General features: G+C 35.3%; 1 protein-coding gene and 1 long non-coding RNA gene across 4 annotated transcripts; both read left to right on the forward strand.

The window, feature by feature from the left end:
- The first annotated feature begins 23,805 nt into the window (after positions 1-23,805).
- On the forward strand, positions 23,806-109,280 carry LOC149785297 (nucleosome assembly protein 1-like 1). Of its 3 annotated transcripts, XM_089979176.1 has the most exons (17): positions 25,707-25,785; positions 35,740-35,773; positions 37,542-37,612; positions 46,059-46,191; positions 48,736-48,877; positions 53,959-54,045; positions 60,576-60,630; positions 61,163-61,242; positions 61,560-61,628; positions 62,785-62,924; positions 65,734-65,879; positions 71,622-71,647; positions 72,831-72,950; positions 80,455-80,481; positions 84,263-84,316; positions 86,754-86,800; positions 105,755-109,280. In XM_089979176.1, exons 1-16 carry the CDS (start codon positions 25,722-25,724, stop codon positions 86,763-86,765), a joined length of 1,260 nt encoding a protein of 419 aa, XP_089835302.1. In that variant the 5' UTR covers positions 25,707-25,721; the 3' UTR covers positions 86,766-86,800; positions 105,755-109,280. The 3 variants fall into 3 exon arrangements, with proteins under 3 accessions (XP_089835303.1, XP_089835302.1, XP_089835301.1); XM_089979177.1 differs by lacking the exons at positions 25,707-25,785; positions 86,754-86,800 and adding an exon at positions 23,806-23,920; XM_089979175.1 differs by lacking the exon at positions 86,754-86,800.
- On the forward strand, positions 25,792-33,250 carry LOC149785298 (uncharacterized). The gene is made up of 3 exons (XR_016425381.1): positions 25,792-25,955; positions 29,394-29,502; positions 31,079-33,250. It is a non-coding gene; the product is annotated as an uncharacterized LOC149785298 (long non-coding RNA).
- Positions 109,281-130,772: the final 21,492 nt, after the last annotated feature.

Below are 130,772 nucleotides of genomic sequence, written 5' to 3' on the forward strand. Positions count from 1 at the left end.
TACTACAGCAGCGCAATATAATAAGTACGCATTAACAGACTCGTATAGGATACAAGAACATTAAAAAAATTGAACTTAAAAACTACTAGCACAGTCAGACTTAGAATAACACTAGCGAAGTGAAACAGAGGAACGAAGACTAAATATGAAAATATGTAAGCATCATAGAGTAATGTCACAAAGCTACGTTGTACTGAATGCAAGAGAGGTAATATAAATATATTACTAGTCTAATATCAAGGCAACCTTTTCGGTTTCAAGGGATAATGCATACATATTTAAAGAATAAAAAGTGTTAATTCACTGACTTTAAATATAAAAACAACAAAAAACTGTAGTTTAGAAATGATGCAGATTTACGATTATGTTTTAATGTTTTGATTACATTGAAAAAAAGCAGAGATCGGTCTAAACAGCCCAGTAAGAAGAAGGAATAATCATGTACTTGATGCGGGTGAATGCGCAAATTTGTATACGGCTTTAAATTTACAGACAACATCAAAATCTCGTCTTCGTGCAAGTTCAAGTTTCAATGATTATTTATGAAAGATAATGTTCGATTAAAAACTGCACACGTTGACTTAGTGTATGAAATAGCGTAAGTGTGATTTCTGATTACGAACGACACTTTTCATCTGATTCAGTTGGTTTGTACATTAAGATGTATAATTCCATACTTAATAACATCGAATATGACACAAGCAAAGATAATTGGGGAAATGCTATGATGCGTCGTCGTTGGTATCGATGAGTACACGTAGCTCGCCATTTGTACATAGTGTATGTTGTTTTCTTTTTGATAGCTCCTTATTTAGTTGATACAAGTGACTTGCTTTTTAGTATCATTAGGCAGTTATTGCAAAACGTAAAGGAAGCAAGATATCAAAAGAGAAAAAATGTTTTGTTGGCATTATTATTTCTGTTGCTGAGTATGATTAGCGGCAGCTGTTCATTTATTCACAATGTGGCATGTTTTTAAATGTTTATTGATAGAATTCAAACTGATATAAGTGACTTGCGAGCTACCATATTTTTCTACTTATCTCTGAAATCCACTGAAAGCAAGATTTTTTGTGTGCATTCTTATTGTATTAGATGAATACAAGTATCAACCTCTGAAATCCACTGAAAGCAAGATTTTTTGTGTGCATTCTTATTGTATTAGATGAATACAAGTATCAACATTGCTGGTAATTATTTTCTTATAATGATACTCTTTCTTTTTCACTAACTGATATTATAAATCACACCAATTCGAGTGACGTGTGAATGTATGCTTTCAAACTCGTCAGTGAATACGATACAAACAATACACGCATGTTCGATTACAGTATCGCTGTTTGAGGTGAAAACGCAGAACTAAATTAGAAAACCCATAGTCTTGTTATTTCTAATTTTCGAACAGTTTACGAAAATATCTACTTTCGCATTATCTAAAGGTTCCATTTAACAACTGTCCCTGTTGTAACGTAGAACGAATTCGATTTAGTTTTAATTAATACGGCACTGGTTCATTTTAAACGGCATCGCTAATAAAGTGTCTGGTGCTGCATCTAAAATGTATTTATGCAGACAGCCTGAAAAATGGATAACAATAGTTTTCTTTACACGGACTTTATTAAATCTCTGTTAATGCTAACAGCTGTGCATATGACTGTAATGTAAACTTGCAGCACCCGAAAAGAGTGATCACAAGTTGGTATAACCTTGCTGGAATGGTCGTTTTTGAACAATTCTTGCATGCATCATAATTTTCAATCGTAGTTTTTGCTACAGTGATTAATAATTACAAGAAAAGGTCCCTTTAAATACGCCAGTACTTTTTTTTTAGAGAATCAAATCGATATTCAAGTACAAAATGCTAAGGATTGGTTTAAATACATATACATCAAGGAAGGTATCTGATAATCAATATGTGTATTTAAGCGGCAAAAGGGATCAAATCAAAATACTTGAAACAGGGATTTGAGTAGTCATAGAATCAGTCCTGTCTGTACCGGCTTAGTACCCATAAGGAAACGCATGCTTCTCCGATTCCGCTAAGCTGACTACTGGTAATGAATATCCGAAAAGGTTCAAATCACATTCTGTATTTTTATTTGGATCATAGTATATTTGAAATGTTATTTACACATTGGTATACAGAACGTTCAACCGGATTAAACAAGACTGTAATTTGTGTGTAATTTCCACCTTGTTTCCACACACGAAAATGTTTATATGCCATTAATATTTAAAAAGAAAAAAGAAAACAACAGTAGTGCCTGGACCATATACCAATTTCTTGACTGTGAATAAAATAAAAAGTTAACTGGGCCATGCTAATTTCTTAATTGTACATTGAACTTAAGGAAATCAAACTTAAGACATACAGAACGTAAAGAAAAGTCGGTAAATTCGTTGTTATGTGATCAGACACGTGAGCAATGTATTGTATCGTACATTTTCATGATCCTTGTACGAAATATGAAAATGGCAATTTGCTTATGTTACGGGCTGATTTGCACGCACTTAAATGGATAAGTTGCTCAATACAGTATATATCATCTACACAAATTTAATAACTTGATAGTAACTTGAATCTTTCCTCATTTCTAATTTTCCTATCCGATTTTATCAGACTTTCATCTTCAGTGTTTTTTTCTTCTTCTATTCAAGCCATGATACTTTATCTAGAAACTGACCTGGAAAATTGGGGAGTTCTTTACAGCCTGGATTATGTTCATTTCATCTATTTCGTAATTATGTTTGCTTTTCCATGAAGTGTTAAATTCCATATAGCCATTTTTGAGTGAGGGCAATAGGGCAACTGTTTACGCACAATATAATACCTAGGCAGTAAAAGAAAACAAAAGGTACCTGATCTACTACTACTAATCGGCAATAAATATCACAAAGTGACTGCCACAGAATGTCGCTAATTGACACCAAAACCCACTAGATGCTAAAAGATTGATTTAGGGTTATACCATTAGAGACGAAGAGTCTTTATTCATTCCAATAGCCCAAATATGCTGTGTGGATACATTTTGTTCTCAATTAATTTAACTTAATTATTCCATGTGATAAAGCATAAATAACATCACGTACAAATATTTATTTTTTTATTTAGAAATTTCTTTTAGTTTGGATTTTCTAATTTATATTGCAGTGCGCCTCCAAATTAATCAAATATTTGTTCAGAAACCAGTTTTTGCCATAAACAATTTTTGTTTAATAAAATAGGCCTAATGCTTTCATTGTGTTTTGTTTAAAAATTTCCATTTCAATTATATTTTCATTCAACAACATTGCAGTACAGACCTGATACCAAGTCAACGTTATTTGAAATCTGCATGTCTTCAAAACAAAAGAGAACAATATAAGAATAGGAAATCTTCATCAGCGTACAGCTTTAATTTTAATTCCATTTTATTATAGAAAATGACTGTAATTACTGTGCTGTTTTTTTTTAGAAGTTCATATTATAAATAAGTAGGGTGCTAAAACGTGTCCCTGGCGACAACCTCCCAACCTCTCTCAAATTTTAAAAGAATGGGAATTGATGTCAACTTTTATTGATATAACCTTTCTATTTTTATTTTGTAAAATACTCTGAAATAGTGACATATGGATTCTCCAAATTTAAAATATTTCAGAGCATTTTTATCCCAAAATGTCCCATTTAACCGAGACGAAAGCTTTTTCAAAGTCTCTCATTCATAGAAGACGAGATATATTTTTTCTTCAAGATATTGCATTAGATCATGCAAAATTCTTGTATTTTAACCAATAAATCTCCCTTTCATACAAAAACAAAACATTTTGGCTGTCACTAATGATAAAAAAGACTACTTTCTTGAAACTATGAGCATTGGAGTCGAAACAATGCTGTAATTACAATAAGTACTGAGATTGGTCTCCATTTTTACCCCCAAAAAATCCTGTCTTTATCTTCTTCTGGAATGCAAGTAATGATTCCCTGAGACTGAAATATTCTGAAGAAAAAATGTTGCATATCATATCCAACGTCTTAAAGAGAAAACAGCCTAGATCTTTAAAAAAGAATTTGTAGAATGCGAAAGTAAATCTGTTAGAATCAGGACTAGATTTATTTCTCATATTTTTCGGTGCTAAACCACAGGCAATTTCATTTATATATTTCAAAGAATAGATGCCGTCAGGGTAGAGTGTTGATCCGAAATTTGAAATATTTACATAAAATAATGTTCAACATGACCCATCCAACTTTGGATAAATTTGTCTGTTAGCCTTAATTTTAAGAGCTGTATAAATAAGCTTGTGTTACCGACCCCTTGATTAATCCAAACTTCATAGAATCCTAAAATTGACAATAAAATCTTTAACTAAATCTATATAAATTGCTTAATTGAGTAGAGATTCTAAATCATTCAACATCATTATATATTTCTTATCATCTGCATCTAAGAACGTAAATCAATTCTTAACAATGTAATAAAATGTATTTACTGTCCTTGTCGTATACCCTAACTCATCATAAACAAATTAATTTTATGTTGTCTGGTTTGCTCCTGATATTTTTGTTTTTGAAAATATGTAAGTGCAATCTTTTAATGCATTTAGCAGGAATAAATCCCCAAACTTGGCAACAATAGTTGAAGATGGGTTTTATTAGTTTATCGAAATGATTCATGGTACGGCTTATGTTTAAGGATCTAGATTTATAAGGGCAGTTTTGATGTACAATTATTGCTCTTGTAGCTTGCCTTGCTAATGTTGCATGTGTTTTGGTCAAGGAATCACCAGACGTCATAACAAGTCCAAGATATGTAAAGTTAGTTTTTATTTTTAGTTTTTCATTACAATATGTGAATTCCATATTTCTAGGTGAAGTACCCCCTTTTCAAAAAATGCATAACCTTTGTCACAGACAAGCATGTCGATGTATGTCTTATCGTGTGTTTTATTATTTTTCTCGTTCTGGTTATTTCGCATTTGGTGTACGCCCTTGATCCTCGCTGTGATACGGCATTTAACTCGCATTTTATACTGATATAAGGAGAGAGAGAGAGAGAGAGAGAGAGAGAGAGGGAGAGAGAGATTTGGATTTTTAACGTAGCTTCAACAATTTTTCAGTCATATCGCTACGATGTCTACAGTGTGGCAGTATATAATGATGTCTAGCAGGCATGTAGCATGATGTCTCCACCCAGTCACATTATCCTGACTCCAGGCCAACCAGTCTTAATACTAACTTCTTAATGCTGAACGCCAAGCGAGACAGCTGTTAGTACCATTTTTGTAAGTCTTTGGTATGACTCGGCCGGGGATCGAACCCACGACCTCCCGTAACCAAGGCGGAAGTTCTAACCAGTAGGCCACATGAGCGGTCAATGCCTGATGCAAAATACGAATTATGTGATTTGTGTGTAATCTTTTCTTGCCGTATTTCTTAGTCTGATGCCTCTAAACTGAATGTACGGTCAAGAAATTAACATGGAACTCAGCAATTTTTATTTTACTTACAGAAAAGAAATTAGTATAGGTCACAAGGAATCCAGACTTTTTGTGTGTTTAATATGAGTTGTCCAGAAATATGCAAAAATGATTGTTTTTTTAGTCTGGCTTACTAGTTCTACATATATGTGTGTCAACAGAGCAGAGGCGTAGCTGGGGGGGGGGGGGGGGGGGGCAGGGAGGTACATATGTCCCCGGCCGCCAAGGCACAGGGGCGCCAAAATGAGGCTTACAACGTTACATTATAATAAGTAAACAAGGGTAATATTCAAAACTGTGATTAAACGGGGAGGGGTCTGGGGCGCCAATTTTATAGTTCGTCCCCGGGCGCAAAATATCATAGCTACGCCTCTGAAACAGAGCTAATATAAACTACGTTCTAGAGACTCCGGCGTATTGTTGCTTTCACCCCACCCACCCACCCACCCTAACAAAAAATAAATAAATAATGATACTGGTCGAGACATGTTCTTTTATTAGGATACGAGATGGTAATACACATAAAATGGCTGCCTGTTTTAGCAAGGTTTAGTCCAGTTGTATCCGGATGATTGGTCATCCTCTGTTAAATACTATACTGCTTAGAGTTATAAAAAAATGATGTTCAAAACTTGAGTTTTAGATTTTTCTGGGAAGGCATAACTTAAATTGAAGCATTCTTGTATGTTTTGTACTAAACGTAGGGAAGGTGTAATCTGATGAAAATCAACCACTGAAAATGCAGCTTTCAGAAAACTGAAAGTGAATCAAATCGTTCGGCACACATTGATGCTCTTCAGATATACTGATCTGTCTCCCAAGCGCAATAATCTGGTTTGCTGATAAAATTGGTGATCATGGTAATAACAAAGGTAACCAAAACATGACCTCAAAGTGGTCCCTGTCAGATTGGAGAAGTCGCGACGCCGAGTTGGGTTTCATGTCACGGTCCACTTCGGACGAACTTATTATTTGTATTATTGTTGTTGTTGTTGTTGTTGTCGTTGCTGCTGCTGTTATTGTTGCTTTTTATTAGTTTGCTCTTGCAGTCGTTGTTAATGTTATTGTTACTGTTATTATTATTACTGTTATGTTGCTATTGTTAATTTATTGTTATTTTTGTGTCCTGTGATCGAGTCGGTGTTGACCGAATGTTCTGGTACATTACCTGTACAATTCTTAGACCGCTTATGGTTTAACCTTTTTATGCTTCTGTATTTTACGTTATAGTGTGTTTCATACTCACTGAAAGACATGTTATTAAATGTAGTGCACATTCAACTACCATCACATACGTGAATGTGACCCGCATATGTATTCTGTTGCGTAACAGCTTTCAGGTAACAACGCCTTAAGTCCACCCACCCATACCACTCTCCATCTCCAATAAACGACGCTGCTTTTAACGAACGCTCATCCACTAATAAAATTACACACACCCCTCATTTATTTCCACTCGGTTCCTTTTCATCGGGTCGCGTTTTCAACGATCACGATTTTTTCAGCGTGTCAGTTGTAGGGCTTCGAAAGTAGGCGTAGCTACGTCATATTTCACGATTCGTCTATTAACCATTTGGCAAACAGGTGATAACCAGGACCCGATATGTTTACTTGACCATTTCCTATCTGCCACACCAGTACCCTGATATTTGCTTGCGTTGACCATATTGAAAAAAAATGACGTTGTGCTATTCGTGGTTTCATGTTTTACCACTCCATACAATGCGTGTTCTCATAATAACTCGGTCATATTTAGGTTAGGTAAAATATTTTTTGGAAGTGCCAATTTAATTTTGAACGAGAATTCCATAAAACCCGACTAAAACCTTTTCTTAACTGATTTTAATAGCATAAACATGTACCCAGGACTAGATTCAGCTCAGGAAGAGGCTAAGTGTTAGGGTCAGGGCTTAGGTTACTTCAGAATGGAGTGGAAGTCCTAAAGAAGGCGTACAAAATATGAGGGCTTATTCTTGACCCGAATGTACCTACTTGACGATTCTTAAGCAACGCGCGCGCGCGCGTGTGTGTGTGTGTGTGTGTGTGTTAAACCCGTCTTGTAATTATCTGAACAATTACAACTAAAGTTGTCATATCTACATTAAAAAAGTCCAATATTACTAGAAATTCTGAGTGCGGATGATCTTGTCAGACATTTATGGGTAAATAAAAACAATACTTACCGAGCAGCCGAGACGGTGAACAGACCTTTTGCTGAAACGTCATTTATGAAAACTAAGACCTCATACCAAAAAAAAAAAAATATAAGGTCATTAACGCTAAACCAAAGCCTCTAACTTTACCGAGAGTTTTTCTAATTGGGTTAGTTTATTTTGTTACTTTATTTTTGTCGTTAGTGTTTTTTTAAAAAGTATGTGCGTTCGTTTACCTTTCAGACGTTTCATTGACGTCGCACCCAGGAACGACAAGAAGCACAAGCTGAATGTGCAGAAGGTACAGAACATTTATTTAAACCTGTTACAAAGGTAACTGAAAGAGCTGCAGGAAGCTACTGAAGGTCTTCTTCCAACGTTAAAACAAACTGCTGAGCAAGATGAAAAGATAGCAAGAAGAACTAAACAAACAAAAAAGATTTTAAGAGATCTTCCAACCGGAATAGCTGCTGCTCAACCTCCACCTGCTTCTCAACTTGAAGAAGAACTTGGAGATGAAGAGGAAATTGAAGGTGTTGTTGTAAAAGAACCAGAAGCAAAACAAGCAGGAATCAGAACTAAATCAAATGATAAATTTTCCCAGATGAATATTTCCTACATGCAAAAAAAAAATTATTGAAGAGGTACGATTATATGCACTTGCCGTACACACTTATGATAATAGAAAAGTATTTCTGAAACCCGAGTACGCTAATAAATATATAAGTCGTAAAACAAGGTACAAGTGGATTTATAAAGTATATTATAAAACTGATAATGTCGAACATGATGTTCTACAACATTGAATTTATTGATTGGATAAATAAACATTTTGAAAGCTTACAACGATCCCAAAAACAACAACAACCACAACAAAAACAGAACCATCAATCAAAGCAACCAGTCCAAATAACGAGTGAGGAAGAACTAGAACTTACAGCAGAAGAAGTAATTGATGAAGCTTATGATAAATATGTTGGTCCAAAACAGGAAGCGACCTTATTATTTGTCCTGACAGTGTTCTTGCCAATGTTGACCGACTGAAAATTCTGATCAGAGGAAAACGTGCCGGAAATAATTCTCCAAACATTATTAATGAAATAACTGATATTTGTCGAAGATTATTTACATGTGGTGTTATAGATCCTAATGTTTATCATTCTCTCATTAATGAAATTGTCGATGATTATTACAGTGACTAAAAACAATTAATTATCAGCATGTATTTAAAAATGATTATACATAATGCTCAACGTGGACCTGTATTAATTAGGGTAGTAAACTCACGATTGCCAACTAACAAAGCAATTTACGGAGATGGACTTGGTGATGTTGCTCAGGGTTTATTTAAGAGAATAGCTCCAAAAGCAATACCGATTGCAAAACAATTAGTGATGAAAGCTATTGAAACTATTCGCAATAAAGGTACTGGTGTTGTTGGCAATGCTGCAGGTAAAGCATTTTCAGCAAAGAAAGAAAGATTAGCTCAATTAGTACGAAGAAAACCAGAGCCAGTAAAATTACCCAGTACAGAAATAATCAGTAAAATAATCAATCAAGCTGCAAATAAAACACTAACAGAGTTGGCTAATATACCCCAGTCAGAAAAAGAAAAAATATAACTGCTAGTCTGATAGCAGGAAGTGGTCTTCGTGTTAGACGATAAACAATTATAATCAAAATGTTCAAGCGTATATCCGATATATACGCACCGGTTCTTAAAGATGAATCTTTACGCGATTATCAGTAATATTCTTATGACGCACGTGTACCAAATCAGCGTGGTCGAATCGAACTACAAGTTAAGATACAAGCAGATGTTTTACCTGCTATAGCATTTATCGAAGAAGAAGGTAGACTTCTAAAAGCAGATGATACAGCGTACGGAATTGGTGATCGAGTTGGTTTTGTTAATAATGGTGTCATGGCATTATTAACAGTGTTATATACATGATTGATGAGAAAATATTGAATCGTGTCTCGAAAATGTTGATATTGTTACGACAATATTGGGTCTGGCAAGATACAGCGATGATTACTCAAGGTCAGCTGGCCCGTCAATGATGCTTGCAAAGGATAGCACTGATCAGCCTGAGAGTAATAACGTAATGCAACTGAAACTGAAGATGCATCGATGAACGAAAATTTCTTCTTAGGATTTGCTGCACGTAGAACAATGTTAAATGGAGAAGAAAATTTTCATGTGTGATTACACTATCACATATCTTTGGGCTTTGTAGAAATGTTAGAAAAGTTATATTTGGAGCTAAACGCACTGTGGTACTTGTGAGAAAAGCCACTGACAGTGATGCAATCTGGCGACCTAACGCAGTTAACGCTTGTAAGGTAATACTAAAAAACAGTCACTGTGGATGCCTGTAGTGACTCCAGAAAAAAAACTAATTGCTTTTATGAATTCAGGTGGTAAATCATTGTAATCATGGTTGACAATGACTACAGATATCGTTCAAAGTAATGCGGCTGGTTTATTTACACGGCAGATAGCATCACAGCAAGGAGTTTCTGCACCACGACATATATTCATCGCATTTCAAGAAAATGCCAGAGTAGATTCGCAGGAAAGAAATTCAATGGTATTTGACACACTTGGAGTTTCTGGAGTTGCTTTGAGGATAAACGGACATCAAGAACCTTCTGAAGAAGTTTTGTTAAATTTTAAACAACATCAAGTTGATGACATTTATGGAACGTGATCAAAATGTTGACTGTTTTGCAAATATCTCAGCGGGATTTCACAACATTATGTCCAATTTATTAGTCTTTGTTGGAACATTTAGATTTATTCAGGCAATCTGTCGTTGATACACATATTCGCTCGACTGACTGCTGGTAGTTACAGAATAATTGCTGTTATAATCAGCGATAAAACAATGTTACTTGAAGGTATTGGTGGACGAATGAGAGTTATTGATGCTCCAGTGGAAAATATGTAATATTTTCTGAACATGTAATTAAATCGCTCATGATATTATAATGTCATATCATCATGTTAGTGTCAGTCTGACTCGTCGTCAGATTTAAAAGCTTCAATCAAGTTCAGCAAGGAACTGCGGAATAAAAATATTACTCAAAGAAGATCAGATCACAGGTGGTCGAAATAAGCTATCATTTGTCAGAACGTCAACTCAGACATTTCAATAGCGCAAAACAAAACAAAACAGGCCTTAAACTCAATCTTTCTACTGGTGCGGTTAAAGACTCAATTAAAACAGGCGATATATTTCCATTTCTTGCAGCTATACCAGCGTTAATAGCCGCTGCAGCAACAGCTGTTGCAAAAGCAGCTGCACTTGGTGCTGTTGGAACTGCTTCTGGAATGGCATTTAAGAAAGCAACAGGAAAAGGATTTAAAAATAGGGGAAAGGTCTAAGAGTACCAGGAACCACTTATGGGTAAGGAAAAGGTCTGAGATTCACAGGAGCACTTCGTTAATTCTTCCAATGTCAAATTTTGATTTACTTGATGCTACTAAAAAATTAAATATAAAATATTTTAGAGGTGTTTTTATGCGGGATCAATTACCAAAACAATCAAATAATATTGCAACAGGAATTATAAATCTTGATAATAATTCTGGGCCTGGTACCATTGGATTGCATACGCGTTTGATCCACGCAGTTCTATTTGATTCATATGGACTTCCTCTGCCAAAATAATTTTTAAAATACGCCAACACACACACTAAATGATCCACCTATATGTGGTCGTGAAGTAATTAATGTATTAAATGCTATATCAAAATGAACATTACCACCTCATAAAGTCGTGCGTGATTATACAAGTAGCCGTTAATTGTTTTAAACAGGTCTTAAAGTATAATGGTAGATATTTACAGAAGATCTTCTATCAAAGACAAGAAAAAAAGATTACATCGATTTGTCAGATTACGAGACTAAAGATGAACTCGCTGATATTATGAACCTCTGGAGTTGACCGAGATGAAGCTGTTGTTTTTCAGGATAAATACGGTGTTTTAAAGACGAGTAATATCAAATTGAATTACATAGTTCGTTGAGTTATCGGCGCTACCACGGATAACATTCCAGTAATTTAGTGAAGGCGATAGAATCATAGACTCAAATATATCAATCGCAACTATTAGAAATGAAATTGCAAGAATTGTTGATAATCGTTTATGATCTACCGCTGATACAATGACAGGTAAACTCAGCATGAATGGAAATAAAATAGGTGTTTTAAGAGATCCATCTGATGAAGATGCCGCAGCTAAAACAATATGTAGACACAGTGGATACTAAATTAACCACGCTACGAGCTGAGTATGACGTTCACATAAATATGTTTACAAACCTTCGTAGAAATTTTAGAAAAAGTAATGAAATCGCAGATGATTTCTTTGGAAATCCGTTGACTGTTGACATAACACTATCTGAAATTGACATAAAATTTGGCGATTTTAAAACAGCTATATCAGATATTGAAACGATTAGAAAACAAAAACTAGATGTTATAAGTGGAATTCCTGATATCGTTAAAAAATTTAATCTGATTAACATTCCACACAAACAGATTATTAACATAGTATTCACAGCGTCATCATGATTTTCAATATGTTCACAGCAAAATAACACTATAAAACATAAAGTCACTGGCGTGTTCAACGGTGCAAAATTTAGAACATTTACCACGTATCCCTGGCGTCATACAGCCGATAATTTTTTCTGGAAACTTGTATATTGTGTTAAATAAAAGAGAAGAAGAAACGTTTATGCTGGAATCATTTGATAAAAAAATTAACCACAGTGTCTTACTGGTGGTGTCTGGAATTTGTGGCTGAAACACCTCAGTTAATTACTAAATAAAATATAATGAGCATTCCGATCAACATTCAACCACGTGAATGGCAAATAAAACTGAAAAATATCGCTGACGATTATACAGTAAAATAAAAAAAAATATCGTAGGCGTATAGTTGTCGTTCACATAATTATGTATTCAGCGTCCGCTGTTATCGCTGGAACAGGCGTATTATTATGAACAGTAGCGATAGCACCAGCAGTTATAACAATTTGTTTCAGCTGCAAAAACGATTGCCGGTATTCTTAATAACAATGCAAAATATATATGCACGTGCACAAACACAAAACTGCATGATTATACAATAAAATTACATACAGCGTCCTAGCATACTCCAAGTTATCCTCGTTATTATCAACTTGTCTTAGTGATGGAAAAATATCAGATTTTGAGTTCACGGAGATAATTAAAATCTACAAAGAAGCAATGACTGTGATTGATTTAGAAAATCAGGATTTAAATAATAATTTCAACTCCGAACGGGCCACTGCAACAAATTGTAACGAACACAGCGCCAACAAAAACAACAATGATATCAGTAAGCTCAACTAATCCGGAATTTAATGTTAATTTCTCAATTGCAAATCCAGTGAAAGAAATATCTCTTGCACAATTACGAGTATATCACGGTTGGCCGAATATTAGATCAAAATCATTTGGTTGATTACAGGCGAATAATTCGCTTGTATTTGCAAATAAAAATAAAGATGATGCAACACCAGACTGAAATGTTGTCGGAATTTCAACAGGCAGTTATCAAATCGAACAAATCAATGATGAATTCCAGCGCAGAATAAAATCTATAATTTGAAGAGAATCCAAAATAGATATAACAGTTCATGAGCCAACTTTATCATCTGCAATTGAAATACATTCTCCGGATTACGTTGTATATATTTATCAATCGTCAATCAGATCTGTTTTAGGTTGGCCTGAAATTCCACCACCAGCGCCTACAGCAATATCTGAGCCAGAACGATCTGATTTTACCTCGGATAAACACTCGTATTGGGAAAATACTCCCAAGTATAAGGATAATCCGTTATGGAAAACAATAAAAGCTAAAGTCGACAGTGGTGAATTAGACCCTACTTTGATGATATATGGTGGATGTACGGAACATCAAAAAGGCCATATATCGCCAATTGTATCAAATTTACTTTTGATGGTATCAATCACGAACATACGTGATATCGCGACAAATTACGCCAGTTATTTAGCGATTATCTTTTTGACGTAACGTTTACAAAATCGAAAGAGGAAATTATCAAACAAATATAACTATTTAACCAAATTATATTTGATCTTGAAATTGTTCATCAAAGTATTAAGCAAGCGGTGATTAAGTCCGCGGGGTGGATGAAGCAAAATCTTTTTAAAAATATTCGACTGCAACAAATCCACTATCAGAAACAAATCTACCGACATTTAAATTTCCTGGATTTCATGCTGACGAATTAAATAAATTAGTCAACGATATCATCGATGAATATTTCCATAAAATATTTGAGTCATGGAGAAAAATAAATCCACCGGGAGATATTCTCAAACAAAACAATATTCAATACGGTGGCGGCAGACATATTTCACCAGGAATTATAAATATAACTTCAACGATTGCAGTTAATCTTGTTTGTGATGCAGTTGATTACAGTTATCAAATAGATCTTGAAAAATCAAATCAAGCCCAACAAGGATATATTTTATATACTTTTAACTGCAGGTACCTCTTGGATATTTCATTGTACAAGAGCCTATTAATCCGGTTTATCTACGATGTCATAATAATTTATTGTCAAAAATACATTTAAAACTTACTGACCAGAGTGGACAGTTAATTGATTTAAGAAATGAAAATTTTAATATAAATCTCTACGTAAAATCATAGCCATAGATTTTTGACGATTTGCAGCCTCAACGTGATATCAGATTTATTTTATTCTGGTAACAAAATTATTTTTTTGTATCGATTTTGATAAACATTTCGATGAAAATCTGTCCGATTTCGTAATTCTTGGAGGTAAAAACCGCAGCGATTCTGTAATTGGTTTTAACCATTTTTCGATAAATTCTCATTTTCTACTCGAAAATCATTTTTTTTTAAACTGACAAAAAAAACAAATAAAAAACATAATTTTTAGTTGTGTTATACAAGAATGTATCAAAAAGTGGTGAAAATCAATTAGAGAATCGCTGGGGTTTTCACTCTCGAAAAGAATGAAATTTGACGGATTTTCCTTGAGAAAAACGACTAAAATTAGTGAGAAAAAAGTAATTTCAGCTAAAATTAGTGAAAAATAAGAAATTGTAACAAAATTCAGAAAAAAATAAAAAATATTTTAGATTCTGATATTTTGTCATGATAAATATGGAAAAAAATTGGAAAAAATAAGTATGGAATGAAGACTCCCTGATTTTTAATCATGCAGAGCGTTTTACAATTAATTATCTAATCAAGAGGTATTATATAATGTACCAACGTGTGAAAGTTTTCAAACAAAACAAAGAGGTACTTGAAAATGTCATCAGAACAATAATGACACCACCCCCTATCAATACAGAACAATTTAGTGTTAATATAATTATTGACGAATATGAGAATGGAATTTTTTTGGACGCAGGAACAATTAAATGAACTGCAGCGAGAACTTATTATTATGATTACGTGTGATAGAGATCAGATTCTGGATTATGCACATTCTTGTATTGAATTAGATCAGCCTAAAAAAATATTGTCTAATTCTTCAGATTCATGGGTATATTACCATAAACTAAGATAAAAATCTCATAATAAAATTACAGACAGATACTTTTTTACTGATCTAACTTTCATCACTACTTTCACAAGTGACGTTGTTGCTACATTCACTAACAGCACTTTCGCTTTCACGATCTGACATAATCTACCTCAAGTACCACACACGCGTGCTAATAATTTTTTCTTTTCGTATGCGTGAGCTAATTCTGATCTAATTTTTTCGAGCATGCCTGAGAGAGATACGAATTTTTTAAACTTTTGTATCTTCCACAGTAGCCAAAGGTTGGAACACAGCCTGCTGGATGAGTTTTATAAATCTATGTTCCGCTGGTACGGTAGTGTATATCTATCTTTAAATTCACGTGTTTGCAATGATTCAAAACCAAAAATAATTTTATCTGGATTGAATTTTTGTACCGTCTTTTTTAATTTTTTATTTGCAGAAATAATGTCATTAATATTTTCAAAGTTCATTATATATATATATATATATATATATATATATATATATATATATATATATATATATATATATATATATATATATATATATATATATATATATATATATATATATATATATATATATATATTGTATTCCTCAACCAAAACGATATAATACAATTTTGTAATATAGCGCTAACACAACCTCTTGATTACTAAAAAAATATTTACTTACCTTTGTCCACTCCATAATGCAAACTTCCAGACTGACTGATAGGTTGTGATTTTATTCCTTTTACAGTCCACGCAAAGGAATTATGGAAACCCCCAGAAACATGTAACATGTCATTTTGGAAATTCCCAAACAGAAACATGTAGTAACAAGTTATTTTGTAAATCCCCCGTCATTCTAGAATGTTCTGCGCAGACTATAAAAGGCACCGCTCTCTCTCAATCAGTCTGGAAGTGTGCATTCTGAAGTGAACAAGAGATAAGTGAAATAGTTTCTTAAAGTGTGTTAATTATTCCGCAGATAGTTAAAGTATTGCATTTTTGTATGAATAGTTTAAAACAGAGGTTCCCAAACCACGGCCCGCGGGCAACTTGTGGCCCATCAGCTCTCAGAAAGTGGCCCGCGAGGCCTCTATGTTTACTATAATGTATTTTAATAATTTCAAAACTTTATTGACGTTCAAATAAATAAATAATAACTAGACGAAAGTTGCAATAATGCGGATCTACAGTATTCTAGAGTCTAGAATGTTATTTCTAAGTCTAAGAAGTCTGTCATTTTGGTCGAGCACTCGGAGCTCAGTCGGCGTTCGATAATTCACTCTGCGCGTCGTTGTTGTGCTCGGGTATAATTATGGAATGCGCCCGTTGAGTTAGCGAACGAAACGTTCGGAAATTCCCTTTTCCCAGCCTTGAACTTCAGTAACTGGTTGTGAAGAACAGTTACAATTGTAAATTAATTATATTGATATCGGTTTTCGAAACTGATTTAAAATTGTTAAATGAACATTTGATTTAAAACCGAAAATGAATGTAGTGTAGGACTGACACTGACTGCTTTTAAAGTTTCAGAATTTGGTTGCTGAAAGATAATAAATTTAAGGATGATATTTACACGACTTTTATAATTTTATAAACCTTAATACACATTTATAATTTTATAACGTTGTGGCCCGCTTAATTACCGAAAATAGTAGATATGGCCCTCTACTTGAAAAGCTTGGGAACCACTGGTTTAAGATAACACAAAAAAATATATATATAATGTGAACGAGTTGAGAGAGATTAAAATTAAGCCTTCTTAAAATAAATTTAATCTTGACAGAATATCCCCCGACTTACCGATGCGAGCTCTGGTTGATCCGACGAATAAAAGTTTGATTAATACACAAATGAACGACAAACGAGCGGCAACGATTATTAATTATCTAGATAATCGAAGATATTTTTCAGAGTTAAGTTTATTGTATTATCAGAAACAAACAATACCTGGATTATCAGTGAAAACGTGACCCTATCCTTCATAATGAAAAAAGTGCCCTATTAAGTAAAAATTCCAAACCAGGAATGTTGATTGGTATTGACAAACCGTATTATGAAAGTGTGTATCCTGTAACCGCGTTTATTTATGAAATTTTTCCGATAAATGATAAACCCAGCGTTAATAATCTGAAAGCGATGAAAATTTCAAAAATAAATTGTGTAACCGAACGAGTAACGGAACATTTTACAAACGCGATACGTAGAAATGGTTTAACGGACAAAAGACGTAAAATAATAAATGAGTGGAGAGAAATAGTTAAAGATACCAGAGCATCTCTCAAAGACGTCGCAAATTTAGGAAAGAAATTAAAATTTCCAATGACAGTAAAAACGATAAGAATAGTAAGAACGATAACCGGAGTGCTTTTATACGAATGAGGGTATAAATCGAAAGGTGTTTGGTGTTGTGTGGTTTAACGCTTTTTTCAGCACACGATAGGCTATACATGGAGGCCAGTATTAATGGTGGAGGAAGAACCACGGAAAACCCCGGAAAGAGCCACTGACACACGAGAAGCTACTGGCAAGCTTTCTCACATACCAACATTGGCCTAATCCGAGACTCGAACCCACGTAGACAGAGGTGAGATGGCAATGATCTGTGACGGAGAGCGCTTTAGACCACTTGGCCACTCGGGGCCCCCTAAATCGAAAGGAGCTTCGATTGAAATTATTGATCATAATGTACATGCGTGGACTAATGCAGTAACAACATTTCTACGAAATCGAACTGTTTAATTTTATCAAGGAGATATATTTGATTTTAATACCGAAATACATATAAGTGATCCTGTATCAGTATGGTTATTTCAAAGGTCAGATAATGGAAATTATAATCAGTTTGTACGGCCTAATAGCGTTATTTATCTCTCCATGAAGAAATTAAAAATCTTGCGTTACAATACACCCATGACCCTGACGATGTCAGGGCTGAACAATTACTGAGTAATTGTTTTACTGTTTTTCAGTTACTGCTCATTTTGCTAGAGAGAAGAATTCGTGGAAACCATTACAATTGGATTTTCTTGAAGAAATACAACGCAGCTGTGTCGACTTTGGACACGGTGGATTATGGAATGCTGAATACGATTATAAGGATGTTATTTCAGTTGATATGTTTGCATGTTTTCATGGAAGTTTTCTTAGAATGGGAGAGTGCTCTAAGATTTTTGAGCGATTTGGCCATCCCACAGACGAAATGACCAGAGTATCGATAAATGGACCATTACCGGATTTTGATTTGACTGGATTCGCTTGTATCGAGTCATTTAATCTTGCCGAAAATCTTCATCCGATTTGTTATGTCTGGTATGGCAAACATTTTTCAGAAAAAATGTGGGCACCAACAGTATTATTATGGTATATGCTCGATGTAAAAATAATATCATTGTTAGCAGTAAGTGAAGCAATTATATCATATCGTCCGCAGAAAGAAGTTTGGTTACCACAACAAAAGAAATATCCCGATGATGAAATTCCTGATATAACTGATTTTGAGAATAAAATCGCAAAAGATCTTGGCACAAAAATAATAGGTAAATTCACCCAAGGAGGATCATATGATCATAAACGAAATTGTACAAGATTGATTATAGACGATCCTGAACTAGATTTTATAATTGCTGATACAACGAATAGAAATACGTCTATAAGTCGAAGTAATGTTAATTTATCAGACGGTACCAAATTAGGTACAATTAGGATTTATATTGATGGTGAGTCACCGAAGTTTACTCATTTAAGATCTTCAATGTTCGAGTACGTTTCGATAAATCTATTATCAATGATAAATAGAGTGTCTGAGTTTGCTGTCAGAGTCGCTACGGATTCATTTTTTTATCAATAAAAAAACAGCTACATATCGGCACTTATGCTGCATGGTGTGAATGGAGAATTAAACAAGAAAATATATCTAATTATTCTGAAATTAAGGGTGTTTATTACCAAAAAAATGAAATATCAAAATTATCATCTGCACCATATGTATATGATCCTGTAGCTAGACATAACACAATTTATCTCAGTGAGCCTGGGGTTGTGGTAAAACAACTCGTGTGATCGAATTATTCTTGAACAGTTGTTCAGAAATAGCTGTATTAACAACTACACACAGACTCGCAAGAGAGAAAGAAATATTAAAGCATGCACTTATAAATTCCTTCGAAGGAAAGGAGATAAACGGAAGCCTGAACGAATGGGAGAGAAATATATTCCAAGGATAATTATTTGGGATGAAATATGCACTGTTTTATTAGAAACGTTAAAAATATTTCTTGATTGGTTATTGACATAAAATACTGCTGTAATAATGTGTGGCGATCATGGTCAACCACCACCTTTTGTTGGATTGTCTCCACATAAATGGCTGATGAATTTTGTAGATTATTATAAAGAAATAAATGATGATCATAGAGCACTGGATCCAGAATTAAGAGAGTTCAATAAATTAATCAGACTACAACTGAATAAAATTCAATGTGATATAATGCGTGAAATAATTTCAGAAACTCCTATTAATAATTTTTTACATTTATGGAGACCAAATGATTTGATAGTTGCAAGTAGAAAGATAATTCGTGATACACTTCGGCAACAATTATTTATGTTACATAAAGAAAAATTTCAAATCTACCTGTACCATTGCGTTATGGACCGGTTGATACGCGACGGCAGAATATCGACGTTGATATACCAGGATCATCAGAAAAACAAAATCTTGTATTAAATGATATTGTCTTAATTCCTGTTAATGTTGTTAAAAGCGTGTTAACCATCGAAAATCTCCACTGATGCTAGGATATGCAATGACAATTCATTCATCACAAGGATTAACCATCTCTGGTACAAAATGTTTGGATCGTCGATGATCGTATCGAATGGTCAAATTTACTTTATCTCGCAATGTTTCGAGCCAGAAGAATATCTCAGCTGTCGAGGGTTATTATAAACTTCACAGAAACCACTCGTAATAGCGGTGTTATTGACAATGATATAGTAAGAAGAAAAAAATTGTTAGTTATAAACAATGTGACAAAAAAAAATAATCGAGACTTTGATCTCGATGCTGAATTTATCATGACATTTTATAACTGATATTGATGAAGCACCATCCGTAGACGACCTTGATGGATTTATTAATAATCTCGTAGTATACGACTACGTAATGCTGGACAAACAAATAAATCCAGCTCGGATATTTTCTCAAGGTAGGCATAAAAATACTGATGTGATTTATGTTACTCAACGATACACACAAATACTTAAAGTGATCAGAGATATCTGTAATATTTTAGTTGTGTTTAACAGAGTCGATACACATACTCAGCGAAATATTCATGAGACTTGGTGTAGTGGGGATATGGACATGATTAAGTTAAAAAAACTTCTTTTCAAAAACACAATCTCCTTCACATGGATTTATAACACTAAATTTACACGATCCCAGAACAAGATATCGTGTAGGTCTTGATAAAGTATTAGGTTGATATAATAATGATTTAATTATAGCAGCAGAGAGGGTACGACCTCAATGAAACGTCCGGTGGGTAAACAAAAACACACATACAAATTTAGACAAACACTAACGACATAAATAAAGTAACAAAATAAACTAACCCAATTAAGAAACTCTCGGTAAGTTAGAGGCTTTGTTTTTGACGTTATTACGCTTATATTTTTTATTTTGTTCGTATGAGGTTTTAGTTTTCAGAAAAAGGTCTGTTCACCCTCTCTGCTGCTTACCGGTTTATTCGTCAATTATGAGTTCAGTTTAATGTGTGTTCCTGTAATGACTCGTGACTAGTTATGGAAGTGAGGCCTATCCGGTAGCTACTAATGTTTGACGTTCTATATAGCGAAGAATTTCTTAGTCAGCAGGTGCTGTTGATATTAGGTTTGGTGATTAAAATGTTAATAATCTAGCTGCAAGTTATAAATGGCTGTTCACTGTCAATCGAACTGCATATTTGGTCAGTTTGGTCATAGTTCGTTAATATATGTCCGGTATTTTAAAATCACTCAATATTGACTTAAAATTTGCAACTGAAGCTAAAATGTATATCAGAATCGTTTGTAATATGCTATGCGACAGTATACTGACGCGTTCTAGGAAGGTTAATTGGTCTTCATGCGTGAAAGAGTTACTGCTTTGTCTTTTTTGTTGTTGTTTTTGTTGCTTTTATTTTTTTTTACTATGCATAACTTGCTCAAGTGGTCTGGGTTAATAGCAAATTTTTTGTTTCTTTTTGAACAAGGATTCAATGAAAATTTTAGACAAAACTGTATGTCTTGAACTATGCAACAAAAAGAAGCGAAACTGTTATGTATATTTAATTTGCTTTGCTTGTTAGTTTTTTGTCCGAAGTCAACTTCATTCTCTGCTGTAGGCACATCACCATGACACTGGCCAAAAACAGGCACATCAACACTTCCAGCGTTGGATTATTTAATTTGGAATACAACTAAAATGTATTCAGAACTTTAACGTTAAGACTTGTGTTAGAAATTCTGATTATTCTGGAATTTATTTAACAATACCGTTAGTTATTTTTATATTTTCACTCTGTATTCTAGCGAAATAAATTATTTGCTGAATTATAAAAAATCTTGTTGCTTCTCACTTTTTTCTATTACTTTTTTAAAGACCACAGGTTCGTAATGAAACCAACAAGTTTAGTAAAATCAGCAAACGATGTATTTCTCTAATTTATAAAGGAAAGAATGAAGAAATACTCTGTTATGAATTAAATCTCAAATATTCCTAAATAATTTATCACAGGTCCAAAAGTATAGAATGTACCGAATTAATTCAAACAGTCTTGAATGTCATGAAGCACCAACAGTCTTGAATGTACTGATTTACCACAAATATGCAATCAAGACGTTGTTTGAATAAGTTCTCAACAATCCCAAAAATGTGTAAATCCAAATGTCAATGAACACTTAGTAAGTTCAATGAATGATTTAAATATATAATTCCCCGCGCTGACCCACAAATTTGTTTGCCCCATAAACACGTCCGCTAAGTAAACACATTACCGTGTTAAATTTTCTTTATGCCCCCAAGCGTCATTCCATGTTAATTTCTCGTCTGACCCCATACATTTCGGGGTCAAATTCCTTATATGAGGCCATTTGACCCCCATGTGATACATATTACTACTCATACTCTCATTTTTCTAATCTCCATACTCTCATTTTTCTTTCTTAGTCCCCATCCCCGTACTCTCATTTGCAGTTTTAATCCTCATAATATCATCTTTCTGCTTTAGCCCCCCCCCCCGCTCTAATTTACAGTCTTAATCCCCATACTCTCAATTTGTAATCTTACCCACTACATCTTATAATACCTAATAAAACATATCTTTGAAAACTATTGGTTTGTATCTCTCGTACATTAATCTTGCTATAAACATTTTTTTTTTAAATTAAAAAACACGCGGACGGATTGTGTTTAGTCGTTTGATTTTAGAGGATACTTTTTTAAAATATCATTTCTACACCTTGGAGCATCGCAAAGGAGGAAATGATGTGTTTTAACAGAGTACACGTTTCTGTCCAGATAATCTGTATCCGTGCACGAAATGGGAGTGTCCGTTTGCCATGACATGCTCACCAGCACATTTCGCATCTGTGGCTCTGTGATAGTTTGAAAATGAAAATGACAATACATAAAATATGGACATTTTAATTTACGTGTTTGTGAATTTTTACAAAAGAATCCGCTTCAGGTATTATTATTTATGGAATTATCTACACTGTAACCTATTATTTTGTGTTCTGATAATTCCTCTGATGGATAGAAGAAGAAGAAAAGAAGAAAATCTTCTAAAGAGTGTTTCTGCCCTAAGTCATTATTTCATACCGAGGAGATAAATTACTTTCACCCATCCAATACTTTATTCCAACGTCATGAAATCTTCGATCGTTATAGTCATTTTTAGGACCAGCACATTGAAATATGTTTGAATGTTTTTATCCGACAGACAGTTGCGTAGCAACCACGCAAGCATAACTTCCATAATAGGTGGGTGGGTGAGTGCGAGATTTTCCTACCCAAAACGTTTATAACGGAAGGAGGCCCCGGAATTAAGTTTCTGCGGGGGGGTGGGGTGGGGCGGGGGGGAGGGATTTACTTGCTTTACTTGTGATAGAATTCAGCATGACATAAACGAGGAACTTTATTTATTTAATAATAATAATAATAATAATAATAAAGTGCATGACTGATAAATGTAAAAATACCAATTATACACGAATGATTAGCGATAACTATTACTACAAATACTGCTGGTAATCATGGACACTCATCGCCGATTTGATTTTTTTTTTGTTCTTCTTTCGCTGCAGACAAATACACTAAACGTGTGGAGAGGCATAACATGCACAACAGTGCCATGCGGAAATCATGTATATGTTATTTTAAAAAATCCCTTTACTATTTCCAGTACTTTTTTTTTGTTGTATTGATTAAAATTTTGTTATCTGATTGAAATGAAAATTAGGGCTGCTTTTCAATCAAATAGTTAGGCGGGTTCGGTAATTAAATGCTCTTTAGTGCGCATTACCCGCCAAGAAGGAATGTGACGGAAGCGTTTAAAAGCCTCTTTCCCATTGGCCAAGTGACCAGAATGACACTGAGTTTCACCAACAACTCCCTTTCTTAGTTAGTGTTTTCGGATCCACAATCTTTTCCTCGTGCTCCGTAGTCTGGAGGGTGAGTGTAAGACCATGCTGATTTCAGAATGTTGCTTACTGTAACATAAACAGGTCTTTTTTTGGTCAAAATCAACAAAGAACACAAAGATTAGATATGTTCAGGCAATATAGATATGCGTTTGATCAGTTGCTATTAATAAATAACCATACTTTTTTGTGAGAGAAAAAAACGGCGCCATTTTTCTTCGTCATTCTGTATTTACAGTTGTCATGTGTTTCGGGCGTACTCGGGTCGGTTTATATAATTTATAATGCTTATTATATTTTATTAATGTTTCTGTTAATCTAGTGTCATTTATTTAGTATGAAAATATGGTTTAAAAACCTCAAACAAAGTGATTTTCTGAAGAAAATGCGGTGTATTTAAGATTCTTTATTCTCCATATAATGGCCATTTGCACTATTAACAGAATGATACAACAATATGATGCAAGACTGAACACGAAGATTTAATCCATTTGTTGTGTAAACCTACATATCGTTGCTTATACTCGTCATAAATGTACTATATAATAACCACAAGGGACGACACCTGTCCTTTCTCGCGCGACCTTTATAAGGAAAGACGCTGATATTTCAAGCTACGTTTCGCGTAGCGTAATAAATTTGGTACTGATGTTTAGCTCAGGCATTCAACTTTGTATGCGTATCCAACGTTTGGCTTGCTATACTACCTTTAAGGAATGTCAGGCCATTTTCCCACGCTACCGGCCATGATCGCACCTGCTTATTTTGCAAGAACAATGCGCAGAATGGAATACTGCCGTCTCATTGGCCAACTGAAAATAAGTTATAAATAATTTGCAGACATTTTTTTAAAACCATTGAGAGTACAGTAATCCATTCAGAAGTGTCTATTTGCACTGCAGCCGTGTGGCTACTGTTAAAAAGACTATTCACATGGCCGCTGTGCATCCAGAACAGAAAAGACTATCTGCATGGCGATAAGTGCATTATGCATGAGTCCAGAATTGTCCAATTCAAATCGGATTGCATGCTTGTTGCAGCAGCAAAGATGGAAGACGAGGAAATAGGGACGAGTCCGAAATATGCCGATTCAAATCGAATTGCGCGTTTGTTTCAGCAGCTGAGATGGAAGACGTGAAAGGAGACAACTTCAGTAATTTCAATTTCTTCGCCATGTTGGGAAAACAGTATTCATTGGGTTTAAAGCTGACAGTAAGTCTGTTGAAGCAGCGAATAAGGCATTGATGGCATCAGCTAAGCCTTATGATAGCAAATTTGTCTATCGCTACGTAATGTTTCGCTGCAAACATGGTGTACAAGGCAGAAAGCAGGGTCTTGATTTACGCCTGAATCATAGGTAAGTGCATTTAATTTTTTTTAAGTAGATATCTTGATGCATTTCTAAGAGGCAGAGTAAGACATTTGCCCGTCTGCCCCCCCCCCCCCCATCCCATGCACCATATTCAACCAGGTACACAAGACATTTGGTCAGGAGCCTGGGACAACCAGAAATTACTGGTGGGAAAGCATTTCTTCCAAATGTGATTTTCAAATTTTTCTGAATAATACGATTTTCCTCGTGATATAGTTCTTTTGTTTTTACATGATCAACCGATATTTTTGGATTCGACCTCACAAACTATGATGGTTAGGTATAGGACCACTAATTCTTTCCCCATATACCTTAATGTTAATATATTAGTAAGAACAATACATTTGGTTAGCATGCCAAGCCTACAAAATACTTTTGAATGAATACTATTGCTCAGATTTGTAGAAAAAAGTAATCTTTGTATGACCTATCCATCCTGTTAAGACTTGATAATAATTTTATGTATTTGCAGATCATTCAAGATTGGCTGCCCTGCAGAAGTCTAACGGCTGATAGAAACATTGGTAAACTTTTAATTCGCAAGTTGAATAATGTACATAGCCATCCATTGGATCCAGATTTGTTTATACAGTATTATCCTGATCTGCGGCAATTAGATGCAAGGGAAATGGTGCAAACCATGCTTCAGATGAAGGTCGAAGTTAAATTGTTACAAGACCATATTCATGGCCAGGTATATACTATTTTTTGGATTGATTGATTGTGGTTTTACGGCGTACCCACACTATAAGGCTATTGAACGTCAGAGAGAAGATTAAGATTACTTTTTATGGTAAAAGAACTTCACTGTGCAAGTTATTGAATTGTCCAAAATATAATTCTTTAGACTGTTACGGCTCTATGATCATAACCCTTTACCTCATAGAGCATAGTTACAAAATGCAGCGCATTATAAATAGAACACCTGTTACCTATTCGACCCCATACGCATATGCCTGCCTGTGAACTGTTAAGCAATGTAGTGTATGTTACGTTTAACAGCAATTTTAACCGTTTTACATTTTTGGTACACATCTATTATATGTGGAAAAATTTATGAGTAAAGTCCGATTGTTATAGCTGTGTAATTATTTTTCACGGAAGAATTTTTTATGTGCTTTAAAATCTTGAGAGAACTCGTTTACCGGCAAGTCAGTGAGGCCGCATGACCAACTGTAGCTGCCATTTCTCATACTCGAAATTTACAAGTTTTTTTGTCTGCGTCTACATCGCTAAGTCATCTGAATTTGATAATTTATAAAAACTAATTGCTGCCTACATCAATATCAGAGCCTTAACCTAAGTTATTGAATATTTCATAGTTGTGATTCTAATCGTGAAAACTTCATAAGTTCTGAATGAAATCCATGACCGCCATTTTGGAGAGTGGAGATTATGACCCATTTACTTTAAATAGCAGATGTCAACCAGTGCATAAACGGTGACCACACGATCTGACATAATTGTCATTCGCAGAAATGAATGTAGTGTCTAATAGGGGGTTTTCCCCGAAGGTGTCGCTACAAAAACTGGCTTAAAATGGCTGATGTTTACAGCCGAAGTCAAAAGGCGCTTCTATGCGACTGGAGTAGAAGCGTCAAAAGGCACTTCCATGCTAATGGTGTAGAGGCCTCAAAAGACGTTTGCATGAGGTAAAGGGTTAAACTAAGTACACCTCTCCCTTGAGAACTCGCGCACAACGAGGTCCACAAACATAGACTGCACTATAAGCGAGGCGCGAGTTATCAAGGGACCTCCCAAAATTAAAAAAAAATTGCATTGACATCAAGACAACCTATGGGGGGGAGCAGCGTTAGGGAACTGGGCTGTTTAATGACAGTCACGTCGATCATTTTTAATAATGCGCTTTTTCTAATGAAGTTGTTCCTTATTCTGTTTAAATAACATTTTTTTTCTTCAAAATATCCAACATATGAAAGATCATTCCAACTGGTTTGAACAACCATCATGTGTACACGAAAAAATCTGTATTATGTCACTGCTTTTTGTTTTCTTGACGAGTCTGGTTCCCATAGTGGTGTTTAATAGTATCATGCCAAATCGGTAGTCCATAATTTGGAAACAAGACTAACTGTTGGTACACCACCAAACAAGATTCCATTTTTTTTAAAAAACAACATGCAACAATTATTTCGTGACATGTCTACGTCAAAACTCAGTTTTTTATTGTTCAATTAGTACAGTTTTAATGTCGTGATTTCATTTAAAGTAATGAAATTTCTTATCATCCCTGAGGATATCTCTAAATGCCATTTCAAGAATTATCTGAAACTTGCTTGCTCACAAATGGTTCGTATCTGTGAAGTCAAGCTCTATATTTTACGAAGTATTCATTTCGCTTGGCTGCCTTGTTATCTTTGATCACGGTTATGAAGGAGTCGGTTAATTTAAGGTAGTTTCTGTTACATACATAATAACGTTTATTACAGTGTTCGATTGATCAAATGAAGTGAGTTCACCTGGCATATGACTGAGGCTGCTAGATTTCAAATTAGTCTGATTTTTATGCCTTTTAACTTTTCTTTTATTCCACCTCCTTTTTTCATTCAAAAGACATAATTAACGTGATAATATAAAGGAGGCCAGCTTTTAATTCAGTGCAACAATACAACAAATACTTCCGCAAGTCAGTTATTAAAACACGGTCGGCACTTAATTAGGTTCTCAGAGAAACGCTTGCGGACATAGCTGTTACAATAGATTGACGCATTTTACGTTTAATTACAAGAGGACACATTGCATTTATGACGATTACACTTAAAAGGAACTAAAAGTGGAACTAGAACACAAATTTCAGTTGATAAAAAAATTATTTAATTTGTATTTATTTATTAAGGTACTGCTTCCACTCGGCGTAAGTGACATTTTCATTGATCAAAATTTCCTTGCATATCGTTAATTGCGGTGTACTAGGAATGTTGTTTGGAAAGAAAATGTAAAAAATTGTATGAGCTATTTTTAAATTTGATATTTCATAGTGTTGATTAAAATTTCCAGGTCCTATCTACCGTTTTCAACAATAAAATGAGCGATACATCAGAGTTTCCGGTACCAATATTTAATCGCGATTTTCTTCAAGTTCAACAAATAGGGATAAATTTTTGTGGTATTTTTGGTTTTGAAAAATGGGTTCTGTATAATTCAACAACTATTTTATTTCCCAATAAGTTAACACAAAGTGAAAATTTTAAAAAGAACGGACAGTATTGTGAATTAAATCTCCAAACATTTAGTGGTATTCCAGACAAGATCCAACACTAAAGGTGCTGATGTGCCTGTTCTCGTGAATGGGCTAAAGTGTCAGTGAGCCGAAATGTGGGGTGATGTGCCAACAGTTTTTATATATATCACAATAATATAATCCACGATGTCATTGTCTGAATTCCTATAGTTCAACATTAATGCTTCAGTGCAAGAGCATTGTTGAGCACATATTCCAGTGAATATTTTATATAATTAAATATTAAAACCTCAACATAACAATACAAACCAATCTGCTGCAGATGTTAGAGCAAAAAATAAATTTGTGTTTCGAGTAAACAAGTATATATAAACAGGTAAGACAATAATAGAAGCGGGATTAGGGTCAAAAGTTCATTTGTAGAAAATTCTAAATTGTCATCAAGATAAAATCTGTTAATAAAATTTTAATAAAACACAGTACACGTTAGGCAGAATAGGTCCATCCAATGTCCTTGACTCTGATCAAGATAATGATCCAAATTTGTAACCTACTCGCAAAGGGAAATATTTTCCTTGTTTTGTGTTGCTTATAAAACAAATGTCCTAATCCGGTAAACCATGACGTTTATTTTAGACAGTGCCAATTACAAAATATAGCTTTACAGGTAATCAGTCATGTTTAGGTCCATGCTTTTATAACCCCATTCCCCACTCCCAGTCTGTCACCTCATTTGCTGCTTTGAAGAAATACATATTTTATTCTAAAATTTAAGAGATAAATGGTGATGGCAAACAAAAGTTACACATATATTTTAATATCATTTCTGAGTTTCTGTGTGTTAAAATTTTAACAAAGTCCACTGAGACAAGCTAGATTATTATTATAGAGCAGATACATTTGCAGTTATTACAATATTTTTGTCTTCAGGGATCCTCTTTGATCACTGTGAAGGATATGCACAACATGAGCAGAAAATGCAGAAGGAGGAATTTGGAATGCAAACTGATGAAGTTGCTTGCAGAGTTGGGAAGACTTGGTATAAAATTTATTCTATTATTCACTTGTGCTTGTCAAACATCACTATAAATGTGCTCTTCATTCCTTCCTCTGGGATTCCGGTTAGCATGATTGTTGCATGTTTAGGCTGTCATAAACAGTAACAAGAAAAGAGGGAAGACAACAAGCTTTGTAAAATTTAACAAATAATTTATTTCCTTAGAAAAACAAGGTAAAAATAGAACTTGTTGATTTAAGAATCAAATTCAAGAATAATCCCAGAATTATAAAATTAGTAGTCATTGTAATAAAATGTTTAAATGAATTTGAGTTTGAGTCCCAACGAAAATCCAAAATGGAAGGGAATGACGTATACTGTAGCCAGTTTAGATCTGATCTGTCTACAGTTCTTTGTTAGACCACAGGAAGTAGTCTGGTGTTTGAATTCCAAATAAAATTTCAATAAATGTCTATGTCCAAGAATTCTGTATGAGCACTTAAATATTCTCCAGGGAAAATAATTAATCTCGTAGAATCCAAATAAATTTAAAATATAACTTAAACTAGTCGCAACAGGGAGAGAAGAAAACACCACCTTGACATTGATGTGTTTAAAAGCCCAACTGGGATTATTTCTCTAAACATTGGTATTAAACCTAGCTATTGTGAAAAACAGATGCCCATATGAGGTCACATGATCACTTTCAGAATGAGGTAGAAGCTTTATATCACATACTCCAGTACAGCCTTGATTTTGTTCTTTAAATCACACATGAAGAATGAATAATAAAAAAAGGTTGTTTGATTCAGGTCAGAAACTAGGTCAGCATAAAGATACAGAGTTCTGTATTTAGGTGTTTACAAAAAATACAGTCAGGTCAAACTAATTTCTGGAAAATGTAAAATTCCAGTAAACAAAATTACATTACTATAACATGTAATGGAGTATAAAAAATAACAAACAAGTAAAATGAATCAAATATAAATTAAATCAGATATACATAACAATAACACACAAGAATGTTCATGTTTTATTGTTGCCTGTTTTTGTGCCGTGATACTTATCTTTTCAAGCCAATTTTATAAATAGAATATTTTGTTTTCTTTATACATTTCATAAACTTGAGTCCATGTACAGTAGCTGACAACAAAATATTTAATTTTATTTTGATATCCTTTACTAAATTCCCACTGACAAAATAGCATAATGACTTGTGGTGCTACACTATGCTATTAGGTGCAGAGTAGGCAGCCACCAGTTTTGCATCACAAGGCCCAGAAGAATGCTGTGAAACACCCAGGGGTCACACTGCCAGGTGAAGTGGAGACTAAGTCACCTAAAAATATGTAAACCATATCACTTTGTTTTAATTTGCATGACCCCTGACATCTGCCTTTCTGTGCTGAAAAAATTCTCAAGCTCTTTTGAATGGAAGCACGTATTGTTTTTATGCCAAACAGGTGAAGAAATTTATTTTATTTTATATATTAGCATTTAGTTCTATAGGAAATGAATTAGTAGTCCAATCCCTTCAACCCTGTACTGTATTAACACTGTACATAGCTTCTAAATGCCAGAATACTCCCACATTTGTGTTTCCAATTTTCTGTTTTAGGTGATAAAGATCCAGATGCAGCCACATCAGTCCAGATGGGAGACCAGATTTGGAATTCCTTTAGGTTGTGACAGGGGAAATGTTCAGGTGGAGAGCTGGGTACTATCCAATCCAGAGAAACAATGTTCCAAAGTCAAAGGAAGAAAAACGGAGATGTGATGGTTGTGTGCAAGTCACAGGCTGATAGTTTCAACCCTTGGATAGATGCATTGAACCAGCTCTTAGATGTGATCCAAAGGTCAGAAGGTGGTGCTGGTAGACATAATGGAAGATGACCAATCAGGGCATGAGCCTGGTAAAACCCAGCTTCACCACTGACTGATAAAAACAGTTATATTCAGGATGGCATTGCTCAAAACTTCAAAGAAAATAAACAACAATGTGGAGCCAAACACAAAAATCAAAAGCACAACAGAAAAATGCCAGATGAAGAGATTCAAACAAGGTATGTATGCAGTGAAACTGACAATGAAGTAGGTTCAGACTCGGAAGAAAACCCACCCCCTTTATCTTTGTTTGGCAAGAAGAGACGAAGAAGGTTCACACACCTATCTGACATGCCCAATGATCAGGAAAACATAATGCCATCAACTACAGTGCAAAAATTGAGGAACATGAGCCATCAGAAGATAGTACTAAAGAGTAGTCCAAACAGTCTGCCTAATAATTAACTCCTATAAAAACTGGTTTGATCAGAACAGGAACCTTCTCAGATGTACTCCAGCATGTAACAAATATAAGATTGCCATCATCTCCACCAGATCATTGAAGATCTAAGATTAAGAAAATTAAACAAAAGAATGCTGAAAATAAAGAGAATATGTTCCAAGCAAGCAAAAGAGAAAGGACACAAGAAGAAAAAGATCTTCAGTCCAAAACGGAGTCCATCATAATAAAACGAGGAGCTTGCAGTACTAAGAGATGATGGAATGTCAACAGATACCCACATAAATACAGCTATAAGTCTACTAAAGATTCACTATCCTGATATCCAGTGATTTCAGGATCCCTTACTAGGAAACAAACTTCAGTTTGACATCTGCAAAGGGAAGTTTGTACAAATAGTGCATAATGGAAATTTGCAGTTTGACAGCATCAGATGTAGTGGGTAGTAATTATGAAATAGATTTATACGACTGGTTGGCATCTTCCACTCGTCTTATTTCAACAAATGTTCAGATGCAAATAGCAGCAATTACAGTGACACAAAAAAGCACTAACACTAAGGATTAGAAAATGGAGGGGTTGACTGTCGCCTGTTTGCAGTAGCCATGACAGCATCACTTTGCGAAGAAGATCCAACTAACCTTAAGTATAACCAAGATGTCATGCGGAGACATCTGGAAGATTGCTTACACAAAAGTCATATTGCAGGATTTCCACACAAAGACATAAGGTAAAATCAAATAAAGAGACCTATAAAATATCAAAAGTAAATCTTTACTGCATTTGCAGACTTCCTGACAACCATATGGAGAGGATGATTGAATGCTTCAGTTGCAAGGAGTGGTACCAGCAGACATGCCCGCCAATTCCAAGGAAATGTTGATGGATAAAACACTGTGAAGGGTGGCTGTGTGCACATTATAGTGAGAAGTAAAAACTTTAGTTAAATGTAACGAGAAAACCATGAGGTGCTGTTGTGCGTGTAAATATGTTTGGATGCAGGATGTCTGAAGCAACATTGCTTTTATGCTGATTTTTTTTATTAGCTTGAAAACAGTTTAAAAGAGTGGATTGTGCATATTACCTTTAATTTGTCAACTTCTTCAGGCAATTTAGAAGAAGGATGAAAGTTTAAATCTTGATATATATGTAAGGCGATAGTTCTCTTTCCTAAATGTAAAAAATTGTTTTAATTAGATTAAATACTTTTGAAAATTTATTTTTTTCTTCTTATCATTTCCCATTTCAAACATGTGACAAGTACCAAATGACTGCATTGTTACTGACTTTAAATCATGTTGTTTTACATTTACTCCTGTGTATTTGAGTGATAAGGAGAACAGTTTATGGTCTGAATATCAGTAGTATAGTTCCTCTTATGCTTGTTTTTCGATGTAACAGTACCTTTTTATAGGCCATATCAATTTACTGTGAACAAAAGTCTGATACAGTCATGTCACAATGCTTGTATTTATTCCCATGACTTAGCAATGTAATTTCTTTTATGACTGAATCTTGAGGTATAAAAGCATACACTTAATTTGCATTATTGGAGGAGTTAAAAAGACTACTATTTTTAACCATTTTAACTCCTCCATAATGCAAACTAAATGTGTGCTTTTACATATCAAGATTCAGTCATAACAGAAATTACATTGCTACGTCATGGGAATGATTACCAGTATTGTGATGATATGATTGCATCAGGCTCTTGTTCCTTCTGACTTCAATTGTCTTACATCAGAAAGGCAAAACAGGCCAAGATTCAGAGTTTATTGTTTGAAATAGATGATAGCAGACCTTTGGTGAGTGAATGATGGATATTGGTGAACAGACAGCATCTCAATATTTTGATTTCCATATGTTATTTATAATAGATGCTTGTTGACTGTATATCTGTGCAGAACAGCTGTATTTATGAGATGTAATTTTTGGAAGGAATGTATATTGATAAGATAATTCTTGATTAAATACATATCTTTAAAAAAAAGAATAGCTTTCTTAATTTTGTGCACTCTTACACACATACAGATGCTCTCATAAATGCATATCCTGTCTTTCTAATTACATAAGTGCCTAGAAAATGACTTTGAATACGTGCATACCAGAGTGTATGTAACATTGTACCAATTTTACCTACAGTCACTTGGGGGAAAAAAGCAGAAGCTCAGGTACATGACAGACATACCAACAGCTTCCTAAGTAAATTATGCAACGATTAGCTGTGTGAATAGTTTTCCATGTTCAGGTAAGGCATATTTTATAAGGTACACAGTGCCCACACGGTGGCGGTGTGAATATTCTTTTCAAAATTGGTCAAACTGCGGCTGTGCTAATAGCCTTGCCATTCCTTTTAGCAGGATTTCACTTGCATATTAAGCGGGTGCGATCATGGCCATGGCAAGCAGTATTTGGAGAAGTTTTATTTGGTTGAAGCTCATAAGCACACTGATGATATAATAAAAGATGCCTTTATCATAATTTTTTTCCTTTACATCTGTTTGGAGCTCGCCACTGTGAAATAGCATTGTCTCTTAGACATGGTTGTTGTACATAAAGCCTGTGTTGTTAAAAAAATCGACATTTCACTACGTTTGTGCGGAATGGAAATTGCCACAACTGGCCAATGCACAGTTGTACATTTTGAATTAACGATTGTACGAAACCTGGATGTAGCACTGGTTTAAATTTGAATTATTTCTACGCATTGAATGCCTGGCTGCCAATTACAACTTCGGTGCCTAGACGAAGAAAAATATAAAGTTTGGATTATGTTATCTTTCTCAGAGAGATTTGCAAAATGCAAATTATGCTAGAAGGATATTGATTTGTGTGCAATGGAAGAGAGTGTTCTGCATTCACATGCAGTTTGAAAACAATACCAGGCTCATTATGGCAGCTAATACGGTAAAAGGAAGCCTTCAGCATGAAATCATTTTTGATGAAATTATGTCTTTGAACACAGATTCAAGTTTTAAAATAGTAACTATATAGTTGAAGTTAAATTTGGTTCTTTTTTTTGGATTGAGTGGAAATAGGACAGACAATAATTACAATGAACATGCTAAATATAAAAATACGGAATACAGCTAAGCTGAGAGAAATATTAATATATCTAATATGAAATAGTTTAACATATCCATAACTCTTTTTTTAAATAAGTGATAATATAAAAAATATCTGGGGATGGGTGAAGAAGAAAGGCAAGTACTAAAAAGACATTGAGACAATGACAGCTGCTGACTGCATTAAAAGCAGAGACCACTGGAAAATTTCCTTTATTATGACATCAAATAGTTTGAGGAAAAGTATCAGTGATTGCAGAATTTGGAGCTATTGAAAAAACAGCTTGGTGACAAGCTATAAGAACTGAAAAATTCACTCTAAAATATTTTGGACTTTTTCAGTAGTGTAGTGCAGACAGAATAAAATTAACATTGTTCATTGACTACATTATTCTTATGCCCAGATACAGGATGTTTGCTGTTAATGGGAATGATATCAATAATCATAATCTTGACTTCATGGTTTTTAAAAAAAAATTAATTTGCAAGAAATGTTCCCCATATGAAGTAATAGTAACTATTAACTTGTGTTTACATAGTTTCATTTATGTATCATTTAAATTAATGGAATAGTTCACCTTTAAAAACATGATGTTGAACCTTGGAAACAATCATGAAAATTTTGAAAGAAATATACTACTAATCCTGATTTGTGCTCAATAAAGGATAGTTTTTTGTAAGATGAAACCAAAAGAGCGGTGTGCACTTGCTTGAGGTACATGTGGGTATTATGTTGAATACAGTGTATGTGACTGATTTTGCAATACAACTCTGGGGTTGATGTCTGGAGGTGAGGGTAAGTATGGTGTTTGTCGGATATGCAGTAGATAATGCATAGAGTTACAAGCCATTACAGCTGCTTTTTGATTTTGTTAAATCGAAACAAATATTGCTGTTCTCATTAATTGAATGTAGTTTCTCTACTTTCAGATCCAGAAAATACAGTTATGGCCGATACTGATGGGTATGTTGAACTCTATTTGCTGGTTGCATTCTTTTAGTCTCATCTAATGCTTGTTCAGGATATCATCTTCTCAAGCTGCAGATGGACATCATTACTAGAAACATCTTTTTGGAAACTAGTGCAAACAAGAATCAAATTATCCTGGTTGATAATGTTAATGCATGTATATCAGGGTTCTCACAATGCCAAAATCTGTGTAAAAGTATGCATACTTAAAGTTTTGGGCACGTGAGACTCAGTCCTCTCCCTAGTCCTTCAAGTGTGCATTGTTTTGTCTGCAAAATTCTCTTCTGATTGATCTGTTTCTGCAAAGCAGGCATCAGTCATGTAGTGTGTAAGCTGTTAAGCATAGTTTATGCGTTTGTAATGGGATTGGATGAAACCACGATGTGAAATCTTAGTATGCAAGTAGATCGAGAAACCTATTAGTCAGTTGTCAGTTCCTAATGATCATTTTGATCGAAAGACAAATTACACACACCTATCCATGATAAGCATTACTTTGCAGTTTTAATCCATTATATTGCAATTCCATATGCAACGCTCGGAACAATTGCATTTTATATACCATATTTATATAAATAGTGCCAAGATTTTGAGACATTATGTTCGTTGGATAAATACACACTCCCATGTTAATTATTACAAAACTGGCTGTTTTCCGTGTTGTTCAGATAATACTTTAAATTTTTAGGGATTATCCTGTGTGTACTATTTGAATGGCAGCTCTACACAATTTCTTTGATGCCACGTGCAAGGCTGCACATGACCAATTCTTGTGTGACTGGCTGACAGAATTTTGTTGCAGCATCCCGTTTTGATACGTAAAACAATGTTAGTGGGTAAAGTTTTGCGGAGTGAACTTTTGGAATAGGGCATTCCCATGTCCTGGAAAACAATGGAATGTTGTTAGCTTTATACATGTGGTGTTGTGACTCTTAAAGGAACAAGGCAATAAAACTCCAGAAACATCCAGGGCTTTCAAGTATATTTCATGATGGGGGACCTGGAATATTCACTCATGGAACTCAGGATTCCCCAGCTTATATCTGAGAGCCCCTCACTTTCTTAAAAATTGAAAGGAAAATGAAAAGCACATGCTGATTATTTTAATATACAGTTCTACCCATTTATCTTGACATCCTCAGGCCCGAATTAATACTATTGACATAAATGGCTGTTGTGATTGGAATGGGGCAGGGGCTATTAAAAAAAATCAAAGTTTAGCACACAAAAGAAATTTTTGAGGGGTAACTTATCAGTGCATAGGATTAACACCAAAAAGTTTTAAAAAATTAAATGAAGACAATAAAGTTTCGCGAACTAAAGGCGAAGTGATGCATCTTAACGCCATCTTGCCTTGGGCTTAATTTGACAGTTTTTGCATTTAGATGCGGTTTGTGAGAGGAGCCTTTCAGAGTCTGATTTATGAACTTTATACTGTAGCAGAGTGGTTTTTCCATCTACAAGCATAGATGTATCAAAATTGTTTTCCTGGCGTCAGCTTTAGTGACACAAGACGTTGTATTTCAGTATTTGAAAGTCATTTAGTAAGGGAAGAATACATCTTAGTACACTAAGAGTCTATTCTAAAATGCTTTGCTAATTTTTGTAAACAAAAGTTGTGAAAATTTTAACAGCTACTCAAAAAAATAAATGCACAATATTTGTAAATCATATTTTTAAGTCCTTCCTATTTCCGATGTGCAAAAGAAATACTTTTGCAAAATAAAAATCACATTTAAGTCAAAGATCTTTATCATTAAAGGAAGCCGACAGAAGTAGTTGAGGGGTCAGAAGATTTGGAGGAGGTAGAAGAAGAAGCCAGTGAAGGGACAGGTTCAGTGATTTTCATATTCATTAAACACAGCCTAGCTTTTATGTACAAGATGTCCCCTATTTTCTTATCTAGAATTTGAATATCCTGTATCCTTTTAAAGTTGCATGTTCTTCCTAAATCAATTTTAAACCTGTAATGACCACTTAAATTCTATTTTGAAAAAATTGTTTTGTATCGTAAATCCACCTTCAGGTTTTGCTTGAGTCTGAGTGAGTGGAACCTGAACAGAGCTATCATTTTGGCATGCACATCCCTTCTTATCTGTCCACACCATGGATAACCTAAAGACGTTTTTGTTTTCAGTTTTGAGCTTATGGTATGGCACTGTCTGTCATGCATTGTACATCATCCATCACCAGTTGTTTCTTACTACTCTGGAGTTGTATTTCTGATTCAGTTTTAATCAGACTTGGAATATGGGTTTATATCAGACAGTTTTGATGACACATGAGATGCATGCATACTGATGTGCTGATCTTGCATGAGATTGGCTAAATGCGTAGCCACTTTGAATGCCATATGTTTTATCTGCATTGTATCAAACTTGGAATACGTGTTTAGATTATTAAGATCTCAGATAAATTCAGTAATGAACAATATTCGTACATATTAATGGCATGACCTTGCATCCAAATAACCTGAACTCCGGAAATTGTATTTTTAATGATTTCGGATATATATTTATATGATCAAGATTACATCTGTTCCACACAAGATTTTAAATACTAATATAAATTTACAGAGGATTGACTTATGTTAGCCAGCATCTATATGTAGGTTTGGAAACAGTTGTTCATACTTGAAACAATATCTGGATTAACTTGTTGCTCAACTTGCTGAGAGCAAATGACAGTCCACTTATGTTAGAGGTCTGTTAGCTTGAACTTATTTTTACTGCTTAATGGATAAGCATATTACTATGCGGTTTTCCATAATAAACATCTTATAATGTCTAGTTGGTTGTAAAGAAAATGTTTTGCTTAGACAGCGGGTATGATGGCCACCTTGAAAATTATGTCATTGCATAGAGATTCCACTGAAAGACTTCTTATGATATCTAGTTGGTCATAAATAACAATGGGTAATATGGAAACCTGATACTCCACCTGACTAGATGGGTATATTAAAATAGTTTTTTTTTTAAAAATAGTTCTTGTGATGTGATCAAAATGAAAATGGTACTGCTCTGATCTCCATTACAGCCAGCATTAGGTGACCATGGCAGCCAGTCATGAAAATCTTATTGCTACTCCTCCCAAATGCAAAGTTCTATAGACATGAGGTTTTAACCAGAAGACTAACTGTGATATCTAGTTGTCCGGAACGAAAATTGTGCTGCTCTGACTTAAGATATGGCAGCCACAGTAAACATAATAATAATGTCACTAATTCTCCTTAAATGGATGGTCATAACAGTGTAGAATTTTTAGCAGGGGTCTTATGATGGTGTCTAGTTTGTCCTAAAATGATGCTTATCTTACATCCAACATGGCATTGAAAGTGCCAAATTTGTAAATCTTGTCCCTTGAAAATATCAATGAAGGTTTCAACCTGCTGCATTTAAAAGAAAAAATAGTCTTCTCTTAAATGCTCTATATTATTTTTGGATTGTCCATTTAAGCAACTCTCTTTTGATTCGCATGCTATATACATACTAACAAACAGAAGTCCCTTTCTGAGCAATTCATCTAAAAGTAGGAAAAAATCTGTTGATTGACTTTTACACTTTCCATATTACAGACTCTGAAACAGGTAATGTTAAACAATCTGCATTTTCTTCACATTTTATTTGCATTTCGTTCACATTTGCATTTCACTTTTGGTCTCAAGTTTGTTCAGTTAATCATTTCTGTTCATTTTCGGACATCGGGAATGCATTTACTAAAGTTGGGGCTTTCGTTTTACATCGCATTAAATTGAAAGAACTAATCCTTCATGTATCTAATTAAAAGTGCATTAATAAAATAAAAATTTATAAAATTCGAAAGATGCCATTGAATTATGAATATAAAAATACTTTTGCAATATCAATAAATGTAAAAATGTAGAATGCCAGCAGATTTTGGTTATTTGCGGAGAGATGGTAGAGGTTTTTTCTTAATGCTCTCTACTGTGTTGAATGGGGTTCAGAAAATACACGAGCTGTACTGTAGGTACCCCTTTGATCAGCAAGCAGTGCAAGGCAGTATCAGCATTGCACAATATTCATACACACATAAGGAACAGATTAACCACCTAAACCATCGACAGTTCAATGCATGTGCATCAAAGGAGACATCTTTTGAAGATTTTGATTTCAATAAGTCTCTGACAGAGTGGAGCCAGAAGTAAGATGGACATTGAAGTGTTGGGTAAATATTAAAATGTGGCCATTTCCTCCTTCCCCTCCTTTTTTGTTCTATTCTTTTGTGACAAAGGGAAACTCCCCCATTAGGTAAAATCTTGGCTGCATCTTTGATGCATATTTTCATGCGAGGCCTCACCTGTAGTGGCTAATTATGGTTATTGCTGATGGATGAGCCTTCTTAAAATCAGCTTTAGAGGCTATTTACTGCAGGCCACTTTTAGAACCCAGATTTTACTGGGTGAAAGCTCCAAACCTTTGTGTGACAACCAGTATTAGAAGGAGTCTCAGTGATTTCCCCATGAAGTGGGCAAGCCTAGCCACAAGGATGAATCTAGGGATGAAATGCATACTTGGATTTAAGTCATAGTTCATTCATTAACAGTGAATGGCATTTAAAATTCAAGATTTGAATATCAGGTGCATATTATTGTTGTTATTTTTTCCCAGTTTTTATTGACCTGAAATGGGGCCCCGAGTGGTCTAAAGCGTTCTCCGTTACGGATCATTGCCATCTCTGAAAAATGGCGTTAAACCCCACAACAATAATTGACCTGAAATAAGTTTTTTTTATAAGGTCTGCAAGAAACACAACCTCACAGAACCATGAAAAATATTGTCCGCATAATTTTTTAGTTTGAGCTAACATTTAAACTAAAATTGCTGATTTCTAAAACCTCAAAAATGATGTAATACAAAGCCTGACAATTTAGATATAATAGAGGTAAGATTTCAGAACCTGCTGTTAAATCTGGCCTTATATTACAAAGCAAGATGTTATTTTCCTTGCAAGTGTAATTAATGTTATTCTGAAATAATGTAGTATCATTTTTTTCATGGGGATTAGTTTTCTTAGTTTTATAATTTTTTATAAAAATGGACATATTTGTGGATACTTAAATTTGTGTTTTTTCCTGTCAAGTTTGTATATTATGTATTTAATTTCATGGTTTAACCTCAGCAAGTACCCAAAATAGAGAATACAAAAGAATAAAACAATACCAATGCAAATGGCAGTCATTAGACTGTTTAAAAATACTGCACAAATCAGACCTGACAAGTTAAATACTTTCACCAAGTTTTCGACCAAGTAAATAACATTACTGGAAGCTGACGCAGGCATCAGCACTTTGGCAAACCTTGAAGGAATCTGTGGACTCTTTCAGTATGGGGGGCCCCGAGTGGCTGAGTGGTCTAAAGCGCTCTTCGTTACGGATCATTGCCATCTCACCTCTGTCTGCGTGGGTTCGAGTCTTGGATTCAGCCAATGTGGGTATGTGAGAAAGCTTGCCAGTAGTTTCTCGTGGGTCGGTGGTTCTTTCCGGGGTTTTCCCGGGTTCTTCCTCCACCATTAATGCTGGCCACCATGTATAGCCTATCGTGTGCTGAAAAATGGCGTTAAACCCTACAACAACAACAACAACAACAACAACTTTCAGTATGGAATCGGCCAAGTTGTGACAAGGGATCAGTGTTCATGGTCATGTTTAATTCATTGGTTGGTCCTTAACATTCAAGACATTTTTCATTGTAAATTCCTTACCACATATTTTCATAAAATGGTGTGAACCATGCAAGAAGAATTTATATCACACTTCCACAACTTGTATGTTGAACCAGTCATAGAAGTGATCACAGAAAAGGATGTTGCTGGTGACAATCAGTGCACTCTATTAGTGAACCTTGCAATTTCATTAATCAAGCCAATTAATGCTGAATGGATCATTGCAGCTCAATCAACAATGATTAAAGATCAAACCTAATTCTCTGTGGATTTGATGATGCCGGACTTGTTTAATTTTATAATTATTAATTATTTCCCAGAAAAGCATTTGCTTGTACCATAGGACTTGATTGACATGACGTAGATGCATTGGCTTTTTCTGCAAATCAGTGAAGAGTGAGCTTTAATACTCTGCTGTAATAAGTGTATATACATAGTGTTTGCAGCAATAGTATTTAACAGGCTTGTTCTTTTTGATTGAAAATGCATGGATAAAATGTTTTCAGGAGGATTTAAATTTATCAACAACAGTAGCACTTGAATGAATGATCATTTTGAATAAGTATTTAATTTTCTTTTAGTATTTTTCAGTATTAATAAATGTGATTGAAAAAGATTTGAGATTATTAGCTAAGTGTATCTACAATAAATGCAGATCCAAATTAAAAAAAATATCAGCGTTTAATTTCAGTATAGTAGATATTGTGAGCAACCACTGATCAAAATGACTATGGAGGTGTTCCAGATAATTCTGATAGTGATGAAAGAGGCTGCAGTTGACTATTTTTGAAGAAAAAAATAAAGAATTTAAACATTTTAATATTTAAGGCCTTTTATGTGTAAACATGATAAATAAATGGGAATCACACTAACAAATGCATGATAATGGATAACATTAGCTATGGTGGTTGAAGAAATTAATAATTGTCCTCACATTTTGACAGCACCCACCCACTTGTTTTAATAGTAAGGTACTACGGTTGATAAACTTAATTTTCTAACAATTCACATGTCATGACTACCTGAACATTACAATATACCGGCTTCATTGGATCTTAGCCATTCTTCCCAGTTCTAAGGCAACATTATAAAGAGGGCTTCATAGTTTATGAACCATGGGGATGAGACTGAAAGAGCTAGCCATGTACATTGTTGGTTCGGTTGTGCATCTAACTTGGCAGTTTTAAAACTGTTTAAATATTTTCATACCTGGAATCATGAAACTGAGGAAATGCATCTTAATGAATACCTTACTCTCATCAAATATAGGTCACTGATTTATCATTCATTCTTCATTAAATTTTGCATTTTAAAGATATTTCCCAAGTTCAGTTCATGCTAAATCATCACTATATAATTGTACGTGTTTCTATTAGTGCTAAACCCTTAACAACAAAAGGTCATTGTGACCTGCATTTCAAACGTTACATACTGAAGTGTTTAGATCATGACTAGATTTGTTTTGGGAACCCAAAGTATATACTATTATACCTGGAATCATGAAATTTAGTATGAAGATGCTTCTTGATGACTACTATACCTTCATCACAAAAATAGGTAATTATGACCCACATATCACTTAACTGGGTCAATCTCGAGCGCTGAATCAACAAAGTAGATGCTTATATGCATCTTTTTTACTACACCCTTACATCTGAAGATCACTGACCTATACTTCTAAATTAAGATTTGTATTTAGCTTGTTGCCACTCAGTTGGACCTGGAATAATGACACTTGGCGAGAGAATGCCTCTTTATGAGTACTACAGCTCTTAAAAAGAGTCTCAGTGACCCATATTTCACACTTTGCTGTCTCTGCAGGGTAAGCGAATACTAGAATTGTAACATACATATATTAGATCTCTTTGTAGCTTTGGTTTAGCTTATGCAGTTGGCTCATGAGCTAATGAAATTTCGACTTGCTGTTTATGTACTATAATACTTTGAATCATGGAACTTGAGTTGTTGCATGTTGACAAGTTCTAGCTTTATACATCCGGAATTCTGACTGCTCCATTGGCCTAGTGGTTAGATCATCCGCCCTGGATGCAGGAAGTCATGGATTTGAAGTCTGCTAGAGTCCTACCAAAGACTTCTAAAAATGGTACTAATAGCTGCCTCGCTAGGCGCTCAGCATTAAGATGTTAGTGTTAGGACTGGTAGTCCAGTGTCAGGATAATGTGACTGGGTGGGACATCATGCAGCATGATGCCCCAGTGCTAGACATCACTTTAAACTGCCACATCATAGCGATATGACTGGAAACTTGTCAAGCTAAGTTAAAAATCGTAAATCGTATGAGCACACATCCATAATTCTGCCATTCCTTACGATTGTACCAGAAGTATTAATGAAATGACCCTTAAAATATGGACTTGTATAATAATGGCAAATAATAGCAAAAATATAGTTGTTGCAATCAATTCCAAATACTGGTTTGTCCATGTTTGATCAGAATCGAGGTTATTATTTTAGATTTAGTCAGAGAACTTGTCTAACTTAACAGGAGTACCTTGTAACTTAAAATGCCAATATTTTTCATGCATTATTAATCTGTTGCTTACATAGCATTCTTCTGAAAATGGCATCCATTGAAAATGTGTGAAAGATTAATAAGACAGTCTCTTGAAAAGTTTAAACAGTAAGCACACAAGTATAAAAAGAAATGTTCAGATTATTTGAGGAGTTGGAGCAGGAAAGGCAACATTTGCTTTCATTGGACATTATTTGTTGTTCTGAGTATGTCTCATTGCAGGAGAGACCTTAACTTTTGCCACATGAAATTAAAAAATAAACTTGAAGTTTATGTCAGGTTCCAAGAATAAGCAAGAAACCTTTGAGTTCTGTGGGGTTTGAAACTGCAGCTTGTGAAACCATACTGGATTTAATTAAGATCTAAGTGTACTTTAGAAACATTTTATTTGAACATAATATTTGCCTTGACAGTATCCACTTTGGATCACACTTCTGAACTGTTTCAGTGCATATTTTCCAAGTCAATAGTAGTACATGATACTTGTAGGTTACTAAAAATTGGTCCAGTATTGACTGCCTTCTTGAGAAAGTCTTGTTAAGATAGGGAGGTCTGAATCCAAGGCACTACATTCTTTATCATGATTGGTTACCTTCATAAGATATAAACTTTATATTATTTCCAGACATTCTTTGCATGATTTCTTGGCATGGACTAACATTCACACTGCTGTCAGAAATAAACTTCTCAAAATGTGAACTGGACAAAGGTTATCAGTTACAGGGTGGTTCATGTGGGATTTTTTTTCTTCAAAAGAGCACAATGTATTAAAAAGAAGAAAAGAGCACATGTTAATTTTATTTTATTTTTAGTGCACTTCTAATACATTGGCTTTATCAGGCCTAGGAAGTTGGAGCTAAGTCTTTCCCCAAGGACAGCTAATCAAACCCACAAACTTTGGAATATATAACACTAAAATTTTACTGACTCTGCCTTGCCCTTTTTTAGAGCCCAAAGGGAGAAGTTCCCCCTTTGCAGTTAATTTCTGGCAGCATCATCGTTTTATTCTGTTCAGATCCCGTCTATTGCAGCTTGGGTCTGCTAGCATCGCATAAATCTTTGAAAGACTTTTAATTCTGTTTCTTCCATATCAGACTGTATTGCAGACCTGTCACTTATCCAAGTAACTCAGGATCATCCCGAAGTTTTGTTTTAAAAAAATCTGAAAATTCCATATTTATGATTTTTAAAACCACAAATTCTGATTTTAAAAAATGCACAAAAAAGCATTTTGATTTAAGTTGGCTGTGCCTGCTTCAAAGAGGGCAAAAGTGATGCCGAAATTCCATAAGGAATACACTAGTCATACAGTGAAAATCTATAATTTTCCATTTTCATCTTTTATGCTGATAGTCTGTTAATTGAATGTGTAAATAGCATAAGGCAGCAAAGATGTCAGTTCCTTTTATATATACATATATATATATATATATATATATATATATATATATATATATATATATATATATATATATATATATATAAATAATTGATCATTTTCTTTTTCCTCCAAATCATGATTGCGTTTCCTTTGACATACTGATTTTCATTCCACTCAAGGTGGCAGGTCTAATATTGTAGGATACTCCAGATGTGATGCTGCTGAGGAGACAATTTATTTGCATTAGTTTATAAATTGTGCTGAACTTTGTTGCATGTATTCATTCTATTTCTATCTGCTGACAAGTTCTTGCAGAGTTTTTTGTTCATTTTCTTTTAAGATCAACATGTCACTTAAAAAAATGCTAATCATTTGTATCTAGCATTATATCACTCAAAAGTATATGCATGTCTGCACTTCTCTTAGTCAGATGTATTAGTGTGACATGTTAATCAAAATTAACAGAGAAAAGTTTTTTGTGTGTTTTTTTTTTATTGTATAAATCAAAGAAGACTTTATGATCCACAATGTATTAAAATGCACAACCACATACTCCTTTGTAGTCCAATTCCAACAGATATAAAATTCATACAAGTTGGAAGCCTGTAAAGTGCTGTTTTAAATTTAGCGTTATTATTAACACTAATTTAAAACGATTTTTTTAATAATCAAATCTTTTCCAGAAGTCAATCATGAAAAATCTAATACCACCCCTGAAGCACTGGCCAGTCAACTGATGATGAGCCCTTCAGTGTTGGCTGCAATGCAGGAGCGTCTTGGTAGCCTTGTAGGTTCACCATCAGGATACATTCAAAGGTAATTTTATGGAGTTTTCTTAAGATTGTTTGTGACTGGAGTTGAATCAATTATTTGTGGACAAAATTATAGTTTTGTGAGAGAGAAAAGGACCCATAGTAAAAATTTATGTAAATGCTAGGAATTTCTTTTTTGATGTTGTAATTTTTACATTCGTGATACTGTGAAGCCTCTCTCGAGTACATTCAAGAGATATGACAGAATTGTCCTTGTTTTATTTTTTTTTTTTAAATTGATGTTGTTAATATGCTTTGCAGTTTGTACATTTAAGAATCAGAGTGTTGCAGCATTTCTTAGGGATAATATGATTTCATTTGAGTAAAATTACTGTACATTCCTTAAGAAATACAATCTAGCACTGAAACAATTCAATACAATTAAAAGATTATTCAGGTTAATAAATGACAATAGTATTAATCTTTTCTTACATGTTGGGATGATTTTTTGTGTTTGTTTTCGGTTACTTACGAAATTCAACACTTTACTGACCTGAAAAAGCCTGAGAAAGATATTAAAGTGAACAGCAGTGGCTACAGATCACACTTCAGCAAACAAAGGAGAAAATTAAAACAAAATTTGCAGGGAATCAGCACTGGATGAATAACATCCTTTGCAGTCTTTTCTCAGTGGAATATATCATGACATGAAGTCGGAAAGGAGACTGTAGAAAGCATGTTCCAAACAATAATCTCTTTGTAATAGTAATTTTAAATTGTTGTACAGAATTTAAAAGTATAAACCTGTATAACTTTACTAGCAGAAGGCAAACTTCGGAGAAGAAATTTGCTCGTTTATGTTATAACTGCGAAGAATTTCACTTTCTTTTCTTGTCATGTTTAACAGGAATCACACAGATTGCTTGATACAAGTATTCCTTATATTGCTGTATAGTAATAATAATGCTGTTCAGATTGCTTTATACATGTACTATATTTTATTTGTCCACCATAAAGCAGTTTGAATTACGTTTTCCATCTATCTAGATCCAGTTTGACTATTGCACAAATAACATTTTCATCATCAGCAGCAGTTATCAAACTGAAAGAATTGCACTTGGGATTAGAAAGAACTCAGATGATTTCAGGAGCATAAGATAGTGCACCAGGTAAAAGAAGGAAAACTTTCTGCACAGCAACGTGAGTTCTCCACCCTCGACAGTAACCAGACTTTGCATATACCTTACCCTTGGGCTGAGGAAGAACTTTATAAGTTTCATGGTCAAAATGTCAGTGATCAAGGTTACTTTGACAGAACAAAGAAAATTGGTTTCCATACAATAGCTTGAGTTCTCTGGTTTCCATACAATAGCTGGAGTTCTGTATCATCTACAGTTGCCAAACTTTTGTATACCTTGTCCATAGGGGTAAGGAGGCACCTTGCAAGTTTCATGGTCAAAATGTCAGTGATCAAGGCTACTTTGACTGAGGAAAAAAAAAATGGTTTCCATACAATAACTGGAGTTCTCTATCATCGGTTATCAAACTTTGAGGTTGACTTCAGATTGATGTCAAGAAGAACCCTGTTGAATTTGGGCTCAGAAGATAAAAGATCAAGGTCACTGATTTTTTTTAATTTAAAAAAAGTGGCCATCCATTTAGTATGGAGGGTGGGTGGTAACCCAAATGCATATGCTTGCATATGGGGAGGGGTCTACTGATAATGTACATACACATACGAAACAGGGTGGGTGGGGGTGATAACTCGAAAATAATTTGTCAAATACATTGCGGACACAAGACAGACTTTTTAAAGTTGTGCAGCTGATTTCTTTGATGCAGCCAGACATTCAGTGTTGGTGAACTATCTGTTTTATTAAACGCCTTACTATATTTTATCCTTGATTGCTTCTGTGTGGATTAAATATAGGCTGTTCTATAGAATTTGGGGGTGGGAGGGGGCATGTCATGCGTACATACGTAGGTGGGGGATGTAAAAAAAAGCATGCATGTGGTGGGGGGGGTCAAGCTTTGACAGATTTTTGCTTTTGTACTCAATGGATAGCCCCAAAAGGTTTCTGCATAGTAACATTAGCTCTATACCTCGACAAAACCTTGTGGATGGCTTGATCTTGGGATAAAGGTCAAAGGATAGAGGTCAAGTTGTCTATGTGAATAAAGGCCATTACTAATATGATTATGTTATTCAATGTGCGCATCATTTGCATGAAAGAGAAGGGGACTTTCATTGGAAACATTTGCTAATTTTTAACTGTAACTTGTTTCTGAGCCATCAGTTGTACAAAAAGTGGAGAAAAAGTTTTTAATATTTGTATTGAGTTTGAATACTTTCTCATCAGTATTTTTATTGACATAAAAACATGGTCAAAGGGACTATTTTGAACGTTAGAATGTATAAACTTTATGCACTCACTTCCCTTATTACCTTTTTTATTTTTATTTTTTGTTTGCTTGCCAGTTTTGCCCTATTCTGACCGGAGATAAATACAATTTCTCCCAGAATATTAATCATATGAATCCAGTCATCATAATGAAAAAGGATCTGGAGTTGCATACCATAATCATGATATATGTCCTATTTATGCAGCCTTCCTAAAGCAGTTAAAAGGAGAATCAAGGCTTTGAAGAAGCAGCAGTTTGAGTGCACCAAGATTGAGGCAGATTTCTACAAGGAAGTACACAAGCTTGAATGCAAATATGCTATGTTGTATGCGCCTCTCTTTGAAAAGGTAAGTTTATTATTAGGATTATTCCATTAAAATGTACAAGATGTGGTAAAATGCCAGTGAAATACTGTTATGTTTCAAGGAGGAGGGAATACACTGTATAGTGTCATTGTGCTTAATTGTATACACTTTTCCTGGAAAAGGTAGGTGTTTTTTTGTGTAAAAGGCTACATTTCATGTGTTATAATTTCATCTGGAAGCATGTCTTGCGCGAAAATGTACATTTCAAATTGATTATTATACATGAGTTCTCATTTCATATGAAATTTGTGGAAGAAAACTGATTTCTGTCACAATGAACATCTGGAAAAATACCTGAATTTATTGAGTCAGCTTCAGTTGTATTATTGGCTGCTAAAATTTTCCTTGATAATGAAACTGCTTTAACCCTTTTGCCGCTAAGAAACTTTGGCATAGAGCCTTCAACATTTAGTAACTTTCGATTAGTAAAGAAAAATGCTGTGTGAATTTTAAAATAACACAACTTTGCCAGTTTTAAAGATATCAAAATAACATTTAAAAATCAAATTGTTTGACTAATTCACTAAAATGTGCATATCTACTACAACTGTTAAAATATAGGTGGAGATAGGTAAACTGCACAAGCGATTATTTGTTTACCCCATTAGATGAACAATAATTTCAAAAACTTCATCCAAATGAAAGATGTGAAAGTATTCCAGGCCTTTTCTGGAGCCATCTAACACTCAGGTGGGTCCAACTCTCCCAGAAAACTGAAATAAATCCCTTTGGTTCTAAGACTTTCGTTCAAACAAAAACATAACACTCTACCTCAGGTTCAGAACCTTAAAAGTCATTTTCATCGTCTTCAGTGTCACCCACAAGCACACTCCATTTTCTCTCCTGACATTTTCTCAATTTTTCAGTCAATTGTATCAGGTCACTGCTGCTAAAATACTCTTGATCAGTCATAATCTGACGCGTCACATGCATTTTGCTTTGAACTTACATTATGAATAAAAAATTCACCATTCAGGAAACACATTTAAAATTGCCTTTGTTATTTCTCCTTGTATTCATGCTAAACTCAAAAAATAATCCAAATATAATATCTACATTACAAGAAGGAAGTTAATAGAGGTATCCTGAAATTTATATTGTCAGTTACTATGACTCTAGAGAACACTGCCTCAGACCAGTAAAGCAGACCATAGGGTTGACAAACTTAACTTCCCTTATGCTGGAAATCTAGTCCATTATGGTAAAAGGGTTAAACCACTTAAATAAAAGTAACTTTAAAGGTGTGGCCTAAAACCCTGTTCTAACTTCCAGGTTTTGGAAGTTTGAAGTGCAGCTAAGCTCCATGCTCTTCATCATTTAGCTGATAGAAAGCAGATGGAGTTTCATTTCACAATATCAGCACAACTAAATACAGACAGGAGGGATTTTTAAAAAGTCCAGATTTACATTACTAACCCATGTAATTGATTTAAATGAATACATTTAAAGGAGAGGGGAGAAAATGATTTTTATCTGTAAACAACCATTTTGTGGCCACTTGCAGGTGGTAATTTATAGGTTTTTGAACTAATGTGCTGTTCACATTAGAGGGGTAGCCGTTTGTGACGGGTCCTTTGGTCTCAAATTTGTTGGAGAATCAAAGATTGAAGAGCTACTATTGTGTGTATGTGCTTGTTCCATTCAGCTGTATGTATACGAGTTCTGTCAATCCTTTTTTTTTTTTTTATTTTTTTTTTAAGCAACATTACTCTGGTTTGCAGTTCCCTACTTCATTACTCTGGTTTGCAGTTCCATACTTTAGTAATGTTTACCCAACATGACCAGTATAATCCAAATTTTTTTTGTGAAGAATCAAGCCAGTTATCTGATGATGCTTATTGAATGCATGTAAAGTGAATAGATTCTTTATGAATAGGTTAATGACAGTGTAAAAGACGTATTGCAAGAGAGATCATATTTCAGACTAAAGGTAAGCTCTGTGGTATAAGTGATTATGTTAGAACATTTGTTAATATAACAAATGATGACAGCAGAGCTTGAAAATTTGACTGACCCATAATATAAGTCATATAGAGACCCTGTCATGCACATTGCCCAATTTAACCCAACTTTTGAGCTATGCCTACTTACAGAATTAAAATGGATAATGCTTGTGCCCTGTGCTGTCTACATGACTTATGAATGGAGAACATTTTGAATGTCTCAGACACTGCATTATTTTGCATGAATTCTGAGGTTTGTGACATCATAGTATTACTCTTAATCTCTGTAAAATGTGAAATGTATTTTGGAATTGCCATATCAGTTTATTATTGAAGTACTGAGAGTTATTAAATATTTCAGTGAGATATTGAATGTCAAGTATTAATTATATATACAGTAGTTCTCTCTCTCTCTCTCTCTCTCTCTCTCTCTCTCTCTCCCCCCCCCCCAACCAGTGGCCATCCACATGTTATGGCCAGAACCCCTTGGCACTGATGAGTTTGTATTCAAAAGTACCCCTCAAGAACGGCCACCCCTCTTAATGCAGCCAGCATATTTGTATAAAAAAATGGAAAATGTACCCCTCAAAAACAGCCGCTTTTTTCTCAAATTTATCCAGAACCAATAATTAATTCATGTCGTGACTTAAGGTAAGAAAATACATGTAACACTAAGATTAGTATTATATCATTGTCTATAAAAGCATCAAATGGGCTCAACAATGTTGTGATAGAATTTTGGGCTTCACATCTGTTGAGTTCTTCTCTTTGATGATTAGGCCTACAACTGGAGGTAATTGTCAAGATCATAACATGGTCAGCATAGGCTAAAAATAGATTTTGTGCATTAACACACACACACATACACACACAGAAATTAACCTTGAACAAAATCAGGGAACCAGACAAAGACTGAAAATATCACGTGACAACACATTTATTGCTTCCTTTACAAAGAAGGCATTTCATCCACTTGACAAAAGTTTCATCTGCATAATTGCATACAATTAGCAACATCCAGATAAATCATTACCAAACATTAACATGTCATCACGTGAACGGAGACATATGATTTTAGAAGAAAGTGAGTTCTTCTACTCGACGACATTGGGTGAGGTGGGGACTTGGGACTTGCTGTAGAAAAGACTCGAATAAAACAAGTTTATGTTGAAAAGACTCAATAAACAATGTCATAACCATTAAGGAGGTTATTCAGCAGCAGTTGAAAAATGGAGCAGATGAAAAGAGAATTATGTGTGTACCAAGATTGAACTGACGTTTATGAATGGTTTTGCAATGTGCATGACAATAATACCCACTCGTACATCACACTTATGCCAAGAATAAGAACTATTAATGTATATTATTTGAAATAAGTTTATTATTATAACAAGAAGAACCTTTTAATAATTTGTTACTTTTATATGAAGATATTAAATGCTTTGAAGTATGTAGCTTTCTTACTACATACATTACATATACTTCTCATAAAAAATGTAACCCCCTTCTGGAAAGGCCACCCTTATAAGGTCACTTTCCTAGGTGCAGAATGGGTGGCCATATAAGAGGGGAACCACAGTAATTGGTTTTCCACAGGAATCGTGCAAATTGTCAGTTACTATTGCAATAGACAGGAGTATGATGACAAAAGTTGTACCCAGTCTGGTGTAAGAGATTTCAACAACGAAAAAGGCAAAGTCAGAGTGCTCTTCTTTCATTACCAGAATTAACAGTAGATTCCACTGGAGAAAAGATTTATTATTTGCTTGATAATGCTTTGAATAAACATAAGTTGGCAGAACTATATGGGGTTTTCAGCTGATAATGCATCACTGATGACTGGAATTCATAAAGGAGTTGGATTCTATAGTTTGAAAAACATCTCCATCAGTATACTGTACATAGCAGGGTTGTCCCTGTCATATGATGCACCTTGCTGCAGGAAAGGCTGCTGATAAATTAGGAGAACCCCTGAAGTATCAAGTTGGCATTCTACCTGACAATGTACTTCATGCATAAACAGTCTATGTGATAGCACCTTATTTCCCAGCTAAAAGATCCAATAACTGGAAGATATATATTTCCTTTTCTTTGTCAGGGCATGAAAGAAATATTGGTTCTTTACTCTTCTAATGCTAACTGAGAGAATGTTGAGTATTTTTAACACAAATAAAACTGAATTCAGATCCAGGCTCTGTAACCCTGCACTTAGTGCTCTACTGGTGTGCAAATCATTAATAATCTCGGCTGGTACAAAGTATTTTGAAATGCAATATGAGAGACTTGCTTTTTAAAGCTCAGAATGCTATATGTGAAAATTTTAAGCAGCAATTGATGTTAAAAGACCAGAAGGGGTAAATAAATCATTTTGTACAAATGCTCATTGAATTTTATTATGTTATATGTGGATTACTCTTTTTCTGCTCGGATTACTCTTTTTGTCCACTTGGCTTAGACTTTTTCCTCACCAGGGGTTGGCATGTATGCTTCTGGCCGCAGTACTGTATGTTGCTATACACTCAAATAGTCATGCTACTCGACTAGTTACAATTGACCAACCATTTAAGGCAGTAACAGCTACAGTCAACCAGACAATGGCTAATTCTTTTTTTTTTTTTTTTTTTTTTTAGTATCCGGATAAATAGTTTTGCTGAACTTAAAAGAAAACTGGTGACCTTTGAAGTGCCCGTTGTTTTGTTTAAATACTTAGAAAATTAAAAAACTTCAGTCTCGAACATTTGGTACAATCATTACCTTTAGTTTTTGGCACCAAATTATGTTTTACAGTTGCCTGTATAAATATCTTTTTTGGTACATTAAAAAAATAAATTATTAAAAAATTTATGAACTTATTTTTATTGAGATAGTGTAGCCATTAATGTCGATGACAAAACAGTAGACCAGATCAAAGGTTTTTGCCTTTAAAAAAGTCTGGATTTTCTTTGAGTTGATAAAATAAAATATTTAACTTCTGAAGTGGAAACATCCTATATTGTCAAGTGGAGAAGCATCATGACAGTATGTTTCTGACACTTTACTCAAGTTGTTTGTTTCTACTCCAGAAATGTTGTATGCTCTATGTATGTATAAATGAAAAAGCTGAAAATTAAAATTTTACAGAGGAAGGCAGTGGTGACCGCTAGTCAAGAACCAACCGATGAAGAATGTGAATGGCCAAGTGAAGATGAAAAAGATGAGGAACTAGCTGTAAGAAAGACCTTGTTTATTGTTTCACTTCTGTAATCATGGCAAGTTGTACAGTTTCACTTTTCATCCAGCAATGTAATGAAGATTAAGGGTCTGTGTTCAAGTCTTATGGTTTTTACCATTTTCATTATTGCATCTGTATTATTTTTATAGAGCCTACCTCATTGGAAGCTTGATGTTGCATGTCTATTAGTACACAGGACCTCCCTTAGAAATATTTTTCTTTGTGCCATGAAATTCACCAAATTTAAAAATTTGGAGCCACTTTTCAACGAAAGGAGCCATTTTATGCCCTGATGCAGGGACTTGAATATATGCATATTATTATATTGGCCCTATTTTTAATCTATATAAACATGACAGTAAAACAGTTTTTACATTTTCTATTGCATTTCCAAGCACAAGAATAGTTATTAATAAATATAACAATACCATTATATACACCCGAAGTTCAATGTATGGCATAAGAAAAGCAAGAATGAATAAGAATGTTTCTTTATAACTGAATACTGCTTAATCTTTATGAACAAAGTCACTAACACTTTATTAATATCTGACTCATTTTTTTTCCAAGACCATTTCTTAAATGCTTTCCTGAAATAAAACTTCTCAACACTGGGCCCTTCAGCAGCAATTCTCATTAAAATTTTCAGAGTAGATATACCCATAGAATTTCATAAGTTTGTTTTGATAAGATTCTGGCAACTGAACACCACCACTTTCACAGTCTGTAGTAGAAATAGGGGCAACAAGTAACGTGGCTACTGCCTCAGATGCAGCTTGATATAAATCTTTGTTTTTCAGAGCTACATTAGCCATATTATTTGTGCTTCATACAGACTTGTATAAAGTATATTTTAATTTTTCATAGATATAAGTTCTTGGGTACTTTACTGTCAACGACTGGCATCCTTGTAGCAGCATCCTGTGTTACTCAGCTAAGTTAAGACCACAAAAACGTGTTATCTAAGTAAATAATCCCTAAAACACTAAGCAGTCCCAAGTGCGTCTTACACCCCCAGTTTGCAATAAACATAACATGTGCAAATGAAAGCAAATCATTTTGTCGACTTGTTCAAGAGTAGAGTATATCCCTCGGCCGTTCCTTATTTCCTACTAATTTTATTTAATTGCTTCTCAAAACCGACTGACAGCTTGTATTTAGCTGCAATAATGTTCGAATAACGTCTTATTCATCATCTAGCAACATAATCCACTGACTATAGCAAATAGTGAAAACAAGTATTCAGTGGCCCAAGTTGATTATATCGAATGAAAAATTAAAAGTTTGTCACCAGCAACCTTCGCCATTCAGGAAAAAATAGCACCACCTTCAATTTTTTTCTGCATTTTGCGACAAATGCAAAACCTAGCGGAGGCCCTGGTACATCTGTGTTTACCCATGATTATAGTGCTAACGTATTTTCCTTAGGTAAATGAAAGACATGCTCACCAAAAAGGTGGTGGTTCTTGTTGCATAGTCAGTGTTTGTGAGAACCAGATGCAACATGTTTGTGCCATAAAAGAACTGTAGTTTGCACATAAATTAATTGCTAGAGCATTGTTCATTGTTAGCTCATCTTGCCATAAAACCACAGGAACAGCTTTGCCCAATTTTGAGTTTCTTGGCAAGAAGAGCTTTAAAAAGGTACAGATGATGTTGATTGGCCATCAAATACTGCACCTATTACTGATAACATAAATATATTTCAATAACTGCCTGCCAAAATCAGAGGAGAGAATTAGATTATATTTGACAGAAAGCATACTGGCATGAAGACCTTTCAGATCCGTAACAATGATGCCAATCCGCCATCAGATCAGAAACCATTACTAAGAGTAGAAAACATTGAAATGGCTATTTCTCAACCTGTTTTTGAGAATTTGACCAAACTTAAAAGAAAGCATCATGCTGAGCAGAATTTGACAAACTGATACAATGGGTCCTGGCATAGGTGTCTTTCAGTATTGGACAAATGATGCTGATGTGCTATCACATAGGAAAGAAAGAAGGAACTAGAGAAACTTTAAAACAGCAGAGTTTTTAACATTTGCCAAACAGCGTTGCACGAAATTTGGATATCAGACAAATGTCAGCCAGGTAAACAAAATCTGTCCTTCTTGGTTCTTTTTTTTAGTTAGCACACATTTGTTATGTCTGGTCCTTAACTACCTTGCGGATTGCAATGAAACTTTATACACTCATTCAACACAATGTCTTGTTAGTCTTACAGGAATATGTTTCTGCTTTTGCATCCAAGATGAAAATCTTGTCATTATTCATTTTGAATGGATGGTTATATCAACTTAGAATTTTCACCAATACATTTACTATGATGTCTAATTAATCCTCAATGAAAATGGTGCCAATCTAATGTCCAATAGGGCCATCATGGTGGCCATGTTGAATCTTGTTACATTACTCCTCCTTAACAAATGGTCATGTGATTTTAATGAAATATTTATGTGATGTCGAGTTCATCATAAATGAAAATAGTGTAGACATGACTGACAATATTGCCACGATGGTGTTCATCCTTGTTACTGTCATTCCTTTTGAACAGATAGCTGGTCATGTTGACATGGGGTTTTCACTAAATAACAACACAGTGTCTCTGTCCTGTTTTAAACTGGTGTCAGTCTGACATCCAATATGGCTGCATTGAATTCCATCTTGAAAATTCCTCTTGAGCAAATGGTTATGAATGTGATGGCCAGATGGGATGTAGTTTAAGATGCTCGGGTCAGATCCAGCTGAAAGCTAAGTTTCGGATAAAAAAAAATTCTTTGTTGGTATTCACAAGTGTATATTAATATCAAGACATATATTCTGATTGGTCAAAAGTTTAAATTCATCCAGTGAATCTTTGTGTAATGGCAACTGATGGCATTGGAAAGAAAAGTATGTTTACAAAATATGGTACCCCGAGTTGCTGAGAAACCGTGGCACAAAAAGTTTAGATAAAGGTTTAAAATATATATGGAAATGGGAATGGCTGGAGTGAAAAGTTTACGGAAATTTAATTGGTCAGTTTTATAAGAAAACTGAATGCTAGAGGACTTGCATTTTGCGACCTCTGCAAGAAAGATCTGAATTAACGGTAATCGCAGTTGAAAGAGTTCAGAACAGCACCTACAAATGAAGCTGCATACGGAAAAATTTAAGCTCAGAAGGCATCTGGAAAAAGTGCTATTAATTACTATAAGAAGAAAGATTTCTTGCATGAGAGAACAGATGAAGTCCTCTGTCAGAATATGCGTACTGCATGTTTTCAATACAAACACCTGCTTGAAAGAAAAAGACTCTTGTTGATAAGGAAATGAAACGATTGCACATTGAGCCAAAAACGTCAGTAGTGACAAAAAGGAAGGCTAAAGACAGGGTTCCCATGCTACCGGGAAAAAGTCGGGAGAAATGATAATTTTTTCCTCAACCATGAAAAGTCTGGAATTTTGCAAATATTGATGAAAGTCATAATAAACCCGGGGAATTGAGTCTTAACTAAACTGATTTTGAGTTAAATTTATAGATTTCTTACCAGAATATTTGGAGGGTGCAGTGTGGATTATTTGGTTGCTTGCAATAAACATATATGCTGAGTCAGTCCAAATGCCCAATGGATTAGATTCATCTAGTAGACTTTTATTTTCACAGTCAGCTTGATAGCCGTATCTTTCCTTACATGGAAGGCATGAAACCAATCTAGCATCACAGGAGGCCAACATGGTGGTGGCGAAGCGTGGCCGGTTACTGGATGGCCTAGCAAACTTTAAACGTTGCTAGATTGAATGAGACATGCACTAAAAAAAACAATATGAAAATTACTTATTTTCTCAGAAATTGTGAGTAGTAAAATCATCATGTCTTTAATCTGCTGAAAGATGAGATAAAACAATGTCGATATGTGACCTGGTGCTCGCAATTTCCATTGCTAGTCCCATGAGTACTGTACACATATCTAACAACCCACCTTTTCAAATGTAGAGAAAAAATAAAAAGATATTAATAGAAAGTTGTATACTGGTTGTAATAAAAATACAAAAACAAAAGAACACAAAATTCTCCATATTTATATATTCAGAGAACAACTTTTGGAGTATTGTTGTATCGTGTGACCACCACGTTGACATGTGATCTCTGCTTGATAAATCAGGTCAGATTGCTGGTTTTAACAAAAAGTATCTGACTTTCATTTAATATAATTGAATTTCTGTACAACAGCATTATAAAGGAGTTTGTTGTTATCACGTGAATATTGGACTTCCGATGTCCTCATTTGAGATACATGAAGTCATGTGACTAGTAATGCAAATGGCGAGTACTGGGTCAGGTTTCATCTACATGATACATCTTGTGGTTTTGTACATGGTCATCTTTTCTGATTTCGATCTTTTTGGAGAGTCTTGAAAGAGAAACGTCTTTAGATTTAGAAAATGCCTGTTTTATGATCTAAAATGTTCTTTAGTTACATTCAGTAATGATCATATGTGAACGTTGAAAAAAGTAATTTCAGCCTGGAAATGACCTGGAAATTTATCTTTAGAAAAGCATGGGAAACATGTAAAGAAATCTTTCCCAAAGCTGCAAAAAGAGCTTTACTGGTATATCAACAGGTTGTGTCTAGTGGAGAAAAAGACAAATGCATGTATGGGATTATTTGTATATACAGGCAACTCCACTTAACTGCACATCGGTTAACTGCACACTCCAGATAACTGCACGTAGTCATGCTGGTCCCATTTTTTCCCAATGCTTTTCAATGGGAACAAACTTCGGATAACTGCACTTCGCTTAAATGCACACTCCGGATAATAGCACGATAAATGTTCTGCCCGTGGCACATCATTCATTACAATTTTACTCTGGTTAACTGCACAATGTATAGTCAGGATCAGTTATTGCCAGTCCACTGCTGTAGCGCTTCAAATAAGCCGACAATTACGCCGGTAAATGCGACTTTGTAAATGATTGACATGTAAAGGACGCCATAGGTGGTAGACACATGTATATTCCCACCCACCAGGGAGCAATAGCGTGGGAACAATCATATGTTGCAATAGATGATGATCTTCAGACAGAAGGTGAAATCGACGACTCGGTAGAAAATGATGAAAGAAGTGATGACGACGATGCAGTAGATGACCAGGTTTCATCTAAAGTCGCTATTCAGTCACTCCAGAATTTACGCAGATTCATGGAACAGAGAGAATGTGAGCTGTTTGAACTGTTTTACAAAATAGAGTCGGCAATTCACCAACTTATTAGTAAAACTTGTGTGCAGACATCAATTGTCGATTTCTTTCGGAAATCATCAATTTCATTGTGTTTGATTTAACAATATTACGTTAGTGCTGTTCATTGTAGACTCTTGTTTCATTTAAGTAAACATTGAAAGAGTGGATTCTAATCATCTTTATATGTTATTCTTCACCTATATTCGTGCCATGCTGATTTAAAGCTGTACTGTACCGTACTTCGGTTAACTGCACACTCCGTTTAACTGCACAGTCTCGTGATGGGCCCGAGGCTGTGCAGTTAACCAGAGTCGACTGTAGTTGATGTGCTTGGGTGTTTATTTTACAGATTTGTTATGAAAAGAGCGAAGTATAAAATGTTTGCTGCAAAAATTGACAAATTATTGTGACTTAATTACGATATGAACACTGAGATGCACATGAAATTACTTCAGCAGCAGTAGTATTGGGGAACAAATTCATGTGACAGTAAATATTGTTTATTAGTTTTCCAAATGATTACATTGTTTATGTTATGATCATAAGTTGCACCAGGAGCATTTTTTTATGAGTGTAAAATGCATTTTTGGTCAGGGGGCCTTTGGCCCCCTGGACAACCACAAAAGGGACACTGCCTCTCGAGATCCCGTTGGGGGAGGACCCCCAAACTCCTTTTAAAATTGTTTCAGCTTATTTTTATGGAAGACCAAAATCATGTCTGTTTTACCAGAAGATTTGTGTCTATTTCGTCCTAAATTTAAATGGCACACAAATATCCAGTATGGCCACCATGTCAGTCATCTTGAAAATCTTTTATTGTTATTGTTCCAAAATGGAAATGGTGCTGATAGGACATCCATATGGCCACAATAATGGTTATCTTGAAAGTCGTGTTATTACTGCTCTTCTTAAATAGAAAGTCATTTTGTTACAAAGAACTTAATTGGAAGAATTTTTTGGTTTCTGTTTGGTCTTGAATGAAAATTATGCAAATTCATCATAATATGGCAGCTGCTATCTTGAAAATCACTACTTCTCCCAAATGGATGGTTATTTTTGGCATAGGGTTTTCATCAACAGACTTCATAGGAGACCTTATGTGCTAGTACCCTTCCAGATCCTAGATTAACCTTTATATGACAGGGTTTTTCTTAGTTAAATAGAATGTGGGCTGTTCTAAAAGGGGTCTCTTGTGGTGTTGAAAGCATTATTTCCTGTTAATTTGTTTTTGTTTATTTTTCAGTTACATATTTAACATTCTTGCTACAGTAAATATTACATTTTGTTCACTTCAGGATGAGGTTAAGAACAAAGTAAAAGTTGAAGAGAAGAAACAGGAGAGCAATGAAGGTTTGTTTATTATAATTATTAATCATCTGTGAAACAAGTGACTGCAAAGGGTTGGTCAGTTCCTGCATACAAGTGGCTCATGTGTCTGGACACCATTGTGTAACGATCTGTAGTACCTGCATGGCCTCTTTTTATGTGTGTGTGTGTGTGTATATAGATGATGCAGGAGCAAATTGTATTTACTTGCTTTTAATAGTTACCATTGGTGTTTAAGACCGCTTCTGATCCTTCATGGCTGCATTAAAAAATTTACTGCTTTGATTATCAGCAGCTGCACACATGGCACAAGTTTTCCTGCGTATTTTTAACATGAAATCCTTTTTAAATTGCCAAAGGTGTTACTGCCAGAAAAAGAAAATGATTACCATGTCTCTGACTGCCAGACAAGTCTTTTCTGCCCTACCAATATGTTGTGCTTTTGTATTACAACAAATTTTATATTCTTTGTACAGAAGAAAAGATAGTTTTGCAATATGTCCATTTGTTACTTGAGAATACCAATGATTGCTATGTTGGTGCTTTGTACTTCCAGAAAATGAAGATGTAAAAGGAATTCCCCAATTCTGGCTGACCATATTCAAGAATGTAGACATGCTGTCAGACATGATTCAGGTAAACTTCATAATGTAAAACATGTTACAAGAATAATACTTGCAGTAGTTATTGCACTTTGTGACCATAGATCAAATTTTTCTAACATTATAAAGAAAGTATGATTTTACTAGTATAGTAATTGGCAGGATTTTGCCCATTTGTAACAACTATCCCAAGTGAGAGTATCAAAATTGAGTGCAGTGTTAACTTTTTTAAAACAAGCAATTATGTGCCTGAAGACAAGTTTTAGCATTGTTTGAGGAATCAAAATTGCCTATGTTTATTGATATTTGCTGGAATAGTTGCATCTAATGCATATTCTTTTCTAAATTTAGGAACATGATGAGCCTATACTTAAGCACCTTCAGGATGTCAAAGCTATATTTTCTGAAAAGGACCCTATGGTAAGCATCCTATGGAGGGTTTGTACCAGTTAGGTATCCATAATTAGAGCAATTTGTTATGTATCTTTTTTAAACTATCTTCCCTGGATATTATGAATGTATAATTGAAATTGAATTATTTTTCTTGAGATATTTGGTATTTTTCTTTTTTTAAAATTTTGTAAGAGAAAAAGTGAGGACTTGAAACACTTTATAATAGAGGTTGAATGTATTTAGAGATACAACTGGTGTTTGCTTATTATCATAAAAAGGGAACATAGTTATCAGGATCTCAGAAGTTTATCCCATTGATCCTTTTTAATGCATTGCCAAAACTCCCAAGCCATCTACATTTTTAACGCCATTATTATTGCCTATAATGAATTATATAACTTATACAGCTTTGTTACTGGCTAGGTAGTAAATGCATCTTTTACACAAGTTGTTTTTGAGTAGATTTGTGATGTAGACTTGTTACTACGGTTGCCATCTGCAAATATACACATTTTCAAGTTGGCAAGATGTATACAACTGATAATGCCCAAGTTCTTGATATTAATTTTCTGTATTGATTAGCCATGTATACTTTTTAACATGCTTTTGGTTTCAGTACGTGCTAAAACTCTATGCAATACATTTTGGCATATCTTTCAGCAACAGCTATATTTGTAGTTATGTATTGTCCATGGATATCTTGTTTTGATCTTAAGCTGGTTGCTGGAACTGACCGATCTACGCAGTAAAGCATTTCGTAATGTGACTTCAACTTTTTTGAAAATCAGAGGGATGGACATCTCTGTTTCTGCTTAAAGGAAACTTTGGCCAAAATTTCTTAAATGAAACTGACCAAAACTGTCAAAATTTAATAAAACTTTCACTGTATGGTAACTTCTCATCAGCAGTGTCCAAGTTTTGATGTTAGAGGCAATATTGGAAGCAAAAAAAATTTCTTTCAAGAACATCACAAGATTTTGCAAAATAACCCACAAATGTTAAAAGACCTCCAAGATGTTTGACAGGAAAATTAAGAATCTGACTCAGTAACTCTAGCTGACAGTTGATAGTGTTCTGCTGGCATGTACTGATTGCTTTGTCAGCAGCATCTTGGGTAGTGTAGTTTTAAATGTCTGCCTACGGATGAAGTTTAATAATGACATGCATGTTTATTTCATTTCAGGGTTTTACATTAGAGTTTCATTTTGAGCCAAATGAGTACTTCACAAATACTGTGTTGACAAAACAATATACAATGAGATCAGAACCAGATGAAACAGATCCATTTTCATTTGAAGGACCAGAGATTATAAAATGTAATGGGTAAGAGCAGTTGTTCAGTAGTCTTCAATAAAGCTGATGCAGAATTTATGAACATCATTTCTATTCCATTTATTAATTTTCCAGTTTGATTTTTCAGATCTGTTTATGTTAGGTACAGTACCAAACTTGTGTACATTGGTAAATGTGAGCACCCATTCATGAGAGGTGTAAATGGTCAGGCACTGTGACCAGAAATTACCATTTAAGTTGCTTGGTTAGTTTCTAATGGCAGTTTAAGGACATTGGTAATATTGTGTCGAGGAAATTGGAGCTAAAAGTCCTTCCCAAGGATATGCTGAGATCACGACCCCTGATAGTCTGATTTTGAATCTAGGTAGAAAGAATGTGTGTTGCCTGTTAATGATGAGTCACCATTATCTCTTTTATGGTAATGATGTCCAATCATTACTATTGAGTCCAATCATTGCTATTGATTTAATGTGATATTTTGAATGTCACACATCTTCATTTGCAGTATTCAACTACAGTTTGGGTAAATACTACATGTATAAAGTTTGTAACCTTGTATACAAGAAGTTTCAGTTTTACCTTATTAAGCAGAAAGTCATGTCGTATTGACACCATTCACAAGTCTTTTAAATCTTTCATGCTTGAAGAGGTATAAAAAGCTACTAGCAATTTAAATTTGAAAGTCTTTTATGTTCTCAAATATTCAAAAGGTAGCAGGCTAATATTCCTAATGTAATGTGATTAAGTATTTTTGGAGAAACATAATTTACTTAAATTTGCTTTCATTTGTCATGATTTATTTTTTACAACCCAGCAATAATCATAAAATATAGTAGTTGCAGTCTAATCTAGATATTTGTGTGGGTTTGGTCAGGAACCTGGTTTGTCATGTTAGACTGTGTTGGTCAAGGAACCAGATTAACATTATGGGGGTAGCTCCAGTGCTTTAATCTACCCATGGTGTTTGTGCAGTATACTTTCAATTTTACAGTTTAACATTGTCTGGTAATGCCTAAGAAATGAAAACACATTGAAGGCAATGGGGACAATTTGCCTATTAAAAAGTAGAAATAATCTGCACATAAATATAAACAGCAATGTTACTATACTTTGACATGCCAGGGGGAAGAAAAAAAACTTTGAAAGGCTTGAATATTGTGCATGGCATGAGAGCATTGTTGCTGTCAATCTGATATGTAAGCTTATATGATCAAGGTTTGGTTATGCACCAAATCCACTCGTATTAATTAATTAGATGATCTTGCACCTAAATGGTTGAGCTTATGAACACTATTGGCCATATTTTTTCATCAGATTTGTACTTGATTTGGTATGTAAGCTTCTATAAATGGAGAACTTGCACAAGTTTGATTACAAGTGATATTAAGCATATTGATGAAGTGATGGCAATGTTGAATCTGGCTGAGCTTGTGAATGCTCTAGTGGCCATATTTCTGATCAGATGTGATATGTAAGCTTATATCAGATATTGGATGGGTTTGATTACAAGTGCCATTCATTTACATTAATCGGATGATCCTGCATCTGATTAGCAGAGCTTTTAAATGCTCTTGAGGTCATATACTGATCAGGTTGGGCATGCAAACTGATATCTAAATTTCTAATTTGAGTGTGCGAGACCCATAAGTTCTGATGATGATCAAAGCTGACAAGATGGGGGAGATCAAACCTGCAACCATCTTTTCATGAGTCCTTTCTTTGCGGCATCTACTTTGCCACCCTTGGGTGAGGAGCTCAGTATTTTTGAAGTTTTGACTCCTGGATTACTGGGTCTGTTGCTACACATCTGGGGCACAGAGGTGTAACAACAGACCCAGTAATCCATGTTCACTGCACAGATTACCTCTCCTTATGCCAAGCAAGTGTATATACTTTAAGGGTGGGGCTGTTAAGTTTCCAATATGTGAATTGGTGCCTATTCCACAGGGCAGAGATGGGTCCAGGGGATGATTTTTGTATAAATACCATGTCCTTTATTAATTATCATTGTAGCAACTTTGTGTTTCAAGCTTTTATTTCCTATCTGTTTCAATATGTGTGAAATTACATTGACACAACGATGTGTCACTACCCAGATTAGCGATTTCAGGTCTACATAGGCCTATTGTTAATTATCAGTTCATCCCGATTTGATTAATTGTTGTACAAGTTTGGGTCACTCTAATTTTACTCTTAAATTTGGCTGCTGTAGTATTAGGGCTATTTTTTGAGCTTCATTTATAAACAGCTCTAGTTTCTTACATGCCTACAAACCACCTGACCACATGCCAGTATTATATGGTACTGCATATTCTGCGTATAGATGAGAAAATCAGTCCAGTTTAAATGAACATGACTCATTTTTGATGGCATCTAAAATACTGTGAATTCCTTTTATTTTCCTAGGTATCAATTTTAATGGTTTTGGTGGTTCTTCTTGTGATATCTTTTATTCAGAATTTTTGGGATTTGGATTTGGGTCCAGTTTTGTCCACTAAAGGACTTGTGATTATAGTTTCTTAAAGCAACCACAAAATCTTCAAAAATTGAAACCCCTATCAATGATTGTGCATTCTTTGCATGCATATTCGACTTTAGGCTTTTTGTATTATTAGAGATGCTTTTCTATATTATGGATAATTGATTAAAAAATGTACTGAAACCTGGAATGTTGTAAAAATGATGCCATTTTATATTGTAATCGATAAAGGAAATGTTGACAGTTTATGTGGCAGATCCATGCATGCCAATTCTCTGCAATATTTAGTAATATGCCAGAGCAGGCTTTTCTGTTTTTTCCCTCCATTTTGTTCACAAAGTTGTTTTTCTGGTGTTTCAGCTGTAAGATTGACTGGAAGAAAGGCAAGAATGTGACAGTGAAAACTGTGAAGAAAAAGCAGAAGCATAAGGGAAGTGGAACAACAAGAACTATAACGAAGACTGTTCAAAATGATTCCTTTTTCAATTTCTTCAGTCCACCTGCAAGTAAGAAATTAAATGAAAAAGAGAGGAGAAAGTAAAAAAAAGTTTGAAGGAATATGTTGTGGTTGGCTTTTTATAAAAAAAATATTTCATCCGTATCAGTAATGTTTTCTTGTACAGTGGTCCAGAGATTCTGCCGGCTGTATAAATGTGCAAAATTTGTTTAAATTGGCACACTTAGGGAGCAGTGACGCATATGAACTCCTGCAAATTAGTTTAAAGTCGTATATGAAAATGTACCTTGTGCAGTATATATAACTTTAATTTAACCATTAAAGTACTTGTCACAAGTCATGCCATTAGATGTATCGTAGCACTTGTTACAATATTGGTCTTTTCAGGTAGGCAGCTGTTTACACATCTGGATTCTTCAGGTTGACATGAATGGTTGTTAAATTAAATTTGGCACATTGTACCCGTGGACAAAAATTATTTCATTGTTTAAGGAGGTTTTAGAAATGTGTTTAAAATACAAACCACCTAGTAAACCCAAAATACCTGATTCCTAGTGTGGTTGAGCTTCAGACGAGAATGTCCTGTGTACATGTAGGAGGTACAAAAATAGATGATGACATGCTGGTCAATCCCCCATTCAGCAGTATTTCAAAATTAAGTATTACCAAATTAAAAGAGTGCAATTTTCATTTCTATTTTGGAGGCTCCCTGAGTGGGCTAAAGTGCTCTCCATTACGGATCACTGTCATCTCACCTCTGTCTGCATGGTTTCAAGTCTAGGATTCGGCCACTGTATGTGAGAAAGCTTGCCAGTAGCTTCTCGTGGGTCGGTGGTTCTTCCCAGGGTTTTCCCGGGTTCTTCCTCCACCATTAATACTGGCCGCCATACATAGCCTATCATGTGCTGAAAAATGGCGTTAAACCCCACAACAACAACTTTTTTAAAAACAGTTTAGCCCAGCCAGCGGATTGTGTGATGCAGAAATATATAGCCCATTACTAATAGTTAAGGTATTTAGAAAATAATAAGAATAAAAAAATTATATTAATAAATAAAGATATTTAGGGGATGCATCTGTGTTGTGTTGTTGCCAGTAGAGAGGAGGTCGAAAGTGATGAGGATGAGCAGTTCATGTTTTGCACAGGTCTGAAGCAACAGAAGATCATTGCTGTTGCAGTGGCTGACACCATACTTCCAATGACCCATTCCCAGAAGATATGAGAACCAACACTTGCATTGAGGTCACCAAGGATGATGAGCTTGTCATATCTGGGTACAGAGTGGAGTTCTTCCTTAAAATTTCTCCTTTACTTCTTCCGGATTTGCCATGGTTGGAATATAGGCACTGATGATCATGATGTGCTTTCTTCCATTTGATGGGGAGTTCCATGGTCGTAAGCCTGTCATTCAGTCCAACTAGCATGCTAACAAAACTGACTTCACTACAAAGCTGACTCTGACCTCTCGTCGCTTGTCACTTCTTGCGCTAGAAAAGGTGTAGCCAGCACCCCTTTTGCGAAGTTCATCCTCTCCTGTAAGACGGGTTTCACGCTGGTTTAGGGAAAGATGGAGAAGGCAATTTTTTCTAGCCCCTTCTTTGTACCAAGGAGGTGAGCAGTATGAATCCAAAAAGGGGCTGATCAGTTGCTCAGGAGATCGCTCCTGTTGCCTAATGGTAGAGTGGATGCGGGAGGTTGTGGGTTCGAACCGCGGCCAAGTGAGACCAAAGACTTTTTAAAATGGTACTAACAGCTCCCTTGCTTGGCGCTCAGCATTAAGAGTTTAGTGTTGGGACTGGTTGGACTGGTGTCAGGATAATGTGACTGGGTGGGACATCATGCTACCTGTCTGCAGCATTATGCCCCAGTGCTAAACATCACTATAAACTGTCACACTGCAGACATCGTAGCGATATGACTGAAAAATTGTTAAAACTATGTTAAAAATCTAAATCACACGCACTCACATTCTGTTGCTCAGGAGGCTGGTGAACTCCACTTCAGCTCCGTGTCATTGAAGAATGACTATATGGCCTGAGTAGCCTGTGTGCAGATTTGTAGCTATGGATGCCAGTGTACCCACACATGCTTTGAAGCTTGTCTGTTGTCATGGGACTTTTGGGAGAAGGATGACCAAGTGACTGTGCATTGACCTGGTTTGAAGTGAGGAAGAGTTGTGTGTCAGCAACCTTTGTCACTCATCCAAGACCATTTGGATCCAGTGGCAAGACAAGGTCAGAACGGCTGGAGATGGAATCGGATACAGTGGATGAGCAGGACTAACAACATGCTCTCTGTGCTCCATTATGCATTGCTGTGAATCGCCTTCCTGCCCATTGAACTAGCTATCAGTTTCCTAACCGCAGTTCGCTGAATCCAGTCTTTGCATGCTTGGGTAGGCAAGCCTTAAGTCAACAAGGGTTTAAGACCCTGAGGCTACCTTTACCTGGTTTAGCCAGCTAGTCAAAGCGGTTTTCCGGGGTGTAGCTGTTGCACATGTTACAGTTTCTTGGAGCAACATGTGAGAGCTGCGAGCATGTGGGGACCAAAGGTGGACAAGCTATCCCTGAAAAGGCACAACTGTTCACCCACCAGAGGTGCTTCCCCTCCAATACACTCCCGTACATCCCAATACAGCAATATGGAACAGCTGAAGAACTGGCATTGTAATCAGTAAAACACAGATTCAAGAAAGTGAAACTTTAACCGAATTTATATTAGTGAAAAATCCAATTTTGGAACTGAAGTATTAAAAAGATAATACCTGTGAGCTGTGTAAAATTGTATATAACAACCATGAAGAACAGTTTTGCAACTTATGCATGACTAAGTTAGGTATGTACATGTCCCAGCAGACTGCGAAAGGAGGGTTCTCAAAAAGAACTATATTCATACAGAGATAAGGAACAGATTAACCTCATAAACTATCAACATGTTAATGCTTATGCTACTAGATGCAATAACTGTAATGAAGTAGGGCAGCAAGAAAGAGATGGATATTGAAGTGTTAGGTAAATATTGACCTATGGTCATTTCTTTCCCCACTTCTTTTTTTCTATTCACACCTTGTGGCAACAGGGGTGGAGCTTTCCCCATTAGGTTACATCCTGGCAGCATCTCTAGTGGTTTCCCTCTTGAAAGTCTTCTTTGACTAGTGGCCATCCACTTTATATGGCTAGAATTCCTTGGCACAGACGAGTTAAGTATGCCTCTATAACAGCCAAACCTCAAATATGGAAAGCGATTGACATATTAGTGTAGAAAGTATGATTTACCTCTCACAAATGGCCACATAATGGGGTTTACAGATATATTTGTTATTTTCAGACATGATTTTTTTCCATTCTAAAGCGGAATTCCACTTTTCTCCTGACTTGAATCTGATTTTTCTTGATAAAATACCCTTTTTTAAACATCACTGATCCGTTTTTTTTTTTTTAATGGTCTGTTTGGTCCCATTCCATAACGAGCCTTGTAACGTATTCGTTCCATATATTAGTTAGCCCACGACTCTCCTAAAGAGCATTCTGATTGGTCAAAAGTTTAAATTCATCCAATGAATCTTCATGTAATGGAAACTGATAGCAATGGAAAGAAGAAGCACGTTTGCAAAAAATGGTGTCCCGAGTTGAGAGAGACCATGACACGAGAAGTTTAGATAAAAGGTTTAAAAAATAATGGAAATGGGAATGGCTGGAGAGAAAAACGATGGAAATTTAGTTGGTCAGTTTATAAGAAAACTGAACGCTAGAGGACTAGCATTTTGTGACCTCTGCTCTACATCAATCGCAGTTGGAAGAGTTAGGAACGGCACTTACAAAAGAAACTGCATACGGAAAAATTTAAGCTCAGAAGGCAGCTGGAAAAAGTGCAGTTAATTACTATAAGAAGAAAGATTTCTTGCATGAGAGAACAGCTGTAGCCCTATGTCAGAATAAGTGCACTGCATGTTAATACAAGCACCAGCTTGAAAGGAAAAAGGCTCTCATTGAGAAGGAAAAGATTCGATTGCACATTGAGCCTGAAAAGTCAAGAAGGAAGGCTAAACAAATCTTTGCCAAAGCCTCAAAAAGAGCTCGATTGGAATATCAACAGGCTGTGTCCATTGGAGAAAAAGACCAGTGAATGTATGAAATTATTTGTATATAGTTGATGTACATGGGTGTTTATTTTACAGATTTGTTATGAAAAGAGAGAAGTATAATCTATTTGCTGAAAAAATTGAGAAATTTTTATGACTTAATTACGATGTGAACACTGACATGCACATGAAATAACTTAAGCGCCAATAGTATTAGAGAACAAATTCATGTGACAATAAATATTGTGAAATTATTTATGTCAAGTTGAAACTTTTGGTAAGTTTGTTAGTTTTTCAGATGGTTATTTTGTTATATATTATGATCATTAGTTGCACCAGGAGCAGTTTTTTATGATTGTACAATGCTCTTTTGGACCCCCAGATCAGGGGCACTGCCCCTCGAGACCCCTGTTGGGTGAGGACCCCAAACCCCTCCCCCCTTTGAAATTTTCAGCTTTTTTTGTGGAATACCAGAATCATGTCTATTTATCTAAATTCAATATGTTGACAGTTGTGCCAAAATGCCAATAAAGTAATCCAGGTATACTTGATGATGCCTGTTACTTAGATGCTAAGTGTTGTCACTTTGATTACTGCTTGGCTGTTGTTACCATCGATAACTATCCTGATGACAAAAATTAACTATTGTGAAGCGAATCATTGTTCAGGTCAGCGTGACATCAGGCCATCATAAAGTACAAATCATATGTTAGCCATTTTGGCTTCTCTTTTTTGATTAGGAAATGTAGTTTAAAGTGCATGACTCTAAAACAAGTTGATCATATGACACCCAGACTTTTAAACACTGGGCTTTTTGTGTAATAAATGAAAAAGGAATTAAACTCCACCCCTGAGTGAGCAGGTTGCGATCTTGTGTGCAGGACATGCAGATAAATAGTTTTGAACTTTTTTGCAATATCAGTAACATAGAACGATTTTTTAAAGACTTTATTGCTAGATCATGCATCAAAGTAAAGTTCTCATATTGCAAATACAGGAACTATTCTAGGATATATGATTGTGTGATTCATGCTAATTTCTATATTTAAACAAATCAGTTAAATGTGCTACATTTGTGAATAATATTATAAAGTTATGCTATTGTGTGTTTTTTAATCCAAATGAGCGTAGGATATTCTTTTAAATTATAGAATAGACACTGTAATTAATCCCTTATTTTAGTATGTAGACTTCAGAGGAGTGACCAGATTTAAAGAAGAATATTTAAATGTTCCAGATTTAGTGTTATTTTAAAATCTGAATGTTAATGTTTCTTACAGTGGTATATGTGTATTAACCTTGAACTCATCCAATACCATTGAAACTTCAGCCCTGTGGCTGTAGATGATGCATCAATTTGTAAATGAATCAGATGTCAGCCTACCCTCATAGACTTGGTTTTGGGTTATAATGAGGATTCCTTTTTTTTTTTTATCGGCACCTTATAACTATATATATACTTTTTGGCATAAAATGTCAAATTTGCACATGGAACTGAAATTTGGCATATAGGTGCATCTTTACCCCAAGGGGGCATAACTTGAAAAGTATAGGAAGTCCCAACCCTAATCAGGAAAAGATAAATGTACATGTCCAACTGACATTTCCCAGTGATCTGCTGAAGAAGCACAAACTCTTGAGTTTTACCTATAAACTGGCAAGTGCAGGGAAATGTTGTAAAAGCACAGAATTTTATTTTTATTTTTCAGTCCCAGAAGATGAAGAAACTGAAATGGTGAGTGAAAATCATGTTCCTGCTGTTTCAATTCTGTCAATAGGTAGCATCCATCTTCCACCTTCTCCCACCCACCCACCGTCCAAAGGTAGAGTTGAGAAATTAATTGCCGTAAAGATGTTAAGAATGAATTAAAGTTTTGAATACTCTTTAGTTGAGCTGTTTGATTGGGCAATTACATTTCAGGAAATAACTAAAGCTTCAATTTATCCTCTTGCAGTGAAATTTTTTTAAAGGATTGGCTGATATATTTCAGTGACTGGTGTTGTAAAGCTAGAAATCCTGGTGAAATTTTTTAATAGGAAATCTGTCTTTCTTGGCAAATAGACTTTAGGGGAATGTTTTATCAGTTACAATTAGAGGAAGTATTATGAAATGTCTTAAACATTAATTTATGTTCATAACTCTAACCAATGCTATTTGCATGACACTCAACATGAGCTTTCCATTATTCCCTAAATGGATGGTTTGTGTGGAGATTTTCCATGTATATTGGCACAAAATTGATGACCAGTTTGGAAAGTAACTTCCAATGCAGGGTTGTCCCAGTAGGTAGTGAGATCAAGAATACATTATAAAGGATAGGCTGCAGGTGGAACACCAATTTCTTAATCAGTTCATATAACATGAAATGTATCATCATGGTTTTCCTTTAGACTTGGAAGCTGTGTAAATCTGCAAAAGCTATATTTTCCATTTTTTGTGTGACTAGACTTTGTAGATAATTGTATTCAGGAATATCATGATTGTTACTATAAAAAAATAGCTAAAGAACATTATTGTCGAGAAAAATTGTTATTGTGTTTTCCATCCATACATTCATAATTGCTTGAATCTCATTTTATAATTGGAGAGATTTTCATATAACTTGGTCCAATAATAATGATGGCCAGACAGTGTCACGTAGTATAGACATGTCCCCTGTCTGAGGGTTAAAGTCGCAGCATTTCAGTCTGTATTTTTATCCTTGCCCGAAGTACAACTTTGGAAGGACTGGAGATCACTTATTGTAACTTGTGGATAGTCTATCGGCCAAGTTAATCAGTAGGGGGAAAAGGTAATGAGATTTGCATAAAGTACAGTTTACAGTAATTTTGTTTTATAAAACTGAAAAAAGAATGAAAATCTCTTTTGTAAGGTAGAAATGACTTTTGCAATCATTTTATTTGATATTTTCTCGCAGGATGAGGACACAGAAGCATTGCTAGCAGCAGATTTTGAAATAGGCCATTTTATTAGAGAAAGGATAGTACCTAGAGCTGTACTTTATTTCACAGGGGAGGCATTAGAAAACGATGATGAGGTTAGTACATGTCAAGAGTAATGATTACGGGTGAAATGAAAGCGATGATTACGGGTGAAATGATAGCGGTATTTACTGTATATATTGGTACATGATAAAATAGTTTTCCTGCCCCATAACTTATGGTGAAACTTAATTTCACCTGGGTTATGTATCCCATGACTTGAAAAAGGAAATTAATTTGCATGTCCCCCCTCCCTGCAACTGCACATTGCAATAACATAAACAAAGTGCTTATTTGATAATAAATGAAATAAACTAACCTTATATTGTTATCATGCATTCCTTTTTTCCTCTTGAACAATTTACTAAAGAAAAACTATCCATGAACTCCATATAATTTGCTTATGAATCCATACTGCAGTGTGTATCGCTTTTGTCAGATAACACGCAACACATTGTTCATTGAATTGATGTGGATATAGAGAAATTAATCGTGTTTGGTTATACCCCAGGGTTTGAATATGTTGTCAGACTGAAAACGAGATCGAACAAGATTGCAAATAAGAGAAATGTCAACTGATGCTTGAGGCACCTGTCATTCATGCATGACATGGTGTAAGGTGCACAATAACCAGGATTGTATTATATCCAAGTTAACTATATGATATTGTCTCGCAAATAAAAATCAGTATTTGAGAATTCATTTCATGTGCAAATGACTACCTAGCATGTGTTAACAAAAGGTATTATTAAAGCAAGTTATTGCTGTGTATACTATTGACCCTACAAAAGTACCCATTTGTATGTTATGATTACAGTTTTTAAGGCGATGCTATACATCACTTCATGTCTGAATTGATGACCCAGTGTTTTCCAGAAGATTTGGAGGTGAAAATAAAAACAAGATCATTTGGTGAATTTGTGGAGGCCAGAATAGAAGATGATTTCGTCCACAATATAATCAATAACATTGATGCTCTAGTGCACTTTTGATCTCATTCCTGGATGGTCTGTTAATGAGAAGGGGGTTAAAAGAGTAAGAGTTTGCACGAATGGTGCAGATTTTAAAAAAAAAATCTTACCTTAATCCTTGCAGTTTCCACTTCAGAAAATGTGATGTTCTCCAGTGATAATTTTTCTTGCCATGAGAAAGCTAAAAAAAATATTCATGCACTGAAAATATGGATCATTTATGTGCAGGAGAAGAGTTGGGTTGGTGAGAAGATGCAGCAATGGATTCAAGTGTTTTATCTCAAGTACACAATTTAATATTTTTCTGAAAACAAAATTTAAGTTTGAGTGCATTTTCTAAAATGTAATTTTCGAATGATTTAAAATGTGTCCCACATCTTAGAGCTCGAAAAAAAATGACAAGTTCCAGAACATACAGTGCACAGAAAATACTTTAAAAATTAATTTATGGGGTTCCAACAAATACAGTGTCCTAATATATACAGTAATCAGTATATCACTGCATCACTACTTTTCCACATCAATACTATATTGATACAAGAAGTGAAGAATCTATACAAAACTAAATGAACCTTCTACAGGTTACTTTAATCTAAGGCAGTCATTTACCTTTTTATGAGTTGAAAATTCATCTATGATGGCTATTGCAGGCATATGCACTTATTTCTGTTTGAGTAACAAAAACACAGTTGACAACACCGACTTGGCTTCTGCAAATTCACACAAACTGGGTTGAACTTTCCTGGTTTGCAATTTCTCCCCACTGGCCAATTCCATGCTAATTATTTCATCCAATCACAGCATGTTTAGCGAATGTAAAGGAGACATTCCAGACTTGTTTCTCATGTATGATTTAAATCCTTTACTGATCATTTAATTACCATTTGTGTGTGAAGCTTCCCTGTTGATTTATATCTTGTCTACTTGAATTTGACTGGTAATTGTTGTTTGTTCAAGTGACACACCATAAGCATTGCATCAAACCTCAATTCAAATAGATGGCAAAGCAACAGATAAGTTTTTCAAAAATGTGGCTATTAAATATCTGTAAAGTAATTGACCTTACGTTAGATGATAGATCGTTCCACCTACCAAATCATGTGACTTGACCACCTGTTAACATCTGACAAGCATGCAGTAATTAGCAAGGAAATATTCAGTTTAGGTGATTTGTTTATTAAAACGGATTTGTATTATTTTTACAGATGTAAAATAACAAAGAGTTGCATAGATTATTCTGCAGTAGACAATATTTATACAGTATGACCCTGCTATAGCGCGCTCGTTTATAACACGAATTTGGATATAATGCGGTCGTGGTGTGGCTTCCAAAATTTGATATAAATGTATTTTTCTTTTACACCAAAAAATTCTATTTTAAAAGCATGAAAGAGAAAAACTCATAAAAACTCTTCTCATTTTGGGGAAGAGATTGCGTATGAATAATACAATATAATCGTGGCGTGGCTCCTGAAATTTTATGTATTTTTCTCGCACACAAAAAAGTTTTTTCTTCTTATGAGTACACTAAATAATGCATAAAAAGTTTATTCTGGGATTGCGTTGATCTTCACCAATGTCCCAAACTTGGGTTGTTTTTCCTTATTGGCGGCAAAACATACCATGTGGCGATTTTTGATTTATTACCAATGTTGTTGACTGTTTAAACTTTTATATACAACCATCGCTTTGGAGTCCAGAAATTCAGAGGCCCCATGAAAGGAAGCTGCAAACTGGATATAAAATACATTGAAATTTATTTATTGTTACATAAACAAATTCTTTGTCCATATTGAAAAACCATCTAAACAGTGCATTGCTATATCATAATCCACTTATCTTGACATCTAGCATGAGTACTGTATGTTGTGAAATATCCGGGGTTTTTTTGTTGTTGACATTTCTGGTAACCGGATGAGGTATTATCTCGTAATCTATCTTTCATTGGATTTTAGGCTGCGTGCTAGTAATTAATATATTTACAAAGACTGACATTTGTATGTGGATGGTAAGTAAAATTCCTCTTCTTTTCACTCGGAATTAAATCCTTCAGAGTACTCACATTTTCTGTAATAATCCTTGTCATCAAACCAGAACACCTGCCTCTCTATAGTCCGTTGACCCTTTGTTAATTTTCAGACGCATGCATGGAAGGCATCATCACACTGCCACCACAAATGTATAAAAGATATTAAAAATTAAAAACTACATCTTATTGGTTTATTCAATAGGCATGGAGGGACAATAACTAGAATAGTCAAGACGACGGCCAATTCCTTTTTAAAAATGTACCCAGATAAAATAGTTTGCTGAAATTTCCAAGGAAACGAATTACCTTTGAAGTACAGATTGACATGAAAACGTACTCAGCAACTGGAGAAAAAAAATCAGTCTCAATCATGCAATACAATTATTTGATGTTGCCGCTACAACGCTAACTTTTACAGACTTGGGACATACTGAAAAGTAAATGTGCTTCGTCATTGGTTAGGTGATTGTGCTGATTTTCCACTGAATTCAGACCAATATGACCTGTGACCAAAATTATTGAATATTTTAAAGCTGTCTGTGTGCATATTTTCGATGGAATCACTTGTATTCAATGTATATGATGAGGTTCGCGGGTGAGTACACAGTGTTGATACCACTTGTGCTATACATTAGAGATATATATATAAACAGTATTCACGTATATGTATCAATTTGTGGTTCTTTAAATAAAGTAAACTATTATACATGTCTTCTCTGTTTTCACTACAGGTGTATTTCTCATTTAAGATTCTAACTGTGCTGATGAAGCACGTATTTTACTGCCTGCATTTATTACCTACACACCACTACCACCACCACCACACGCACGCGCAATTTTTTTGGGGGGGGGGTACATGCGTCATTTTCTTCAGCTAACTGACCTGATTGCTTATAACACGGTTCAGTCTATAACGCAGTCGTGTTCTATGGCTGCCAACTACCATGTTATAGCAGGGTCACACTGTTCAAGTTCCTATATTAATAACCTACGTATTTCATTTCAGTAAAAAAAATAAAAATCAATTTTAAAGCTGCTTGAGAAAGTATTCATGTAAAAAGAAATTTGCTCCAAAAGATGCTTTTGTATTTAGTATATAATCTTGTCCTTATTAGTTATATCTGGCTTATGTTCCTGCTGCCTTGGAAGTAAATGAATTAAAAATTATTTTAAAAAAAAATAATTGCAGTTTAGAAGTATACTGTTAACAGTACATAATAATTTTAAACTACTTCTGTGTTCGTCAGACAGAATTTTGATCAATGATGTAAATGCATGCTTAATATATCGGACGATAATTATCTGAAACTATTGTTATGTATTCGATTATTGCATTTGTGTATCCCCACCCCTTCTTAAGCCCAGTGAAACAGTAAAGAGTCTCTCAGTTGTCTGAAAGATTGAGACGATAAATCATTTTTGGGAGGGACAAACCAGCATTAATGTGTAAATTTTCAAACTTCAAAAGAATGCCATCTGGGGTTAAGTGATTCCTGTACAAGAAAAATAATATACATCAAAGTCCGAAAGTTAGGGTGGTGTTAGGTAGTCCGTGCCATTATTGTTTCTCTTCAAGCCATGGACGGGACATGCTTTTCTACACTTTTATGCAAATAAGCACATTGTAATTGCCATCAATTGTTTCCATATTCAGCTAATCGTACACGTGACCACACGATTTAGACAATCTAGATATCGATGGTCACAATTACAAGGCTCCCACTGACTTCCTTTCACCCTTATCAATCAATAAATCAACAAATCATTGCAAAATTTGTAAATACTTGTCATAATCAATTCATTATTGCCAGAAGCAGCTTGTCGGAGGAAAATAGCTGATGAAAGCAATGCCTGCCGGTGTTTCTAATTTACACTCGCTGAGTGGTTAATTCATTAGTGTGACTGACAAGTGGCAATAGGTCAATTAAATTGTACTTGTGAAACAAGTTTGGAATGCCTCCTTTTACATTGATATATGTAACTAGCATATTATATTTTTTAAAAGTCCGCACAGAATTGGTGAGGGAGTAGAATCCAAACCACTTGAGTTATAGTCGCCTTGTTAAGTTTTAAAAAGCGATTCGGTGTTGTCAATAATTTTCATTTTCACTGACATGCGCAAGTGCCTGTAGCCATTGCAGTTGTTTTTTAAATACATTAAGTATAATATGATGGATCTGGTTGTTGGTCTTCTCCACTCTCATGCTTGGACTTGTTTTAGATAAGATTTTCCTTGCACAAGTTAATTGCACTACTGTTTTGAAGATAAAGTCATAATGCCTTTAAAATTCAAATGATGACATGAAATATACATTTTTAAAGCATTCACGCAGTGAAAATCAAAGAGAAACTGATAACTAACAGGTAGTCCGTTCAGAAGCAAGTATTTTACAAATCTTGTCAAGGATGAGAATGGCATATGATCAGATAAGTCTTTGTAGTCTGCATTCTGGAAATATAACCTTAAAAAAATAAAACTGGCACTACCCTACCACTGACAGACTTATGAAAGATGAAAAGACCATCAAGTTGATATGTATATTGATAATGTTTCATATTGTAGACAGTGTATCATGAGTTGTATAGACAAATGCACAGGTGCATCATTTCACCCCTAGTAATGATTCTGAACTGCTACAAGATTGCAAAGTTAACAGCAGTCTGATGAAAACATTCCTGAGAACATAACCTAAAGTTATGAAATGGTTTACAGAGACTATAGTAGATGAAGACGGAAAATTTTAATTCTCACTATGTCATTTACAGTTGGCTTGTATCCTTGCATCTTGTCTATCTCGTCTTCTCAACCAGTAAGTAGTGTGTTCGTGAACTAGAGCTGTCAAAATTTTAGGATGTGTCTACCGGCTACCTGTCGATCCTAATGATCTAACTTTGTGAATTGCATTTGAGATTGAAAGCATGTATCATTTTGAGGGTCTTTAGGTCAAAGATTAAGGTCACGGAGACTGGAGGAAGATAAATGACTGCTGTATCTTTATTGTGACCAAATTTTGTATATGGTTTTGCATTTAAGACCATGAAGATACCTATTGATTTTGGGTTCAGATGATAAGTATCCCACCACTGAAAAAGGGTTTGATGTAAAAGAAATATATTAAAGAGAGAATATTTGCTCGAAACAAGTGAACAACATATTTTACTGAATGGGTGAAATCTTGCTATGTTCAAGGTTTTCACCATGAAGGTGAAAAATGTTATTCTGCAAGTAAATTTTCTTTTTATTTTATGCTCAGATTTATTGGCTCATTATATGTATAACATAATGAGATAGCCTTTATTCTTTCCTATATCCTGAACTGTACTGTTGGTGGTTTACCATTTGTTCAGTGTTTGAGTATAGTTGCAGAGAAAATATCATTAATAACACAATTCTCCTTCCTAGTTAAGACAAAACAGCATATGATCAGTAAAAAAAAAATGGAAGAGAAAAAAAGAGTATTATGAACATTATTGGTTTGGCCTTATTTTGTATGAAGTGGCCATACCTACCACTAGGGTACAAAGCATCTAAAAATCTGATTGCTTGGTTTTACTGTTTTTGATTAAGCAGTGAAAATATTTATCAGATATCACCCCAGTGGATTATCACAATTATTTCACTTAGAAAATCCATAATTCACAGCTTAGTGTAAAATAATGCTATCTATGACATGGTGAGATAATCTACCATTTACAATATTCTTATTCAACTTTTTGGACTTGGTCATGTGTGTCAATGACCCTGTTAGCTCCCTTATGTAAAAATCAAGGTAGATAATTGAAATTTAGGTGGTATATATGTAGCTAATGTAATTCGATTTTCATGAAGGGTTTCTAGTCTTTGACAGTTCGGGAAAAATGAGGTAGCATTTTCGAGGCTCTCAAAGTTTGGGAAAATCGAGCAGATTACCCTGAGGTCTTTAAAAATTGAAATTAAGCCAAACATTTGGATTTTTTTCCTTAATCACAAATAAAATTGTCCAAGGTTGTTAGATTCAGATGTAGTTGAGTTCTTATGGTTTCTTTCTTTTGATGACCCATTCAGTTTCATTGCTGCCGCAGTAACAAACGAGCATTTGAGTTTCATCATTAAACAATATTGTAGTATTTTGCATTTGTTGTTTTCTCATATAACATAACTTGTATATAAAATGTTAGCGAAAATAGGTCTTGGAAATCTGTTTGTGGACTTTGAAAGTTTGGGAAAAGTCTTTGAATTTATCATTCAGAATTCTTTATGAACCCTGTCACATCTTTTCAAACAAAAAATGAGAGATTTGAACAAATAGCTGGAGCATGTGAGGTGGACAGTTGCAATCTAGTATGCCTGTTTGTTGGCATAAATGAATGTCCTTTTCGTGCATTTATAGCATTTATCAGATTCTTTCATTTTTTAATATTAGAATTTGGGACAGGTTTGATTGTGAAAGCATATATGCATTACAAGCATAAATTGGCTTACTAAACTATAAAAAAATATGCTAAAAATGATAACTAACGATCTAAGAAAGCTTCCTAAAATATTCTATACTGATTAATTTCCCCTTTTTTTTGTTTCAGTATGATGAAGAAGGAGAAGAGGAGGAAGTGAGTTTTGTGTATTATGTTGTATCATTGTTTTGGTTTATTTTAAGTTCTGGTATCTGTAATAATCAGACGTTTTAATAGCAGACCTGCCAACTCTTACAATTTTGTCGTAAGTCTTATGAAAATTACCCTTAAAATACATACTTATGGCATACTAGCAAAAACTACTGAAAATGTTTCCAAAAAATCCGGATAATTGGTTCATCCATGTTTTATTTGGATCTGGGTTTCATCTTAGAATTAGTAAAATTAGTCGGGGAACGAGACTAACTTTACAGCAGCACCTCAGACACTTAAAACTGCACCTGTTTGTTCATGCGAAGCATCTGCATGATCAAACTGTTAATTATATTTTTTTTTAAAAATGGCATCCAGAAGGCGATGCATGTTCAGACGGAAGGGAAATAAGCTTCTAGAAAAGTTTTAATAATCAACACAGAAGAATAAAAAGGAGTATTCAGATTCTTGTGAATGAAAGATGGAAAGGTCACAATTACGTTTATTGAACATCACATGCCAATTTGAGTATGTCTCATGGCGGGAGATTAATTGACGTTGTCATGTAAATGGAAAAGAATTTCCAAGAATTGTGTCAAGTTGAGAAATAGCAACAAGCCATTGAGCTGCATAGGGTTTGGAACTAGAGTTTGTGCAACTGTACTAGTGGTAAATAATGTCTATGCATACTTTACAAACTTTTCAGTCGAACATTATGTTTTCCAGCTTTATAATAGCAGTTACTGATATTTTGTTACACCTTACTGAAAACTGGTCTATCTTACAGAAAAAAATCAACTGCCTTACTGAGACGAACTCGTCAGGGTTTTCAGGTCTGTAATAGGCAGTGCTTAAAAGTAACCATGGCTTTATCAATTTTTATAAGAGTCGGCTTAAGTAGATGGGCTGACTGGAAAATTTAACTTGCCATGGGAGATTGAGCTTATCCCCAATAAAAGTTATTGAATTTATACCAGAATATGTTAGGTTGCACAACTTCAGTCAGTTGAGATGCAGATGTATGAATCATTTGGATGTTTGTCAAAACATTAGTGTAATCAAGCCTAGCACCTATGCAGTTGGAAATGGTCAGGTAGCCTCGTTATCTCTTAGTCTGCTCCATATTGGTTATTTTTCTTACGTTGAAGATAAGATCATTCTATCACCACACTATGCCAGAACATCTGCAGTGTTTGATCTCGGAAAATGTTAAAGAAAAATAATAAAGCTTGTCTTCCCCATTTCCCTTTTTGATCCATAATGTCAGCGTGTGATATTATGATATATCTTTGCTCATTATTTGGTAGTTTGCCGAGGCAATGCTGTTAAGTATTACATTTTATTGTCAATAGCAATTTTACACCCCCAACTTGCATTTCCTATCGGATGCAATACATAAAAATCTTCAGACTGTTTGGGCAACTTTGAATGCAGAATCACATGCTTTAGATGTCATTGACAATTACTGCATTAAACATAACAGTACATAGATTACCTTTAAAGTTGGTAATGCACCAGGCAGACATAAGAAGGACCACAAACAACCTCTCTTTCTTTCATTCTGACACTATAAAACATCAGCTGTGCAAAGGAAACTTGACTTTTTACTTGTCACTGGGTCAAATAATTCATATTTGCACCTTGAGAATACCTGTACATTTTCCACGCTTGACACGTTCAGAACCTCATTGTTGCTTAAAATTCTAGCATATGTCAGTTCCAAAATGTGTCGCAGAGGGAGACAACATTGTTTACACAAGTTCATGATGCAAACTTGGTGCTAAAATGTGTTCAGATCCTGAAAATATTACGTTCAGATTGAAGAATGCAGGTTGAAAACCCTTCTGGTATTGAGCTTGCTTCAGGTGCCAGTGCTTTAAGCATGAGCGTAACTACGGTAATGATACATGCAAGTGTACTGTGTTGAGTGAAGTGGTAATGGGGGATGAAATATGTGTTGCAACGTGCAGGCCCATGGGAAAAGGGTGGCACACAACTCTTGTATTGTTTCTCCTTGTTTTCTGGGGTTGATCTATTCTAGCTCAGTATCACAACATTTTTGCATTACTGTATTCAGATATACATATTTAAATGGACTAAAACCCAATACAAAATGATACTTTGAATGAATAAAATACATTTATGCAGTAGATATTTAAAGAACGCAGTGTCATGCATCATCATTATGTTGGCTATTAAATTCAGGACAAATTATTTATTTAGTTATTTGGTTTGAACAGCTTACCCGCAAAATTGAAAATTCATTGAATGTTACAGTTGTATTTAAAAAAATAATTTAAAACTGCTCTGCAGAATGTAACTTTGTTATACTTTTAATGTTCATTTATGATCTTGCTTCAATAATTGCCTATTATTTTGATTTGTAAACTGAAATAGATGATTTTTTGTTGTCCATCATGGTGGTGGTGAATGTCAGGAATAATCAGAAGAAGAACATGGTGCATTTTCCTGGAATAGCCCAAATGAAAATGGTCTAATTCTGACATCCAGTATGGCAGCCATCTTGATCATTCTAAATGGAAAATCATCTTGAAATAAGTGTTTTCACTGTCAGAATTTGATATCAATTAGTCCTGAAGGAAATGTTGATGATCTGGCCTCAGAAATGTCTGCCACAATGAATATATTGAAACTCTTGAAACAAATTATCTTAATGGATGGTGATATCAACATGGGATTTTTCACCCTAAAGTCTTCTAATGGTGTCTGATTTGTTCTAAATGAAAATAGTGTTGATCTCTCATCCAATATGGCAGCCATATTGCCTGATTTGGATTCAGCACTTGGCAGTTGAAAAGAACAATGGTCTTGTTTTGAATTCCCCATAATCTTGTGGAACAGTAGGTCACTTTGAGGGAATCTTGTTTATGAACTTGTTGCACTGCTTCTACAACAAGGTATTGACTTGTTTTTGTAAGTAATTTTTTCTTCTTTTGTTTCTTTTATTCCCTGTCACAGTTGGCAAGCAAGTGGTGTTATGGGTAGGTGATTTCATAATGTCAGCAAGATACTGTCTATACAGTGCCAATCAAAAGTTCCGAATTTCATTTAACTGATTCAGTTTTATTTTAAAGATAAAAGATTGCAAAAAGACTCTTTACTTGGGGGAAAGGGGCCAAGAGCACTTGTTTGAATTTAATTTTGGCATGATAATGTGTATAGTGGCTACTGGAGACTAGTAAAAGTAGAGGTGAGTTGTGTAATCATTGATAACACTGGATTTTTCTTTTGATTGGCAATATTGCCCAAGGTGCAGCTAAATGCACACACAAGCATACATTTTATCCTACAAAACGTTTTATTGATTTTTAAGTGACAGAAAATGCAATTGTTGTGAGTTCTGTTTATAATCAAATTTGTCCAGGACAATCTCCTTGGAAAGTTTTCAGCAGTCCAACCAATAATTTTATTTGTCCTGGACATAGGTTATGAAATTTGCTCAGTTTTTATTTAGTGATAACATGTACTTGCTGCAAACAACATAGTCTTTGATCTGCTGTTACATAATGTGCCCTGATCTGTCACATAATGTGCTGGTAGATCAGGATCTATGTTGAGATTCATAACAACTGCATATGCTCAGATCTTGCCAGCTCATTGTGTGATGGCAGAGCTGGGTCTGTGCAGTTTACAGTTGGACTCTACATGCAGGTTATTGTATATGAATTACATATTTTTGTGGGTACAAGACTTCATGGTTCAAGCATGCACAAAATCTTCAACAATTAGTACCCAGTTAAAAAATATGATTCTGTATTTACAGGGTGGAGAAGAAGGAGATTATAATGAAGATGATGATCCAGATTACAATCCTCAGGTAAGGCAGCTGTCTGAGCATCATCTTGTTAATTAATGAGTGATTTGTAATACACACAAGTACTTTAATTTTGATATAGGAAGATTTTAAATGAGATGACCATGTACTTAATCATGGAATATTCGTGGATATTACCCTTTTTTATGTGTTCCATTGCAGTAAGCTAGATTTATTCAGGTCTTTCATAGTTTTACTGGTACTTCTTATAAAAGAAAGTGCATACAAATACGGTATCTGTATATTCAGGTTGCCGTATTGATTGACTTCCTTGAATTGACAAATCCCACTACATTATTCAAACACTGGTCCATTGCATTTTCTTCCTTGAAAAAATATTTAGGGGCATTTTACAAGCAGTACCCTCTTGGGGTGGAACTTGCAATTTGTTGTCCACTTGTAGTGACACTTGGGATGTTGAGAATTTGGTTATAGCTGATCTTGAATGCAAGAGAGCTAATAACGGTGCAGAAGAGAGAAAATAAATAGTAGAGATCAGCTCGAGATTCACAAGAGTTTTTAGTGCACCTAGCTTTACATCAGAGTGGTGGTGGGGTTTAAATTTCAAAAGCAGAGCAAAGATTTTAAAATTTAATAGATTTGATGTGAAGAATATTCTGATTCTCCATTTTATTGGTTCTGCTTTTTATGGCTTGTCAATCATCGGTGCATATATGTTTTTGTGGATGAATGTAGCTGTTACTACAGATGCAGAACATCATCACTAGACTCGCAGAATTTAAGAGGTAGCATATGTCCTTTAAATCCTTGTATAGTTTGGCACCTGGCTTTGGGAGTTCAGCATACATGGGCAGTTAATTTTTGTTTCATGATAAACAGATGCATTAACAGGAAAGCATTGCAATCATAGTGTTGTCCACCATCTAAACATGGTGAACTGAACAAGTTTTCTCACAATTTTCAAATTTCCTGTTGACACCAATCGAATACCCTTGAACATGCTAGAAGATAGAATTATCAAGGGATTTATGAGTTAAAAGGTCCAAGAAAGTCTGGACATGGCCTTAAAGGCTGTTGCATTAAAACATACGTGGGACCCAAGGAAGGCACTTTTAAAGTGGGGTACTCACCCATAGATGCAATGTCTTATCATTTTAATATAACTCCGTGAAATCAAAGTACCCTGGCATATATTTTTAAAAAGCTGCCTGCCCTGGGTACCATGTATGTTTAAATGGAACAGCCATAATTCTTTTTCAAGGATATAATCCAAATTTATGAAACCCTTTAATAGCCCTAAGAGAAAAGCTTCTTGTCAAGCTGTTGAAAATCAAAAATGTCATGGTTGTATAATGTGAGACCTGCTTGTCACCCGCCCAATAAGACTAGTTTCAATGATGTCCAGCACTGCTGTTGTTTACAAATGAAGCAGGACATTACATTCAGTAATAATATATCAAGGCAGGCATAGTAGCTCATTGGTTAGCATGATGGACTAGCAACCGAAAGGGTGCAGGTTCAGATCATATTTTCAGATCAGTCTTTGTCTGCTATTGTGGTGTGTACTTGGTGAAGGCGCTTTAATTGCCTTGGAACTAAAGAAACTACTAGTGTTGTTGTGCCATGTGATCTAAATCCCATGCCTTTACCAATAATGGTCATCTCACCCTGTCCATGTGGGTTTGAGTCTTGGGCTCTGCCAATGTGTTTTTGTGAGAAGCTTGCCAATAGCATCCCGTCAGTCAGTGGTTCTTACCAGGGTTTTCCCAAGGCTCTTACTCCACCAGTTACACTGGTTGCCATGTATAGCTTATGTGTGCTTTAAGATGGAGTTGAACTCGCAACAGCCATAAACCCAAGCCAAAGGCAAGGCTGTCAGATTTCAGTTTGCAGATTTTGTATATGTTATCATTTTGGCCCATGAATAGTTTTGTCATCAATTTTTTTAATGAAAGGACTTGGCTTCATAATTTCTAATGTGTCCAATTTAATATTGTTCATTTTTCCTCATTAATGACTAAATTTTAACTTGTGTCCGTCTTTTGCACTTTCACTGAGGACAATTTTTAAACTGGTGAATTTTAATATATTGAAGTGACTGATAACAATCAGTTCATGTATTTAAAATTGTTATTGTTGGTGTTACTGTTGTGACATGTTTTATCTAGGTACATAGATTGTTTATAAAGTAGTACTCTACTAATCAAAACTTGCTAAAGGTTAAACTTTACAAAAATTCTTGTACTGCATTTTATCATTCATCATTTTATCATTTATCATTCGTCAACTAGTGAAACCTTTTTGCCATCAATTCCCAGTGCAGCTGGCTGAGATAAATAAGATGATAATGAAAACAAGAGTAACTGAGAGAAAAATAAACTTTTTCATTTTATTTAAAATTGCTGATGTACATGCCATTTAGTTTTTTTTTTGCTTATTCTGTAATTTTAAGTTCTCAATTCTTTTCTTCTTTTCCCAGGGGTCAGTTTAGATAAGGTTTTCTGAATAGCTATACAAGTCCGACATGTACGTACCACATTGCTTGGTTCTTTATTGCATGACATGTTTGGATTTCCTCCAGCCGTGGTAATTTTCAGTAGTTGGTATTTCTTCTGAATTTCTACCTTTGTACTTGGGTATTGGGATCTTTATTTAATGAAACGTTGCACAACTAAGGATAATATTCACCAACAAATCTACTTACATCGCACATTCAGGTGGTGCACAAGTTAAAAATTTGCTTCCTATAAAACTCTCCAAACAGGAGATAATCACCCTACACAAACTTTGAACTTAATTTGATTAGAACAGAAACTGAAGTATAGAAATGTTGCATCTTTAAAATATCCATTGATTTCAGTTCAGTTCAGTTAAAAGTTCAGATGTTTGGATATGAAGGCTTTGATACAGTAGCTGACGCTTTGAAAGCTGTGTGGATGACATGGTATATATTTTAATTTAAAAGAAAAAGCAAAATCTGTGCCAAGGAGAATTTTGTTTCACAAAAAGTTCATCCAGAATTCTGATCTATTTTCACTATTGGGCATTTTACAAATATAGATGTAATTTCACTATTGGGCATTTTACAAATATAGATGTAATTTCACTATTGGGCATTTTACAAACTGCATCAAAAATTCAGCTTGCAAGTTTATCAAAATCAAAATGAGTAAAGTTTCCTCCATTTATTGTGTACATCTTAGTTTGAAACTAGTGTAATTATAGGATGGGATTTTTTAAACTAATTTTACGGTTGTTTACCTAATGTGCTTGAGTGAAATTCTTGTGTGGACACGGCATGTCAGATGTTTTTAATGTTTTCTGTTTTCTTGAACTGTCATTCACCATTCAATCTTGAAGGGAATTAAACTTTATTTAAAAGATAAGAATATGTGTAACAAAGGATTTTGGGAAAAATTGGTTTGAAGTTGAAGAGAATGTTTTGTTGGAAGTAAGTAGTTCTTGAAATTTTCTAGCTTTCATGCAAGGGGTGAAATTATGATATGTTGTGGATATAATGACATTGGTAAGAAAATAATAAAATCTCTTTCTCATTGTAATGCTTACAAAGGCAATGAAACAATGTTGTCTTGAAAAGTGATTGTTTTTTCCTGATTGACCCCTGGGGAACAATTTCTTAAACTTTATTTAAAAGAGCATGGCATGTTGATGTAGAATGTGATGCAAGGCATAGCAGCATCCAACATTTTATTTAGCATGCTATATTTTCATTAACTTTATTATCCTCTCACCATGAAAGCCAGTGATGGTGGATTACCACTTGCGAGTTTGTTCATTAACTTGATGGTGTTTTCAATCTTTCATGTTTGCTTGTTACCCTCTCAATATTTAATTACTCCACAATATCTCAGACCCAGTTATAAAAATTGGTATGTATGCATCTCCATAAATATAATTGTCATATAATAATTAGGTCATCGACCTGATTTGCAACTTTTGTTGTTAATTATATCCCTAATATCTTGGACACAGTTTCACCAACACTAATGACTGTTTCACCGATACTCAACTAAGTCACACCAAAGTTAGATCACTGACCTAATTTATACACTGGAATGTCTATATTTTCAGCTTTCAAATTTTTGTACACCTCCATTTCCTGGATCATGTTTAACCTACTTGTGAAAATTACTAATTCAACACATTTAGGTGACTATACCAAAACTAGGTTGGTATGCCCAAATTTGCATGCTTTGGTAACTTTTGTATTTTCAGCTTTCATTCGTTACACCCCCGATAACTTGGCCCCTATTTCATCTACGTATGAAAATTGGCTAAAATAGCCCATCACATGCTGAAAAATGGTGTTGAACCCACAACATCTAGTGACCTTAGTATTTTCAGCTGTTCATTTTGTACACAGTCGACATCCTGTGACCTTATTTCAGCTACACTTGGTGAAATATTTTTATGTGAATACATCTTGATAAAAATTACTCGACCATACTAAAACTACTTCAGTGTAACCAAGTTTCCACAAGTATGACTTTTGTACTATTAACTTTCTGTTTGTTACACCTTTGAATCATGGACCCAGTTTAACAAACACTTATAAAAAATGCATCTTAAAGTCACTTAATCATCATGAAGCTATCAGTGTGACCTAAAAAATTGTACACTCTGTGACTTATGAATTTTCTGCAGTTCATTGCTATCCACAATATCTTCGACCATATTTCACCTGCGCTCTATATACTTGGCAGAATATGTGGAACTAAAAGCATTGGAACAGCAGACTATTTATTTGAGAGTGGCATTGTGTAGAACAAATAACAGCTGGGGTGGTATTGTGTCGATCATGTGCAAGACACCTTTAAGATTCGTGCATTCCTGCTGAAGGGTTACACTTGACTAAAAGGCGTACCCTGATAGTGGAGCATTCTTGTTGAGTGTATTGTCTTCCACCCACTTTGGTGGAAGTTAATTATGTGAACTTGCTGATGTGCCACCAGGGAAAATCTTGGTCTTTTTGAGGAAATGTGATTTACATTTGAACAAAAATGGACCCTGATTTTTTTAAGTTGAAGTTTTAAAAAAAATACCTTTTTTTATTTATTTACATTTTACACTGATTTTTGGTACTTTACATTTATTTCAAAGGGTTTATATTCCCAAGGTAATTGGGGGGATGGTAGTGCAATGCTATTTATGTTATTAAAACTTCACTTTTAATGGGCATCACATAGCCTTGTGTTTATGTGCCATTAAGTACTAATACATATATAAACACACTGACACTTGAATATTGGTATGTGTGTCCATCTAAAGAAGAGTTACTCATCTATACCAAAGTAGTCCTTTGTGACAGAATTTTCAGGCTCAAGTAACTCGGAATATACTAGACTATACATTATCGGCTACTCCAAATATCGGTCGACTCGGTGTACGTGGGAAAGGCACCTATATCCTATTTCTTTGGCAGGCTATGGCCACTAAAAGTGCAGTGAAAGAAATAACCACCAACCAAATGTGCTTCTGTTGGTGAAAGGATTCATATTTTCAAGAAAACACCTAGCTTAACTACTTTTAATTTTCTTTTCACGATAAAAAACACCCACCCAACCAAAACAATTTTTCACATGAAATTTTGACTTAAGTCCTTGAATCTAATACAGCTATTACCAGCATCTTTGCACCTTGCACATAGTATGGCTGTCTTGAGTATTTGATGCATATACTAACAATAGAAGTGATTATTTAGGAGATATCAAATATGTGAAGTAATTAAAGCATGTCAACACTTTGTGTGGGCTTTTTCTAGTTAATATCAAACTTCACTTTAATAGCATTATTCACCTTCACTAGCCAAGGTTCCAATGTGTTAACCCCATCTACACCTTGGCAGATTGAGCAGATATTTCTTTGCTTTGTCCTAACATCTTTTGGACTGCTTGAGTTACCTCCCTTAGAATATAATGCTGTCTAACCAATATCGTTCAACAGCGGTGCATTGTTACTTTGCACATCAGCAAAAATGGTGGAGGCAGTTAACTTCAAAAGGATACCTTGTAACTTTAACATGGCTATATACCAGAGAGAAGCCATTACAGGTATATTTGAGTGAAAGGTATTTGTACAAATATGGACCAGGAGTGGACAATTGCCTATTTATGAGTCGATTGAAGTTGTGTGCTCCCTTTGTCTCGATCATGTAGGAACAGTGTTCAGATTTGAACAACTTAATTTTGATTGGGTCAGTTGGCTTACCTCAGCATCCAAAGAAATTCACAGACTCGAAGTACAGAAATATCTGCTCGATCTGCCAAGGTGTAGATAGGATTAACACATTGGAACTTTGGATAGCGAAGATGAGCATTAATATATTATCTGCCTTTATTACATTGCTGTAATTTGTTTTCCTGGTACTAAGTCGTATTGCATGGGGAGGTTATTCCCACTCCAAGTTGTAACTGGAGGTAGAGAATATGAATTTAAAAAAACATGAATGACCAAAGTCTGATATCAGAGTCCACTTCTGATGCTGATGATCAGAATATCATCCTCTTTTTCCTTGGACTTCACGCACACGAGTCTCTTGATACATAATGTGTCATCTTTTGGCATTTCTGTTATCAGTTGTGTTCTTTTATTATTTTCTCCTCGGTCCTTTGCATTATTTTTTTGTGTACACTTGACCCATTTAATTGAATTTGAGGGTGTTGAGTACCTGTCTATTAAAGCACTGCTTCTTGCTCTTCATCCCTCTATTATTAACTAGTGGTGGGGCAATTATTATCCCTTCCAAATTAAATTGTTTAGGTTAATTGTATTATTTCTTGTATTTTCTTTTAGTATTCATTAATGTCACAAGGTGAGGGTAAATGCTGTGTGGGACACCACCAACACCAGCATCTGCATGTGTATTCACTATCCTATTTGTAGTCTTTTCTTCGGCTATGGTGGGATCATTGACAAATGGCAGAAACTTGTAAGATCTTGATGTTGGCACATCCCAGTATAGCGAAGTTGCCAGCACCTGATAGTAAGTCCCACCTTTCCAACACAAGGAAAGCACAACCTTCATCTAGCAGTTGTAGCCCTGCGTTTAAATCAGTAACTCTTACTCATCACTGAAACCCCTCCGGTGGCCTAGTGGTTAAAGCGTCCGCCTCGGATGTGGGAGGTCGTGGGTTTCAATCCCCGGCCAAGTGATACCAAAGACTTACAAAAATGTTACTAACAGCTGCCTCGCTGGGCGTTCAGCATTAAAAAGTTAGTGTTAGGACTGGTCAGCTTGGTGTCAGGATAATGTGACTGGGTGGGAACATCATGCTATGTGTCTGCAGCATGATGCCCCAGTGGTAGACATCACTATAAAACTGCCACGTTGCAGACATCGTAGCGATATGACTGAAATATTGTTAAAGCTTCATTAAAAACCCAAATCACATCACATTACTCATCAGTGAAGCTCCCGGACAGACATTCACTGTTAAGGTTTACGTCATCAGACTGGGCACCTGTGACTGGGTTGTGTGTCAAGTGACAGTCACTGAGGATCTGTCACTAGTCACCATATACCTGGTACCAATCATGAGGAAATGTTTCAAGTGATGGGCATGGCAGGTATGGTAATTGGTGCCATTCTGCTGTTTTTAATTTGCTCACTGGGCATTGAGCACTGAGCACCTCTATCACAACCAGGCTTTGGGTTTTGACTACCAGTTTAGGTAAAGGGATTGGTTAATTAACTCCCATCCTCTCCATGTTCAATATTGGGACAGTGCTCCCAGTTTTAACAACCTATCTAGGGGGAGGGGCTTAAGTGGATTCCCATCACTTCATGATGATGTTCAGTCCAACATAGCCTGCAGACTCCTTTCCTACCATGATACCTGACTGATCTGGTGGCCTAGTGGTTAGAGCATCCACCTCGGATGCAGGAGGTCCTGGGTTCCATCCCTGGCCAAGTCGTACCAAAGACTTATAAAATGGTACTAACAGCTGCCTCTCTTGGTGCTCAGCATTATGAGGTTAGTGTTGGCACTGGTCGGCCTGGTGTCAGGATAATGTGACTAGGTGGGACATCATGATACATGTCTGTGGCATGATGCCCCAGTGCTAGACATCACTATTCAACTGCCACACTGCAGACATCACACACACACACACCATAATGCCATAGATCATCCCCACCCCCTCTGGCCTTGTTATTGAGGAGAGGGGGACAGCCATATGCTGTTTACAGTGTCGAGAGGAAAGCATTGATCTGTTTCTCCAGGGAACGAGGATCATCATGTTAGTCCCTCTCCCTGTGAGCAGAGCTGGGACAATAAATCTCCAGTCATAAATTCACCATCTCCGTTTAGGGAGATGACACAGAATAGCCATGCTTTAACAAGATTGTGATGACAAAATGGACATGTACAAGTTTCAAGAAGAATCTCATATCAGTACCTTCTCATCATTTGGGGTCTCCATCTTCATCTTTACCTACTGGTCAGGTGATGGAGGTGTTGACTTTTGATGAGGTGGTAAATTACCATCACATTCAAAATCTGTATCTGAACATCTTTGGATCATTGGATGTCAAGATCCTCTCCAATTTGTAGAGGTTCAGTGGACACATTCTAAACCTATATTATGGATCTGTAAATGCTTCCATACTCAATAGTGTGGAGGGAGCTGACTTGGAAGTATTCCTGAGATCAGAGGGGTCCAGACAGCAGAAGGTGTGGTTTTCTCTCTAATTTATGCTTAGTCCCAGGTTTCAGGCTCCAGTTACAGGGTCACTTTGCTTGGCCGATAAGTTCCCCACCGTGGACTTGTCTCAGTCTTATCTGGGTTGAAGATGATCTAGATGGTTTTCATTACCCATTTAAATCTGTACCTTTCAATCTTAATTTTTTTATATGAAAGCGTTGTTACTGCCCCCCCCCCCCCCCCCAAATTAACCCTGATATTTCAGCTGTTGCCATTTCAAGGTGGATTCTGCAGAATATTTAAAGAGCTTATCAGTTCTAACTGAAAGAGAGATCTTTCATTAAAATCAGAGATCTGTGGTTTGGTGCATCTTGTTTTGTTTTGAATTACTCTTCAGATGATGTAATGAAATCCATTTTCACTTGTAATTTTACCTTCAGTCAGCATCACATCAGAGCATGTATGCTTTTGGTCCAGATGTATCAGTTCGGCAAGTTAAGCCATTCTCCCATCTGCAGCAGTGTGCTAATGATAGCAATGATATATTCTCTTATCTGAGGCTGCCTGTGTTGCACCAGGCTGTTTAATTTAGTAATGCAATACTTAACGTACTATTACTGCCCAATTTACTCTTCCCTCCCAGATTTGATGTCCTTTTAGCTTCATTCTAAGTTAGAGGAGGGCAATATTCCAATTGTTGTAAGTGGTCTAAGATATTGGACTGGGACCATGGTGTTTGGTTGGTTGGATCTGGAGAGGATGGTGGTGGTTGATCTCCCCCACCCCTATCATTTGGACTGGAAACTTGCACCAGGAAAAGATGTGACAGACAGTGCAATACTTGCAGATACACATTACATGGATAATTTTACCCACCGGGAAATTAGCTTCTGCAACCATTTCATCTCGTTCATTCTATCACCATTTATTCAAGTTAGGTCAGTATAGTGATGTTTTTAGGAATGTTCGACAATAGGAGAAATTTGAAATTTAATCTTAAAATTATATTGTAACAATGATTTGTATTGAAATTGAAAGACCTGCTCTTTATATTAACCTTCTTACAATAGATTACAGTTGAAATCAAAAGTAAAATTTGGTTTGATCTTTTATTCACTTGTAAATATATGATGAACATTCAAATAATTCCTATACACACTTAATCTATCCAATAACTGTTTGTAAATGTTGCCATAAGTTTTCTTTGTTTTGTTTTTACCAGTTTAAACCATATGTAGTCAGCAATTGGAAGTTAACATGTACAAGGATGCAACTCAGTTATTATTCATACAGTAATAGTACTAGAATCAAAAATATTTTATGAAATCCAGGGCCATACCAATAGCCACCTGCTTTATACGACCAGAATCCCATGGCACCAACGAATTTGTCTTAAAAAGTACCCCTTGAGGACTCCACCTCTAACGTGCAAAATCTGTCAAATTTACCCATTGTGTCAGACCTTTTCACTTACAGTGAAAGCAATTCAACTACATGAAAGCAGGGAGTATCCTTTGATCACTGCTGAGAAATTTGACATGCATAGAAATATACAACCAGATTTTGTGCCCAGATTACCATGATTGATGACTAGTCTAGTTTGTTTCCCTTCAGAATTTAATATTAGCTTTATCACATTAAGTCCATAACCTGATAATATTCTTGTGATTTTTAATTGAAAATATTAAGATAACAATTAGCTATGGCAGTCATAATTTATATGTACTTAGTCCTCACATTTGTGTGATCCCTGTCTTAAAAGCCCCCCCTCCCCCAAATCTTTATAGGCCACTTTCCTGCTCCAGGAGGAATGGTGTTATAAGGGGGACTAAGAAGTCCACTAGCCCAAGGCTAGTAAATTCTCTATCTGTCTAGTAGGTTTCATAATTTCAGTAAAAATGGCTATTCTACTCACATATTCACCAGTCATGATGTGGCAAGAACTAGTGAAGATTCTACAGGACTTGTAAATTTCTCAATCGTCTAGTTCTTTCCCTACGAAGAAATTTATGCTAAATTCGACTCCTGAAAGCATATTGCTGTCTATTTGTAAAAGAAGCAGGGTGTGTGCTTTTTTCAACCCATAGAAAAGAACATATTTTGTTTCATGTGATGGTTCCAAGTCCATGTTCTTTAAGGACACCTGGCTACAAGGCCATGAGTAGAACTAAAACGAATACCAAATTTCCTGTTTGAATATTTGTTCAATCTGTTTGAATTGGAGTTTAATATTCATCGATGTTTTTAAAAAAAAAAGGTATCAAATTCTTCCTCTTTTCTTGGTCACCTTTGGTATTGACATCTCGCTCCCAGTCAAGCTGCATCACAAACACTGCAAACTAAGTCATCCAAACTTATTTATATTACATTATAGAGGTCTGGACTCAATTTTTTGAGGACTCAAATGAATAATCGAATGCATTTGCTACTTTCCTTGTTTATCTTCAAATTCGGTATGAACATTTATGTTTCTTCAGTGCTGAAGATGGACTCTAATGGGTAGTATATCAATTCCTTATTTTTTTCTGGGGACTATCTAATGAATTTCTCAAAAGTGATTTATTCACAGAATCACCAGGGCATGTGGCCAATTTAATGTAATTAAGTTTTGATATATTGATTGCTGGTCTCTGGACTCTGTCGTACTAGTATGCCAGACAAGGCTGACAGGACTAGCTTATTGACCGAATCAATAATACCTATATTGGACACTGGAAATTTCTACCAAGCCGTAAGAAATTCATATTCAGACTGAATAAGTGTTTGAGCTATAATCAGTACATAGGTATTGACATGATCTTTGTCAGATGTACATTGCAATGGGTGTGAAATGGTATGGTGGCTTCTATAAACAGCATAATCTAAAATCTGTCGGTGCCAGGTACCTGGGAATGTTATCCTAGCCTTGGCCAGGTCTGAGAGTAAGCAAGTCAGTTTCTTTGGGTAAAAAGTCCCAACAAACGGTTAATTCATTTTAAAGTTGCATTGGAAAGAAAAATTTAAATGATGCCTTCACAGATTGGAATATTTGCTGTTAACTATAGTTTTTTATGTGTGCTTGGCAAAAACAGCTTAGAAAGCTTTATTGTTAGATCAAACTCTTAACTGGTCCATATACATATTATTAATACGAGATTTTCATCCTCATTACTCATGGGTAACAAATAGTATCAGATTTAAGCATGTTGGTAATTCTGTACCTGCACAATGAATAAAAGTCCCTGTGTGGAACCATGTTGGAGTCATCTTTCCGAGGTAAGATTATGGGGGTGGGTGGGAATTGGTAATGGTTTGCATGATTGACTATGACTATGCTCCTAACAGAACAAATGTCTGATGACATTTAGCAAATTTTTTAAAGCTCTGGTTGAATAATAGGTAATTGTTATGTTGGCTTGATATGATCTCTATTCTATGCCACATATAACCATATTATATCACATCTTTTTAAGAGTGTATTGAAAAGAAATGGCATTGTTGTGAGCATTGCGACTATTCAGAATTTTGACATTATGCTTACCTTGTGAGTTTGAGTTTGAATTTTCAGGTGTTTTGGCAGGTTTTTAGCTATTCACTTGTACCCTAATTGGTTCAGCATTGTGTGATTTACATTTTACCATGTTCCTTTTAACAAAATGCTGCCAAACACTGTAAACAAGTATTTGAATACCATTTTTCTGTTTGAATTATTTGGCAAAAACAAAAGTCATCTTTGGGTAGAATAATAATTTACCGGGATAACCAATCATTTGAGCAACCAATTATTATTTAAAATGGCAATCATGAAAATATTGTCTCTACTCATCCCAAATGTATGTATCATTGTGTTTTTTTTTTCATCCATATACTTATGATGCACTGATCTGATTCTGAAAATCATGTTAGTCGTACATCCATTATGGCTGTCGTGAAAATCTTGCTGTCACTACTGCCCTTGAATGATTGGTCATAGTCAGATGGGGTTTTCACCAAAAGATTTCAGGTGTTTTCTTAATCCTGAAAGGAAATGATGCCAATCTGTCAACTGATTTTTCTTCCAATGCAGCACATTTGAAAATCTTGCTCTCACTGAAGAATATTGGAGAAGGTTTCAACACTCTAGTTTAAAAGAAGGAATGATCTCATTTCGAATTTCTGGAAATTATATTTGCCTAGTAGAGAGCATCGGTCCCAATGTGGGACTCTAGTTTTTCTTGCTGAGGCTGTAGCTTCAGCACAGGTAAGAAGTGAATTACATGCCCTATCTATTTTGGAGGGATGTTTCCGGTTCAGTGGGAATGACGACTGTTCTTTTACACACACACACAAAAAAACCAACCTTCCTTGGTACTGCCATCGCCTGAATTATAAAAATTATATCACTTAGAATCCTTAAAAATCTGGCTTGTTATCTGAAAAGCCAGACAGTTCATGAAACTCGGCTTCTGTTATGGGCATACTGTCATTGTAGATGTCATTGTCATCATGGTTATACGATAGTATGTAATTCTGCCTTCTCTTTGCCATTGTCTGATTCAAATATGGTATCATTCTCAGTTCATCCATGGCATTGCTGATACAGCACTTTCAAGATGATTTCAAGTGGAATTGAGTCCCATGCGTCTGACCCATATGGTGACCAAGTCGATTTCTGGCCTCGTGAAATTCCCGTCTTTTGTCAGCTTCACTGTGCCTGAACAAATCCATTTGGACCACGTCTTTCATAACCAGTCTTGAAACTGCTTGTTTAGGCAGACATCAGTAGGTTGTAAAACTGATGTTATACCTCCTGGTATCACAGCCAATCTAGTTTTAATTTTCTTTGCGGCCTGTTTGACCTCATCTTTCTTCTGTGCTTGAAACACGTCTCAGGCAAGCATTGGAGTTTCTGAAGAAGTGCACCAGGTCTCTTGTTCCAGACTTTCTCCAGCCTTTCAGACTTTTCGCTTTCTTCGATCCATGCGTTTTCATGTGCATGAAGGACAACACCAGCAGGAAATTTTTTTTTGCCTGCAGGGTCTTGTTTTTAAAAATGATGACTGGAGGCAGCTTTGAACCATCAGCTAAACAGGCCAAAGCAACCGTGAAATGTGTTTTTTCTTCGCCAGTCATCTTTATCAGAATAGTTTTCTCACCAACAGCATTGACTGTTTTGTTGTTAGGCAAGGTCATAGGCGTGTCATCCATATTTCTGATTTGTGATTGTTAGAATGAGCACTCCTTTCTGCATTGGATGATGAACATCATCTTTGCTAGCCAAGGCTCCGATAACCATATCTACACCTTGGCTGACCAAACAGCTGTATTGGTGGTTTGTCTTGGTGACATCTATTAGATTTCGTTGTCTTCCGTAGTATGTAATGCAAACTAACCAATAGCGTGATGCATTGTACATAAGCCAAAAGCGGTGGTGGCAATTGACCTAACAAAGATACTTTGTAGTTTAACATCAGAAGTATTACAGTGTACCAGAGGGAAGCCATTACAGGTCTATTTGAGTGAAAGGTATTCGTGCAAACACAGACTGGCACTGGAAAAGTGGTTATTAATCAGTCCATTCAAGTTGTGTTCTCTTGTCTCAGTTACGTAGGAACAGTGTTCCAATTTAAAATTAATTTTGATTGGATGCGGTGGTTTGCTGCTGCATCCAATGAAATTCACAGACCCAAAGCACATAAATATCTGCTCAGTATTCCAAGGTGTTGAAAGGTTTATTGGAACCTTGGCTAGCGAATACGGATGAACTTACAAAATGATTCATTCTGACTTCCAGGTCTTTTGGTAGCTTTTGTGCTATCTTTGTTCTCTGCCTGAGGCAGAAACCATGCCAGTTCATATAACGAGGACACTAATTGGCAGATGCAACAAATTTTGAATCTTCCAGCTTGTATTTCTTTCATCATTTGCATATCATTTCTTCTAATGCTGCTTTGCTTTTCTGCCATTCCTCACACTTGCTTCTTGTTCACACAAAATTCACGTGCTGCAGCACAGTAGTTATTTGCTTCTTCATATTCAATAGGTTTGAATGCTGCATCATAAGCAGAACGCTTTCTTTTACTTCCAACACTAATCATTTTATCTGAGTAAATACAAATTTCTGGAAAGATTAAATTGAAATAACTTTTGGCATGGGTAGTGTCATATTTATACTTTATCTTTGTAATTTATCTTTGTAATTTTTCCATGGGTGGTTGGTTATCAATTTGTATTGGATAATTATTTATCATTGTTCTGTTGTTTTTTTTTTGTGTTTTTTTTTATATTGTATACTACTGGTAGCATGATTCAGTGGACAAAAATGTGATTGGTTGTCAGTGTGGGCATTGTTCAAGCACTGTGACAGTTATAACTTTGAATAGAAACCATGACCACTGCCTTATTTCATTAAGTAATACATCAGAATCAGCAGTCAGACTGTATTAGTAAAGTCATATCGTGCAACAAAATAAACTCATTATCCCTGAGGCATTTACCACAGATTAAGCATACTGGTAGTTATTGTTAACACTATAGCTAACAAACCACATTGTTTTGCTAAAAACTAAACAGCAATTGGAAGATAAGCAGTGGCTGCATTTGACTTCTAAAAACACCTGTCAAAGAAATCATTCAAATTATATATATAACAATTAATCACACTGACTGAGTTATTGTTACTTGTCTGTTATTTACCCTTCTTAGGCTTGCATGCAACAAACCCCTATGGAGCCTCTAGCTACAGTTGCTTTAAGACTATTTTACATGTATTTTTACTCTCAGTACCAAAATGTTTCTGTCGTAAATACTTCAGTATTATAATTCTTAAATCTTTTAAGTTCATATTAACACTAAAATAAGCTAGCATGCATTTGTAAGGTACCATGGAGTTTAATGAACACTGTCTAGTTGAGTGTTAAACACTTAATGAGAGATTACTAATATGGCATTTCTTTTTGAAAATACACATACAACCATGGCCCATACATGTATAACTGTATTTTCTAGTGGATGGAAATCTTATCAGATGTCAAGTACAGTAATACCTGTTTTTCATTCATTATCCTACCTGTAAAGTTAGAAGAAAAAATACTTGTTTCAGTTTGAGACCGCACATATCATATGAGCTATATGGCATCATCAAGCATGTGATCTCATCTTTGGCAATCTTCAGTATCAATAAATACCTGTAACTGAGAAAAAAAGCTTTAAAATTTTCAAGCTTAGACCTTGGCCCGCAGTTAAGCCGACCCCATTTCTTTGAGGCTTTATTAATTCCCTAAATTATTTGGCTTATAAACGAGTATATATGGTAAATTGACAACTTATGATTTGTTCTGATTCAGTACAGTACAATCCATAATGCTTGACATTTTAAATCCATTTATATGATAAATCCACGAATTCAGTTACAGAACACATATAAACAATAGTTCATAAACTGATTTACAATATCCTGTAATATGTTAATTCAACACCTTACAAATAAACAATGTGAGTTCAGTCCACATTTTTGTGTTTCATAGTATCTTGTAAATGTAACTATCTAATGTCATCTGGTACAAAGTCCAAAAATTCATCCTCATTGTCTGAAGCTGTTCTGAAATCCTCCATCATCATTTCTTGTAAATAGTCGTATGGTAATTGTAAATATTGTCCAACTTGGTTTTCTTGGCTTCACTGTCGTATGTGGGTGCTTATGTAGAGGCTGAGCCTCGGCTTTGCAGGTAACACTTTGATCATAGTTTGTGAAATCTATTAACCCTTTACCTCATACAACCGTCTTTGGACACCTCTACAAAAGTTGCATTGAAACGCTTTTTGACGCTTCTACAAAAGTCCCATGGAAGCGCATTTTGACGTTGGCTGTAAACATCAGCCATTTTAAGCCGGTTTTTGTAGCGCCACCTTCGGGGAAACCCCCTTATTAGATACTACAGTCATTTATGCAAATGACAATTACGTCTGATCACGTGGTCACTGTTTATGCTCTGGTCGATATCTGCTATTTAAAGTAACTGGGTCGTAATCTCCACTCTCCAAAATGGCGGTCGCAGATTTCATTCAGTACTTGCGAAGTTTTCACGATTAGAATCACAACTATGAAAGGTTCAGTAACCTAGGTAAAGGCTCTGATATTGATGTAAGCAGCAATTAGTTTTATAAATTATCAAATTCAGATGACTTAGTGATGTAGACACAGACGAAAAACTTGTAAATTTCTAGTATGAGAAATGGCAGCTACAGTTGGTCACACGGCCTCACTGACATGGCGATGAACTAGTTCTCTCCAGATTTTAAAGCACGTAACAAATTCTTCCGTGAAAAATAATTACACAGCTATAACAATCGGACTTTACTCTTAAATTGTTCCACATATAATAGATGTGTACCAAAAATGTAAAATGTTAAAACTGCTGTTAAACATAACATACACTACATTGCTTAACAGTTCACAGGCAGGCTATGCGTATGCGGTCGATTAGGTAACATGTTTTCTATTTATAGCTAGCTGCACTTTGTCGCTATGCTCTATGAGGTAAAGGGTTAAAGGCTGCAATTGAACACATGTCAGTTCTGCAGCAAAGTCATAGTTTAGATAACCAACCTGTGTTGCCACTGAGCAGGTATCAAACTCATGGCTTGATCAAATGGTTTAAAATGGAAAAACAACAATTTTGCCTTTGCAAGCTAAGAGATTACGGTCAAACATTCACTGAAAGATGTAGAATTATATTTGACCTTTAACAAGTACATGTATCAACAAATATTTGGCTTTAAAAATCGAGGATTGTCACAATGAAAAGTGAGTATTGCCTTTACAAGCTTAGGGTTTATCAGGTCACGTGCACTGGCAGAAAACTTATAACTTGTGGAAAATGAAAATACAAATAAAATTAAAATTTTTTATTGAATCAAACAATATACAGTAGCAAAACAAGAGTATTAATACAAGTACAGTTTGTTAGGACTTGCATAAAATTGGAGGCAGTACACTTGCCAGTAAACGCCCATGATAAACAACATTGGTTCAAAAGAAATTTCATTAACCTGAGTTTTAGTGTGCAAATGGATGAAAATATAATTTTTTAAAAATGTTGAAATATGCACTTTTTTTTAATCTCATGACATCAGTCTTTTCACTGTAATGGTGGTGGTGGGGGTTTTGTTGACATTTATACTCCCCTTGTATGTACCACAAGTATTTTCTTTAGCTTTCTCAGCAGATCATCTGGATTGTACTTGTGGTAGTCGTCATTGTTCTTCATCTTAACACTTCGGAGATAATGTATCTGGGTTTCCTACAGAGTTGGCGTGAACTTTTTTCAGAATGGAAAATGCTCTTTATTCACATTGTAATGTAGCAGTATTGATAAAACTCTACTACCAAATCCGCCAAGAAGTTTAAATTGTTTCCTGCCTGTGTGAAGATACAGCCCATTTTTTGATGATATCTGGCGCTATTTGCAGTTTAGGCTGGTCTGCTACGTATGTAGTATTAAAATAGAATGAATCTATGACAAGTGGTTTTACAAGACTCCTGCCTGTTTTCTGTCTGTTTTCTTGGAACTGTTTAAAGTAAAATTAATACAAACATTACCATATTTACACATGTGGTCAATTTTTGATTTTTTTTTCTTTAGTATTATTAAATAACAAATATTTTCCTTATATTTAAATATTAAGTGAAACAAATTTCTGTCAATTTTTGATATTTTTTTTTTCTAACATGGTATAAAAAGTGCATGTTATGGTAACCAAGTTTTTCTGTTGCCTTTGCCATGATAAAACTCTGTCCAGTTTCCAGCTAATAATAAAAGAGTCCAGTAAACAAACATGTGAACAAGTGGCCTTGACTTGAACAACTAATACTCGCACCAGGGCTGCAGAATTTAGGCAGATATGGCATTAGTTAAACTGGACATTTATATTGTGCTTTCTTTGAATTGTAGTACATATTCAAATTTTATTTCATTGAATATTTCTTGATCAGTACTTACTGTCGCTGTTGACAAAAGGTACTGACCTAGGTAATGTCATCAGTATCTCGAAACAAGCATGTTTAAATTCCGAGAAAAATGGCGCATCAACCATGAACAGGTACAAAGTTAGAACGGTCTTGTTTTAAATATCAAAATATCAGTGTTGATTCTTAAATAGGTTGCATGAGAAAGGAGATTAGTGTCCTCCCTTGTATTATTATATAGTACATGTATGACAAGTAAATTGTAAGCAGACGTACTAGCTCCTGTGATGATGAATAAATGCACACATGACACAAGCCTTGAACTGTAATCGTTACTGTGTGTCTCAATCTGAACTTAGAATACTCTTCTTTTTTTATGGGTAACTGTTTCATTTTATTACCCTGGTTATTTTTAATGGGCGGGTACCTGCGTACCCAGGTACCAGTTGGCATCTATAAAAGTGAGTAGTTGCCATGTAAAGGTGTATAGAATCAAATTCAAAACAATGACACCCCTTACTGAAATGATCATTGTTGAATGCTTACGTGATCTATTTGACTTTTACTACAGCACAAAATGAAGCCATTCCACTTGGATTCCTTAATTGTTAATGTCATTCAGAATATTATCCTTTATTTCCCTTGGACTTGTGGTAATTTTTGTGTCTGTGGATGCTCCATGCTCATCATCTTCGTAGCATTTTGCTTATCTACTGTCAAATGTGTTCATTTTTGTGCTGTAATTAATATTTTCAACTCAGTTCCTTGGATGAATTTAATTTGTTTTATGTTTTGTTAGAACAGAAAGATTTTTAGTACCTCACAAGTCACATTACCATCAGAATTTCGTTTATTTGGGGATGAATTTCCCAACAAATCAAGAGATAGTTTGGGTTCACCTAAACAGGATTTCACACATCTTTGTCACATAGCAAGTCTGTCAAAAAAGGCTCTGTTGTCTACTCATCTCTACCTCTTCTGTAGACTCTGAATTCAGCAGCAGACTCAGTTCCCATAGGAAGAATTCATTTGTAACTAATCTAGTTCCTTCTGCTACCAGACTGGAATTCGCACATGGACTTTACTTGGATCCCCTTGGAATCTGTATTTCATCACTATCTGAGTTTGTGCCAGATCAGGACCAGTTTCTGACCAGAGTTCTGACACGTGAAGGATCATGAAGGAACTTTTTGAGACAATAAACGTTACTTGTATTATAGAATTCCTGAAAGCAGTGAATATTTACGCTAAGCTATAACTTGTATGCCGTCACCTTGAGCATTTTTATGTAATGTTTTTACCATCTCTTATTTTCAACAACTTTTCATCTGTCTTTATCAACATGTACCCAGACCTGCCAACCCTGACGAGTCCGTCTCAGTAAGGCAGTTGATTTTTTTCCGTAAGATTGACCAGTTTTCAGTAAGGTGTAACAAAATATCAATAACTGCTATTGTAAAGCTGGAAAACGTAATTAAAAGTTTGACGCATCAACAGTAAACATTATATTCAACTGAAAAATTTGTAAAGCACGTGTAGACTTTATTTACCACTAGTACAGTTGCACGAACTCATGCAGCTCAGTGGCTTGTTGCTATCTCTCAACTTGACATAATTCTTGGAAATTCTTTTCCAGTTCACATGACGATGGCAATCATATCTCACACCATGAGACATACTCAAATTGGCACGTGATGTCCAATAAACATAATTGTGTCCTTCCTAGCTTTTATTCACAAGAATCTGATTACTCCTTTTTATTCTTCTTTGTTGATTATTAACACTTTTCTATAAGCTTATTTTCCCTTTCGTCTTAAAACCTGCATCCCTTGCTGGATGCCATTTTTAAAAATTCTGTAAGCTACAGTTTGATCATGCAGATGCTTATGATGAAAAAATAGGTGCATTTTAAAGCATCTTGGGTTTCTGCTGTGAAGTTAGTCTGGTTCCCTAATTTCACTAATACTAAGATGAAACCCAGATCCAAATAAAACAGATGAACCAAATATCCAGATTTTTCGGCATCCATCATTTTTCAGTAGTTTTTGCTAGTATGCAATAAGTCTGGATTTTAAGGGTAATTTCCGTAAGACTTACGGCAAAATCGTAAGAGTTGGCGGGTCTGTATACCATTTACATTCACCGTTGATCAGGAAGCTTTATATATTGCCCTTAACCATCTTATCTTTTTACTTTCAACTATTTGGTTTTGATATCGTTGGTCAATATAAAACCTTCTATCATTTTTTTAAATGATCATACATATAAACATTTGTATGGTGCTAAATAGCCTAAAAGTGCTGGTGCGCCATGAAAATAATAAATCAATCAATCCCACTTCTGGACTTTTAAATGCTTTTTTCCCAGCTTGATAAAGCATTGCAAGATATTTTTTTACACCTTACTGAAAAATGGTAGAACTTAAATTAACTGCCATACTGAAAAGGTCCTGTATGGGTTGGCAGGTCTGATATGGGTGCAGCGACCACACATAACTTCATTGCACCACGAACAACATGTTGGTCATGGAATAGCACAGATGTAAAAAGGGCATAATATTCTAAATGGCAAAGATAACTCACGACTTGGAATTTTGTTTCCTTCTACATCTCCATTTACTAGAAGGAGGGGATATTCACAGGGGACTAGCACCAGGAAAAGAGAGGCAGTGCAATAACAGCAGGTAGGTATTATATAATTAAAACAAGTTTAACCACACACATACACACTTTAGAGGGATATTGGTTTTTGTTTATGAAAAAGGGAACTGATTATTAATATCCTTATTGTTGTCTTCATCCCGCTGATTCAGTTTAGTCTATTGTCAAAGTTGTCAAGCAATCTGTATTCTCAATACTTTAATTTCTTTTTCTTTTGGTTTCTTTTTGCAGAAAGATCAAGGTAAACCTCAGGAGTGTAAACAACAATGATTGGATATAATGTGGATATGAATGAAAATTTCTGCCTGATAGTTCCACCAGAGAAGAACATCTGCATGATGATTCCTGCCAAGTTATGATGTACAGATTGTTTGAGTTATTTTTATTTGCCACATCAGTTGTAATCTATGTCCATGTACTATTTCGGTTAAATGTAGGAGCACAAAATGTATCTTGGATACAAGCGGCTTTGTTCTGCCATGCTGTGTGATGTTTTTGTATTATTATTTAGGGGAGAATAACAGAAATACATATGTTCATCTCAGCATTTGTCAATTTTGTTATTTTGTTTATTATAGGTCATTTCCATTAAAATTCTGTAAATATCTTATGCTAGGAAAAGATGTATAACTTGAAAGGGTGTTACATAGCCATGGATTTATTAATTGACTCTTTCAGGCTCTAAACACATTTCTTGTGCGAGCATACTGCTTTCTCTGGCACAGATATTTTGTTTCGTTCAGATTTGTGGGTGGGTGCATGGGGAAATTCTTCTTGTAATGCAACCACTAATAACGTTCATGGTTGTTGTTTGTTTTTTTTTGTTGTTGTCATACACAGATTATAATTTACCATGAATTCATTCCGCCACATTAAAAGTATTTTACCATATGTACGTGCTTGTAAGTCGATTTCAGCTGCAAATGTAGAACTTGATGTGCTAATGCATAATGTGGAAGTTGATCCAGTTCTTTGTTTGTTTTGATATATGATTACTCCTAACAAACCACACAGACTTATATCTGTCAAACATTATGCAACTTCAGATCTGGGTATGTGCAGTTTGCAGTTGGACTCGGCTTGTAAGTGAGCATATGTGGTAGGAACTGGTATGTACGTGTTCATTCAAGGAGTATACAATCTCTTAAAGTTGCATAGTTCTCTTCAGCTATCAAATAAAAAAGGGAAGTAACATAAAATTTTGAATATTTCTTATGTTAAAGACCTGTCTTGTTTTCCTAGAGAAATAATTTGATAAAATTATACAATATATTTTTTAAAAGTGCCTGTATGAAGACTAGTCTAAACTTGAAGTTTGTAAATATCCTGTGAAGTGAGACCAGCAGTCTGCACATAAATATCTATGCACTGATTGGACTTAAAATTGAAATGTAGATTTATCATATAATCACATAAACAAGTGCGTGTGTGACCTCCGTTACCTCGAAATATTATGACATCACAACAGAAGTGTATAGTGTTTCACCTATCGTAAATTACTTTGAGGTGTATTATTACATTTGTTGTATTCTTTGTTCCTATTCCCATTTACTCTCCACAGAAAACGGGTTTCTAGTACTTTATTTCAGCATTTTAGTACTGTAAGTGCATGGAGCTCCATTGGAGGGGAAAATCAAATCCTGTTTCACACTCTGTGAAAATTGTCACTGAAGAATGAATGGGCGGGAGCATTAACCAAAAGGACTAATGTGGATATTACATTCTTTATACCATGGGCAGAATATATTTTTCATAGTCAGAATTCATTCTTGTATATTGTAGTGAAGTCCTTTTTAACTAGACTTTTTATTGGGTGACTTGTATCTGTAAAACAGTTTCTGGAGATGGATTTTCTGTAACTGTATATGCTTGTTTATAAGTTGAATCCATGTTCAGACTGCATAGACACAGATCTGGTGTTGTATATCATGCTGGCACATCTGGGTCAATGCAGTTTGTTAAGAGTAATAAGTTTTACATAAACACAGACCCAGACAGTGCATTATGCAGTGACAGAGCAGAGTATGTGTTGTTTGCAGTTGGACTTGGCTTGCAAGCAAGTATACATGATATTTTTCAATGCAAATCTTTACTCCAGAATCCTTGATTATCAGTACAGCTAGACTGGGAGTAAAGGTGCTTGGATGAAATAGGTTTTAATTGTATTTCAAATAAAGGAAATTAAATGGGCTTTCTCCTTTTATTCTTTCAAACATTTTAACTATATTAAGGATATTAAAATACAGCTGGGTCTTGGTTCGTATTATTCTTCACTTTAGAAATTTGACCTTTACAGATTTCCCATGTCTGCTTTTCCATCGTGTTTCTTTATGCATTTGTTTAAAGAAAAGAACATTTATGATCCTGTTTGGTAACTTTTGTTTTTCACTGTTCCTTAAAGCAAACAAAATTTGTATTGATTGGTCATCATTTGCATTTTACATGAAGCTTGTACTGTGTTCTTGCACCAACATATTCTCATGTTTATATCTGAAAAAGGTTTTAGATGTTGCCATTTTAAAGTTTTGCCTTGCATGACATATTTTCATGAGTGAGCTGTTTGCCTTTGATATGAAAATCCAGTGTCATAATTCCATATTTGCTGTGATCAGATTTAGAATGGACTTTTAACCAGGGAAACTTTTCAACAAGTTGCTTTTGTACTGTTATCTCTTTTTTTTAAAAAAAAAACTAATTAGAATGTGTTCAGAAATGTGTAAAGTCTCAAACCCCTATTTTTGTGTCCATGGTTAAAGTAACGTTTTGCTTAAAATCCATACTGGTTTGAAGACCTGTCTTGCCTAAAGATGAACAACTTTCAGAAAATTATGTACCTCCTCAAATAACCGACACAATAAGGTGCCATATATTGAACAATTTAGGCAATCTAAAGTATGTACTTTATTATAAATAGCAGATAGTCAAATATTATCAATAAATCAAGTAAATCCTATAAATATAATGGAAAGGTTTGAGAAATAACATCTGCAGATTTATTTACTATTTTTTTGTGGTAGTAAATATTGAACAACCTAGTTGACCTACTAACTGTCAAGATAACAGTATTGCTGAATACACCAGTTTTTCAGAAGACATTTTTTGTTACACGGAGGCTTAAAAATGAAGGGTCAAGAGCAATAAAGAATTTAGTATGTACTATTTTGATATTGTATAAATTTTACTCTCAAGATTTCCACAGGAGGAGAATAATTTCTCAGCGTCTCAATAAGATAATTAAAAGAAACATGTTCATTAAGCACTTACTGCATGTTATTGATCAAATTTACACATTTACTGTTGGTAGTTTTGTACATGACTGGAAGCCATATTTTTACACAAGTATTATCATTTTTGGTTCATACAGGTTAGATCTGGACTTTTCAGTTTACTGGGCATTGGAAAGGTGGGCAAGGACAGTCATACACTAAAACCAAAAACCTTTTATGGACAATTTACTTTTGGAATTAATGTAAGCCACAGATTTCAGTAATGGCTAATATCCAATAGTATTTTCTTGTCCCTGTCAAACGTTAGGGTAAGCAAAAAGCAACAACAGTGTCCTTGAGCTACTTTTGCACCTGTACAATTTTATTGTTAGTGAAGTAGTTGAAAAGATGACAGATCTATATGCATGTTCTTGATTTTTCGTGCAGTTTATCTCAAACATCGTTGGTTTGTCTCTCTTGCATAGGGTATCTGGGATTTATCTTGGTGCATTTGTAAAACCTTGTGTAAAATAAAATTAAAAGTAATTTAACCTTTGTTCCTTTTTATATTGCTCTTTACTTATAGTAACGTATAATAATTACTTTCCCACATGTAATTGTACTGGTCATAGACCAGAACAGTTTATTGGATGGCCTGTTCATCATACATCAGTCCGTTAGCATAGGTTATCGCTAGTTCTCCTAACACTACTTGGAGGATTGCCATTAAACTTTACAAGTGCATTTGTTCAAAGTTCTTGTTGGTCCTCAACAAAATTGGTGCTACTCAGATATCCATATGGCCACTACAGCAGCCATCCTGAAAATGTTGTCTCTACTCCTCCTGAATGGATGGTTGTATCAACATGGGTTTTCACTAAAAGACTTCCTATAATGTCTAAATTGGTCTTAAATATATATATAAAAAAAGTACTGTTCTGATATTTTAATATGGCTACCAGAACAGTCACCTTGAAAATCTTGTTACTGCCATTCCTTAATAGACCCATCAACATGATCAACTGCTGATTGGTATCCAATATGGCCACACAGTGGCCATCTTGAAAATCTTGTCACTGTTGCTGTCCTAGATGGAATGAAATGCTGCTATTGGACTTTCACAAGTGAACTTCTTACGAATGATGTCTTGAATTAGTTGGGTGGCACACTACAGTTTCGTATTTTTGCATAGGGTTAGATTTTTAAAGAAAAATAATTTCCCATGGTTTCATCACTGATTATGCTTGCTATATAAAAAAAAATATCTTGGGTATTTTCAAAGAACTTTTAATTACATTTATTTTGGTGTATGAATGATAGATGTAATTTGGGTTATAGAATATACAGATTGACCTTGCTAAAGATATGCACATAGAAAAAGTGCTAGTTCCTGTTGATCATTTTCACTTCTTGGACTTGAGTTGTAAATTGTAAAAACCAAAAGAGATATAAAAAAATTTTTTTACTGTAAAATATTTTTTATTTCATTCTTTTCACTTTCAGAAGCTAGTATTGTAGTGTTTGGCAAAATTCATTTGCCCAATTTTAATAACTGCTAAAGATAATTACTTTAGACAAACTGAATCTTTGAGCATGTGGTAGCAGCCATATTGGTTAGATGTGTGCTTAGATCATGTACAGTTTCAGAAAAAGTAACATACAGGTAAGCCAACACTCTTTCCATGGTGCATGTAGCAAATGCAAACAACTTCACCATACATCTATCACTCTCAGAAGTTCTGACATACAGTGTGGCTTGAGTGTCACATTTGTCCTAAATGAAAATGATGCCAATCTTTCATACAATATGGCTGCCACAGTGGCTGATTTGAAGATGTTATCACTCAAGAATATTGTAAATGGTTTCAACACTTGGCAGTTATAAAGAAGAAATATCTTGTTTTGAATTCCTGGACATCTTTTTTGGAGAGCAGAGCATCAAGGTACCACTGTTATATGCGAGTCTATTTCAGAATTGTGTATGATGCACTTGTTTTGTTGTCTCATGATACCCTAATATCTCATAATTCCCCTTTCTTGATGTGTAAAGGTGTGTTTGGCTGAGGCAGTCTCTAGTTGCCTTGTTTTGTGGGTAGCTGATACGCTATTCTCATGATCAGGCCATTTCCCCAGAGAAAGAAGTTGTGAACTTGCTAAAGATGATGATACATAAAATAAAATATAAAACCTACATATCGGACTCAAGGCAGAATTAATTCACTGAGCACTTTGGTATCTAGTCAGTGGTTACAAGAATTAAATGGAGCCAACATGACAGGAAGCTGTTATATTTTAATGCTGGAAATCATGCTAAGTGAGCAAAGCAGTTGTGCACATCAAAGTTTAAAGTTTTTAGCAATTTTATTTGAAACTGTTACTGAGGTTTGCTAATCAGTTATGATTGGCAGTAAATTTGTTATTTGTGTCATCATTTAGACCATTATAATAAGCATCAGCCAATATTTCTGATGAGATTTTCACAAGTTCTTGTCTTGCGGTTTATTCTATGACATAAATTATCCCCGGTGCAGCTAAAAATATCTGCACTAAAGAAATGGCTAATGTGTGAACAAGAGCATCATTTTGTTCAAGTTTTTTAGGGTAACTAAAGTAAAGGTTTTATTTTTGTCATTTACAGATTTCCATACTATTTTTTCTTCACATAATATCCTCATTTTCCACTACTTTTTTCCCCTTTACATTTTTTTTTATTTTATCTTTACTTTTTTTAATAATAAAATGGTTTCTGGAAGGACAGTAAGTATTACCTAGATCAGAGGCATGCATGTCTGTCTTATAATCATCGCTAGACCAGTTTTTGACTGAGAATCAGACCCCAGCCAACTACTAGGGTTCAAACGCTGCTTGCTCAGTAGCATTCACCGGATGTCAAGCAGCCGTACTCCAGGCATTGGTTAGTCTGGGGGCATAGATCGGGTCGGTATCCACGATCTCTATGATACCGTCAAATCCCTATGGAGATAGGGAGTTGGGGTTATCTCACCCATTTGGGGAAGGGAATCATAATGGCATATCTCCCACCCCCCAATGAATATTCCCCCTCCTTATGATAGCTTTGAAACCATTACAGGAAGTAGGGACGTTCACCTCAGTGACTCCCCTCCCTTTTACACGCACATGATACATGTGCCTGCCTTGCTCATTTGTCTGATCTCGTCCAACAAAGAAACGGCTGGCCGCCTTTCTTCCCTGTGATCCCATTCGCATAGAAGAACAGCTAGTGTGGAAAGTATCGTTTCTCCGTGAGTTGTGACAGGTTAGCTTGTCCCTAATGCAACGCCTCCCTCTCTGATGAGGGAGGACAGTCTTCCCATATATGGGAGTGGGATCAGGACGACGATGCCTTTGTAAACGAGTTCTTTAGAGGAGCGGCTACTATATAGGCCCTTCCCTTCTGTTCGGGGCCCTGACTTCTTCCCACCTGTCGGTTTAGATGTTATAGGAGCAAGTTTCCAGAGCATTTGGGTCACAAGACTCAAAAAATTTTCTCCAGTTTGGAGAGAATTTCTAGTCCATCTCTTTGATTATTATGGTGGCGCTCTATAGTTTCGTATTTTGCATAGGATAAGAATTTCCCCGGCTTTCCTCACTGGTTATACTGTCTATTTAAAAAAAAGACCTTGTAAATCTTAGGTATAATTCAAAGAACCTTTAATTCCCTTTATTTTGATGGGTGTAATACGGGTTATAGAGTATACAGCTTGGCCTTGCTCCAGATGTGCACCTTTCAAAAAAGTGCTAGCTCTACTTGGTCGTTTTTACTTCTAATTTCAGAGGTAAATTGTATAAAAAAGAGCTGATAACTTTTTTTTTACATTTGATATATTTGATAATTCATTCATTGCACTTTCAGAAGCTGCTATGGATAGTTGTTGTTGTAGGATTTAACGCAATTTTTCAGCACACGATAGGCTATACATGGCGGCTAGTATTATTGGTGGAGGAAGAACCTGGGAAAACCGCAGAAAGAACCACCGACCCACGAGAAGCTACTGGCAAGCTTTCTCACACCCACATTGGCTGAATCCGAGACTCGAACCCACGCAGACAGAGGTGAGATAGCAGTGATCCGTAACGGAGAGCGCTTTAGACCACTCGGGGCCCCTCGCTATGGATAGGGGATTGAATCAGGTTGATTTTTTTAGCACAAGGGAGCAGTCATTTTAGTTAGCAGTGTGCTTAAATTATGTACAATTTCCAAAAGTACAATATCCAAAGAAATATCATCCACATTACATTAATGTAGCATAGAGGTATGCCAACATTCTCTCCATTGTGCATGTTTTAATTGCTAACAACTTCACCTTACATACGTCACTCTCTCAAAAGTACATACTAACTGGTGAGCGCCCCCTGTGCTGCTGCCTCACTTGATTCGGGATTTTGCGCAAAAGTATCTTCAGGGCCAAGAGGTAACTGAAGGAGTGGTTTGTCCCCTTGCTGAGCCCTTGCCGCTGGTCTTTGCATCCAGTTTGGAGGTTCGTTCTTCTGCTCGGCCCTCTAAGCCCCCCACCTTGGACTCGGGGTATCTCACAAATGGGGATTTCTTAAGGAACCTGGGTTCGTAACCTAATCAAGACTTTGGAGCTCGAGGCTGAAGCCGTAGCGACGATCACATCCCATGTCGATCTGTTGGAGTAAGCACCGTCTCCAGTGGCGCTTAGCACGTGCTAAAGGTGTGTCGAAATGTCTAGACATGTGCTGTCCATGTTAGTGTTAGTCTGTGGAGTTTCTAAACCTCCACAGTATTAGCTCCTTTGAAGCATACATGGTCTTGCTAGATCACAGTCGGAACCATTTAAGGGTTGCACCACATGAAGTGGAGACCCAACTTAGAGGTCTTATCCTCTCTATGGTGTCACAAGATTTGAGAAACCACACTAATCCGTAGATGCGACTCGAGGCCCTTTAAAGACGTCCAGTAACCGCCATCATCCTTAACCGACCGCGAGGATGTTAAAATTAATAAGTGTCTTCCGCAACAGACAGACAAGCAGGCCCAGTTCAAATCAGTCACGCCTGTCTTTCGCTAGACAAAGATGCCAAGGGAGGAAGTCTTCGATTTTTCTCCTACTTCATGAAAGAGGTAGGTAGTTGACCTTTGGGAGTTGCTCCCTGTCCAACACTAAAGCTCAATTAGCCTTCTTTTAAAGAAGGCTCTCACCTTTATAGATCATAAACATCTCATCTCTGTCTGCATGGGTTCGAATGGCGGCTCAGCCAACGTGGGCGTGTGAGAAAGCTTGCCAGTAAGGATGTGCCATTAGGTCGGTGATTCTTCCCGTGTTCTTTCACCAAAATATTCTGGCTACCATGTTAGCCTGTCATGTGCTGAAAAATAGTGTATAAGAGGACTAAGGTCTTTACTTTGTCTAAATCTGAATTCTGTAAAAACACGAGTGGGAGCAAGGATGTGGACCAACAATTTCTAATACTAAATTGTATGTCAGTGTGATCATGTAGGCGCATTTACTCAAATATCAATTGTTCTAAAATTTATATCTAATATAGTTTAGCTAAAGTCTATTAAATCCTAATTGTTGAATCCTCTTCACCATAAATGTCATTATAAGAATTTCCAGACTAAAATTATTGATCGCTATTGACTACAGTAGTAGCCAGCTACTAAATTAGGTGAAGAACAGTGGACGTCGGGTATATCGTAACATTCAATATGGTAGTACGAATATTTTTCAACACAAGCAGTTTTTATTGCGACACCGCAGCGCACAACACTCAGTCCTGTTGGTACTGGATCATGCCATTAAGTTGACCGTCCAAAAATGTTGACGTACTCAAGCATTGATTTTGCCTTCTGTATTTATTGGGGCGTGTAAATCATGACCTTCCAGAGGAATATGGTTGTATGAAAAAAAAACCAAAAGCGACTCCTTGCTAAATGAAGGAATGTATAATTAAGTTCTGAAGATGACTCCCATTACTGATCGCCTGTATGACTTGTACTTAAAGACGAATCAATTTCCTTAACTGGCAAGAAGTCGCAACGGAATGTGCTCATCAATAATCTGGTCGAAGCTGTTGATATGAAATTTGACAGCAAGTTTGAGTCATATCTAATAATCTACGTGGATGCTAGAGTGCTGATAATGCACACAGGGTGATGAATAGAGACCATTTATATTACGCCCGCTAGCGTCAGGGGTCTTGAGGAGCCGATTATAAAGTTAGGACAAAAATGTACTGAGTTGGCTTCAAATGAATAGTATTAACCTGGACCTCTCGCACGAGTTTTATGTTGTTGACGTTGATGTGGATTTAATATAATTTTTCGGCACATGATAGGTGTTTAGTATATTTATTGGAACCATGGAAAACCCCGAGAAGAAACCACCAGACCACGGTAAGCTATTTGCAAGCTTTCGTCTAAGAGGGAGGTCGTAGGTTCGACCCCCGACCGAGTCATACCAAAGACTTTTAGAAATGGTACTAACTGCTGCCTCGATTGGTTCTCAACATTAAGAGGTTAGTGTTAGGACTGGTCGGCCTGGTGTCAGGATACTGTGTCTGGGTGGGACATCATGCTACATGTCTGCGGCATAATGCCCCAGTGCTTCATATCACTATAAACTGCCACACTGCGGACATCGTAGTGCTATGGCTGAAAGTTGTTAAAGCTACGTTAAAAATCCAAATCACACACACACATTTAATTTAATTGTTTTGATTTTTTTTGTATTCCATTACATGCTATTGTAATGTAACTTTATTTACTTGGTTTGACATTGTCCAGAAATTCAGTTAAATTTTGATTGACCTGATTTTTTTTTATAGACAACTAATACTTGAAACTTTGTATCTAAAGTTGACCTAGTTCCTGACCTTGATTCAGAACCAGTAAGAGTTCTTGTAAACAACTTTTATTTTGTATACTCTTTTTCAGAGTAAGATTCATAAAGGGGAATCGAGGCCATGCTTGGAGTGCATGACAAATAACAAGTGGTAATTGTTACAAACTCTGTTTTTTCCAGAGTATTGATTTGTTACTGATGTATTGATAAATAATAGTTATTCTTGCCTTAATACTTGAGAAGTGAAAGTGTTCTATGTTGTGACCAGTTTTGGGCTAATTATTTTGTTTTCTTAGCTTCATCTTAGATTGTTGTGTTTAGTGATTACAACCCACCTTACTTTCACCGGCAAGATGAAAAATAAAATTCAAGGATTACTAAGGTAAAGTTTTGTTGTTACAGCAATATAATATTGACATCAGGCACATCAAAATAAAAGAAAATTTAATTGCAGATTCGCTTTCCCATGTATAGAAATGTATTATGTCATGCACACTTTGTATAATTCATAAGAGTTCTTCTTATGTTATTTTTTTAAACCACATATATAATTATTCTATGGTAAAAAGAAAGCTTTATTATATAAACCTTTCCTTTTCTTTTAATGGGGGAAAGTGTTATGTATATTTGATTTAATTTAATTGTTTGGTTTAATTTTTATTCTATTACATGCTATTGTAATGTAACTTTATTTACTGGATTTGACATTGTACATATAAATTCAGTTCAATTCTGTTTGACTTGACTGTTTTTATTTATAAACAAATATATATAGAAACTTTGCAACTAAAGCTGACCTAGTTCCTGACTTTGATTCAGAACCAGTAAGAGTTGTAGTAAACAACTTTTTATTTTTTATACTCTTTCTCAAAGTAAGATTCATAAAGTGGAATCGAGGCCATACTTGGAGTATGTGACAAATAACATGTGGTAATTGTAACAAACTCTGTTTTTTCCAGAGTATTGGCCCACATCCGGACATCTGTTTTGCGTTGTAGTTAGATTTATTACTGATGTATTGATAAATAATAGTTATTCTTGCCTTAACACTTGAGAAGTGAAAGTGTTCTATGTTGTGACCAGTTTTGGGCTAATTATTTTGTTTTCTTCAATTTATTTGGATTTTAAGTTTGTTTTCCCTGGAAATACTAGTGCTCTAAATTAATTCTTGGATAAAGACATTTATCGAAATTTACACAGAATTCAAAAACTATTTTCTGTGATTCAACAAAGAACTGTTGAGACATCGGTGCAACGGTGACTACAGCATACGTCATCACCTTCCATTTTGGATTTCTTCTGGATTCGAACTAGGTTTCATTAGGCATTTTTTATTACTACACCTTCTGTTTCTTATTCTTGGATTATTTTGGGATTTGATTCGTAAAACCGTAAGTTCTTTTTCTCATTTTTACCTTGTTTTTCTAGGGAAATAAATTATTTTGTAAATTTTATAACGCTTGTTGTTTTCACTTTGTTATTGTTACTTCTGTAAGCGCATAAACAGAGTGGGTATTTAAGCAAGTTTTCATGTAACTTCCCGGGGTTTTCGCGGGTTCTTCCACCACCAGTTATATTGACCACCATGTATAAGCTATCGTGTGCTGAAAAATGGAGTTAAAACCACAACAACGACAACATGTATGTTTGCGAGATTATATGGTCAGAAGGTTTTTCACTTTTTAGTAACAGTTTTCATACTTTACTGTGAATCGGCATAATTTATGCAAACTCGACACCATCTTGCAAGGATACTTTCGTCAAATTAAGTCAAACTATGTTAACCAGTTTATTTAGCAAGAAGTCGTTTTAGGGCTTGTCTGTTTTAAGTAGCAGCAGCCATATCTGATTTTGTACAGACTTATACTGGCCTTCAATAGTTGTGTGTATCTGATATCTGATGTTGTACAGACTTTTACTGGCCTTAAGTAGTTGCGTGTTTCATTCAGTTTTGCCAAATGTATTCGGGCTTTCGATAAGTCTTCGTTTAAAGGTTTTCTAGTTTTAGAAACGGCGGTCATTTTGATGTCAATCGGATCAATGGTACTAACATGAAAGACCTTATTTTGACTGATATTTAAGAAAAGTCTTCGAAATTTGTTTCTTGTTTCATGAATTGGTAAAAGACATTTGTGTAAATAAAACTTCCTAAATTTAGTGGACTATTTCCATTACTTTTGGCGAGATTGCAATGATACATATTCAACCAAGAACGTATGTAACGCTGCATATTAGTTTTAGTAGCTTCAGAGCAAAACACAACTATTAACCCTACTTTGCTCATATTAACTGTGACATTTCAACACATTAAACTTGCCAGTATGCAACCAACTTTAGCATCATCATGTTAAGTATATTTGATTTAATTTATTTTTGATTTAATTTAATTGTTTGTAAGCTTTAAACTATTATTTTTAATTTCATTACATGTCAAAGTAATTTAATTTTGTTTACTAGGAATGGATATTTTCCAGGTAATTCAGTTCGACCTGACTCTTTTCATAAACACCTAATGATAGAAACAGTGTTTCTATTTTTGACTCAGTTTCCAACCTTGATTCAGAAATCACTGAGACAAGTAAGCAACTTTCTATTTTTATTTTATTCTCGGAGTAAAATGATTGGTTTTTTATCAAGGTCATACTGGAAGTACGTAATTTTAGATGTAAACAGCCTCTATTTCGCAATTCTGGGTTTTCCGAAATTGCGCAGTATTTAGATTTAAAAATGATGTTTAGAGAGATAATTTTCAGTTTGGGCTTTTACCTTGGACACTAGAAAGTATTTGTTTGTGACTAGTTTGGAGTTATAATTTAATTTTTATTCAGATTATTGGATTCTAAAAGATAAAAAAAATTCCTGGAAATATTTGAGTGGTTATATAGAATTCTTGGACAAAGACATTTCTTTAAATGATATTCGGAAATTCAAACACCGGAATTTTGTTTGTGAATCAACAAAGAACTGTAAACACATCCGTAATAAAAGGCTACATTATACGTCATCGCCTTCCATCTTGAATTTTTCGTCGGGACTTAAACTTGAGTTTATGAGAACATTTCATTACTAGGACTTCTAAAATTCAGTTAGTGGATTATTCTTGGACTTTTTCTGGATTTGATTCTTAAAACCGTAAGTTCTTATTGTTTCATTTCTTTTATTGTTTTTCCAGGGAAATAAATTATTTGTTAAATTTTTCAAAGCTTGTTGTTTTCACTTTCTTTTGTTACTGTTTATTAGAGCCTAAACACGTAACATAAGAATCAACATGCCACCAGTTTGGTGAGTTTAAAATAAAATACTTGTGGAAAGAGCACTGGTTAGACAAAGTCATGGGTAGTTGATAAAAAAAGACAGTTCTCAAACTGTAGACCAATTAAAACCTGTTTGAACTCAACTTTCCCCTACGCGAGAAACTCTCTAGAATACTGATGGATTTTGTAAAACAGTATACCTTTTTAATCATTCTCATACCCCTAACAAGGACATCCATAGAACTCTTGTAAACTTCTAAATCACAATAGCACACTCTAGTTTTCTGCTACATTCTAATCGCTTGAATAACTGACATATTTGATATGGACAAATGTCTGAATTTGTATTCAGCTAAATCTGTACTACATCTTGAAGATCTTGTAAGTTTTCTAAGGTCAGTCTTGAATAATTTGGCAAACACAGGGATTAGAATTTATGGAAAACAACGTTTGATTTAAAAAAAGGACACAGTCACTCCATTTATAATATGGCTGTGCAGTATGAATGGTAAAATTCGACATAAATCTTGAACCAATCATACAATTTTAAAGGACTAAAGAAACCTTTCAAATTGAAGAAAGTAATGGCTCCCGTTGCAATCGGATGTCCATTTGGTTTGTTGAAAATATGTCAGCCTTATAGTACTATCTGGATGCTATTATACCATTCTAGATGGCTGAAGAACAAACAAAAAGCACTTGAGGCACTTTTACTACGTCCCTTTTAGTACAGATGATTATAAAAAATATTAATAAGTTGCCGGAACAAATAAACTGGAACAAACAAAATAAATAAAAATAAAATACGTTGAAATTCAAAGAATCAAGTTAACTGAATAATCTAGATATGCATGACACAAGCAAGAAAATAATACTTACCTACAGAAGGGTCTTTGTTGGTGACGTTGGTAACCAGTTGTATGCAGATATTATTGAAATGTTAGCATGTATATATATATATATATATATATATATATATATATATATATATATATATATATATATATATATATATATATATATATATATATATATATATGAACAAGGAAGAATACGTACACGATGCTTCAAAATCAACCGTCAAACAGAGAAAGACTGAAAAAATAATGTTTGATGACAGATAATAGTTTGGTCCAAGAACTTCAGAAATTATTGGGGAAAAACAAAACACGCAGTACTTTTCAGTTTACACAGACACCCACCAACCCAATTCTGAATGTGAAAGTATTTCAGTCAAAATAGAACCAGAAAATGGGTTGATATTTTATCAAGTTTCATTGATCGAACCAACAACAATCATCACATTCGGTAGCTGAAACATGGTGTCGCAAAACGAGCGCATTAGAGATGAAATAGTTAAAGCATGCATGTCATGCAAATTCGTACTGTTCACATAGCTAGCGGTCATAAAGAAAGCACAACCAAAGCATCACGTTTTAAAACCAAAATGTTATGCATGAGAACGTGATATGGTGACTACAACATGGGTAATGTCCTATCGGGTAATAGTTATCAAAGAGTTAATAAAAAGTGATACAAAATATGAAGTTGATTACAAATATATCTCGAAGAACTAAACAAGAAATACGGTGTACAAGCTTACAAACTGATCTACGATATTCTGAACAAGATAAAGGGTAATTAAGATCACAGTGAGGTAAATGCAGTCGTTATGGTGACATTTAAAATGGTTTCTAATTTAATTTAAAGAAGATACAGCAGCGACTAACGTTAATATTGAACCAACTATGCGTTTTGTCCTGAAAAAATTTTGAAACTTAAGCAATTTTAAAAGATATACAGATTTTGAATATTCAGTCTTCACGTAACTTCACTTGACAATAATTTAAATTAAGTATTCAAATAAACAGACACTTTGGAAAACGAAATCTGAAATGCCAGAGATGTAAAGATGGCGTAAAAGAAACGTCTGTCATTACAATGGGGAAACTGAACATAGAGAGAAAACTCAACAGGAAAATACGGAGAAAAAAAATAAAAGCTCAAAGTATTTTTTAAAAATAAAATAATTCACGTCGATTTCTCGATTTTAAATAACGGACATAGTATTTTTATATTTAAAAAAAAAAACAAACAATTAAAGCACTTTATCATTGTCCTGCTACTCATTTGAACCATGTGGACCGCTCCGGTGGCCTATTGGTTACAGCGCCCGCCTTAGATGCGGGAAGTCGCAGGTTCGAATCCCGGCAGAGTCACAAAAAATTGTACTAACAACTGACTCGCTAGTCGCTCGGCATTAAAAGGTTAGTGTTAGGACTGGTTGGCCTGGTGTCGGGATAATGTGACTGGATGGGACATCATGCTACATGTCTGCGGCACTATAAAATTCATAAAAGATCCAAATCACACACACACACACACACACACACACACACACACAAATTTGAACCCTACAGTGAACCCTACCTAATATTGTACGAATATTTAACGAGATATTAATTCTGCATCTCTAAAAAGATGCTCTCAGATAGAAAGCTACCATATATTTGTATATCTAGACTTTAAACCTAACACTAATAGTAGGTTATTCAAACTTTTGATATACAATTTTGTTATTCGGGTTTATATATATATATATATATATATATATATATATATATATATATATATATATATATATATATATATATATATATATATATATATATATATATATATATATGAAGGATTTAATTTTTGCCTTATAATCTCCAGTCATGATAAAATTACAGATTATATTAAATTGTTTTACGTCGATAGTGTTACTAGTTGGCTTAATAGCTTGATCAGGCGGGAATGAACGTAGATATGAATCTGTATCTTGATTTTACCAACTCCGTTATAACTGTATCGGATAAATGGCATAAATGGATAAATGGCATTATGACATTCCACATCATGCTGTTGACATCGATACTGCCCAGTCAAACGATATGGCCATGTGTACCTGTTAAATGATTCATCATTGCCGATTTTAAAGTGTAATTATGAAAAATTCTCAGTGACTTGTAATACAATAATTGTCTAAGGTGTAATAGGTTTTTGTCTTATTAAATAGGTAATATCCTAGTTATTTTTATTTTCGATGTGGAGTCCAATATTTATTTGTTTCTTTCAATGTTAAATATTTTCACAAATAATGCATGCAACGTCAGTAGTAAAATATGTAGGATTTCCAGTTACAGAACGGCACTATTTAAGTTCATTTTTTTTTTGCCATACATAATTTGCTAAGACGAAGGTTCAAGTAATTGGAATAGTCGGCAAAACGTTATAAAAAGTAGTCCCTCGTACGATTTGTAACTTCTTTATCTTCTGTTACTACTTAATCGATCAAGACAAGTGAAGTATTATGCTCTCTCTCTCTCTCTCTCTCTCTCTCTCGTAATATCTTAAAACCTGTTACAAATGATTATTTCATATGGTTCATAAGTATAAGAGCATGGTAGCAGAACCCTTGGCATCTCCAGATCAGCAGGCAAGAAGTCTTGCTGAGAATGTACAAATTAAAACCAAAGACCTGAATTCGTATGATTCAAGAATTGGCCAAGTTAGTGACACGTTAAATAAATGGAACAAAGGGTTGTTTTTCATTTGCAGAACAACGAAAGAACAAGCATTAGCTGTTCCAGATTATAATGGGAATCGTTTGCATGTTTATTGTAAATAGATGAAGATATAAAGATGACACTCAGCTGTCAAGTTCGGGTCTGCAAAATCACTGAAGAAAGTATTATAGGTTTGATTTTCTCCTTAGTTTCTTAATAACACGGACTATAAATCTCTAAGACGCATCACAACAGATGTTGGAAAAACTTGTTGGATTTGTGGACAAACCAAAATGATAAGCCGAACTACAGCAAGAAGGAGAACAAAGTGTCAAGGAAACATTGTTATCTGGGTTCCAATTCAGGAATTTCTGGCTAAAGATGGCATTTAGAAGAATTACATATTGTCAGCGAGATACAGAGAGGACATGTCTTAAATTGTGTAATCGAGAGTTGATGACAGATACGTTAAAGTAATTATGTTTGTTGATTCTGAAGCAACCTTAAATATAAACACTGGAATCATTACGTGCGGATCTTATTATGATCATCTCTTCTTTGGTGTGCTAGTGTAACAATCAAACTTAAAATCTCTGCAGTACATCAGTTGCCAGATATATTAAAGAGAAGTATGACGGACGCCTTACTGAACATATATCTGACGATAAAGACCATTGCAAATTGCAGAAATGTCAAAACATATTTCATGAATCCTCGCGATCTTGGTGAGACTGACACAATACGGCATCACATAGATGCATGAGTGGCCCTGCCGTACGAAAGCGTCATAGAAAAGAGCAATTTGGCATGCGTAAAATGGATAAATCAAAACTAGAAAAGATATTACAGTGAGGTGTTATTTAACCATGAGTCAGCATTTTGACCTCACCCATTTTTCTTGACACCAAGAAGGAGGGAAGTAGCATAGTATGCGCTGACTATAGGTATAATAAAGACCTAACTGTGGCGGATGTCTATCATCTACCTAGGTTTGATAACTGTTTAGACTATTTAACTGGTTCCAAATGGTTGTGAAGTATCGGTTTGAAGTCTGAATATTGCCAGATAGACATGGCCATTGAAGACGAAGTAAGTACATCATGTACAATAAGTTTTGGCCTTTTTCAATTCTTAGTTATTCCCTTTAGATTATCTAATGCACGACCAACTTTTAAACGTTTGATGGAAACAATTTTGGAGGATAGCAGAGGAATGAACGTCTTCTGTACATGGCCAATATCAAACTAATACAACTGTCATCGGTCAACAACTGCAGAAAAGAGATTTTCCGATTTTAAAAAAAAAAAAACTTTTTTGGTCACATCATACCTCTGGAAGGTATCCAAACTGATAATGACCAAATTTCTGCCGTCTGTAACTTGCCCTCTCCAAAGAATTTCAAACGTGTGCGAAGCTTCTAGAATCTGTGTTCATACTTGAGGCGTTTTGTCGAAGAAAGATTGCGCGCCCATTGCAGAAGCTATGTGAGATAAGACCCCACTTCTACTGGAACGAACAGTGTCAAGAGGCTTTTGAGAGGCGGAAACAGGTTCTGGCGGCTGCTCCTATTCTAGCATACCCATGTGCTGGATAACGTTTCATTCTGGACACTGATGCGTGTGATGTTGATGTTGGTACAGATCTGTAACAGGAATATGATGAAGTAGAAAGAGTCATTGCCTTATAAGATACTATGTAAAAAGGAAAACACTTACTTGCTGTTATTACTGCATTAAGAAGCTATCATTCAGATCTGTATGGACATTAAATATTGCTTTGTATAGTGGCGTCCTTTGTGTCATCAGGCGGGAAGTGGTTTAAGACGGTAAGTGACTTGAAAAAAGCATGCATAGGCTCGGCATCAAAAGGCTACCAGAGGATTACATTGTTGAGCCCAGCAATAGGATCTCTAAGGCTGTTAATTTGGCTAGGTGGTCAGTTTCATATTGGTTGGCCAGATGCAGATAAGATTAGAAGGGCTGGTGTTGATTTTGTCACCAAATTCTAAGGCCATCCTTTCTGGGTGTAAAGAAGACATCCCTTCATCCAATTCTACATAGTTATCATCCCAAGGTGACAGGACATGATATAGAGCCAGACTATATTTCCCTGACCCTGATTCCAAAGGTTCCAAAACCAGACAGAAACCATCAATAGTTCCATTCCCAGTCTGCTACAGGTTACCAATGGAATAGCGTCGGAGAATCCTCTTAATCTCTCTACTGCCACTTCATAAGCTAGTACATCTCCTTCTAAGAAGTCTCCAATGACCAGAAATGAAGAAAGAACGAGGATATTACGGAGGCATTGCATGACTTTGTTTTACCTGCAAGGATGGGCTGAGACAAGAAAGAAATGGTAAGAAAGAAATGGTTAAGCAGGTCATTCATTGGCTACCTGGAAAAAATGTCAGCTGACAGAACGTTGTTAGTATGCAGCCATGCTCCTAGAGGCAAGTTCCACCCAGGACCACATTCTTGGTGACAGAGAAGGGGCATTACTTGACTGTTATAAAGTTGTGGTGCTTTCAAGAACCAGGCTAAAACGTACCAGCCAACCATTCAAGAAATACAGGTATTAGAACAATGAAACTCTCCAACTTACTGCCCTAAGAGACGACATCACTGACTGCAACAAGTTTCTAGATATTTTCGAAGAAAGTACTAAGTATTGATATCAGCGTCTGGATTCCATCATCTCCATGACATATAAAGTCAGTTTAGGATTACCGCTGGAACCATGAAATGATTTGGTAGACAAATTCAGGAGAATTATGGCTTTTAAATAGTGCCATAGACGCGAAGTTACACGAATGGATGGGAGATACTTACAACATGCGATGTCTCTATTTAAATGTGCTCAGAAATATTATTTTGTATGACTATATTTGGACATTGTGTAGCAAGATATCAAGTGGTTGTGGAGTCAGTTGTTCTTTGTTCATATAAGTTTACCGATGAATAGCTTCTCCATCATTTCGAGAACGCGCATCTTCGTAGCCATGTTCTCAAACGTCTTGTAATCCACGAAGTCAACTGAAACTGAACTACAAGTTAACTAATCCCATATTTATTATGTCTGCAAGAAAAATGTATTGCCATATCGATCTCCAGATCACTCTTTTCTTCTCAAAGTTTATCATTTTACATTCAAAAACGTTTCGTTGCGAGCTGTATACTTATATTTCCTTATTTAATTATAAGTGAAAGTTCTCCATTATATGATTGCTTCATAGAAACATCGTGATGCATACGTTAAGACGGATCTTCATGTTGCTTGTATTTCGCGGTAAACGAACTTTTGTGAATCGTGTCAAGTTCACATGAACGCCATTTTTGTGTGTGATTTGTGATCATGACATCGATGTTTGAATATTATATCTCTAAGATTCATGTACATGTTACACACAAATGAAGTCATAGTGAACTTATCAATAATATGCGGAACATGCACAGTCTGGATAAAGAGTAGATATAATAATTTAGTATCCGCATCTCGTTTGCTACCGCTAAATTGCCGTCTGTCTGTCACAATTTATCTGATGTAGAAGCGTTGTTTTGCTGCTGAAAACTGAATAGTCGAATTGCCATGAAAACTGAATAGTCGAATTGCCATGCGATGTTTGAGTCTCATATTCTTTATGCAAAATAAAAATTACACTTAACAATAATAGACCGAAGTATGCTGAAACTTATTAATGTACAGTCGCAAACACAAGAAGAACGACAGACGGAGGTCTGCCTGTTTGCCACATTTTATTAGTTGCTGGATTCTGTCTGCCATATCTAACTGATAAAGTACTATCTTGTGATTAAAATCCAAGGTTTCACAAAGGAAGTGACTGACAGTACTCCCCAGATAACTGCAGAAGGAGACCGAGTTTTTAAAATATCTTAAGTCCATCACACCTTTAAGTAATGAAATTCCAAAGACTATTCAAGTAAACACTTAGACATTCTTCCTTTAAAGAATAGTAGTAATAAAGATGATATCTTTCTATCTTCAGCCATGTGTTACAACATGAAGGATTTTAATGACTCTATTCCTGAGTGGAACGTCTTCAGTGAACTATCATAAGCAAACAGGAAATAGAAATTTCTTGCAATGTTTTCATGTTTTCATTTATAATAATAAAACCTGTAACAGTCTGAGCTTCCAATTCCCATGACAGATGCAGCATCGCAATGTCCAATCTGTAGTGCATGCATGCCAGACATGCTTTAACTATACTACCCCAATTTCTTCGAGGAAAATCAAGGTGTAAGAATTTTCAGTTTTGCTTGTGACAAAATAACATTAGATTTCGATCGTGAACTATTTGCAAATATTGACTTACAGTGTGGTCAAGCAAAACGACTATCTCTTGAATGTTCCGTTTTGGAGACTTCAATCTTACTAGATTTATTCGTAGTTCACTTTCCTCAAAGTGCAAATATTCTGGGACAAGGAAAAACAAACGTGAAATTTCAGGGTAAAGATTTTATTTATATTTTCTTATCAATCTTGACGTTATCTTGAAACAAAGAAAAGAAAATAGGTAAAATAAATCTTGAAAAATATATAAATTAAGTTGAACAAGTAACGAAACTAAAAACAAAACAATACTGTTCAACGAAAACTGCTAATTTGCTATCAGACAAAAACGATGAATAATTGGATTGAAATATGGGAGAAAATAGGATGACGCTGTTTAAACTATAAAAAATATGGTACGAGTCTGGATTTTTTTCTTTTTCTTCTTCTGGTAAATATGCACACAATTACATTAACGAAAACCCACAACTAAACATCATCGGCAACAACTCCACGTCAAACGTCAAAGAGCACTACATGGTTCTAAACAGTCTTATTAAATCAGCTGTCCGGTTTGAGTCACGGTGCTATCACATGTTCATTATTCCGACAATGGTTATTTTCATGGTATCTTTCATTCAATTCACAGCTGTCCACATACGTTTCTATTTAGCTGCATTATTGTTAACACGTATAAACAGACGATGTGGTCATGACGTTATTAAAAGATATGTACATCATCAGAAAAAGGGACCGCTCATGTAGCCTAGGTGGTCAGAGCGTCCGCCTTGGATGCGGAAGATCGCGAGTTCGAACCCCGGCCGAGTCATACCAAAGACTTATAAAAATGGTACCAGCAATTGCATCAATCTGCATTAAGGAGTTATTAGGACTGGTCGGCCTGGTGTCAGGACAAAGTGACTGAGTGGGACATGATGCTACATGTCTGCGGCATGATGCCCCATAGTGCGAGTTTCCTCTAACCCTTGCCACCCCATTTTTGATATTTGGACATTGATGTTGGGGTGTAGGGTCAGAGTCCACTGCCTATCGAAAAGTTGGAATTCGCCGACACCATTTGTAGGTTGCGAGATTTGTATAGTCATGTGACTCGGAATGCAAATGGCGAGATCCTGGTCAAATTTCAGCAACGATGTACTGTCGTCTCGTCTGTCAGCGGATTAAAGACATGACGAATTCTATACTTGCGATTTTTGAGAAAATAAATGACATTCCTATCGATTTCATGCAGGTATTATAAGGGTCGTTCAAGTTTGCTAGGTCGGCTAGTAAGCGGCTACTCTGTGCGGACACCAAATGGTGTCGGCGAATTCCAACTTTTGATAGACAGTGGACTCTGACCCCACACCCCAACACCAATGTCCAAATATCAAAACTGGGGTGGCAGGGGTCAGTGGAAACTCGGACTAGATGCGCCAGTGCTAGACATCACTAAACTACATTGAAGACATTGTAGCGATATGACTGGAAAATTGTTTAAGCTACGTTAAAATTCCAAATCACGCACGCCAGAACAAGGATTTTATGAAACCACGTGAAAACAAGGTGCGTCAAAATACATGACGTGACGATATATAAAAGCATCAGAATAATACTCGATTTTGAAAGATATTGGTCCTAAACATCGTTGAGTTCCATTCATTAAAACCAGATAATATCGACGTTTTGTCACAATATGAGCCATGTAATTTCACTCTCGAACTGAGAAACTCTGCAATTTTTTTGATACATGTTTACAAATTTTATAGATGTTGATCGGCCACATCCATGGGTTAACCGATTTCAGCGGATAGCTGGAACACAAGATTTCATGACGTCACCGTTGTAAACATAAGAAGCAAACACCACTGTGACAGATACGGTATGTTATATCCTTACATTAGTACTAATATTAGTACCCTTACTCGTACCTCGTGGACAGGGTACTAACATGAGCATATACGTGTTAATGGAGCAAGCCGGGTGTGAATCACACCCGGCGCTCTTTTAGCCTAATAATAACACTTTAAACACATTCCTTGCATATAATCCAATAAATAGAGTAGTCCTCTTATTTAATACCGTAAGTATCGAAAATCATTGTAGAAATAGTTGTAAAATCTCGTTTACTTTTTTCAGCCGATATTTTCCTTTAGATCATCTGCCATGTTATTTCAAAAAATGATTACTTCCGTTCTCAGCCTCGTTTGTTTGTGTGCCATATTAGGACATTGACGCCTTATTTGGAAATGTAAACAAATCGTAGTAAAAATTTGGCGCCGTTTGGGTCAGAAAATCTGTGCATTAAAAGTAAATACGGTTTATCGGCAACTTTGAAATTCAACCAAGAAGCGATTATTCGCACTTGATTGATAATAATATAGCGTAGAATATCCAAAATATGTTCTGGCAAGCCTTACGTAGAAAAGGGGTCACGGCGAGAGTCTCGCGTTGTCTGTCATGGTGGACAGGATAAGGTTAGAGTAACCATACCAATTTATTTTATCGTGTAAGGGCTTAATAAAGTCAAAATAAGCCAAACTTCTTTCACAACATGATTATACTTATGTAGTTGATTTCTACACTGTTTGTTTTTCTGACTTTAGTGATGATTTTTTTTGCTCCATTACATGATATGGGGTCAGTTCGTAGCCTCAACCACAACAAATCAAGTTGAGGCTACGACATCGTAGCTATCCTTACATGACACGCTATTCTCATTTTGCGCTTGATATGATGCCGTACTCGGCCTAGCATTTACAAACATTTACAAGTATTTTTTTTTTTTTTATTAAAGACATAACTGATGTACATTTTTTTTTTTTTTACAACTCCGTGTCGTATGCTCACTGATTATTTATGGAAATCGACAGCAGCTGTGTTTGTCGTCAGACCGTGTTTACCCTTCGCAGCATCAGCGCCTCAGCTGATCACCTATAGTCACCAGTATGAGGCGCCTTAGACGACAAAATCTGGTCCAACCAAAACGTTACCGTTGAAATTTTAATGTCATAATTCCAATTTCAGGTGTTGTATCAAAAATGTTTGTCCTTAAAGTTCCATTTACTAGGTCGAGATTTTAGAATGTATCTGTTGAATTAAACAGTAGTGGTTGAAATTTATATTTTCCATGTCGAGGTTTTAGATTGTGTCGTTTGAATTAAACGGCGGTGGTTGAAATTTCAATGTCATACGTCGAGAATTCCTAATTTACGTATTGGTTCAAAGAGTTTATGTTGAAAGTTCCATTTCATATGTTGAGTATTTAGATTTCATCTGTTGAATTACACAGCATTGGTTGAAAAATCGATGTCCAATGTTGAGTTTTGAGATTGTTTCTTCCGAATTACACGGCGGTTGTTGAAATTTTAATGTCATATGTCGAGAGTTTCATTTTAACTTGCTGAACCACATTGATTGTGCTAAAAGTTCCATTTCGTATGTTGAGTTTTGAGATTGTATCTGTTGAATTACACAGCGGTGGTTGGACATTTAATTGTGCTTGTTAGAATTGCTATATTTATATGGTGAAATGATGAGTTGGTGTTAAAAGTAACATTACACAATGTCCACTTTAACAGTTCAAAATAATATCGAGTATTAAGATACATCATTCGTGTATTCAGTTATGAGGCGCCATTACATTTCATGTATTTACAGTTTGAAAGTTACCATTCACAGGTCGAGAATAACTATGGATTTCTTCGCTATTTATGTCGCTCTTGTGAACGGACCGCGTTAGTTTAAAAAGGAGGCTGCTTCTCGTTGCTTTGAAATTCAACAGATGAAATCTAAATACTCGCCATATGAAATGGAACTTTCATCACAAACAGTTACATTCAACGTGTGAATTAGGGATTCTCGACATATGATATTTAAAATTTCAATCACCTCTGCGTAATTCAAAATATACACTGTAAAAAGTCGACATAAGAAATAGAACTTTAAACCACCACTGTATAATTCAACATATATAAAATATAAAATCTCGATCTAGAAAATGGAATTTTAATGACATGCAATTTGATCCAACACGTGATTTTGGATTTCTTCGACATACGACATCGATATTTCAACTGCAAATTTCTCATTGGACCAGCTTTTGTCCGCTACGG

This window comes from Sinohyriopsis cumingii, chromosome 13 (assembly GCF_028554795.1).
Source record: "Sinohyriopsis cumingii isolate HCF-2022 chromosome 13, ASM2855479v2, whole genome shotgun sequence".
Lineage (NCBI taxonomy): Eukaryota > Metazoa > Mollusca > Bivalvia > Unionida > Unionidae > Sinohyriopsis > Sinohyriopsis cumingii.

Excerpts from the sequence above, each read along its gene's own strand:
- LOC149785297 (XM_089979175.1), top strand. The coding sequence starts at position 25,722 with ATGTATTTGCAGATCATTCAAGATTGGCTGCCCTGCAGAAGTCTAACG. Across the intron at positions 37,613-46,058 it reads AGAAGCCAGTGAAGGGACAG|AAGTCAATCATGAAAAATCT; the intron begins GTTCAGTGATTT and ends AATCTTTTCCAG. Across the intron at positions 48,878-53,958 it reads ATGCGCCTCTCTTTGAAAAG|AGGAAGGCAGTGGTGACCGC; the intron begins GTAAGTTTATTA and ends AAAATTTTACAG.